This window comes from Scyliorhinus torazame, chromosome 7 (genome assembly GCF_047496885.1).
Source record: "Scyliorhinus torazame isolate Kashiwa2021f chromosome 7, sScyTor2.1, whole genome shotgun sequence".
NCBI lineage: Eukaryota > Metazoa > Chordata > Chondrichthyes > Carcharhiniformes > Scyliorhinidae > Scyliorhinus > Scyliorhinus torazame.
Genome location: NC_092713.1, coordinates 30,515,986 through 30,660,164, shown reverse-complemented (window position 1 = coordinate 30,660,164; position 144,179 = coordinate 30,515,986). Strand labels below are relative to the sequence as shown.

The window sequence follows — 144,179 nt, the reverse complement described above, 5'->3', positions numbered from 1 at the left end:
TGGCTGAGAGAAGGTCCTCATTGAGGAAACCTTGCACTATCATTTCCGAGTGGGCCCCCTTGCTCGAATGGTAAAGGAAACGCATGCAGTTCAGACATAAGAGAGGAAAAGACGCTCATTTGAAATAAAAGCGGACCCACCCACTTGAGTGATGAAAACTAACTTCCAGGAGAGCCGTGCAGTTCAGACGAGATAGAAGATATTCTCCTTCGAAAAATAATGAGATTAGACATAGCAGGTGCATATTCTAGGAAACACCTCAGTATTTATGGAGTGTGAGGTACTGAATTAATTTCTGAAAAGCTCCTTTGATTGAGGCAATGGTTGCCAGTCTTGGAGCTTGTAATCATTAATGGACATGGAATGTCAACAGGAAACCACAAAGCCTATGAAACAAACAGTGAGCACAGTAGCCATGGCAACCTGACAGGGCTTTGAAATTGACCTCAAATGAAATCCTTCAAAGGTTTTGTGGTAAACCACGGTATTGCATTGTATGGCATTGTGCTGTGTTGTACATGCCTGGGCTTGTCCAGGCTGACTCCGCCTGTGGCTCCTCCCCTCGGGCTTATGTATAAAGGTGGCAAGTCGCCGCCTCCGGACCCAGTTCGGGTCCAGAGACAGGAGGCTTGCTGTTTAGTGTATTAAAGCCTCAGTTACGTTCGTCACTCGTCGTGTGTTATTGATGGCGTATCAGGTTTTTCAGCAAGCAGAGAGAAGACGAGCTACACAACCCTCATCCCATTGGAGACCCCTGACTAGAAGCCCTCCAGCGCAGCATGAGCACCCCCAATCCCCAGCTCTCTTGAAGGCCAGCATTTATTACCCATCCCTAGTTGCCCTTCAGAAGGTGGTGGTGAGTTGCCTTCTTGAACCGCTGCAGCCCTTGAGGTGTAGGTACACCCATTGTGCTGTTCGGGAGGGAGTTCCAGATTCTTGCCCCAGCTACAATGAAGTAACGGCAATATATTTCCAAGTCATGGTGTTGAGTGACTTGGAGGGGAACCTCCAGGTGGTGGGGTTCCCAGGTATCTGTTGCTCTTGTCCTTCTAGATGGTAGTGATCATGGGTTTGGAAGGTGCTGTTTAAGGAACCTTGGTGTGTTACTGCAGTGCATCTTGTAGATGGTACACACGGCTGCCACTGTTCGTCGGTGGTGGAGGGATTGAATGTTTGTGGAATGGTTATCAAATCAAGCGGGGCTGCTTTGTCCTGGATGGTGTTGAGCTCCTTGAGTGTTGTTGGAGCTACACTCATCCAGGCAAGTGGAGAGTATTCCATTACAGTCCTGACTTGTGCCATGTAGATGGTGGACAGGATTTTGGGGAGTCAGGAGGTGAGTTACTTGCCGTAGGATTCCTAGCCTTTGACCTGCCCTGGTAGCCACGGTATTAATATGGCTCGTCCAGTTCCGTTTCCGATCCACAATCAACATCCTGGGTACCCCAAGATGTTAATTCTCTGTCATCCTTGAAGCATGAAATAAATTCCGTACCATGTTTAAATGCTTAACTTTCGGCATTTTTACTACACCGAAGACTCCGATATTCCTGTTAAACATTAGCTGAATGTCACCTTTGAAGTGTGCACTATTAGTGCTGCTGCATTTACCAGATTGAGACATACTGAAGTGCTCTCTTCAAATTTTAAATCATATCTTTGTGTGAAGATTTTATTTTAAAAACTAATAAAAGTATCATGATGTAACAGGGCCCATGTGATTTTATAATTGTGCAGAGACCAAATAAGCAGCATCACATTCAATGCTTTGTCTCTCAGAGTGTCGTGTGTTTGGGGAACTCTCTTCTCCAGTGAGTGATTGGTGAATGTTTGTAAGGTAGATGTGGATAAATTCTTCACTAAGAGAGTCTAAGGGATATGGGGGGGAGGGCGGCAGGGAAATGGGGCTGAGGCCACAGTCAAATCAGCCATGATCATATTGAATGGTGGAACAGTCTCAAGGTGCCAAATGGCCTACTCCTGCCCCTAATTCATATGTTCGTATGTATGTCCGTATGTATGTTCATATGCATGTCCACATGCACATTCATAAGCATGTCTCTATGTATATTCATATGCATGTTCATATGCAAGTCCGTATGTATGTTTGTATGCATATCTGTATGTATGTTCATATGCATGTCTATATGTGTGTTAATATATTTGTCCATAAGTATATTCATATGCATGTCCGTATTTATGTTCATAAGCATAAGACCATAAGACATAGGAAAGACCATAAGACATAGGAGCAGAATTAGGCCACTCGGCCCATCGAGTCTGCTCCACCATTCAATCATGGCTCATATTTTTCTCATCCTCATTCTCCTGCCTTCTCGCCATCGGGCAGCATGGTCGGCACGGGCTTGGAGGGCCGAAGGGCCTGTTTCTGTGCTGTACTTTTCTTTGTTCTTTGTTGTTTGTAACCCCGACACCCTTATTAATCAAAAACCTATCTATCTCTGTCTTAAAGACACTCAGTGATTTGGCCTCCACAGATTCTGTGGCAAAGAGTTCCACAGATTCACCACTCTCTGGCTGAAGAAATTCCTCCTCATCTCTGTTTTAAAGGATCGTCCCTTTAGTCTGAGATGGTGTCCTCTGGTTCTAGTTTTTCCTACAAGTGGAAACATTCTCTCCACGTCCACTCGATACAGGTCACACAGTATCCTGTAAGTTTCAATAAGATCCCCCCTCATCCTTCTAAACTCCAACGAGTACAGACCCAGAGTCCTCAACCGTTCCTCATACGACAAGCTCTTCATTCCAGGGATCATTCTTGTGAACCTCCTCTGGACCCTTTCTAAACCCAGCACATCCTTCCTTAGATACCGGGCCCAAAACTGCTCACAATACACCAAATGTGGTCTGAGCAGAGCCTTACATAGCCTGAGAAGTACCTCCCTGCTCTTGTATTCTAGATGTCTCTATGTATGTCCATACGTATGGCCATATGTATGTTTGTATGCCTGTCCATATGTATGTCCCTATGCATGTCCACATGTATGTTCATATGCATGTCCACATGTATATTCATAAGCATATCTCTATGTATGTTCATATGTATGTCCGTATGTATGTTTATATGCATGTCTGGATACATGTTCATATGTTTGTCCATATGTATGTTCATTTGCATGCCTGTATATGTGTTAATATATATGTCTATATGTATGTCCATATGTATTCCCTTATGTATGTTCATATGCATTTCTGTATGTATGTTAATCTGTATGTCCATATGCATGTCTTTAATTATGTTCATATGCATGTCTGTATGTGTGTTCATATGCATGTATGTATGTATGTTCATATGCATGTCTATATGTGTGTACATATGCATGTCCGTATGTATGCCTATATGCATGCCTGTATGTATGTCCATATGCATGTCTGTGTATGTGTTAATAAAAATGTCCATATGTATGTCCATATGCATGCCTGTATGTATGTTCACATGCTATATGTATGTCCATATGTATGTCCGTATGCATGCCCATGTGTATGTTCATATGCATGCCTGTATATATGTTCATATGCATGCCTGTATGTATGTTCATATGCATGTATGTATATATGTTCATATGCATGTCTATATGTATGTTCATATACATGTCCGTATGTATGTTCATATGCATGTCCTTTTGTATGTTTATATGCATGTCCGTATGTATGTCTATATGAATGCCTGTATGTATGTTCATATGTATGTCCATGTGCATGCCTATATGCATGTTCATATGCATGTCTGTATATATGTCTGTATGTATGTCAATATGTATGTTTGTATGCATGTCCATATGAATATTTGCATGAATGTCTGTATGTATGTTTATAGGCATGTCTATGTATCTTCAAATACATGTCCATATGTATGTTCATATGCATGTTTGAATGTATGTTCATATGCATGCCTGTATATATGTCCACATGCATGTCTGGATGTACGTTCAGATACATGTCCATATGTATGTTCATATGCATGTCTGTGTATATGCCCATATGTATGTTCATATATATGTCCGTATCTTTGTATGTTTGGATGCATGCCCATATGTATGTTTGTATGCATGCCTGACTGTATGTTTATATGCATGCCTGTATGTATGTTCATAAGCATATCCGTATATGTTTGCATGCATGTCTGTACATACGTTCATATACATGTCCGTATGTATGTTCATATCCATGTCTGTATGTATGTTCTTATGCATGTCCTTTTCTTTGTCTGTATGTATGTTCATATGCATGTCCATATCTATGTTCATATATATGTCCATATGTATGTTTGTACGCATGTCCATATGTATGTCTATATGCATGTCTGTATGTATGTTCATATGCATGTCCATATGTATGTTCATATATCTGTATGTTTGTTCATATGCACGTTCATATGCATGACTGTATTGTTATGGGTCGGGGTTTACAGAACCCCAAAGTGTTTCATGAAGTTCAACAGACCCACAACTTTTAATAGATTGTGGTGTGAGGAGCACACAGCGTACTCTCCCGGTATGATACAGCAATTATAGATAAATGTTTTTTAAAACAAAACAATGTTTACTCTATGAACTCAATTTAACCTTTTAAAAACAAACATTGAATATCTTAACACCCATTACTTCTAAGATAACCCCAAAAGACTACAACACTAAATAATCCTTCAAAGTGTTCCTTTAAACATCCAAAATACTTCAAACCTTCAAAAACAGACATGAGGTTACATTCAATATATTGATAGTCTTTGGATTTGGAGACATCAACAGACCAGCTCTGTGTTTTCTTCCTGCAGCTGCCTCCTCAAACTGAAACCAAAAGCAGAAGTGAGCTCAGCTCCCCCCACCCTCTGACATCACTTCAGTAATATGATCAGCTCCATTTCTTAAAGGTACATTGCTTAAACATCCATTTCTTAAAGGTACTCTCACATGACAGTATGTATGTTCATATGTATGTCCATATATATGTTGATGTGTGTGTCTGTTTGTATGTTCATATGTATCTCTGCATGTGTGTCCATATGTATGTTTGCAAGTATGTTCATATGTATGTCTGTATGTATGTTCATATGCATGTCCATATGTATGTTCATGTGTATTCCTGTTTGTATGTCCATATGTATGTCTTTATGAATGTTCATATAGTTTCAACAGGTGCACATGGGTATTGAGCAAAATCTTTGGAAATAGTAAAAAACCAATCAGCCAGATCAATTCATTGTTCTGTGACTGGGGAGTGATTCAGCAACATTTATCAGTTTAATGCAGAAATACTTTGAATTGTTTCAGTAATGAGAATCAGAAATCAAGCACCAAATGGGTCAGTATATATGGGGAGGCCTTTATGATCCAAATTGCCAAACTTCTAAATAAACTACAGTCTTTATCTAATGTTTTCTGATGCATAAAATCAGCGAACACCTGCATTCCTGTAGGTTTAATGTATGTTTACGGGCTGAGGTTTGTTTAAAAAAAATGCTTGTCTATAATTTTCTGATGTCCCCTTACAAGGTAGCTTTACTGAAAGATTGCAGATCGGTACGTCTGTGATTCTGTCTGCTTTATATGGGAGATTGATTCATTGACAACCAGTGGCTCCAACATAAGCTTTTCATGCCACAGGTCCGGCAGAAAACCCCTCATATCACATGCAAATCATCATTGTTGTGGCGAACGTCCATTTCAATCTCTACACGGTGATGAAATGGGTCATATATTTTGCTGGATTGTTTTTGAGACAGAAGCAGACAGAAGACTGGAACGGCTGCCTCTGCATTCTTTCACTGATGCGCTACCTGATTTGGAGAGTGTGCAGAGAACCAACCAATCCTGCGACAAACCAAACAGAGCAACTTTTTTGTTTTGCTTCTGCCTGCATGACTCTCACTGGAGCCCTCGGAGCACTGATTCATTAACATTGTTACCAGCAGGATGCATGGCGATAGAATTGAGTATGCTTGCACAAGCTTTCTAAAGTAAGGGCCAGAATGGGAAGTGATACATAAAATCTGGATGAACGAGAACTTGGATTAATTCTAAGATTTGGCCCGGGCCCTCGGGAGGCCATGTTTGGGGTGTCGGACCAGCCGGGGTTGGAGGCGGGCGCGGAGGTGGATGTTGTAGCCTTAGCCGCGTTGATCGCCAGAGGGCGGATCCTGTTGGGGTGATCAATCTCTCTACCCTGTGCCCTGGCGTGGCGGGGGGGGACCTGCTGGGGTTCATGATGCTTGAAAAGGTCAAGTTTGAACTGGGGGGGAAGGTTGGAGGGGTTCGACAATTCATGGGCGTTGTTCATTGTGCACTTTCGAGAATTGGATCACATCGAACATTAGGGGGGTTGGGTGTTGGGAGGGCTGGGGGGGGAGGGGGATTGTATGTGCTAATGGTGACTATGGGTGATTCCTGATTCCTTTTTGTCATTTGTTCATGTTAACATGCGGGCGAATGTTTGGGGGTTTGCTGGGAGGATGTCATCGTTGTTATTGATATGGGTTTGACATTGTATTCGTTACTGATTATTGTTTATTGTTGGGTGTACATTTGGGAGAAAATGTGAAAAAGGAGGAGAATAAAAAAATATTTTTTTTTAAATTCTAAGATTTGGTTCTCTTCCCCCACTCCAATGATTCCTCCAAAGTTGACTTCAATCCTTAGCTCGAAGGGCAGAGCTCTGATGGCAAACTCCTTCAATATTTTTACACTATTATTAAGACATTGAGAGGAGCAGTTACGACTAGGCAGCTTTCCCTTGAAATAGGATAATCCATTTTTTTTCAAAGATAATACTTGGCGTAACTCGCCACCCATGCGGCTTGGCTTGAATCAAATGCCAGGGACAGGAGATGATATGAAAGATGCCGTATGTACTTGAAACTGATACATGTTGGATGCATTTCAAGGTGTACGAGAGGACAAGGGTCGGCTCGTGTACAAGGTAACTAGGAGCACTAATGAGAGATCAATTATCTGCACATCTGGTTTGTAATGAAGAAAGATTGTTTGCCAAGGTGTAAACAAGGATCATTTGCCAACCTCATTTGACCAGCGAAAGATGCTTAATGGCTCCACAAACAGCAAGCCCACATGTAATAATCATCTGTGTTCCCTAATTTCCCCACAAAAATAAAACTGGATCCAGGCTCAGGGAAATTAAGCTGATATCTCCAGCCACACAGCTACTCTGTGTATTTTACGTAAACAAGCAAATATTTATTTTATTTTCATCAGAGGAAATGGCTTTCCTGATTTGATAATAACTGTGAGAAAAATGTATTCTGCTCAGTGTGTAGTGACCAGGAGTTTTTGGGTTGGTGGAAATTCCCCCTCCTGCCATCCAAGGAGTCAGTCGCGAACCTGTTGCTGCCGATGCTCGCTTTCCCACTGCCATTTAACACTAGGAAGGGCAGGAATTAGCTAAGACAGGGCTTCCACCCCTCAATCAGGTCCTACCCCAAATTGCTTCCCCAGCCCAGATTACCTGGTCTCAGCAGAAATCACAGAGTTCCCCACAGAGCTACTTAGTAGAACGGCTAATATATCTATAAAATCTGATATATAAATGTATGTATCGCTTTAAAATCTCTTGTGTTGCCCTTTCATGTTTTTAGCTGTCTGCATACTTTAGTGCAACTTATCAACAAAGATTATCAGTGAGTTGATCAATTTGTTTGAAGTGGCCTGTTCAAGCAGTTAAGTGGCATGGCTTTCAAGAGCGCTAACATGTTAGCGTGCTTCCGTCTCAACTCTCCTGCCTCCGAGAGCAAATTGAGCAGATTCAATCCCGCTGCGCCGTGACTGAGACAAGTGGAGGTTTCAATCGAGAGAGAGGTCACGATATTTGGGTGTTGAAGTGTAACAAGAGGGGATGTTCTTCACAGCTCCGGCGGCTAAGGTTGAGGCAGGGGCGTAGCAGTGTCGCAGCTTGTCGAGTTTGCGTTGCTGCGTCTGAATTGGGAGTACACGGTGCTGATTCTGGGTCCTCAGAATGAAAGGTGACCCGTTTCGAAAAAAAAAATCAAATCTGATGGCGGTACATAATAATAATAATAATCGCTTATTGTCACAAGTAGGTTCAATGAAGTTACTGTGAAAAGCCCCGAGTCTCCACAATCCAGCGCCTGTTCTGGAGACCAATACGGGAATTGAACCCGTGCTGCTGGCCTTGTTCTGCATTACAAGCCAGCTGTTTAGCCCACTGTGCTAAACCAGCCCCAAATAAAGATTCGTTAACAATGAAATGAGATAAGTTGCAGAAGGGCGGAGTGGGAAGGAGGTTTGTGGGTTGGTGCATCGGAAATTTCCAAAATTAAGCATACAGGGCCTGCATATTAACGAGGAAAATGGTCAAAAATGTTTATTTTGAATTAGGTTTCTGCCTGGGTTGCGACAATACACAGAACTCAGCACAGATTACTCCAATTTCCCAGCGTAAATAATTGACCAAGGAAGAAAGATCAACGAGAATGGAGCCTAATGTTTAAAAAGTAATTTTATTATGATTAAAATCTGACCTTTCAAATATAAACAAATCCAACAGGCTTATTTGTCAATGCCCAACATATTATTAAGATTATCTCTTTAGTGTCACATTAACACAGGCCACAAAGGAGCAGATGGACAATGTCTAACAATTGATACTAATGAGGCTTAATTGTTTAAAGATAGAGGGATGTCTGGTGGGAGGAATACTTGTTACACAAATCTTTCCAAAAAGAATCATACTTAAAGTACATCTGTTATAGTTATTTTTAATCATTTCGAAGATTGACATTTCACATCTGCACTTTCCTGCCCAGTTATTCGTGTGATATGTATTACAGCTGCTGTGTCTCCACTAGCTCAAATGCAATGTGGCACCTCAGACTGGTCTGGGACTGCCTTACCAGAGAAAGAAAATTGTGTCAAGTTTGGTATTTTGACAGAGGCTGCACCCCAGTCCAATTAACAGGGAATTACAACATGGAGATAGGTCCTTCAGCTCATTCGGTCTGATTCCCCACCCGACGTCAGTCCATGCAGCACTTCAGCTCCTACATTCGTCAATTTCTCTCTCCTTCTACCATCTACCTGACCCATTCTTAAATGCTGATCTGCTTCAATCACCTCTGCTGTGTCACGTCCCTCTGTGTGTGAAAATAACCTCTATCCTAAATCTCTTCCATTTTCTCCTTTTCTATGCGTCCTCATGGGCCCCTCAATAACTGGAAGCTGTCGTTCTTCATCCACTCTGTCTTCAGAATTGTAAAACTCCCCCTAATTTCATATTCCTATCCTTCTCTGATTGTCTTTTGTGTCAAAGGTTTTCTGAATGTCCGTCTCCGCCTCTTCCCCACCATCCGCCACATCTGCCATTCCCTGATAGAATCCTCCCACCATACTGTGACAATTCATCACTTTCTATGGCAGCATTGCTTTCCGGAATCTGTGTTGGCTCCTTCTAAATATGTTGTATTCATCCAGTTGTGTAGTAATTTCTTCTTCAGTTCAATATTCTTAAGTTGCTTCTTGCAGCAACTGTTCAACTAAACGGCCTGTAATTACCCAGCTTGGGTATAGGTGCCACATTGCTCACTCTCAGTCCTCTGCACAGATCTGGGGCAGGATTCTCTTTTTGGGAGGCTATGGGCACTCCTTAGTAAATCTGCATCTTAGAACGAGGCAGTAAGCCTCACTCTAATGTGTAGATTCCCGAGGTACCGGATGCTATGGGATTCAACCCCTTTGCTTCCGAGACCTCCGGTGAGTGCCATTTGGTTTTGGTCCCCACACATGGGGATGGAATGGCACTCGGGAGGGGAGGGGGAGGGGGAGGGGGAGGGGGCTGGGGCTGGGGCTGGGGCTGGAGACTGGAGACTGGAGACTGGAGACTGGAGACCCCCAGTTGCATGTCCTTTGTCCAGGGTGGTGCCCTGGCACTACTGGTGCCATGTAGACACCTTGGCTGTGCCACCCTGGCTGTGCCCATGTGGCATTGCTGGCTGGGACACTGTGATTTATTGTGATGCATGAGTGGGTTAAGGTTGCCTGGCATAGGTGTTGGGGCTGGGAGGAAGTCAGGGATTGTTTCGGGGGCCTCAGAGATCAGGATGCCATTTTTAAATGGCGCCCCGATCTCTCACTACAGTGGGGAGCTCCCCACTGAACAAAACGGGGCTATGTGCAGCCTCGGCCGCATGTTACCTGTTCAGGCCCATTATTCAATGCCAGTCGCGTTGAATAGTCATGTGTTTCTTGGCACTGAGAATGCCGGGAAACACCCTCGCTCGGGGACTTTGTTCCCTTTTGGGAGATTTGCGCCTGGTTTGTTCTCCCGCCGGAGATGAATCACCTCTGATTTGAGCTCACGCTGGGAGCTCTAATCCAGGCGTGATTCCCTATCCCTTGCCATGCATTTTTATGCATGGCAGGGATTGCAAGGGATTCCCTCGTCAATCCCGCTATCGGGCCACCATTTTAAGCGGGCGGCCCAACAGCAAGATTCGGTGGCTGATCCCTCTCACCCCCCTACAAAGCAATTCTGCCACCCCCCCACCAAGGTATTTTCTGGTTACCCATCCCCACAGTACGAGGTTAACCTGACCCCCCCCCCCCTCCCCCCCCTCCCCCCCCCCCCCCCCACTGACCCCCCTGTCGAGAAAAAGAAGAGGTTAGAGCGCTTAAAGCACTTAACTGGCTTTGATGTAATTGGGGGATTTCGGTGGGTGTCTCTCACATGGGGTTTCTCTGGTAAGGGTCTTTGGTGGTGGTCTCTCTGGTGGAGGTCTCTGCAATTGGGGCGTCTCTGGTGGGGGGCTCTCTTAGAGGGATCTCTGGTGGGGGCAACGCAGGTTCTGGTGGGGGGGGGCAGGATTTGAACTCAGGATTTGAACACCTGCACCTATTCTCGCACATGTGAATCCTGGCCCAGAGGACCAGAGATTCTTGTTGGCTTGGAGAATATGGTGCCTGGCCTGTGAATGGGATGCAAATGGCCCTCACCCTCACTCCACCTGAGATCACTTTCCAGCGTTCTGATTTTTGGCAACACTGGAGCAGCCTCCAACACCTTTGCAACCTTGGCTGGGGATTGTCAATGGTGGGAGAGTGTGAGCGGATCATTAGTTTAACTCTCTTGATGTGAACTGTGCAGCAACGGTGGGAGAGCAAAGGGGAAAATATGCCTACCTTAAAAAAGCAAATACTCAGCAGACCTGGCAGCATCGATGGAGAGAGGAACAAAGTTAATGTCTCAGGGCGATGATGTTGCAACAGAATGCAAACAGCAATGGCACGTTACAAGATCCCATCTCATATTTCCCAGGGCATATAGACAAAAAGTGGAAACATGTTCAGAATTGTGATTTCTCTGTTCTTTATCATTTTAGATATGACTATTTAAAGTTAAAATCTTTCTCCCCACATCACAAAAGCACTAGAGGAATCTGCAATGACCTTGTAGCAGTATGATCATGCAAAATAACTCACTTATGATGCCAAATTAAACAATTCACTCAACCTTCAAGCTTGTAAGTCAAATATTCCAGCGTCAACTTTTTTCCTTGACCAAGTGTTTACATAATTTCAAAACAGCACAAATGAAAGAATAGTTTTAATGTCAAAGTGGATCGAACCAGTCATGAGACACAGACATGTCTGTAACTGATCTTCCTTTTACCAGAACCTCGCCACTTACAGGCTCTTGAACCTTTAGAAGGGGTCAGAGATTGAGGCGTTTCTCTGGAAGAATCAAGACCTGGGTTTAGGTCTAACATAGAGGGGAAATATACCGTAAATGGCAAAAATCTTAGGAATATAGAAAGTCAGAGCGATCTGGGCGTGCAGGTCCACAGATCTTTGAAGGTGGCAACACAAGTGGACAAGGTAGTCAAGAAAGCATATGGAATGCTTGCCTTCATTGGATGGGGCATCGAGTATAAAAACTGGCAAGTCATGCTACAGTTGTATTCCCGTACCAGCCTCCCCGAACAGGCGCCGGAATGTGGCGACTAGGGGCTTTTCACAGTAACTTCATTGAAGCCTACTCGTGACAATAAGCGATTTTCATTTCATTAGAGCCTTGGTACGGCCGCACTTGGAATATTGCGCACAATTCTGATCGCCACACTACCAGAAGAATGTGGAGGCTTTGGAGAGGGTGCAGAGGAGGTTTACCAGGATGTTGCCCTGTCTGGAGGCTGTTAGCTATGCGGAGAGGCTGAATAGACTCGGACTGTTTTCATTAGAACGACAGAGGTTGAGGGGTGACCTGATAGAGGTCTACAAGATTATGAAGGGCATGGATAGAGTGGATGGGCAGGCACTCTTTCCCAGGGTGGAGGGGTCAGTCACTAGGGGGATAGGTTTAAGATCTGTCGTGCAAAGTTTAGAGGAGATGTGCGAGGCAGGTCTTTTTACGCAGAGGATGGTGAGTGCCTGGAACGTGTTGCCGGGGGAGGTTGTGGAAGCAGATACATAAACAGTGTTCAAAAGGCATCTTGACAAATACATGGATAGGATGGGTATAGAGGGATACGGCACTCGGAAGTACTGAGGGTTTTGGCAAAGGGTGGTATCATGACCGGTACAGGCTTGGAGGGCCAAAGGGCCTGCTCCTGTGCTGTATTGTCTTTGTTCTTTAAGAAGAAGGACCTTAGGGTTTTTTGATATAAGGACACAGGAAATGGGAGCAGAGGTGGTCAGAGGAGCGATTGAATAAACTCGGTTTGTTCTCACTGGAACGAAGGAGGTTGAGGGGCGACCTGATAGAGGTATACAAAATTATGAGGGGCATAGACAGAGTGGATAGTCAGAGGCTTTTCCCCAGGGTAGAGGGGTCAATTACTAGGGGGCATAGGTTTAAGGTGAGAGGGGCAAAGTTTAGAGTAGATGTACGAGGCAAGTTTTTTACGCAGAGGGTAGTGGGTGCCTGGAACTCACTACCGGAGGAGGTAGTGGAAGCAGGGACGATAGGGACATTTAAGGGGCATCTTGACAAATATATGAATAGGATGGGAATAGAAGGATACGGACCCAGGAAGTGTAGAAGATTGTAGTTTAGTCGGGCAGTATGGTCGGCACGGGCTTGGAGGGCCGAAGGGCCTGTTCCTGTGCTGTACATTTCTTTGTTCTTTGTTCTTTGTTATATGGCCCCTCAAGCCTGCGCCAGCATTCCCAAAGCACCTGGCTGATGTTCAACCTCAACTCCACCTCCTTATCCGATCCCACATCACTCAGACTTTAGGGGTTGAATTTTATTGGGCTTGGGGGAGGGGGTGTAATTCTGCCCCCCAACCCCAAAAGAAAAGCAGTCAGGCTGCTCTGCACTCTGCAGGGATGACACACTACGGGCGGCCTTAACAGGCCTTCAGTGGAAGGAAGTCTAACCCTTGAGAGCGGTCAGCCAATCAGATTGGCTGGCAGTCCTTGCAGCCCCAACAGTGCCAGAAGAGGCTGGTGGTCTCCGGTGGGACTGCAAGGAGGCCCATGAGGAAGTGTCACGGTTGCTAGACCAGGTACACCTGGGATTTCTTAGGGAGGGAGGGATTGAGCACCCTAAGCTGGGAGTGAGCTTTGGAAGACAGGTGGGGAGGAGCAAAGAGTGGAGGCGTGTGTGTGTGTGGGGAGTTGGGAGTGCCCCCGGATGTGCACAGGGCAATCCCTGAAGGAGGCATTTTTCTTCCTTCCCAACCTTTCACCAACTTTGATGAAAAAACAGCCTTCCCACGATCATTCACCTTCCACTGCCCAGCATACAAAATGGCAGTGGAGCCAGATTGAGGCTCTTAATTGCCACTTAATTGGGCGTGTCAGGTCCTCAATAGGCCGGAGGGTGTACGGTCCAGTGGCTATCTTACCCATGCACTATATAATGATGGTGGAGAGGAAGACCGTACATATCGTACGAGCCCCCTGCTGTAAATGCAACCCCTTACCCAGCACCTCCCCACCACAACTACCTTCCAAACATCCCGAGTCTCCCCACCCCCACCCCACTCTGACCACCCGAATACCCTCCCCACCAGCTCCTCACCGGCCATCCCACAATCCCCGGCCCATTTGGTCAGGGGAATAAAACCTGTGTCAAGGAAATAGGTTTTAAGGAGTATCTTAAATGAAGAAAGCAGGGAGAGGCAGAGGAGGGGGGTGAGGGGGGTGGGGGTAATCCAGAGCTTGGGGCGGAGGCACCTACAGTCAGGGCCATCAATGGTGGAGCAATAAGATTGGGCAAGAGGCCAGGATTCGAGGAGCGCAGATAACCCAGAATGTTGTGGAGGAGATGAGAGAGAGGGGGAGGGGCCAGCCCATGGAGGGAACTGAGGTCAGCGGCGGGTCATCGGTGACATCTGGAAGTTAAAACACGGGTAGCAGAATTTGAATGAACTCATGTTTACTGAGGGGACAGTGTGAAATGGAACTGAAATGGAACGAAGGAGATTGAGGGGTGACCTGATAGAGGTCTCCAAAATATGAGGGGCATAGACAGAGTGGATAGTCAGAGACTTTTTCCCAGGGTAGAGGGGTCAATTACGAGGGGGCATAGGATTAAGGTGCAAGTGGCAAGGTTTAGAGGAGATGTACGAGGCAGGTTTTTTTACACAGAGGGTAGTGGGTGCCTGGAACTCGCTACCGGAGGTGGTGGTGGAAGCAGGGACGATAGTGACGTTTAAGGGGCATCTTGACAAATACATGAATAGGATGGGAATAGAGGGATACGGACCCCGGAAGTCGGCAAGGGCTTGGAGGGCCGAAGGGCCTGTTCCTATGCTGTATTTTTCTTTGTTCTTTGTTGTTGTTCTGTAGGAGTCCAGCCAGGCATGCGTTGAAAAGTCAAGGCAAGAGCTAAGGAAGATACGAAGGAGGGTTTCGGCAAAAGATGAGCGTAGGCTGGGGTGAAGTTAGGCGCTGCCACAGAGGAAGGAATAGGCAGCCTTGGAGGTGGAACAAACAATAGGCGGGAATCTCACCTCAAGATCTGATGTGTGAACAGACCGACTCAATCTCACAAGCAAAATACTGCAGATGCTGGAAATCTGAAATAAAAACAGCAAATCCTGCAAGCATTGTTTTCAGAACTCAGAAGAGGTGAAAACATAGCAAATAGGAGCAGGAGGAGGCCATTCGGCCCTTCGAGCCTGCTCCACCATTCATTATGATCATGGCTAATCGTCCAACTCAATAGCCTAATCCCGCCTCCCCCTCTCCCATATCCTTTGATCCCTTCGCCCCAAGCGCTATATCTAAGTTATACCTAAGGGGCAGCACGGTAGCCTTGTGGATAGCACAATTGCTTCACAGCTCCAGGGTCCCACGTTCGATTCCGGCTTGGGTCACTGTCTGTGCGGAGTCTGCACATCCTCCCCGTGTGTGCGTGGGTTTCCTCCGGGTGCTCCGGTTTCCTCCCACAGTCCAAAGATGTGCGGGTTAGGTGGATTGGCCAAGATAAATTGCCCTTAGTGTCCAAAATTGCCCTTAGTGTTGGGTGGGGTTACTGGGTTATGGGAATGGGGTGGCGGTGTTGACCTTGGGTAGGGTGCTCTTTCCAAGAGCCGGTGCAGACTCGATGGGCCGAATGGCCTCCTTCTGCACTGTAAATTCTATGATAAATTCTATGATAATCTATGATACGAACTCACAGCACAAAGTCTCTTTCTCTCTCCACAGTAAGAAGTCTTACAACACCAGGTTAAAGTCCAACAGGTTTGTTTCGAATCACTAACTTTCGGAGCACTGCTCCTTCCTCAGGTGAAATTCACCTGAGGTCATTCACCTGAGGAAGGAGCAGCGCTCCGAAAGCTAGCGATTCGAAACAAACCTGTTGGACTTTAACCTGGTGTAAGACATCTTACTGTGCTCACCCCAGTCCAACGCCGGCATCTCCACATCACCTCTCCACAGAGCCAGACCTGTGTAGCTCTTCCAGCACTTTATGTATTTATTTCTGGTTTAGGGAAGGGGGGGGGGGGAAATTCTGGTTTAATCTCCGACTGTTGCCAGTGGGAGGGGTGGAATTGTAAGTGTAAGTGTGGAATATCATAAGGTGATGATTTGCGGCGTATGTTCGTGGTCAACTCTGTGTTAAGCTTTGCCTGGTGTGGCGCAGGAGCCCCTGTCATATTAGCTGCAGCGGAAGACACTGGCCTGAGGAGGTGTAAGACTCACTGGCCTCTGTTTCTGCTGCACCCACTCCTTGGCCAGCTGAGCTTTTAGTTTCTGCTCACCTCTTCCAATGTCCTTCCAAGCAGTCAGCTTATGGAGGTTGTAATGTTTTTGTTAGATGCCCTGATTTCTATTACAAGAACACTTGTATCTAAAGCTATAAATGATTTATTAACATTAACTGTGGGTCAACTATGTACAAAACAACAGATTAATAACAGCATTAACATGCACAAGTGACCTGTCTCCCAGCTCTTCAGTCAGTCTGACTCTAACATTCACTTATATACTAATGAGAGTCCTAGTGGTCAGTCTGTGAATTACAGCACAACCATGATATCACCACATCCCCTTTCCTTTGGTGGAATAAATTAATAAACTATCATCAGTATATTTATATGTGATATCATTAGCCTGTGAGTCTATCAGTATAATTTTTTTCTTCAAAATATTTAAAACTGGTTTAACAAATATATCTATATTTACACACAAGAATAGCAAGCATAGTATGTACAAATAGTCAAATCTACAAATTGAGTTGATCAGGTTTTCTTCTGACTCCGGGCAAACCTCTCCACAGACCCTCTCAAGGCAAACTTTATCTTTTCCAGCTTGAGGAACTCTGCCAGCTCACTCGCCCAAACCCGGGTTTCGGCGGCCCCGGGTCCCTCCATTCCAATAACATCTCCGGGCTACCAGGGCGGCAAAGGCCAATACAGCAGCCTCTCTTGCCCCCTGGACTCCCGGATCTTCTGACACTCAAACGATCGTTACCTCTGGACTCGGGATCACCTTCACCCTCAGGACCTCTGACATATTGTCGGCAAACCCCTGCCAGAATTCCTCAAGCTTCAGACAGGCCCAAAACATGATTTGGGAACCCACCCGCACACCGCCCACACCTATCCTCCACCCCTTAAAAAAAGCCTGCTCATCCCGGCCACAGTCATATGTGCCCTGTGGACCACCTTAAACTGAATAAGACTAAGCCTAGTGCACAAAGAGGATGTGTTCACCCTCCTCAAAGCCTCCTCCCACACACCAGCCTCCTCCTCAGACCCCAATTCTTCCTCCCGCTTATGTTTCACTACCCCTATCGAGGATCCCTCATAATCCATTAACTCCTTATAAATTTCAGACAATTTACCCTCATCAACCCCGTTTTTGATGCCACCTTGTCCTGTCGCCCCTGGGGCGGCAGGTGGGGAAAGGTCGGCACCCGCTGCCGGACAAAATCCCTCACTTGTAAATACCAGAACCCATTCCCAGCGGGCGACTCAAATTCCTCCACCAACCCCTCCAAGCTCAAGAAGCTGCCCCCAACGAATAGGTCCCCAAACCGCTCAATCCCCACCCATTTGCCACCCCTGAAAGCCCCCATCCAGCCCCCCCCCCCCCCCCGGAACAAACACAATAATGAATTCTTGTGGTATTGGAGTACAAGTGATACTTTCCTGCAAGGGTAGGTGGCTAAAAGCATCCGCATTCTCTATGTGTGTTCCAAGTTAGTGCTTGAAAGTATATTTATAGGCAGACAGAATTAACGCCAATTGTTGAATTCTTGCTGAAGCGATCGGTGGGATAGCCTTGTCCTCTGAAACAATGGTAAAGTGTCTACCATGTAAGTGCTAGTGGACTTTCTGAATGCCAAAGATGATTGATAGTCCTTCCTTTTTGATTTTTGAGCAACTTTGTTTGACTTTTGAGGAGGCTCTTGACACGTACCCTCAGGGCCTTTTAGAGCGTCGTCCAGCTCAAGGAACAACACCGCACCAACATCATATGGAGAGGCGTCACAGGTCAATATCAGTTCTTTAATGCTTGAACCATTGTAATCTCTCAGCGATATTTTGTGATTTCTTCTAATCGACTGAAATTTTAGATTTTTAAAATCAGTCATGCTGATTAAATTGGCTTTGGCACCAGTGTCTAACTTAAATTGGACCACTGTACCGTTCACTTCAAGTGGCAGCAGCCATTTGTCCTCATCAACCGCATTTAGCTTAAATGGAGCATTAGTTTGCATTTTTTTGAAGTGCTGGAGAATTTTTTGATGTCTCAAAAACATTCTTCTTCTCTGTTATTACTCTAACAAACAATGATGTTTCATCACTGGAGGCTGTGTCTTCCACTGTGCTGACTGATATGGGGTTGAGCTTAGAGTAACAATTCTGAGCAAAGTGATTTTTTTCCTTTGCATCTGGAACAAAACTTGGCAAACGCTAGACACGGCCTTAATTTGTGCCTTTCATCACATCTTTTACACAGAAATACTTTGTTCTGATCTTTAATCTGTTTGGTGGTGTGTGAGGAACTGCAGGAACTTTCCCACCTTTTTTTGGAAGTTTCCCACCTTTTTGGAAAAAGGACGGCAACCGGAGTGCTTTCCTCCAAGAAGACGCCGCCATTACTGAGAAACATTTTAGAATGCTGTGCTGCTAGCTCGTGAGCCTGACAAATCTTAACTGTTTGTTCCAAAGACAGCTCCGATTCCCTCAGCAACAGCTCCCTCAGCTTATTTTCATTCACACCAAACACAATTTGGTCCCGAATCATGGCAGATTCCACCGCAGAGAATTTACAGGTTTTAGCTTTTAACTTTATATCAGTGATGAACTGATCTGTGGGCTCTTCTGTCTTCTGTAAACGTGATCTAAACACAGAGCGCTCATTAATTTCATTCTTTCTGGGGGAGCAATGTGCATCAACTATTCAAATGACTTTGTCAAAATGTTTACTATTTTCATTGGTGCAAATTTAAACATATTATACACAGCAATTGCTTTGGGCCCTGCTGCTGTTAGGAACATCACTATCTTACGTAAATCTGATTGATCTCCTGCAATTTACTGCAATCAGAAACAGATTAAATTGTTGTTTAAACACATGCCAGTTGCTGTCCACATTACCATGAAATCTGAGACTCGTTGGTGGCTTCAGCGACTCTGACAGTCTGGAAACTCTTCAAATCTCTGTAGACCTCATGGCAGGCTTGTTTTTCTTCAGCGTTAAATACCATCCAACGTTGGTACCATGCAATGTTCTTGTCGGATGGCCTGATTTATATTACAAGAGCACTTGTAGCTAAAGCTATAAACAATTTATTATCATTAACTGTGGGTCAACAATATACAAAACAACAGATGAATAGCAGTATTAACATGCACAAGCAACCTCTCTTTTCCAGCTCTCCAGTCAGTCTGAGGTCACCTGACTCTAACATTCACTTATATACTAATGAGACTCCTAGTGGTCAGTTGGTGAATTACAATGCAATCATGATATCACTACAGAGGTCATGGTCATTAGTGTCAGTGTCTGCCTCCTTCCTATTTCACTCGCAGGTGTCCTTGTAGCAGAGATATGGCTGCCCAGGAGCTTGTGACCAGTTCACTGCACAAAAGATCTTTGGGGATATGGCCATGGTTCATTCAATGAATGTGGCTGAGCCAGCACAGGCATTGTTGGCTTAGTAATGGATGTATGCTCTTGGACCTCTGAGTAGGTGACCTTGTCCTGCCAGCAGATGCCAAGGATACGCCTGAGACAACAAAGATGAAAGCCATTCAGTCTTTTCTCCTATATAGCATATGTTCCCCAGGTTCCACCACAATAGAGGATCCCATTGAGGATTCAAGCTTGGTAGACTCAGAGTTCGGTGTTCTAGTCAGGTAACTGTTGATCCGCACTCCCTTACTCAGCCGTGTACCCCCCTATCAAACACATGCACCACAGACCGGTGACTCAGAGCAGTGTGTCCTGAGGGTCCTCAGCTTGAACATAACAGCTGCAGCTTTTGTTATGTGTGTGTTGATTTCAGCAACGTAACAGATTGCTGGTGATTGTGGAGCCTAGATATGTGAAGCTATTAACAACCTCCAGCATCACATTGTCATTGGTGATAGATGGCAGCATGGCAACATCCTGATGTCCTGAAACGAATGGTCAAACCAAACTCTTTGCTGGGTCCAGTGGAGGTTCACAAGAATGATCCCTGGAATGAAGAACTTGTCGTATGAGGAACAGTTGAGGACTCTGGGTCTGTACTCATTGGAGTTTAGAAGGATGAGGAGGTTTCTTAGAGAAACTTACAGGATACTGCGAGGCCTGGATAGAGTGGACGTGGAGAGGATGTTTCCACTTGTAGGAAAAACTAGAACCAGAGGACACCATCTCAGACTAAAGGGACGATCCTTTAAAACAGAGATGAGGAGGAATTCCTTCAGCCAGAGGGTGGTGAATCTGTGGAACTCTTTGCCACAGAATCGGTGGAGGCCAAATCACTGAGTGTCTTTAAAACAGAAATAGATAGGTTTTTGATTAATAAGGGGATCAGGGGTTACAGGGAGAAGGCAGGAGAATGAGGATGAGAAAATATCAGCCATGATTAAATGGCGGAGCAGACTCAATGGGCCGAATGGCCTAATTCTGCGCTGTAAATTCTATGATTCTATGTCCCTATGTCTTTTGATCTTGAGGTGAAAGTGTCCATTTTCTGTTGAAGGTGTTCCACAGTATGGAATGTTAGCAGAGTTATTAGTATAGAGTAAACCGACTTCCGGTTGCGGCTATGCCGAGCTAAGTCGCACATTCGGCAGCTCCCGCAAAAAACGGACTTTTAGGCTCTTTTCAGGGCCCCCTGCGGCATTTTCTCGACGTTTCGCGCTGTGGGAAGGAGAGTACAATAGTTCCCCGACAGTATATGGCTTTTACCAGGACCGGGGGCGACTAAAAAAGTGGTGGTGGACCCAAAGAAGGTGCGAGGGAAGAAGAACAAAATGGCGGCGGGCGGGGACCAGGCAGCATGGATGCAGTGGGCGCAGGAGCAACAGGAGGTTATCCAGCGCTGCTTCAGGGAGATTAAAGCAGACCTGCTTGAGCCGATGAAGGCTTCTATCGATAAGCTGCTGGAGACACAGACGGCCCGGGGGTGGCGATCCGTGAGACCCGACAAAAGATCTCCGACAATGAGGACGAGATCTTAGGCCTGGCGGTAAAGGTGGAGGCGCACGAGGCGCTCCACAAGAAATGGGAGGAGTGGTTCGAGGAGATGGAGAATCGGTCGTGGTGGAAGAATCTGCGGATTCTGGGCCTCCCGGAGGGGCTGGGGCCGGACGTGGGGGCCTATGTGGTCACCATGTTGAACTCGCTGATGGGTCCTTCCAGGGGCCCCTGGAGCTGGAAGGGGCCCATAGAGTGCTGGCGATGAGGCCCAAGGCTAACGAGCCTCCGCGGGCGGTGCTGGTGCGGTTCCATCGGTTCGTCGATCGGGAGTGTGTGCTCAGGTGGGCCAAGAAGGAGAGGAGCAGCAGGTGGGAGAACGCGGAGGTTCGAATATACCAGGACTGGAGTGCGGAGGTGGCGAAGAGGAGGGCCAGGTACAATCGGGCGAAGGCGGTGCTGCACAGGAAGGGGGTGAAGTTTGGCATGTTGCAGCCGGCGCGATTGTGGGTCACCTACAAGGACCGGCACCATTATTTTGAGTCTCCGGAGGAGGCATGGGCCTTTGTTCAGGCCGAGATGTTGGACACAGGTTGAGGGTCGGGATGGGCGTTTGGGGATTGCGGTGGATATGTTACTTTTTGAGGGGGGGGTCCTTTGCTCTTGGTTTTTTTTTTCTTTCAGCTTCGGTGAGGGTGGCTGGGGCGGGTTGGGCACTGTTTTGGTTGGGTTGGTCGGGGGGGCTCTTGGAGGGGGGTAAGCAAATGGAACAGGGGTGGATGGCCGGCAGTGAGATGGGGTCCCGCGGGGGAGGGGGAGGCCCGAGTCGGGGGCGAGGGGACTGGGCCTGTAAAAGGAGCCTCGTCAGAGGTGGCGGGGCCGGGTAGGTGGAAAGCGCGGGCTTTTTCCCGCGCTGATGACTGGAGGGGGTGGGGCCGGTGGGGGAAGCGAGGGTTGTTTCCCGCGCTCAGGATGGAAGGGGGAGGGGGAGAGCCTGCAGATGGGGAATGGAAGAGGAGGGTGTGTCACACAATGGGAGGAGTCGAAGGAGAGGCGGGAGTGGCCGGGGTCAGCAGGAGTCAGCTGACTTGCGGAAGTGCAATGGGGGGGGAGTAAAACAGCTAGGATGGGTCCTAGCTGGGGTGGGGGTGGAGGGTGGGGGGAAATCGAGTTGCTGCTGCTATGGTCAAGGGGGAGCTGGAGCGAGTGGGAGGGGTCGAGATGGAGGTCTGCCGCCGTGGGGTGCGGGCGCGTGGCTGGCCGAGGAGGGGTTAAGGCTAGTCGGCGGGGGAGGGGGGTGGGTAGCCTCCTGATCCGGCTGATAACCTGGAATGTAAGAGGACTGAATGGGCCGGTTAAGCGGGCCCGCGTGTTCGCGCACCTGAAGGGGCTCAAGGCAGATGTGGTTATGCTCCACGAGACACACCTGAAGGTGGCAGACCAGGTAAGACTGAGGAAAGGGTGGGTAGGTCAGGTGTTTCATTCGGGGCTGGATGCCAAAAATCGGGGGGGTGGCGATCTTGGTGGGAAAGAAGGTGTCATTCGAGGCATCGAGCATTGTGACAGACAATGGCGGCAGGTACGTAATGGTTAGTGGTCAGCTGCAGGGAGAGAGGCTGGTACTGGTCAATGTGTATCCCCCGAACTGGGACGATGCGGGTTTTATGCGGCGCATGTTGGGTCGGATCCCAGACTTGGAAGTGGGGGGCCTGATAATGGGGGGAGACTTTAACACGGTGCTGGATCCGGCACTGGATCGCTCCAGGTCTAGGACGGGTAGGAAGCCGGCGGCAGCTAAGGTGCTGAGGGGGTTTATGGACCAGATGGGAGGGGTGGACCCTTGGAGATTTGCAAGGCCGGGGGCTCGGGAATTTTCATTCTTCTCACATGTCCTTTTTTATTATGAGCAGGGCGCTGATAGCGAGAGTAGGGGATACCGAGTACTCGGCGATAGCCATTTCGGATCACGCCCCGCATTGGGTGGACTTAGAGCTGGGGGAGGAGAGGGACCAGTGCCCGTTGTGGCGCTTGGAGGTGGGGCTGTTGGCGGACGAGGAGGTGAGTGAGCGGGTCCAAGGAAGCATAGAGAGGTACCTGGAGGCCAACGATAGTGGGGAGGTCCGAGTGGGGATGGTATGGGAGGCACTGAAGGCAGTGGTGAGGGGAGAGTTGATCTCCATTAAGGCCCACAAGGAGAGGAGGGAGCAGAGGGAGAGGGAGAGGCTGGTGGGGGAGATGGTGAGGGTAGACAGGAGGTATGCGGAGGAGCCCGAGGAAGGACTGTTGAGGAAGAGGCGCAGCCTCCAGGCCGAATTCGACCTGGTGACCACCAGGAAGGTGGAGGTGCAGTGGAGGAAGGCCCAGGGGGCGATTTACGAGTATGGGGAAAAGGCAAGTCGGATGCTGGCGCATCAGCTTCGGAATCGGGACACAGCTAGGGAGATCGGGGGAGGTAAGGACAGGGGATGGAGCGTGGTGCGGAGTGGGGTTGGCATCAATGGGGTCTTCAGGGACTTTTACGAGGAATTGTACCGATCCGAGCCCCCACTGGAGGAGGGATGGATGGGCCGCTCTCAGGACCAATTGAGGTTTCCGAAGGTGGAGGAGGGACTGGTGGCGGGACTGGGGGCCCCGATTGGGCTGGAGGAGCTGTCCAAAGGGATAGGGAGCATGCAGGCGGGGAAGGCACCGGGGTCGGATGGTTTCCCAGTAGAATTCTATAAAAAATATATGGACCTGTTGGGCCCGTTGCTAGTTAGGACCTTCAATGAGGCAAGGGAGGCGGGGGGGGGGGGCTTTGCCCCCGACGATGTCCCGGGGACTGATCTCTTGATCCTGAAGCGGGACAAGGATCCCCATGCAGTGTGGGTCTTACAGGCCGATTTTGTTGTTAAACGTAGATGCCAAGGTGCTGGCGAAGGTCTTAGCCACGAGGATTGAGGATTGTGTGCCGCAGGTGATCCACGAAGACCAGACAGGGTTCGTGAAGGGGAGGCAGTTGAACGTGAATGTGCGGAGGCTTCTGAACGTTATCATGATGCCGGCGAGGGAGGGAGAGGCGGAGATAGTGGTGGTGATGGACGCTGAGAAAGCCTTCGATAGGGTAGAGTGGGGGTACCTGTGGGAGGTGCTGAAGAGGTTTGGGTTTGGAGAGGGGTTTGTCAGGTGGGTTAGGCTGTTGTATGACCCGATGACGAGTGTGGCCACGAACAGGAGGAGGTCTGAGTACTTTCGGGTGCACCGAGGGACGAGACAGGGGTGTCCCCTGTCCCCCTGCTCTTCGCACTGGCGATTGAACCCCTGGCTATGGCACTGAGGGAGTCGAGGAACTGGAGGGGGTTGGTATGGGGTGGGGAGGAGCATAGGGTGTTGCTCTATGTGGACAACTTGCTGCTATATGTGGCGGACCCGGTGGGGGGAATGCCGGAGGTAATGAGGATTCTCAGGGAATTCGGGGATTTCTCGGGGTACAAGCTCAACATGGGGAAGAGCAAGCTGTTCGTGGTTCACCCAGGGGACCAGGAGAGGGGGATTGGCGAGCTCCCACTAAAAAGGACGGAGCGGACCTTCAGGTATTTGGGATCCAGGTGGCCAGGAACTGGGGGGCCCTGCCTAGGCTTAATTTTACAAGGCTGGTGGAGCAAATGGAGGAGGAGTTCAAGAGGTGGGACACGTTGCCGCTGTCCCTGGCGGGTAGGGTGCAGTCAATCAAAATGACGGCGCTCCCAAGGTTTTTGTTCCTGTTCCAGTGCCTCCCCATGTTTATCCCGAAGGCCTTTTTTAGGCGGGTTAACAGGAGTATAATGGGGTTTGTGTGGGCGCGAGGGACTCCGAGGGTGAGAAGGGTGTTCCTGGAGCAGAGTAGAGATAGGGGGGGGGGGGGGCTGGCGCTGCCCAACCTCTGTGGGTACTACTGGGCCGCCAATGCGACGATGGTGCGCAAGTCGGTTATGGAGGGGGAGTGGGCTGCATGGAAGAGGCTGGAGACGGCGTCCTGTGTGGGTACGAGTCTGGGGGCGCTGGCAACGACGCCGCTGCCATTCCCTCCAAGGAGGTATACCACGAGCCCGGTGGTGGCGGCTGCCCTCAAAATCTGGGGGCAGTGGAGGCGGCATAGGGGGGAAGTTAGGGCCTCGGCGTGGACCCCATTACGGGGGAACCACCGGTTCGTCTCAGGGAGAACAGATGGAGGGTTTTCGGGGTGGCACAGGGCAGGGATACGAAGGTTGGGGGACCTGTTCGCGAGCCTGGGTGAGATGGAGGAGAAGTATGGGCTCCCCCTCGGGGAACACCTTCAGGTACTTACAGGTAAGGGCGTTTGCCAGGCGGCAGGTGGTGGAATTCCCACGGCTACTGTCACACACAGTACAGGACAGGGTGCTCTCGGGGGGGTGGGTGGGAGTGGGGTAGATCTCGGCAACTTACCAGGTGATGCAGGAGGAGGAGGAGGCCTCGGTGGTGGAGGTGAAAGGTAAGTGGGAGGAGGAGTTGGAAGAGGAGATCGAGGAAGGGACGTGGGCAGATACCCTAGGGAGGGTGAACTCTTCCTCTTCGTGCGCGAGGCTCAGCCTCATACAGTTTAAGGTGCTGCACAGGGCACACATGACCGGGACAAGGATGAGCCGGTTCTTTGGGGGCGAGGACAGGTGTGTTAGGTGCTCAGGGAGCCCAGCAAATCACACCCATATGTTCTGGGCATGCCCAGCGCTGGAAGAATTTTGGAGGGGTGTAGCGAGGACGGTGTCGAGGGTGGCATGTTCCAGGGTCAAGCCGGGCTGGGGGCTCACAATATTTGGGGTGGCAGAGGAGCCGGGAGTGCAGGAGGTGAAAGAGGCCGGAATTCAGGCCTTTGCGTCCCTGGTAGCCCGGCGGAAGATTCTTCTTCAGTGGAGGGATGCGAGGCCCCCAAGCGTGGAATCCTGGATCAACGATATGGCAGGGTTCATTAAATTGGAGAGGGTGAAATTCGCCTTGAGAGGGTCGGTACAAGGGTTCTTTAGGCGGTGGCAACTGTTCTTAGACTTCCTGGCAGAGCGGTAGACATTGGTCAATGGCAGCAGCAAGTCGGAGGCTGGGGGGGTTTACTTTATTTTTGTTTTTGTTATTTACACTGGGGGGGTCTGAGGGGGTGTGTATATTTGTTGTGTTAAGTCGGGGTGTTAATGTTCATTTATTATTTATGTACAGGGGGGAGGGGGTATGGAGGGTTGCTTTTTTTGGACTGTGTTTTGTACTTAACCCTGTTGGGTTCCTTTTTCATTTTGTTATTGATATTTTATGAAAACCTTAATAAAAATTATTTTTTTTAAAAAGTATAGAGTAAACCACTGATGGAGTTACAAGGAAGCAAAGTTTGTAGCGAGGACCGAAACAACAAAATCTTCCTAATATTTAGTCGGAGGAAATTTCTGCTCATCCAGTACTGGATATCGGATAAGCAGCCTGATATTTTGGCAACAGTGGGAGAAACAAGAGTGGTGAGGGAGAGCTGAGTGTGGAGGGGAAAATTGCCTTTGTCACAGTCAGAGTGAATTGTTTTGGGATGTCTTGGGAGACATTAAAATGCGCAAAGGCGAGAGGAAGGGGAGAAACATCCCCCCAGACCAACCAGGGAGGACAGAAGGGGGCAGGGAGGGGCGGGCTAGGTTGGGGGGGGGGGGGGGGGGGGGCGGCCGGAGGGACCGCACACCGAGCCAGATGGCGGCAGACTGTATATAGGAGAATTCAAGGGAAGGAAAAAGATGGCGTTTTCTGTATTGTACAGTGAATGATCACGACCGGCAATGTACATAATTGTTTATAATTCTTCAAAATACCAATAAAAAGATTTGCAAAAAGAAATGCACAAATGCAAAATACTGTGCAGGCAGTAAATCTGACAAATAAATGGAAAATGCTGAAAGTACACCGCAGATCTGATTGCATATTGCATTCTTCAGGAGAGAGACAGAGTTAACATTTCAGCCTGATGACTTTTCAGCAGAACTGGAAGATGTTACAGATGCAACAGGTTGAAGCAATAAGGGGAGCGAGGCAAGGAGGAAAAGGAGGTTAGGAAAGAAAGAAACGAGTTTGTACTGTCTGGAAAAACAACACAGTAATGTTCTTGCCTCCTCCCCCCATACCCTTTCCCTGCCTCTGTATTTGCTTAAAACCTATTACATCCATAACATTTTCCAGTCTGACAAAAGGTCAATGACCTGAAACATCTGTTTTCCCACCTCCGCAGATGCTGCCTAGCATGCTGATTATTTCCAGCATTTTTATTACAAGTTTTTCTCTTACTTTCTAGGTGCATTGAGTCATCAAGGACAAAGCAGTGTGTATATTGATGCACTATCAATTACGACGAGACGAGAGTAGAGAGTAATCGAGGCTTTATTACACAGAGATGTGTGGCCTCCTACAGCTGCTGCCGAAATGGCTACAGTTCGGAGAGCACACACATTTATACTCCGCCTACTGGGCGGAGCCAGCAGGCAGGGATCTACCCCCGTACCTGTAGTACAGGGGCCTTACCGTAATACCCTCGTATGCAGTGCAGTATATACAATATAATACAACAGAGTTGACTACCACATATGTCTCTGACACCAGTGAATGATTATTGATCTCAGAGCTGTATCGATTGTTGGTTTCCATAGTATTTCACTTTGTGTGATTAAGGTTGGAAGTACCCCACACACGCAGGGCAGCCCCTGTCCTCCCCGATCACACTGCTGGGCTCTTGCTGTGCCCTTACCTTGTCCTGGATTGATTAGCTTAACCTTCCCTTTGTATGTGCTTCTCTATCTTGCAGCTTATCAGGGTCCATTGAAGAATGATTGGAACGGGAAACTGTTCTATTCCTGAATGTGGGTTTGCTGACAGGGGCTGGAATTCTCCGCGTGTTACGATCCAAATTTCCCTCCAGCAGCGGGACCCGGCCAGCGGGCTCCGCGTCGGCCTGGGGTGGCCACAATGGGAAATCCCATTGACAATCGGCAGGAAGATAGGATCACGCCGCCAGCGATCGGCGCACGGCCGAGAATAATGCGGCTGGCGGACCAGCGAATCCCTCCCAGTTTTGTGTGCCAGTCACACAACGCCAAGCAAACCAGAGATTAAAGGTGGGATCTTCCTGCTCCCAATCCCTCAGGAGCACCACACACTTAGCTGAATTAATTAATTTTGTCACACAGTTACAAATTACGATCGGGGTTTGAGTTTATCACGCCCCTAACCCTTGTGTGAACTGCAATCTGCAAAAACAATTACAATTCCCAAGATGTCAAATTACCATTTTCCCAGTTTCTTTGGAATTTAGTGCAGCACTATTAAGTCACTCAGTGATAACAATCAGAAATTGGTCTGGAGTTGCCAGCAGCAACACATAAATGCCAGGCAACAGTGACAGCTCTTGGCAAACCCAAGGTTAATCCAGCTGTACATGCACATATAGAGAGCACTTCCTTTAAAATTGTGGATAGCACAATTGCTTCACAGCTCCAGGGTCCCAGGTTCGATTCCCCGCTGGGTCACTGTCTGTGCGGAGTCTGCACATCCTCCCCGTGTCTGCGTGGGTTTCCTCCGGGTGCTCCGGTTTCCTCCCACAGTCCAAAGATGTGCAGGTTAGGTGGACTGGCCATGATAAATTGCCCTTAGTGTCCAAAATTGCCCTTAGTGTTGGGTGGGGTTACTGGGGTATGGGGATAGGGTGGAGGTGTTGACCTTGGGTAGGGTGCTCTTTCCAAGAGCCGGTGCAGATTCGATGGGCCGAATGGCCTCCTTCTGCACTGTAAATTCTATGATATAAAATTATATAACTCATAACTTACAGAGAATTGACAACACTTGCAGCAAAACCAATTTTTAAAAATTCACCATTTTTTGGATATGTATTATGGATCCAATAACACCAAAATATAACTGAATTATATAGTTTAAACCCCTAATGACATGTTAAGCCTTTGAAACACGTGAAAAGTTGAATGTGTCAATTATTGGGATTAAATACTCTGATGAACAGGCTCAATGAAAAAGTACAAATTCAACATGAAACCAATCCAAATTGGCTCGGTTAATGAAAACATGGTCAACGTAACATTTGTAAATAATTAAAAACAATAGTGTGGGGCATAAAAAATGGAATAGTGTACGAAACACGAATAATAATTCTACAGCAGAAAGAATGTCAAATAGTGACCCTCCTCAGTGTTACTGGATAAGTTGCAAAACTGCCAGATGCGAGAAACTTAATTTAGAGGACAACCCCTGAGCTCAAGTGTTGCCAACAAGTCGTGGTACAAACTGACTAAACTGGCTTCAAACAAACCTAAGAGGTGGTTAGCTCAGTGTTATTATAACTGCATGGTTCATTCAGTAAAAGGTGCCACCAAACCTCAGTTGAAGACCCAACGACCATACCAGAGTACCAGGAAAAGAGATTGGAAAGCCAAAAAAGGTTTTTTTGGGGGCGTTCCAGTCACTTTAATAGGCACTCAATGACAGCTGAAGACAATTGAAAACCTCAGTTTAAATAAATTGTTATTTTTTTTAAAGAATTTACAGAAGGAGGCCATTCGGCCCATCGAGTCTGCACCGGCCCTTGGAAAGAGAACTCTACTCAAGCCGACGCCTCCACCCTATCCCCGTAACCCAGCAACCCCAATTAACCTTTTTGGACACTAAGGGCAATTTAGCATGACCGATCCACCTAAGCCGCACATCTTTGGACTGTGGGAGGAAACCCACGCAGACACGGGGAGAACGTGCAGACTCCGCACAGTCAGTGACCCAAGCCAGGATTCGAACCTGGGACCCTGGAGCTGTGAAGAAACTGTGCTAACCACTGTGCTACCGTGCTGCCCCTGTAATCGATTGCCTTCTAACATTTCAGGAGAAACACTGCTTTGTAAAATGTTTATCCATCATGTACGTATCGTTCATTTATTAATTAATTCAGCCATTCATTCGATGTGATAGTTTAGGAATATGAGCCTAATGATATGATAGGAATGTCAATAGGCCATGCACGCCCCCTTGGGTCTTCCTTGCCATTCATTCAGATCTTGGCTGACTTCCACCTCAACTCCAAATTCCCATGTTCGCTCTGCCTCTCTCAACATCGTCTTTCAATCCCAATCTCCAAAATCTCCAACGGGTCCTCGGCGTCCACAGTCTCTGTGTGGGGAAAGGGTTGTGGTTTTCCTAAGTCCATTGTGTGAAAAGTGCTCCCTGATTTCACTTCGATTGGCCTAGTTCTAATTTTTAAGTTTATGTCACCTTATTCTTAATTGCCGCACCAGAGGAAATAGCATCGACCCCCTGACAAATCCTTTGGACATTATATACACCTAAATCAGATCCCCTCTCAAAAACAAGGGAAATGTCCAGGACTGACCTGTACCCAAAATGGCCAGTGAGTGACTTGAGTGCTGGTGGTATGGTTGCCAACTCTGCTTGGCATGTTTCCCGGCGATTTCATCACATGACCTCCAACTCCCAATGCTCTGTGGCAGTGAGCAGCCTGTCACTGACTGCCTATTGCAGTTCCTGTGGCCCCTCACACCATATATCACGCTATGTTGTTCCCAACGCATTGTGAGCAACACACCAGAAATATATTTAAATCTGTTGATTTACATTACCTTGTGTGATTAGCTCCTTTTCATGCAGCCTCATGTAGCTTTTAATTGGTCCCCTTCAAAGCAGCCAAGAAGGGCCTGAGGAATTATGTCCCTCAAGCACTCTCCTGCCTTATCTCAATTGAATCTTTCCCCCAACCACAATTTTATTTCGTGCAACAGGTTCACTTGATTTGGTGCCAGATATAATGTGACAATATTGTTAAAATAACAGCAAGTTTTAAAGGATTTTAATGATTTTATCAGCTTTCCTATAACCTTGGGCTGGATTCTCCTTTTCGGCAGCTAGATGCCAGCTGAAACGGAGAATTCACGGCTGTTTTATGAAGCCAGAATTTGCGCCGAACCCTCACGATTCTGGGACCGGTGAGGGGCTAGCAGCGGCGCTGGGTAAAACCCCTGGCTCCTGCGCCAAAAATGGCCGGAGAATGGCCGGGTCCGTAGCTGCGCATGAGCACGATGATGACCTGCAACAGTCATGCCGTACAACATGGAGCCGGCCGTGCGCGGACCTGCCCTGTTAAAATGCGGCCCCACAGGACATGCCCTGGCCACGCCCGACCTGTTCCCCCCCCCCCCCCCCCCAGCCCTCGCGGAAGCCCCCCCGCGGCCAGCAGCACGGCTCCCGGCCGGCTGTGGCGGCGCTGGACACAGTCCGCGGCCGCCACGCCGGGTTCCCAACCGCTCAGACCACCCGTCAACTCGGCCCATCGGGGACGGAACATCAGGGGAGGGCCTCCGCTGATGCGCCAACTCCGTTCCAACGGCGTGCGGCACATGACGTGAATACGCCATTTCGGAGGGGGCGGAGATTCGAAACCCCCCGTCAAACCTGCGGCGCTCCCGATTTCGGCGTCAGAAGGGATTCTCCGCTCGATCGCCGATTACGATATCGACGTCTAGCAACAAAAAATCACGCCCAGGATGAGGGAAGTGTAATATATGTTATATATGCGTGTGAAATATATAATTTGTATATACACATCAGACTAAGTCAACGAGAGTTACTGGAAAACTATCCTATCAACACTTCCTGAAATCTGGCCAATCCGTTAGTCACAAATGTGATTTGAGCACAATCCATCATTTCTGCACAAGTTAGAGACACGGTGGTTAAGTCTGACTGGCACTGATCACCATTGTTAGGAGTAAGGGGCAGTCTTCATACAGCTGCCTCACTGTTTCATATTCAAATTCTTTGAAATGACTTGTCATAATGTCTTAGGTCAGCACAGAACGTACTGTTCGAAGGATAAGACGCAGCACATATTAATAAAAAATAAGCCAGCCTGTAGTGGCTGGATTATGGTCTGTTTGGAAGGACAAACCGACATAGATACTGAGCACGATCTCCTTGAAACATGACGGCTGCCAGAACACATCATCTTCTTGTGGGGGAAAGACATTCCTGAGCTCTCGTGGAATTTTAGCTTTCCCCCAAAAACCTGGTGCGGTCTGGTTTCACCCCCTGGCGCAGCTACCTTCTTCCTGACATCCTGCTACGTCCCAAATGCAATCTAAAAGTAACAACAGTGCTTGAAAGCGACGCACTTTTAAATTCACTCTGAGTTTGGGATAGGTTCACTTTGGATTACAGCTCACCTGCATGATGTTTATGGAAGTCATTCATTGTGGGTTGAATCCACAATTAATAAGAGTCAAGGAGATAGTCAAGAGGTCCTGTGAAATTGATGGTGTGTGCATGGAAAATTTTCCTTTGACAGTTTGTGACCTTCTGGGAGGCAATAATAGTAGTAGATTGTAATTTCTTGCACATCAGCTGTGTTGAGCCAACAGGGAGGATACATCTGTGAGTTGGGGATAAAATTGATCCCATGGAAACCCATGACTGTTATAAATTTGTTTTGTTTATCCACCATATGTGGAAGTATTGGGAGATTGCCATGAAGAGGCTTTCTGCAAAACCACTGCAAGTCTCTTGGCTGCAAGGACTTCAGTTAAAAAGACAGGTTGGAGAGGTTAGGACAGTTTTCCCTGGAGGAGAGTAAACTGTGAGGAGAATTATTCAAAACCGTCAGGGGGACTGGACAGGGTAGATACGGGGAAACTGTTCGCACTCGCCTTGGGACAGCGAACGATAGGGCACAGATTTAAAATCATTTGCAAAAAAGACAAAAGCGATAACGAGATACAACTTTTTTACGCAGAGTGGTTAAGGCCGGGAATACTCTGTCTGTGAGTGTGGGATTAATACACTGTCTGTGAGTGTGGGATTAATATTCTGTCTGCGAGTGTGGGATTAATACACTGTCTGTGAGTGTGAGATGAATACTCAGTCTGCAAGTGTGAGATTAATACTTTGTCTGCAAATGTGGTATTAATACGCTGTCTGCGAGTGTGGGATTAATACTCTGTCTGTGAGTGTGGGATTAATACACTGTCTGCGAGTGTGGGATTAATACACTGTCTGTGAATGTGGGATTAATACTCTGTGTGCGAATGTGGGATTAATACTCTGCGAGTGTGGGATTAATACTCTGTCTGCGAGTGTGGGATTAATACTCTGTGAGTACGGGATTAATACACTGTCGGTGAGTGTGGGATTAATACACTGTCTGCTAGTTTGGGATTAATACTCTGTGAGTGTGGGATTAATACTCTGTCTGCAAATGTGGGATTAATACGCTGTTTACGAGTGTGGGATTAATACTCTGTGAGTATGGGATTAATACTCAGTCTGTGAGTGTGGGATTAATACACTGTCTGCGAGTGTGGGATTAATACTTTGTCTGCGAGTGTGGGATTAATGCACTGTCTGCGAGTGTGGGATTAATACACTGTCTGCGAGTGTGGGATTAATACACTGTCTGCGAGTGTGGGATTAATACACTGTTGGCGAGTGTGGGATTAATACACTGTCTGCGAGTGTGAGATTAATACACTGTCTGCGAGTGTGGGATTAATACACTGTCTGCGAGTGTGGGATTAATACACTGTCTGTGAGTGTGGGATTAATACACTGTCTGCGAGTGTGGGATTAATACACTGTGAGTATGGGATTAATACTCAGTCTGCGAGTGTGGGATTAATACACTGCCTGCGAGTGTGGGATTAATACACTGTCTGCGAGTGTGGGATTAATACTCAGTCTGTGAGTGTGGGATTAATACACTGTCTGCGAGTGTGGGATTAATACACTGTCTGCGAGTGTGGGATTAATACTCAGTCTGTGAGTGTGGGATTAATACACTGTCTGCGAGTGTGGGATTAATACACTATCTGCGAGTGTGCGATTAATACACTGTCTGCGAGTGTGGGATTAATACACTGTCTGCGAGTGTGCGATTAATACACTGTCTGTGAGTGTGGGATTAATACTCAGTCTGTGAGTGTGGGATTAATACACTGTCTGCGAGTGTGGAATTAATACACTGTCTGCGAGTGTGGGATTAATACACTGTCTGCGAGTGTGGGATTAATACACAATCTGCGAGTGTGGGATTAATACTCTGTGAGTATGGGATTAATACACTGCCTGCGAGCGTGGGATTAATACACTGTCTGCGAGTGTGGGATTAATACTCAGTCTGCGAGTGTGGGATTAATACACTGTCTGCGAGTGTGGAATTAATACACTGTCTGCGAGTGTGGGATTAATACACTGTCTGCGAGTGTGGGATTAATATACTGTCTGTGAGTGTGGGATTAATACACTGTCTGCGAGTGTGGGATTAATACACTGATGGCGAGTGTGGGATTAATACACTGTCTGCGAATGTTTGATTAATGCACTGTCTGCGAGTGTGGGATTAATACACTGATGGCGAGTGTGGGATTAATACACTGTCTGCGAGTGTGGGATTAATACACTGTCTGCGAGTGTGGGATTAATACACTGTCTGCGAGTGTGGGATTAATACACTGTCTGCGAGTGTGGGATTAATACACTGTCTGCGAGTGTGGGATTAATACACTGTCTGTGAGTGTGGGATTAATACACTGTCTGCGAGTGTGGGATTAATACACTGTCTGCGAGTGTGAGATTAATACTCTGCGAGTGTGGGATCAATACACTGTCTGTGAGTGTGGGATTAATACACTGTCTGCGAGTGTGAGATTAATACTCTGCGAGTGTGGGATTAATACACTGCCTGCGCGTGTGGGATTAATACACTGCCTGCGAGTGTGGGAGTAATTCACTGTCTGCGAGTGTGGGATTAATACACTGTCTGCGAGTGTATGATTAATACTTTCTCTGTGAGTGTGGGATTAATACACTGTCTGCGAGTGTGGGATTAATACACTGTCTGCGAGTGTGGGATTAATACACTGTCTGCGAGTGTGGGATTAATACACTGTCTGTGAGTGTGGGATTAATACACTGTCTGCGAGTGTGGGATTAATACACTGTCTGCGAGTGTGGGATTAATACACTGTAAGTGTGGGATTAATACACTGTCTGTGAGTGTGGGATTAATACACTGTCTGCGAGTGTGGGATTAATACACTGTCTGCGAGTGTGGGATTAATACACTGTCTGCGAGTGTGGGATTAATACACTGTCTGCCAGTGTGGGATTAATACACTGTCTGCGAGTGTGGGATTAATACGCTGTCTGCCAGTGTGGGATTAATACACTGTGAGTGTGGGATTAATACACTGTCTGTGAGTGTGGGATTAATACTATATCTGCGAGTGTGGGATTAATACACTGTCTACGAGTGTGGGATTAATACACTGTCTGCGAGTGTGGGATTAATACACTGTCTGCGAGTGTGGGATTAATACACTGTCTGCTAGTGTGGGATTAATACTCTCCGAGAGTGGGATTAATACACTGTCTGCGAGTGTGGGATTAATACTCTGTCTGCGAGTGTGGGATTAATACTCTGTCTGCGAGTGTGGGATTAATACTCTGTATGCGAGTGTGGGATTAATACACTGTCTGCGAGTGTGGGATTAATTCACTGTCTGCGAGCGTGGGATTAATACACTGTCTGCGAGTGTGGCATTAATACACTGTCTGTGAGTGTGGGATTAATACTCTGTCTGTGAGTGTGGGATTAATACACTGTCTGCGAGTGTGGGATTAATACACTGTCTGCGAGTGTGGGATTAGTACACTGTCTGCGAGTGTGGGATTAATACACTGCGAGTGTGGGATTAATACACTGTCTGCGAGTGTGGGATTAATACTCTGTCTGTGAGTGTGGGATTAATACACTGTCTGCGAGTGTGGGATTAATACACTGTCTGCGAGTGTGGGATTAATACACTGTCTGCGAGTGTGGGATTAATACTCTGTCTGTGAGTGTGGGATTAATACACTGTCTGCGAGTGTGGGATTAATACACTGCGAGTGTGGGATTAATACACTGTCTGCGAGTGTGGGATTAATACACTGTCTGCGAGTGTGGGATTAATACACTGTCTGCGAGTGTGGGATTAATACACTGTCTGCGAGCGTGGGATTAATACACTGTCTGTGAGTGTGGGATTAATACACTGTCTGCCAGTGTGGGATTAATACACTGTCTGTGAGTGTGGGATTAATACACTGTCTGCGAGTGTGGGATTAATACACTGTCTGCGAGTGTGAGATTAATACTCTGCGAGTGTGGGATTAATACACTGTCTGTGAGTGTGGGATTAATACACTGTCTGCGAGTGTGAGATTACTACTCTGCGAGTGTGGGATTAATACACTGCCTGCGAGTGTGGGATTAATACACTGCCTGCGAGTGTGGGATTAATTCACTGTCTGCGAGTGTGGGATTAATACACTGTCTGCGAGTGTATGATTAATACGCTGTCTGTGAGTGTGGGATTAATACACTGTCTACGAGTGTGGGATTAATACACTGTCTGCGAGTGTGGGATTAATACACTGTCTGCGAGTGTGGGATTAATACACTGTGCGTGTGGGATTAATACACTGTCTGCGAGTGTGGGATTAATACACTGCGAGTGTGGTATTAATACACTGTCTGCGAGTGTGGGATTAATACTCTGTCTGTGAGTGTGGGATTAATACACTGTCTGCGAGTGTGGGATTAATACACTGCGAGTGTGGGATTAATACACTGTCTGCGAGTGTGGGATTAATACACTGTCTGCGAGTGTGAGATTAATACACTGTCTGCGAGTGTGGGATTAATACACTGTCTGCGAGTGTGGGATTAATACACTGTCTGTGAGTGTGGGATTAATACACTGTCTGCGAGTGTGGGATTAATACACTGTCTGTGAGTGTGGGATTAATACACTGTCTGCGAGTGTGGGATTAGTACACTGTCTGCGAGTGTGAGATTAATACTCTGCGAGTGTGGGATTAATACACTGTCTGTGAGTGTGGGATTAATACACTGTCTGCGAGTGTGAGATTAATACTCTGCGAGTGTGGGATTAATACACTGCCTGCGAGTGTGCGATTAATACACTGCCTGCGAGTGTGGGATTAATTCAGTGTCTGCGAGTGTGGGATTAATACACTGTCTGCGAGTGTATGATTAATACTCTCTCTGTGAGTGTGGGATTAATACACTGTCTGCGAGTGTGGGATTAATACACTGTCTGCGAGTGTGGGATTAATACACTGTCTGCGAGTGTGGGATTAATACACTGTCTGTGAGTGTGGGATTAATACACTGTCTGCGAGTGTGGGATTAATACACTGTCTGTGCGTGTGGGATTAATACACTGTCTGCGAGTGTGGGATTAATACACTGCCTGCGAGTGTGGGATTAATTCAGTGTCTGCGAGTGTGGGATTAATACACTGTCTGCGAGTGTATGATTAATACTCTCTCTGTGAGTGTGGAATTAATACACTGTCTGCGAGTGTGGGATTAATACACTGTCTGAGAGTGTGGGATTAATACACTGTCTGCGAGTGTGGGATTAATACACTGTCTGCGAGTGTGGGATTAATACACTGTCTGCGAGTGTGGGATTAATACACTGTCTGCGAGTGTGGGATTAATACACTGTCTGTGAGTGTGGGATTAATACACTGTCTGCGAGTGTGGGATTAATACACTGTCTGCGAGTGTGGGATTAATACACTGCGAGTGTGGGATTAATACACTGTCTGCGAGTGTGGGATTAATACACTGTCTGCGAGTGTGGGATTAATACACTGTCTGCGAGTGTGGGATTAATACTCTGTCTGTGAGTGTGGGATTAATACACTGTCTGCGAGTGTGGGATTAATACACTGCGAGTGTGGGATTAATACACTGACTGCGAGTGTGGGATTAATACACTGTCTGCGAGTGTGGGATTAATACACTGTCTGCGAGTGTGGGATTAATACACTGTCTGCGAGCGTGGGATTAATACACTGTCTGTGAGTGTGGGATTAATACACTGTCTGCCAGTGTGGGATTAATACACTGTCTGTGAGTGTGGGATTAATACACTGTCTGCGAGTGTGGGATTAATACACTGTCTGCGAGTGTGAGATTAATACTCTGCGAGTGTGGGATTAATACACTGTCTGTGAGTGTGGGATTAATACACTGTCTGCGAGTGTGAGATTACTACTCTGCGAGTGTGGGATTAATACACTGCCTGCGAGTGTGGGATTAATACACTGCCTGCGAGTGTGGGATTAATTCACTGTCTGCGAGTGTGGGATTAATACACTGTCTGCGAGTGTGAGATTAATACTCTGCGAGTGTGGGATTAATACACTGTCTGTGAGTGTGGGATTAATACACTGTCTGCGAGTGTGAGATTACTACTCTGCGAGTGTGGGATTAATACACTGCCTGCGAGTGTGGGATTAATACACTGCCTGCGAGTGTGGGATTAATTCACTGTCTGCGAGTGTGGGATTAATACACTGTCTGCGAGTGTATGATTAATACGCTGTCTGTGAGTGTGGGATTAATACACTGTCTGCGAGTGTGGGATTAATACACTGTCTGCGAGTGTGGGATTAATACACTGTGCGTGTGGGATTAATACACTGTCTGCGAGTGTGGGATTAATACACTGCGAGTGTGGTATTAATACACTGTCTGCGAGTGTGGGATTAATACTCTGTCTGTGAGTGTGGGATTAATACACTGTCTGCGAGTGTGGGATTAATACACTGCGAGTGTGGGATTAATACACTGTCTGCGAGTGTGGGATTAATACACTGTCTGCGAGTGTGAGATTAATACACTGTCTGCGAGTGTGGGATTAATACACTGTCTGCGAGTGTGGGATTAATACACTGTCTGCGAGTGTGGGATTAATACACTGTCTGCGAGTGTGGGATTAATACACTGTCTGTGAGTGTGGGATTAATACACTGTCTGCGAGTGTGGGATTAATACACTGTCTGCGAGTGTGAGATTAATACTCTGCGAGTGTGGGATTAATACACTGTCTGTGAGTGTGGGATTAATACACTGTCTGCGAGTGTGAGATTAATACTCTGCGAGTGTGGGATTAATACACTGCCTGCGAGTGTGCGATTAATACACTGCCTGCGAGTGTGGGATTAATTCAGTGTCTGCGAGTGTGGGATTAATACACTGTCTGCGAGTGTATGATTAATACTCTCTCTTTGTGTGTGGGATTAATACACTGTCTGCGAGTGTGGGATTAATACACTGTCTGCGAGTGTGGGATTAATACACTGTCTGCGAGTGTGGGATTAATACACTGTCTGTGAGTGTGGGATTAATACACTGTCTGCGAGTGTGGGATTAATACACTGTCTGTGCGTGTGGGATTAATACACTGTCTGCGAGTGTGGGATTAATACACTGCCTGCGAGTGTGGGATTAATTCAGTGTCTGCGAGTGTGGGATTAATACACTGTCTGCGAGTGTATGATTAATACTCTCTCTGTGAGTGTGGGATTAATACACTGTCTGCGAGTGTGGGATTAATACACTGTCTGCGAGTGTGGGATTAATACACTGTCTGCGAGTGTGGGATTAATACACTGTCTGCGAGTGTGGGATTAATACACTGTCTGCGAGTGTGGGATTAATACACTGTCTGTGAGTGTGGGATTAATACACTGTCTGCGAGTGTGGGATTAATACACTGTCTTCCAGTGTGGGATTAATACACTGTCTGCGAGTGTGGGATTAATAGGCTGTCTGCCAGTGTGGGATTAATACACTGTGAGTGTGGGATTAATACACTGTCTGTGAGTGTGGGATTAATACTATATCTGCGAGTGTGGGATTAATACACTGTCTACGAGTGTGGGATCAATACACTGTCTGCGAGTGTGGGATTAATACACTGTCTGCGAGTGTGGGATTAATACACTGTCTGCGAGTGTGGGATTAATACTCTGCGAGTGTGGGATTAATACACTGTCTGCGAGTGTGGGATTAATACTCTGTCTGCGAGTGTGGGATTAATACTCTGTCTGCGAGTGTGGGATTAATACACTGTCTGCGAGTGTGGGATTAATACACTGTCTGCGAGTGTGGGATCAATACTCTGTCTGCGAGTGTGGGATTAATACACTGTCTGTGAGTGTGGGATTAATACACTGTCTGCGAGTGTGGGATTAATACACTGTCTTCCAGTGTGGGATTAATACACTGTCTGCGAGTGTGGGATTAATAGGCTGTCTGCCAGTGTGGGATTAATACACTGTGAGTGTGGGATTAATACACTGTCTGTGAGTGTGGGATTAATACTATATCTGCGAGTGTGGGATTAATACACTGTCTACGAGTGTGGGATTAATACACTGTCTGCGAGTGTGGGATTAATGCACTGTCTGTGAGTGTGGGATTAATACACTGTCTGCGAGTGTGGGATTAATACACTGTCTGCGAGTGTGGGATTAATACACTGTCTGCGAGTGTGGGATTAATACACTGTCTGTGAGTGTGGGATTAATACACTGTCTGCGAGTGTGGGATTAATACACTGTCTTCCAGTGTGGGATTAATACACTGTCTGCGAGTGTGGGATTAATAGGCTGTCTGCCAGTGTGGGATTAATACACTGTGAGTGTGGGATTAATACACTGTCTGTGAGTGTGGGATTAATACTATATCTGCGAGTGTGGGATTAATACACTGTCTTCCAGTGTGGGATTAATACACTGTCTGCGAGTGTGGGATTAATAGGCTGTCTGCCAGTGTGGGATTAATACACTGTGAGTGTGGGATTAATACACTGTCTGTGAGTGTGGGATTAATACTATATCTGCGAGTGTGGGATTAATACACTGTCTACGAGTGTGGGATTAATACACTGTCTGCGAGTGTGGGATTAATACACTGCGAGTGTGGGATTAATACACTGTCTGCGAGTGTGGGATTAATACTCTGCGAGTGTGGGATTAATACACTGTCTGCGAATGTGGGATTAATACTCTGTCTGCGAGTGTGGGATTAATACTCTGTCTGCGAGTGTGGGATTAATACACTGTCTGCGAGTGTGGGATTAATACACTGTCTGCGAGTGTGGGATCAATACTCTGTCTGCGAGTGTGGGATTAATACACTGTCTGCGAGTGTGGGATTAATACACTGCGAGTGTGGGATTAATACACTGTCTGCGAGTGTGGGATTAATACACTGTCTGCGCGTGTGGGATTAATACACTGTCTGCGAGTGTGGGATTAATACTCTGTGAGTGTGGGATTAATACACTGTCTGCGAGTGTGGGATTAATACTCAGTCTGCGAGTGTGGGATTAATACACTGTCTGCGAGTGTGGGATTAATACTCTGTCTGTGAGTGTGGGGTTAATACTCTGCGACTGTGGGATTAATACTCAGCCTGTGAGTATGGGATTAATACTCTGTCTGCGAGTGTGGGATTAATACACTGTCTGTGACTGGGGGAGGGAGGGGGTGGAACGGGAGAAAAGGCTGGAAAGACACAAAAGGGAACAACGTGGGAGGGTGGGAGTGGGGTGGAGTTGTCCCGGCCATTCTCTGGCCGTTTGCGGCTCGGGAGGTTGGAGTTTCACCTGGCCCAGTGGTAGCCCCTCAGCGTTCCCGGAATTGGTGAGGGTTTCACACCGATTTTTATGTTGTGAAGACCACACATCCTCTGCGGCCGCCGGCACGTAACCGCTGAAACGGAGAATCCCGCCCTGGTATTTATAAGAAAGACATTATATAAATAGAAGTGTTTTCTTTTTCCTCTTACCATGTCACACCTGTGCTCCACACCACACATGTCTTCACATTAGACTTTATGATTTCAGATAATACAATATTATTTGATGTGACATGTTAATATGCTCTCATGTCATTGTTTTTAAACAGAGTACGTGTCGCGGTACATTTCAGCTCTGTGTATCGAGGCTCGCCCATGGTGATGGCAGCTGTTCACATTAGGAAGGGAAGGGATCATCCTCACCCAAGGAATGCTAGTGTTACAGGAAGGGTTGAAGTACTAAAACAGTTCACAGCTGTAGTAGGTCCATCTCGGTTGGGCGCACTGTGGGACTGCTTCCTAACAGGCGTCTGGTTTTGAGAGCTAGGGAATGGTTGAAGACTGTGCTTCAGGAAGGGGCCTTGTATCTCCTGGTGCTTCTCTATCGGTGCAAAGCCCATATTTCACATTCTCTGACAGCCAGCTGTTTAACAGGTGCCGAGATCGGCGATGTGAGACCAAACTGAAAAAAGGGCGCTTGGAGATGGGTGGGTGGGGTGGGGGAATCTAAGATCATGCATCACCCATTTGAGCTTAGCATTTCTTTGGATCCCTGCCGATAGTAAGTTAAGCATCCATTTTTCTCAAGGGAGTTTGTTTAGTCATCTCTAGATTGCCAGTCGGGAAAGGCTGCATGTTAAGATACAAAGAAACTCCATGCCGGCTAATGACTAGCTGTACAACATTGTCTAGAGGGTGAATATGTGTCTGTGGGGTACCCTGTATTGAAGAAAGCCAGTTCCTACCAAGACCATTTCCATTAGATGTCATTGAGTAAGTTGGATGGAATAATAATTCCGTAAGTGTTCATGTTGGGATTGTGAACTTTGTCAGCCTGCGGGTCGAAGATGATGATGCAGAGTTGTTTTCAATTCCCTATTTGGGTTTTTTCTCGGCCCCTTGACACCAGTGACAGGGAGGTGTTTCCACTTCTGTTTGGCTCTCACTTTCCTTCCCCCAAACCCTAGCCGTCAGTTTTCCCCACCAACCCAGTGACAATCTATATATTGTAAGAATAGTGAAGGGTTAACAATTTACTGTAACTGCATCCAACCACTAGATGGCGATCAAGCGCATACACGTGGATTACGTGATACTCTTGATTCAGGGAGAAGGTTGTTAGGCGAGATAGAGAATAGTCGCGTTATCAGGAGCTCTGTAATTAGAATCATAGTTTAGTGACTGGGTAATCTTTTATATCTTAGCAAGCAAGTCGAATCTATTTAGCTATTGTGTAAATAAATTAACTTTGTTCAAAACTTAGCTTGATGTTCTTTGTGAGACACTACACGTGGAAGCCATCCTCATTCAGAAAGCAAAGAACATCACACCCACTGCTTACCCATATCTAGATGTGATGAATGGGTCACAACAGCAGTAACCTATGCTATCATTGCCTATGGGGACCCGCCACAGCAGCAGGAACAAAAATCCCAGCCAAAACCAAGTTTCCAGAGCTCGCTGACCAGGAATCTCTACTGCCATCATCTCCCAGGATGTTTGCTATCATTCCCCAATGTTGCTCGATCTTTTTCCCCAGTGTTCCCAGATGCCAAGAATCCAATCCCCACAATTCTCCCACACACTCAACACACCCCACCCTCCTATACGTATGTGGCTCCCCAATCCGGTGTTGTTGGACCAGTGCTGGAAAATCCCAGGAATGCTACTCCTCACTCAATCTACAAATCTCCATGTGTTTCAGGCTCCAACATTGTCTCCAGCTCTGCCACATCCCCACCAGCGCTGGGAGGTCTTTATACCTTTCTTAATGCTTACAGCATACCTTGCTGCCAAACCCCACAATTGTTCCATCGCTACTGTCAAAAAACAGCAATCACCAGGCGACCCAACATAAACTATAATGCTAGTCGCATGGACATGCAAAATAGCAGAAGTAGACCATTCTGCCCCTCAAGCCTGTTCCACTATGCAAAGAGGATTGTGGCTGAACTGTTTGCATTTAGAGTTCTACATTTCTGTCTGTCTCTGATACCCTTTGCCTAACAAGAATCTATCTAGCATTGCCTTAAACAAATTCAGTCATCCCTCTTCCCCCCACCTCCCGAGACAGAGCTCCAAAATCTCACAGCTCGCTGAGAAAACCTGTCTCCTCACCTCTGTCCTATAAAGGAGGACCCTTCATTTTAAAACAGTGCCCCCTAGTGCTGGACTCACCCACAAGAGGAAACATCCTTTCCATGTCCACCTCGTCAATACTATTCAGGATCTTATATACTTAAATCAATTAACCCCTCATTCTTCCAAATTCCAGTGGAAACAAGCCCATGCTGTCCAACCTTTCCTCATAAGACAAACTGCTCATTCCAGGCAGTAAACCTCCTCTACGTTCACTGACAAATCTTGGAGCAAAACAGATTCATTCCTGGACCAAAAAACAGGTGGAAAAGGTCAGATCCAGAAATAGCACTGATTTTCTCAGAAAACATCTTGCAATTTTCTGGATAGATGAGAAGTACAGTCATCACCAACATGCCCAAGTCTATGAGGCACAAGTAATGGACGCACTGATTGCACCTGCCGCTTGTGAAGATTTGATTTGAGCGAGTAAAATGCACTCACAGTGCAAAGCTCACTAATGGCTCCAGAAGGTATTAACAGGCCTGGTTTGCTTTCCTGAAAGGACAACCAGTTAATAGCGTGCTTTTAATAAATGCAACATCATGCTTTCGGGTGTAATGTTTTCCAGGATGAAGTTACTTTAAAATTGATTTTACAATACGGCGAATTGCATACAACATCTGATCTAGTTCTCGGTAGATTTGAGGTCCATTTCAGAAAACATTTCCGATAGGCTAATTTAAAACTCCAGCTGCTGATTCTTTTGGGGATGAGTTATAGACTCAAGCCGCTCAAGGTACCATTCGTCTATTATAAATTCAATATTTAAGCACAAGATGCCATCGACTTAACGTCAGTTTCCCATTAAGAAGTGGTCAATTTGGATCTCATGACACTCAAGCTTCCGGCATAAAACCCAGTAACCTACTGTTGCTAAATGCAAGCTTTTCTTCAACCTACTCCATACTGTCACAACTCCAACATTGTTTTGACATCTATAACTGAGCCACATTACTGGAACTATGCAAGTTTGAGGCCCTAACCATAAAGGTTGATAAATATTGTCAATATCAAGTAGTTACTACACTGTGCTCACACACTAAAGATGATTGAGTTTGATGCAGCGAGCGGTGCACATCATTCACTGCTGCTTGTAAATGAAACATCTTGCATTCATATAGTCCCTACAATAGTTATGACACTCTTGTCTATTGGGTGGTCAATTCCAGCCCCACAGGCCCTGGAGTCCCAACATAAGTGAATTAACCAATAATTTGTACATTTTCCTGGAATCTTTGACCCTCGACTGCTCCAATGACTACAGGCACCAGATTTGTAAGTAAAACATTTTTAAAAACTGTTTATTTGTAACAAAGTGATAAACATGTTATGGAGAAATAGAGCAATGGTCTACTAATCTATTCCGCAAACTGTGTCTCACCATCCACCCAGAGACACACAAGAGAGACACGGTGGGCGGGTAGGGAAGGTTAAAAAATAACAGGAATTAAAAGGGTGCAAGATGAATCTTTGCTGCTGAGGTGGTAGTCTTTGTAGGCAATGATCTTTTCTGGCCACAAAGTGTTGAAAACCATTGGTTGGTTCGGACCTTTTAGTATCTGCCTTCAATGAGAACTCTCAGGCTGGAGTCACTTTGACTTTCCTAAGCTTCAGCAGTTTGACTCTCTATCTAAACATCCCCTGCCTGAGAGTTTAAAAGATAGTTTTCCATCCATTCCATCTCTCAAATGCTTGTCTGCCCTTATCTGGGCAGGGTTCTAGCTGTGGTATGGAGAGCACGAGAAAGGGTCTGATCTTCAGAATCTTCTAGGGCTCTCAGGAGAGAAATACCAGCCTGGGCTTTTCCCAGCCTTTCTCACAAAGCTTTAAACTTGCACAGGCCTGGCTGGAGAGAATGCTTGCAGCATTTAAATCAGGAGTTTAACTTCACAGGCCTGGCTGGAGTGTGTTTCAAAATTGCCAGCTTCAGCTGATAGAACCTGTTCTTCCTAAGGTGTAGGTAGTACTGAATTAAAATGGAGCTTGTGCTGCTTCTTCCCAGAAACATAAGAACTAGGAGCAGATGTAGGCCATCTGGCCCCTCGAGCCTGCTCCACCATTCAATGAGATCATGGCTGATCTTTTGTGGACTCAGCTCCACTTTCCGGCTCGAACACCATAACCCTTAATCCCTTTATTTTTCAAAAAACTATCTTTATCTTAAAAACATTTAATGAAGGAGCCTCAACTGCTTCACTGTGCAAGGAATTCCATAGATTCACGACCCTTTGGGTGAAGATGTTCCTCCTAAACACAGTCCTAAATCTACTTCCCCTTATTTTGAGGCTATGCCCCCTAGTTCTGCTTTTACCCGCCAGTGGAAACAACCTGCCTTCATCTATCCTATCTATTCCATTCATAATCTTATATGTTTCTATAAGATTCCCCTCATCCTTCTAAATTCCAACGAGTACAGTCCCAGATTACTCAACCTCTCCTCGTAATCCAACCCCTTCAGCTCTGGGATTAACCTAGTGAATCTCCTCTGCACACCCTCCAGTGCCAGTACGTCCTTTCTCAAGTAAGGAGACCAAAACTGAACACAATACTCCAGGTGTGGCCTCACTAACGCCTTATACAATTGCAGCAGAACCTCCCTAGTCTTAAACTCCATCCCTCTAGCAATGAAGGACAAAATTCCATTTGCCGCCTTAATCACCTGCTGCACCTGTAAACCAACTTTTTGTGACTCATGCACTAGCACACCCAGGTCTCTCTGCACAGCAGCATGTTTTAATATTTTATCATTTAAATAATAATCCCTTTTGCTGTTATTCCTACCAAAATGGATAACCTCACATTTGTCAACATTGTATTCCATCTGCCAGATCCTAGCCCATTCACTTAGCCTATCCAAATCCCTCTGTAGACTTCCAGTATCCTCTGCACTTTTTGCTTTACCACTTATCTTAGTGTCGTCTGCAAACTTGGACACATTGCCCTTGGTCCCCAACTCCAAATCATCTATGTAAATTGTGAACAATTGTGGGCCCAACACTGATCCCTGAGGGACACCACTAGCTACTGATTGCCAACCAGAGAAACACCCATTAATCCCCACTCTTTGCTTTCTATTAATTAATCAATCCTCTATCCATGCTACTACTTTCCCCTTAATGCCATGCATCTTTATCTTCTGCAGCAACCTTTTGTGTGGCACCTTGTCAAAGGCTTTCTGGAAATCCAGATATACCACATCCATTGGCTCCCCGTTATCTACCGCACTGTTAATGTCCTCAAAAAATTCCACTAAATTAGTTAGGCACGACCTGCCCTTTATGAACCCATGCTGCGTCTGCCCAATGGGACAATTTCCATCCAGATGCCTCGCTATTTCTTCCTTTGTGATAGATTCCAGCATCTTCCCTACTACTGAAGTTAAGCTCACTGGCCTATAATTACCCGCTTTCTGCCTACCTCCTTTTTTAAACAGTGGTGTCACGTTTGGTAATTTCCCGGTACCAAGACCGGCAAAGAATCCTCCGTTGGGCCATGCAGATGAGAACCGGCAACTGGGAGGGACACCAGGACTTTGGCGCAGACCTGGCCAAGCACCGGGCCGAATTCAACAGAACAAAGGCGGCCCTAATCAAAAGTGGGGTTAAGTTTGAGATGCTCTGCCCAGCCAGGCTATGGGTAACTTTCCGGGGTAAGGAACATTATTTTACAGCCCCTGCAGATGTGGTCGAGTTTGTCCAAAAGAACAAGCTGGGAGCAGAAACGGAGGTGAGGCCGTCACCCTGGGAGACTGAGAGGCTAAAAGACAGTTTGCACGGGACTGTACCACCTCATTCTGAATCCCAAAACTAAGGCACAGGAAGAAGGGGGTGAGGGCAGCAGGAAAAAGGGAGAAAGATGAGGAAGGGAAAGGAGAGAAAAACAAAGAACAGTGGGCAGAATGACTTAGACCGACCCCAGGGGTGGCACCACACTAGCGGGAACATTAGGGCCAGGAGGCACGAGTGAGGTGTGTGTGGGGGGTGGGCAGCGCATTTCCTGCAGGCGAGAGATGGCCTGGTGATGGGGAGGGGGGATATCAATTGCGGGGGATAGGCAGAGGGGTCAACGGGGGAAAGGTGTAGAACTATAAGGGGAACAAAATGACGGGGGGGGGGGGGGGTGCAAGGGTTCTTGGCTGGCTACAACAGGCCACACATGGCAACAGGGAACAAGATGGCACCACACATGGTATACACACAGTTGGCAGCCATGTTGGGTGGCCCCTGGACAAGGGGAAACTCTGGAGCGCAGGGGCCCAACCTCACGGTGAGTATGGCGACCATGGCCTTTTTGGATGGCCTCCTAACAAAGAGAAACCCCAGAGTGCAGGAGCTCACCCACATGGTAAGTATGGAGGGGATGGGGGTGGACAGAAACCCATCGGAAATCACCTGGAACTTAACAGCCCAGTGAAAAGATCCAGAGTCTTCGCTCACCTGAAACAGACAGTCTTCCTCCAAGGGTCACACCTGAGGGAGAAGGACCTATTGTGGATAAGAGCTGGGTGGGACATACCTACCATTCCTGCTACAGGACAAGAGCTAGGGTGTAGACATACTGCTCAATGAGAGGATGGTGTTTACAGTGACAAGAACAGTTACGGAATCGGGGATGGTACTTCATGGTCAGTGGTCTCCTGGATGGGGCACCAGTGGTCCTGGTTAATATGTACAATCCCAACTGGGAAGACACAGAGTTCATAAAGAAGACCATGGCGGAAATGCCTGAGATAAGACACACACCGACGCATCATTTTTTTTGGGGGGGGGGGGGGGGGGGGAAGAGAGAGGGGGGGGCAACAACTTTAACTGTGGACAGGGCCCACAGACAGACCAGCCGAACCCCAAAACAGGGAAGGAAGACTTCTAACATGGCAAAAGAACTCCGCACATTTATGGAGCAGATAGGGGAGGCGGATCCGTGGAGGTTCACACACCCAGGGGAGGAGATCTCTTTCTTCGCTCAGGTACATAAGGTATATACACACATATTCTTTGTGATGGGGAAAATGGTGCTTCCAGGGATGGTAAGAACAGAATACTCTGTGATTGTAATCTCCAACCATGGTCCACACTGTGTCGATGTGAGGTTGGTGACAGGCTGTGCCCATGGAGGTTGGACATGACCATCCTTGCCAACAAGCTTTTTTGTGAGAAAGTATCACAGGCCATACACCGGAATATTACCGATAACCAGATTCGGAAGGTCTCACACTCCACGTTTTGGGAGGTGCTGAATGCAGTGATCAGGGGTGAGATTATTGCCTATAAAGTACGTAGACATAGTGAAGAGAGGGTGGCTAGGCAACAGCTGATCGATCCCAACCTGGAGATAGACCAGAAATACTCCGCGACCTCTACCGTAGAGCTTCTGGCGGAGAGGAAAAAGCTACAAATGGACTTTGACCTGCTCTCCACCACGAGGAAGGCAGTGCACCAACTCCGTCAGACACTGGGACCTTCTACAAACACGGAGACAAAGCTAGCTGCCTGCTGGCTCACCAGCTGAGGAAGCAGGCAGCCACAGGGGAACTAGCCCAGTCTAACACCACCAGCTTTAAATACTTCCAGCCACACAGAGGCACAAGGCAAGAATACCCGCTCTCCCTGCTTCTATTCACCCTGGCAATTGAGCCACTAGTGATTGCACTCAGCGCAGCGAAAAGCTGGAAGATGATTTGGAGAGCAGAGTCTCAATCTATGTAGATGACCTGCTCCTCTACGTCACAGACCCCCAAAGCAGGATGGAGGGAATCATGGAGCTCCTGAAAGAGTTTGGAGCCTTCTTGGGCTATAAATTCAACTTCAGCAAAAATGAAATCTACCCGGTGAACCCGCAAGGGAAAGGGGCAAAGCTGGAGGGACTGCCAGTTGAAAGGCCTGAAATAAATTTCGCTACCTGGGGGATCCAAATCTCCTACATCTGGACACAGATCCACAAATAGAATCTGGCAAGTCTGGTGGAGGAAGCAAAGAAGGACCTGCAGAGGTGGGACACACTCCCACTCTGCCTGCAGACAATCAAGATGAATGTACTGCCCAGGTTCCTCTTCCTGTTTAGATCCATACCGATCTACACCCCCAAAGCCTTCTTTAACACAGTAGACCAAATGATCATGCCGTTTATGTGTGTGGGGACGGGGAAAGAATCCAAAGATCCCCAAAAGTCTTGTAAAGATGTGAAGCAGGGGAGGCCTGGCCCTCCCAAACCTGCAATACTACCACTGAGCAGTCACAGCAGAGTGAGGGGATGGGTAAGGAAATCAGAAGCTGAATGGGTAAGAACGGAGACGAGCTCCTGCATAGGAACGCCCCTCTGGGCCCTAGCCACAGCAGCGCTCCCATCCCCACCAGCTAAGCACTCAAAAGCCCAGTGGTAATAGCCACGCTCCAGACGTGGAACCAGCTAAGACAACACTTCAGTCAGACTGAAATGTCCCCTAATACCTCCATCTGTAACACAGGCTCTCGCCAACCAAAATGAACGTCACCTTTAAAAGATGGAGACAGGACAGGCCGGGGGGGGGTGGGGGGGGAGAGAAACGACAGTCAGTGACTTTTACACGAATAATCAACTGACAACCCAAGAACTGACGGAGAGGCTCCAACTGACCAGGAGGAACGAGTTACGACACGTGCAAGTCAAAATCTTCCTTCGTAGGAAAATGACGACATACCCACAGACACACATTATTAGAACTGATGGACGCAGGTGACTTGGGGGAGAAACTGCGAGGACCTGTTCGGGCACGGTAGCATGGTGGTTAGCACAATTGCTTCACAGCTCCAATGTCCCAGGTTCAATTCCCGGCTTGGTTCACTGTCTGTGCGGAGTCTGCACGTTCTCCCAGTGTGCGCTCCGGTTTCCTCCCACAGTCCAAAGATGTGCAGGTTAGGTGGATTGGCCATGATAAATTGCCCTTAGTGTTGGGTGGGGTTACTGGGTTATGGGGATAGGGTGGAGATTTGGGCTTGGGTAGGGTGCTCTTTCAAAGAGCCGGTGCAGACTCGATGGGCCGAATGGCCTTCTTCTGCACTATAAATTCTATGATTGCTGGGAAAGGCCCGCCCACCACTGGACGAGACAAGGGAAAATGGGAGGAGGAGCTGCGATTGAAATAGGTTGGGGACTCTGGAGCAAAGCACGGAACAGGGTCAACTCCACCCCCACATATGCAAGGCTAAGCCTAATGCAGCTACAGGTGGTACACGGAGCACCCCTAACCAGAGCCCGAATGAGGTTATTCCCGGATATGGGGGACAAATGTGAACGGTGCCAGGGAGGTCTGGCCAACCACGCACACATGTAATGGACATGCCCCAGACTTATTGGGTTCTGGACAGCCTTCTACGAGGCAATGCTCAAGGTTGTGGAGGTGAGGATGGAGCCGTGCCAGAGAGTGGTGGTCTTCAGGGTATCATACCAGCCAGAAGTCTTTATGGGGAAGGGGGTTGACGCTCTAGCCTTTGCCTCACTAAACGCCCACCGAAGAATCCTGCTCGGCTGGCGATCAGAAGCACCAACCAAAGCTACAAACTGGCTGGCCAATCTGTCGGAATTTCTCCAACTGGAGACGATCAAATTCACCATCCGGGGTTCAGAAGAGGGATTTCACAAAGCATGGGGGCCATTCACCAACCTGTTCCAGGGCCTGTGTAGCCAACAGAACGGGGGGGGGGCACAAGTACCACAAACACCAATGAAAGGGAAGGAGGAAGGGTGGGAGGGAAACAGGGAAAGGGGAGAAAATAAGAGGACATTTACGCCGTCCATCCTGGGAGTGGTGGGGAGCACAACTCCCACCCCCTCTAGAAAATTTGTAAATACATGCAGTAGACTCGGATTTATTCATCACTATGTAGTACATGCGTCACTATACGACCTATGTATAAAACTGAAAAACCAATAAAAACATTTTAAAAAAGAAAATGCAGTTATGAGAACGAAAGATAGCCAACAAAAACTTAAAATGTTACCCTGCCATTTTTTTGGGAGTGTGCCTTCCCTTAAGTCCTAGCCACAGAGCTGTTGCTTTTATAATTAAAAAAAAAAACTAACAGTTGCTGCCAGAAATGTGTTTCTGTCCTGATTTACTTTTATTTGCAGCTGAGTAATCAAACTGGTGCCAGAAACGGCATATACAGCGTGTTTGAAAACATATGCAATGAAGAACTAAAAACAAGAAACTTTGTGTATTTTAATGTTTCACCGGATGTCCAGAATAAAATTATAAAAGGTTTTGACAGCTAAGTTTCATCAAACCAAATCAAAAAAATATATAAAAGGGAAGTGACACGCCTAAACAAGTACAACCTTCTTTATTCTACAGTCTGAGGTAAAGACAAGTGCCAACGATGGAAAAATAAACCAGCATTTACTTGAATGCTTCCTTCTGCTACCCCAAGTTACCAAACTGTCCACTTCATTCAGCAATCTGCTGTGTGTCAGACTATGTCGCTGCTGCTTTCACTAAATGTTATTGCAATCAATAACTGATGTGACTAAGGAATGTGCTTGTCAAATACCATGGCAATTTGAGGTAGGCAAGATTGCCACATCATTTAGTTTGAAGCAATTAGTTTGAAAGGGCATAAACAGAATGAAAAAAAAAAAATGCTGGATAATGCAATGGCACCCCCGGGACACTGTAATTGAAAATACATAAGTTACAAATTATACAATTCCTCCAGTTGTTTTTAAAAATTCACATTTCTCATTAAAATAACTGACGAGATGACTTTCACAGCCAAGATGCGGACTTGAGGTTGTCTTCAGCCACAGTTGCAGCCTTGCGGAGGATCCATCAATCCAGGCTGTGGGCTCTACAGTAGAAGTGGTTGAGATGAGCAGGCGCCCTGCCTACTTTGCTTGCGTGTGGACGGCTGTGCAGCGGGGAAGCGTTAGGGAGGAAAGTAAGTTAAAATCCCTGAATACACACATTCATGGTAGTTTGGCAATTAAATGGATTGGAGAAAGGGTGCCAGGGAATGGCAGCGATCAAGGAAACATGGGGGGAAAAAAAGAAATTCCATGGCTGAGGTTGGCCCATTAACCCGCTATGGCTTAAAATTCAGAATGTCAATAAAACCTGCTGAAATAAGCAGCCGTCACGATTAAATCATGTGCTTATCCCACACATGCAACACTTAATATCCCAATGAGCTATATGCCTTCAAAGAATGGGTGGTTCAAAGCCTTTCCCGCAGTTATTCTAGTTGCCGGGTTCAAATCTAAAAGTTTGTCTAGAAGGTCATACGCTAAGTCTGGAACTCTATTCCAGCCCTTCATATCTGATGATCTAGCTGTGCTTTTAAAATGAGTGTCCCACCGAATATCCTGCTCGACCTTTCTTGGCTGGCTGTGAAGCTCTTGTTTGTATGGCAAGGATTCAGTCTGTTCCTTCTTTTCATCATCCTTTACAGCTGGCCCTGGCACACTGCCAGCGATGCTGGAACACTCCTTCGGCTCATTCTTCTGGTTTGATTTTCTTTTACTTGAGTAATCTGTTCCTCGGAGTCTCTCACACAGAATCCTCAAATCCAATTTCGGACATTCCTTGCTGCATGACACAGCTTTACCTAAAATACAAAAGTAAAATTAGTGGAATTTGCTCTCACCATTAACATATAGACACTGTACACAACGAAAATATAAGAAATAGATTTTGCAGCATTTAAAAAAAAAGGATTCAAGTCGAAAGGTGCTGTGTGCTTTTAAGGTGAAGGTTGGCAGGGCTGGATATCTGGTCTTCAATGTTTGTAAAAGGTTCAAACACCGTATACAAACATTGCTTCCAATCTATGGCAGGTTGGAGAAGGGAAAGTTACTTACACATATGGTAGCCAAAACTTTACACTTTGGTAAACTCAATCACTAAAGGGTTGGAGATCCCTCACACATCTCCACCCACTATTGCACCCATCCTATTTTTCACCATCATGTTTGGTGGCTACAGCAAGCTCCTACCTATTTTAAGCAGTTCAATGCAAGGAAGCAATCCTGCATCTTTATTTTTTACCTAAATTCCTTTATTGGCTACTCAAAGAAGAACAAGAAAAGTAAAGCACTGGAAGAGGCCCTTCGGCCCTCCAAGCCTGCAACAACCATGCTGCCAGTCTAACCCAAAACCTTTTACACTTCTAGGGTCCGTATCCCTCTAATCCCATCCTATTCATGCATTTGTCAAGTCACCACTTAAATGTCACTATCGTGCCTGCTTCCAGCACCTCTTCCGGCAGCGAGTTCCAGGCAACCACTACCCTGTGTAAAAAAATGTCCATCGCACCGTAAACCTATGTCTCCTAGTAATTGACTCTTCCACCCTGGGGAAAAGCTTTGACTATCCATGCCCCTCATAATTTTGCAGACTTCTATCAGATCGCCCCTCAACCTCTGTCATTCCAGTGAGAACAAATCAAGTTTATCTAACTTCTCCTCATTGCTAATGCCCTTCATACCAGGCAACATCCCGGTAAACGTCTTCTGTAGCCTCTCCAAAGCCTCCACATCCTTCTGGTAGATTGCCGACCAGAATTGAACAGTATATTCCACGTGTGGCCTAACTAAGGTTCTATTCATCTGCAGCACGACTTGCCAATTTTTATACTCAACGTCCCATCCAATGAAAGCAAACATGCCGTATACCTTCTTGACTACCTTCTCCATCTGCGTTGTCACTTTCAATGACCTGTGGACTTGTACACCAAGATCCCTCTGCCTGACAATACTCTTAAGGGTTCTGCCATTTACTGTATATTTTCCACATGTATGAGACCTTCCAAAATGCATTACCTCATTTGTCCGAATCTGCCATTTCACCACCCAAATCTCTAGCCGATCGATATTCAGCTGTATCCTCCGACAGTCCTCATTGCTATACGCAATTCCACCAACCTTCGTATCGTCCGCAAACTTATTAATCACACCAGTTACATTTCCCTCCAAACCATTTATATATACTACAAACAACAAAGGTCCCAGCACTGATCCCTGTGGAACAATAATCACAGCCCTCCACTCAGAAAAGCAAACTTCCACTGCTACCTAAGGGTCTACTAAGGGTTGAGAGCTTCAAGTTTTGTGTGTCCAGATCACCACCAACCTGTCCTGGTCCTCCCATGCTGACATTATAGTTAAGAAAGCCCACCAACGAATCTACTTTCTCAGAAGACTAAGGAAATTTAGCATGTCAGCTACGAATCTCATCAGCTTTTAAAGATGCATCATAGAAAGCATTCTTTCTGGTTGTATCACAATTTGGTCTGGATCTTGCCATACCCAAGACCGCAGGAAACTACAAAAGGTCGTGAATGTAGCCCAATCCATCACGCAAACCAGCCTCTCATCCATTGACTCGGTCTACAATTCCCACTGCCTCGGAAAGACAGCCAGATTAATTAAGGACCCCGTGCACCCCAGACATACTCTCTTCCACCTTCTTCCATCAGGAAAAAGATACAAAAGTTTGAGGTCACGTACCAACCGATTCAAGAACAGCTTCTGCCCTGCTGCCATCAGACTTTTGAATGGACCTACCTCGTATTAAGTTGATCTTTTCTCTATACCCTAGCTATGACTGTAACATTACATTTTGCAACATTACATCCCTATATACGGTAAACGTTGTCTGTATAGCATACAAGAAACAATACTTTTCACTGTATACTAATACATGTGACAGAAGACAGGGTATTTTTGATTTGATTTATTATTATGACCAAGCCAGTTCTGTATCCATCGTGCCAGCTCACCTCTGATCCCATGTGACTTCACCTTCTGTACCAGTCTGCCATGAGGGATCTTGTCAAAGGCCTTACTGAAGTCCATGTAGACAACATCCATTGCCCTACCTCCATCAATCATCCTTGTCACTTCCTCAAAAAACACGATCAAGTTAGTGAAACACGACCCCCCCTTCACAAAACCATACTGCCTCTCACTAATACGTCCACTTGCTTCCAAATGGGAGTAAATCTTGTCTCGAAGAATCCTCTCCAATAATTTCCCTACCACTGACGTAAGGCTCACTGGCCTGTAATTTCCTGGATTATTCTTGCGACCCTTCTTAAACAAAGGAACAACATCAGCTCTTCTCCAGTCCTTTGGAACCTCGCCTATGGCCAGTGAGGATACAAAGATTTCTGTCAAGCCCCAGCAATTTCCTCCCTTGCCTCCCTCAGTATTCTGGGGTAGATCCCATTAGGCCCTGGGGTCTTATCTTCCTTGATGTTTTTCAAGACGCCCAACACCTCCTCCTTTTTGATCTCAATGTGACCCAGACTATCTACACACCCTTCCCCAGACTAATCATCCACCAAGTCCTTCTTTTTGGTGAATACTGATGCAAAGTACTCATTTAGTACCCCCAACCATTTCCCCTGGCTCCACACTTAAGATTCCCTCCAGTCCTCGAGTGGGCCAACCCTTTCCCTCTGGGTCTTTATATACGTATAAAAAGCCTTGGGATTTTCCTTAATCCTGTTTGCCAATGGCTTTTCGTGACCCCTTTTAGCCCTCCTGACTCCTTGTTTAAGTTCCTTCCTACTTTCCTCACAAAGTCGAGGCAAAACAGGTATCCAGGATTGCTAAGGCTGTCAATTTTCCCTTCACAAAGGACAAAATGGATTTTCCACTGGGACTTCCACTCAGTTTTTTGGGAAGTAAAGGGTGTAACAAAAGTGTTTGTATCCTTTGGCAGAGGATTAGTGTGTGCAGAGTCTCCTACCTCCAAAGAGGGTAGGTCCAATGGTACAACTAAGCTATGTGAATGACTAAGCATAATAGTGGATGCATCCTTCGAAGCATCACAATGCTTTCAGTTCTTCCACCTGCAAGGAAACATGCTTGTGCATTGACTAATAATAATAATATACTTTAGTTTGTCACAAGTAGGCTTACATTAACACTGCAATGAAATTACTGTGAAAAGCCCATAGTCGCCACACTCCGGCACCTGTTTGGGTACACAGAGGGAGAATTCAGAATGTCCAATTCACCTAATAAGCACATCTCCCGGGACTTGTGGGATTAGTCACAATAGTAACGATAACGTAAAATATCCACAAACTCTTGCCAAACAGTGGCAAAGGTCATGAGGAACTGTCCTAAATGTCTGTGTCAACAGACAGGGAAACTGAACCATGCCTTCACGGTTCCTGCAAGGACACCTGCAGCTACCACACAATAACGGGCTGGCCTTTCCAGCAACAGTACATAATAATAATAATAATAATCTTTATTAATGTCACAAGTAGGCTTACATTAAGACTGCATTGAAGTTACTGGGAAAATCCCCTAGTCGCCACATTCAAGCGCCTGTTCGGGTACGCCGAGGGAGAATTCAGAATGTCCAATTCACCTCAAGGAAACCAGAGCACCCGGAGGAAACCCACGCAGACACGGGGAAAACGTGCGGACTCTGCACAGTGACCCAAGCTGGGAATCGAACCTGGGACCCTAGCGCTGTGAAGCAACAGTGCTAATCACTGTGCTGCCGTGCCACCAATTGAGGTGCTGCTGAAATTTAGCTCCAATTCCCTGTAGTAATGCGACAATATTTTTGATTTATGGGGATGGTGCTGTTGAATGACAGAGAGACAACCTCCCTGGCAGTACCTCATGTTGCTCCACTGGAAGACAGAAGGAGTTGTGGTGGGGCGAGTGAGAGTATGCAGGGCTGCTCTATTACTTTTCTGAAGATGCATACAAACTCCTCAGTTTTGTCGCCTCCATCTCTTCGCGACCTACCTCTTACTAATTCCTAACACCCTTTCGAGTCTTTGGCAAAGGATGCTACTAGGTTGAGAAGCTTTTTGAGCCGGCCTTTAATTGCCCATATCCCTTTAAAATTTCACATGAATCCAATTTCCCTCTCCCACCACAACCAGTACACTGATTGCAAACCGTCAGATTTATAACGGAACCAAAGCATACTTCCACTGGCATCAGTAAAGAAAACGTATTCTAACCACTGGGTATGAACTGCATCCATTGCACAAGTTTAGTGCAGTCTCTGAAAATCATACCGAATGGTCAGATAATTTTCCCCAACTCTTCTATATTTAAAATCTAATTTGGATTGTATCCCAGTAAGAACATGGAAATTTCCAACATTAAAACAGCAAAAGAGCTCCAAGCCACAGCGCGTCAACTCTTGCACATTAATTCAAACATACAGTCGGGTAGAATATATTAAAATTAATGGTAGGATGTTAAAGACTTGCATGTTCAGCCCAGTCTGGAGCAGTGAGGGTAAACTGGTGAATCAAAAGGAGGCAAACTACCAGGTTGCAGATGGCCTTGGAGAGAACAGGTTCTACAGGCCACTTTACAAGCAGACTCCGTGCTAAAATAACGCAAACTCTGTTTACTCAAATTACTGTTCAACAAAAGACAACACTTTCCAAGAATATTTCGTAAACCACAGGGTTCTCCCTACAGCTCATCTTGCTGATGGTATAGAACAGCCAAAAATAACATTATGGACATCACTACATTTGTAGCCCTAATCTGGCCACAAAAACTGATGAATTAAAATGGTGCACACAAAGTCTTTCAGGGTAAAGGAATTATTGGAAACCAGCACAAATGCTCATTCAACATCTGGCTCTTCCACACTAGCCTTTTCAAGAGAGATGACATTAATTACTCAAGAAGCTCTGGATATCAATATGTCAGGTGATAGTTCATGTGGGTCACAAACCCACGCACCACATCTCCATCATTGAGGTATCTGACGTTTCTCCTCACATTGCTCCATTTTGCACCATTTCTAGATGATCAGTAGATATACAGGTACCATTGAGGCTAAAAGGCGGCTCCTGCTTGGAAACAAAGTAGACCACTGTTGAAATCTACGTATATGCTTTCACAGAAAGGCTGTGCACTCTACAGATGTGTACTTGCAATGCCAAGGTATACAAGGCTATGGGCCCAGTATTGGAAAATGAGATTGCAATACTTAGGCGGTTGTTTATTAACCGGTGCAGGCACGATGGGCTGAAGGGCCTTTCTGTGGCTGTAGACCTCTGACTCCATTTAGCCCCTGCAGCAGTCTAAGTCATTATTTTCAAGCCTACGGCTCTTGAACCTAAGCTCCCATTAACTGAACTCCTTACCTGTGAAGAGACATGAATGCAGCTCAACCACGGCACCGTTGTAAAGATATTCTAACAATTTCTGCTCCCTGTTATCTAGTATGTCCTTCTTAGGGCGACACGGTAGCACAGATAGGTGGCACGGTTGCACAGTGGTTAGCACTGTTGCTTCACAGCGCCAGAGACCCGGGTTCGATTCCCGGCTTGGGTCTCTGTCTGTGCGGAGTCTGCACGTTCTCCCCGTGGGTTTCCTCCGGGTGCTCCGGTTTCTTCCCACAAGTCCCGAAAGACGTGCTGTTAGGTCATTTGGACATTCTGAATTCTCCCTCAGTGTACCCGAACAGGCTCCGGAGTGTGCAGCTGGGGGATTTTCACAGTAACTTAATTGCCGTGTTACTGTAAGCCTAGTTGTGACAATAATAAAGATTATTATCCCTTTCTTTCATCTCTCATGTATTTACTTAGTTGGCCCTTGAACACATCCACATTGTTTGCCTCAAATACCCCATACAGTAGAAAGTTCCACATTCCCATTCTTACTATGTGAAGAAGTTTTTCCTGAATTTATTGGTGACAATCTTATATTTCTGTCCTTTGGTTTTGGACTTTCCACAAATGGAAACTTTTCTCTACACTTATTCTGTCAAACCCCTTCTCTTAACTTTAAAGGCTTCATCAGGTCGCCACAAAGTCATTGCTTTTCCAGAGAAAAGCGTGCAACCTGTTCAATCTTTAATCATGAATCAATCCACTCAGTTCTGATATTATCCATGTAATCCTTTTAACATAAGCATAATGTAAGCTTAACATCTACTGCAAGATTTCACCCATTTGGAACCACTTTAAATGATCTGAAAATGCTTTTAATTAGTACATCTGGCAATGAGAAAGCCCGTAGGCACTTTGCTTTGTATACTGGCAAAGTATGAGAATTTATAATTAACAAAACACGTCAATGTGCCCACTAGGAACTGCGTCAAACTGGGCAAAAGTCATTTCAGACAGGACTATTACATCTGGCAATGAGAAAGCTCATCGGTATGGATTTGAAAAGGGAGTGTGCCAACTCAAAAGATCAACCACTCCTTGGAACTTTTTAAATAAAAAAGATATGTCCGTCTGCAACAAAATCTAAATGAACCCCATCCTACATGAAGTAAAACATAGCTAAACTGCATTAAAAATATTCTGTACAAACACTTTCCAAAATATTAGGTACACTTAGCATATTGCACAAAATGAACCAGCATCAGCTCGAGTCATTTGTGTATCATAGTCTCAAATGATTCAAGCTTGGAAAACATATGGTCATTATTTAAAATACAAAGGGAACATACTGACATACTTTAAATGAACACTGCGAAAAAAAAAGTAGACACATTTTTGTATTTCTAAAATACAACATATTTTTGAGTTTTCCAGCCAATTATGTCCTGTCTCACACAACTACCCCATGCATGTTTACGTATGAAGATCTTTGGCTACACTAGAAATATGTCTGGTCACTTTTACAGTATTAAATTCTGTGATGCAGAGCATCTTATAGCCAAACTTTCCAGACTGAGTTGTTTATCAAATTCTGCATATTCATATTAAACCTTTCAATACTGCCAAATAAATTTCAGAAATCCAATTTAGGTTTCTGAATCCAGATCAAGTTCAGTGTGACTTCAAATACTCATTAAAAAAAAAATATATTGCCTGTTGTTTCTCTCCCAAATGATGTAACTTGCTCTATTTTCCAGATTATTTTCTTTACTCCTCAGGTCTTCCTGCACCTCAGCTACCTTACGCTCAGCTACTGATAGATATACAAGCCTGGCAATGCAAAGTCTCCTTTCCTCGTTGTGTTTTAGGGAAGATCCTTTCTCCAATCAGTCACTGACTATAGAAGCATAGCTGCATTCTGTCCTTCAGTGATGTAATAACAAAGAAATGTACAGCACAGGAACAGGCCCTTCGGCCCTCCAAGCCCGTGCCGACCATGCTGCCCGACTAAACTACAATCTTCTACACTTCCTGGGTCCGTATCCCTCTATTCCCATCCTATTCATGTATTTGTCAAGATGCCCCTTAAATGTCACTATCGTCCCTGCTTCCACCACCTCCTCCGGTAGCGAGTTCCAGGCACCCACTACCCTCTGTGTAAAAAACTTGCCTCGTACATCTACTCTAAACCTTGCCCCTCTCACCTTAAACCTCTGCCCCCTAGTAATTGACCCCTCTACCCTGGGGAAAAGCCTCTGACTATTCACTCTGTCTATGCCCCTCATAATTTTGTAGACCTCTATCAGGTCGCCCCTCAACCTCCTTCGTTCCAGTGAGAACAAACCGAGTTTATTCAACCGCTCCTCATAGCTAATGCCCTCCATACCAGGCAACGTTCTGGTAAATCTCTTCTGCACCCTCTCTAAAGCCTCCATATCCTTCTGGTAGTGTGGCGACCAGAATTGAACACTATACTCTAAGTGTGGCCTAACTAAGGTTCTATACAGCTGCAGCATGACTTGCCAATTCTTATACTCAATGCCCGGGCAAATGAAGGCAAGCATGCCGTATGCTTTCTTGACTACCTTCTCCACCTGTGTTGTCCCTTTCAGTGACCTGTGGACCTGTACTCCTAGATCTCTCTGACTTTCAATACTCTTGAGGGTTCTACCATTCACTGTATATTCCCTACCTGCATTAGACCTTCCAAAATGCATTACCTCACATTTGTCCGGATTAAACTCCATCTGCCATCTCTCCGCCCAAGTATCCAAACAATCTAAATCCTGCTTTATCCTCTGACAGTCCTCATCGCTATCCGCAATTCCACCAACCTTTGTGTCGTCTGCAAACTTACTAATCAGACCAGTTACATTTTCCTCCAAATCATTTATATATACTACAAACAGCAAAGGTCCCAGCACTGATCCTTGCGGATCACCCCTGGTCACAGCCCTCCAATTAGAAAAGCATCCTTCCATTGCTACTCTCTGCCTTCTATGACCTAGCCAGTTCTGTATCCACCTTGCCAGCTCACCCCTGATCCCATGTGACTTCACCTTTTGTACTAGTCTACCATGAGGGACCTTGTCAAAGGCCTTACTGAAGTCCATATAGACAACATCCACTGCCCTACCTGCATCAATCATCTTTGTGACCTCCTCGAAAAATTCTATCAAGTTAGTGAGACACAACCTTCCCTTCACAAAACCATGCTGTCTCTCACTAATACACCCATGTCACTAATATAACCCATGTCACAATATTTGTGACGCTGTGTGAAGTTTCAACCTGCAATGCCCAGGCGGCATGGTGGCGCAGTGGTTAGCACTGCTGCTCACGGCACCGAGGACCCACGTTCGATACCCGCCCCGGGTCACTGTCCGTGTGGAGTTTGCACATTCTTCCAGTGTCTGCGTGGGTCTCACCTCCACAACCCAAAGGTATGCAAGGTAGGTGGATTGGCCATGCTAAATTGCCCCTTAATTGGAATTCTTTTTTAAAAAACCTGTAATGTCATTGTATTCTCAAATTTGTTTGGTAGAATATTAGTCCTATCATCCTTTCATGTTGTTACACTCTCGAATGCTTCTTGAATATGACTCATCCAGGTATAGAGTTTCATTAGGACTGAATGGGGAGGCAGTGGTGTCGTGGCACTGTCGCTGGACCAGTAATTCAGATATCAAGAGTCATGCTCTGGGGTCCGGGTTCGAATCCTGCCATGGCAGATGGTGAAATTTGATAACTAAATCTGGAATTAAAAGTCTAAAAATAACCGTGAAACCATTGTCGATTGTCGTAAAAACCCATCTGGTTTACTAATGTCCTTCAGGGCAGGAAATCTGCCATCCTTACCCGGTCTGGCCTATATGTGACTCCAGACCAACATCATTGTGGTTGACTCTTGATGCCCTCAAGGGTGGGCAACAAATGCTGGCCCAGCCAGCGACACCCACATCCCACGAATGAATAAAAAAATGAATTTCAGAATTTTAGCCAAGAGGCTATTTCTTGCACATAAGCTAAGACAGCAATGTTAGCAAGCTTTTCAACCAGAGGCATCAAGGCCAGGCTTGATCCCATCCTTGCCTCACACCCACAGGTTAGGCAACAATCAGCTATATAAAATCTCACTGGCTTTCTCCATCAAGTCAGATTTTACTGCAATCGACTCTCATCCTCAGTCATCCTGGTTGAAATAGGCTAACTCAGCAAAGACCAGGGATTCCAGTCTGGGACATTCCTACATTATGGAATGTACAGCACAGAAACAGACCACTCAGAAGATGTTTATGCTCCACACGGGTCTCTTACCATTTTTTGTTTTTTTAAAACTTCATCTCACTACATCAACACAATCATTTTTATTATTTTCTTCCACAATGTCCACATTAACCCGTACCAACATTTACAGATGCACCATAGAAAGCATCCTATCTGGCTGCATCACAGCCTGGTATGGCAACTGCTCGGCCCAGGACGCAAGAAACTTCAGAGAGTCGTGAACACCGCCCAGTCCATCACACAAACCTGCCTCCCATCCATAGACTCCATCTACACCTCCTGCTGCCTGGGGAAAGCGGCAGCATAATCAAAGACCCCTCCCACCCGGCTTATTCACTCTTCCAACTTCTTCCACATCGGGCAGGAGATACAGAAGTCTGAGAACACGCACAACAGACTCAAAAACAGCTTCTTCCCCGCTGTTACCAGACTCCTAAATGACCCTCTTATGGACTGACCTCATTAACACTACACCCTGTATGCTTCATCCGATGCCGGTGCTCATGTAGCTACATTGTATACTGTGTGTTGCCCTATTATGTATTTTCTTTTCTTCCCTTTTCTTCCCATGTACTTAATGATCTGTTGAGCTGCTCGCAGAAAAATACTTTTCACTGTACCTCGGAAACGTGACAATAAACAAATCCAATCCAATCACTTATTCCTTAAGTGCTTCTGTGTTACAAAGAGCAATACATATGATTCAATACCACACATTTACTCTTAACCGAAACACTTGGGTCCCTGGATATATTATATTCACACTTTATTCCCAGTTCTTTATTTCATTCCACACTTGTTTCACTACCCAAATTCATTCCCTTTAAATTCTATTCTTTGTATCTTTTATGAGCTTTTGATTTTGTTTCTATTGTTTAATATTAAATGAATTAACCCTGCCGTCTCTCATTTTCTCCACATTATTTCAATTCTTCTTTCCCTTCTTCTAACTATTTTCATGACTTGATTAGTCAACATTTTTACAACTCGCTCTTCATTTAACATCCCTGTGGTGGTATGCACTTCCCACATTCAGTACATAGGATTATTTTCTGATATCATCCCAGAAAAGGTCTTTATATCGGTTTATATACTGGAACTGAGATTAACACAGACTATGCTAGATACCACTACTTCTAGTAATCAATTTGGCTTGTCAAAATGCTATTTGCTTATATATTCTACTGACCAATCTATGCAATTCCACTTGCGTACAATCTGAAAATGGAAATGGAAGACATAATTGTATGTGATTCTGATCCAATACCTTTAAATTACTTTGATAGAGAAGTTTTTTAAATTTAAGTAACACGGAGAGAATAGTGTTCAGTGTGCATACTGGTAGATATTTAAAGAATTTAAAAAATATCTGTAGCATTCACAAGATGTTTGAACATTATATTTGATAAAGTACTCTCATGAAGTTATCGGGCATTTAAAAAATGTTCCCTGTATTAATAAACTAGAAACATTATTGGTGAGACAAAACATATTTATTGATTTTAAAGGATTTCATATATTCCATACCAAATGATTTAGCAGCCTGAGTCGTTTCCTTCGTTCCACGGATAGTCATGATCTGTGCCAATGCAGTTAAATCATCACTGGCTTTGAAAAATGGGTATCGGGCACTCAACAAGGAGAGAAAGACGACGCCTGCGGACCACATGTCAATGGCTGCAAAGCAAAGCACATTATGGGTTTTTGCACAAAAGTCATGAATAAAGGCACCTCATTTCTCATATGCATCCAATCATGGACAATATGTCTTTCAGCAGTGCTTCAACAGATTGTATGGAAGAGTTCAGTATTTTCTACAAAGTTTTCTGAACTAACTTTTTGTAGACCTTTTGTGGCAGAATTTTACATTTTCAGGAGCACAATATAAAACTGCATATTTTTGAATATATTGAGCATTAACACATGCCTCATTTTTAACAAGACTCCATAACCCACATCAGGAACATTGATGGTGAATCTTCAATCTGTCCTTCATTTTCGGTCTCAGATCAAAAGGCCGACTCATTTAATTTACTCTCATTTGCAAACTGAGCTTTGAAAGGAAAACTTGAAACCGTGCAGCTGAATCAATCTTTAACCAATTAGTTCACATTTATATCTATCAGAAGGTTCCCTACAAACCAGTCACACTCGTTCAGATAGAAGGGTGGATACTAAAGGTCTGTAGATACTGCTCCAAAAATATCTTTATATATTGGAAAGTAGATTAACACAGAATATTCAGGATACCACTTCCAGACAATAACATGGCTTGTCAATAGCATTTTGTTTGTGCATTACACTGACCACTATTTAACATTCCTATGCTATGGTGGTATGCAGTTCCCATATTCAACATCTAGGATTGTGCACGGATATCATTCCAGAGAAATGTGCCTTTATATCCGTTTATATTCTGGAAATTAGATTAACACAGACTACTGCGCCACCAAAAATATACATATTTAAGGTAATGGTGCCAAAAAAAGAAATGACAGATTACCCTCATGAGTTAGTTCTAACATCGTACAGATAACATTAAACATATATCTCTCTAAAAAAGTGTACAACAGAACAGTAAACGGAGCGTATGAGCTGAAAACAGGAAAAGGGTTTCAGATCTCCAAAAAATTAATCCCATATGTATCTGAAGCCAAATGTAAAGCATATCTAGTTTGACACATTAGCCTACTTTGGATAAATTTGTAAAATGTCATGATGAAAAATGCTTACAAACAAAAAACTCCTGGCTCAAAAATAATTGGTGGCTCTATCAAAAAACAATGTGCATGAAAGCATATGTGTACATAATTTGATCTACACATATCCTGAAGTGAGTGCTTTCCTGGTTGGGACTTCACCATTACAGGTGTGCATTTGGTCTGGCTAACATGCATTTTATTACCCAATTAAAAAAGCTTTGCAAAAGTTATGATGGCCTGTCTCACATCAGTCTGTGATAGGAAAGGTACTTTAGTGGTTTTAATAAAATATATTACAAAATATAAATGCTGTTATACAATTATGAGGAATTTAAGATAGTGTTTTGGGACAGAATTTTTAAATTTAGGAGAACAAAAGATGCGTTCTGAAGTCTGCCCGACAACAGGCCTGGGGCCGTTAAAAATCAAAGGGTAGCTCAGATTGTGTTACTGGGTAAGGTGGCCACAGCTGGAGGCAATGGCAGCAGTCTCCAAGTTCGCAATAGGTAGGCTTGCAGTCTCCCAAAGTCCCAGTAAAGTGCTGGAAATATTAGGTTGTAAACAGTTGTGCTGTATGCTGTCTATTTACTTCCAAAAAGAGTTAGGGTTAAGAATACCTAATTAGCGTTTATATCTGAATGCAGGGCTAATGTGTTTCCACTTGGAGAGAAAATAAGCTGCTTGGCTTTGTGAACTACCACAACCGGATGCATGTTTTAATAGAACATAGAAAAATACAGCACAGAACAGGCCCTTCGGCCCACGATGTTGTGCCGAACCTTTGTCCTAGATTAATCATAGATTACCATTGAATTTACAGTGCAGGAGGCCATTCGGCCCATTGAGTCTGCACCGGCTCTTGGAAAGAGCACCCTACCCATACTCAACACCTCCACCCAACACCAAGGGCAATTTTGGACACTAAGGGCAATTTATCATGGCCAATCCACCTAACCTGCACATCTCTGGACTGTGGGAGGAAACCGGAGCACCCGGAGGAAACCCACGCAGACACGGGGAGGATGTGCAGACTCCACACAGACAGTGAGCCAAGCCGGAATCGAACCTGGGACCCTGGAGCTGTGAAGCAATTGCGCTATCCACAATGCTACCGTGCTGCCCTTAAGAACAAATAAATCTACACTATATCATTTTACCGTAATCCATGTACCTATCCAATAGCTGCTTGAAGGTCCCTAATGTTTCCGACTCAACTACTTCCACAGGCAGTGCATTCCATGCCCCCACTACTCTCTGGGTAAAGAACCTACCTCTGACATCCCCCTATATCTTCCACCATTCACCTTAAGTTTATGTCCCCTTGTAATGGTTTGTTCCACCCGGGGAAAAAGTCTCTGACTGTCTACTCTATCTATTCCCCTGATCATCTTATAAACCTCTATCAAGTCGCCCCTCATCCTTCTCCGTTCTAATGAGAAAAGGCCTAGCACCCTCAACCTTTCCTCGTAAGACCTACTCTCCATTCCAGGCAACATCCTGGCAAATCTCCTTTGCACCTTTTCCAAAGCTTCCACATCCTTCCTAAAACGAGGCAACCAGAACTGTACACAGTACTCCAAATGTGGCCTTACCAAAGTTTTGTACAGCTGCATCATCACCTCTCAGCTCTTAAATGCAATCCCTCTGTTAATGAACGCTAGCACACCATAGGCCTTCTTTACAGCTCTATCCACTTGAGTGGCAACTTTCAAAGATGTATGAACATAGACCCCCAAGATCTCTCTGCTCCTCCACATTGCCAAGAACTCTACCATTAACCCTGTATTCCACATTCATATTTGTCCTTCCAAAATGGACAACCTCACACTTTTCAGGGTTAAACTCCATCTGCCACTTCTCAGCCCAGCTCTGCATCCTATCTATGTCTCTTTGCAGCCGACAACAGCCCTCCTCACTATCCACAACTCCACCAATCTTCGTATCATCTGCAAATTTACTGACCCACCCTTCAACTCCCTCATCCAAGTCATTAATGAAAATCACAAACAGCAGAGGACCCAGAACTGATCCCTGCGTACCGCCACTGGTAACTGGGATCCAGGCTGAATATTCGCCATCTACCACCACTCTCTGACTTCTATCGGTTAGCCAGTTCGTTATCCAACTGGCCAAATTTCCCACTATCCCATGCCTCCTTACTTTCTGCAGAAGTCTACCATGGGGAACCTTATCAAATGCCTTATTAAAATCCATGTACACTACATCCACTGCTTTACCTTCATCCACATGCTTGGTCACCTCCTCAAAGAATTCAATAAGACTTGTAAGGCAAGACCTACCCCTCACAAATCCGTGCTGACTATCCCTAATCAAGCAGTGTCTTTCCAGATGCTCAGAAATCCTATCCTTCAGTACCCTTTCCATTACTTTGCCTACCACCGAAGTAAGACTAACTGGCCTGTAATTCCCAGGGTTATCCCTATTCCCTTTTTTGAACAGGGGCACGACATTCGCCACTCTCCAATCCCCTGGTACCACCCCCGTTGACAGTGAGGACGAAAAGATAATTGCCAACGGCTCTGCAATTTTATCTCTTGCTTCCCATGGAATCCTTGGATATATCCCGTCAGGCCCGGGGGACTTGTCTATCCTCAAGTTTTTCAAAATGCCCAACACACTTCCTAACAAGTATTTCCTCGAGCTTACCAGTCTGTTTCACACTGTCCTCTCCAACAATATGGCCCCTCTCATTTGTAAATACAGAAGAAAAGTACTCGTTCAAGACCTCTCCTATCTCTTCAGACTCCATACACAATCTCCCGCTACTGTCCTTGATCGGACCTACCCTCGCTCTAGTCATTCTCATATTTCTCACATATGTGTAAAAGGCCTTGGGGTTTCCTTGATCCTACCCGCCAAAGATTGTTCATGCCCTCTCTTAGCTCTCCTAATCCCTTTCTTCAGTTCCCTCCTGGCTATCTTGTATCCCTCCAACGCCCTGTCTGAACCTGGTTTCCTCAGCCTTACACAAGTCTCCTTTTTCCTCTTAACAAGACATTCAACCTCTCGTCAACCATGGTTCCCTCACTCGACCATCTCTTCCCTGCCGGACAGGGACATACATATCAAGGACACGTAGGTTTGTTGTGCTTTTTGCTGCAAAATAATTTAATTGTTATTTTGTTAATTTTAATAATCAGCCCTAATACCTTTCAAATTCAACAAAATAAAACAATGAATGCAAATAAAACACATCACCAATTATTTTACAGCAGTATATATCACCACTATGTGAGTGAACAATTAGATGAACTAGCCTCAGAAATTTACCATTGCACTGTTGGCGGTAGCCTGAGGTGACATTCTGCCTATTTTCTATTCTCGTTTTTCAGTCTCAATTTAAGACTCGGAGGCTGGGGATTGAGGGTGATTTAGAGATGTGGATCAGAAATTGGCTAGCTGAAAGAAGACAGAGGGTGGTGGTTGATGGGAAATGTTCAGAATGGAGTACAGTCACAAGTGGAGTACCACAAGGATCTGTTCTGGGGCCGTTGCTGTTTGTCATTTTTATCAATGACCTAGAGGAAGGCGAAGAAGGGTGGGTAAATTTGCAGACGATACTAAAGTCGGTGGTGTTGTCGATAGTGTGGAAGGATGTAGCAGGTTACAGAGGGATATAGATAAGCTGCAGAGCTGGGCTGAGAGGTGGCAAATGGAGTTTAATGTAGAGAAGTGTGAGGCGATTCACTCTGGAAGGAATAACAGGAATGCGGAATATTTGGCTAATGGTAAAGTTCTTGGAAGTGTGGATGAGCAGAGGGATCTAGGTGTCCATGTACATAGATCCCTGAAAGTTGCCACCCAGGTTGATAGGGTTGTGAAGAAGGCCTATGGAGTGTTGGCGTTTATTGGTAGAGGGATTGAGTTCCGGAGTCAGGAGGTCCTGTTGCAGCTGTACAGAACTCTGGTACGGCCGCATTTGGAGTATTGCGTACAGTTCTGGTCACCGCATTATAGGAAGGACGTGGAGGCTTTGGAGCGGGTGCAGAGGAGATTTACCAGGATGTTGCCTGGTATGGAGGGAAAATCTTATGAGGAAAGGCTGATGGACTTGAGGTTGTTTTCGTTGGAGAGAAGAAGGTTAAGGGGAGACTTAATAGAGGCATACAAAATGATCAGGGGGTTGGATAGGGTGGACAGTGAGAGCCTTCTCCCGCGGATGGATATGGCTGGCACGAGGGGACATAACTTTAAACTGAGGGGTAATAGATATAGGACAGAGGTCAGAGGTAGGTTCTTTACGCAAAGAGTAGTGAGGCCGTGGAATGCCCTACCTGCTACAGTAGTGAACTCGCCAACATTGAGGGCATTTAAATGTTTATTGGATAAACATATGGATGATAATGGCATAGTGTAGGTTAGATGGCTTTTGTTTTGGTGCAACATCGTGGGCCGAAGGGCCTGTACTGCGCTGTATTGTTAAAAAAAAAAAAGACTGGTTTCCCATCTCTGGCACCATGGATGGACCTGGGAACCTATAGCTCCAGGGAATGTAATGCATCTTTACTCTCTTCCGTAACACAATGCACTGGGATACCAATCCACCTTTCTGATGTTCTACCTGTGTGGGACATTTTTTGGAGATGACTAAATAAGGCTTTTTTGGGGGACAACTAAATAAGGTTAGAACGAGTCCAGGGGCTTTATTAGAAACATGTAGCAAGAGAATGCCATTATGCATTTTAACACAGATGGTCAGTTGTTGAATTCAAAATCCAGATTTCAGGAAAGACTAGAAAAGTCTTCCAGTGAGTTCTGATGGGAACCAGAGTGCCAGCAATTACACCGAGAAACAAGAGGCTGAAACCTGTTTGGCTCAACACCTGGCCAAAGTTCCAACCCCCAATAAATCATCTAAATTGGTCTTTTCAAATCAGTGAATTCAGCACATTGGCTCTCCACTCGCTTTTTTTTTTTAAAACTTGTTTTTATTCAAAATTTTACAGAAGTTTTACAAAACTACGACTGAAAGAAGGCAACAAAAAACAAAAAAAAAATTAACTTAACAAACAAGGTGGGATAACGACCATTGACAAGAATATATCCACAACCCATACAGTCCCCCCCCCCCTTTTTGCTGCTGCTGCTGACCTCATTTAACGTTCCGCGAGAAAGTCAAGGAACGGTTGCCACCGCCTGGAGAACCCCAGCAAGGACCCTCTCAAGGCAAACTTTATCCTCTCCAAACCTAGAAACCCAGACATGTCACTGACCCAAGTCTCCGCACTTGGGGGTTTCGCATCCCTCCACATTAACAAGAGCCGTCTCCGGGCTACCAAGGAGGCAAAGGCCAGGACTCCGGCCTCTTTCGGCTCCTGCACTCCCGGATCTTCTGACACCCCAAATATCACTATCCCCAGACTCGGCTTTACCCAAGTATCCAAGACCTTGGACAGTCTTTGCAAAGCCTCGCCAGAATTCTTTAAGTGCCGGGCATTCCCAAAACATATGGACATGATTTGCTGGGCTCCCTGAACACTTCACACACCTGTCCTCCACCCCAAAGAACTTGCTCATTCTTGCTTCTGTCGTGTGCGCCCGATGTAGCACCTTTAACTGAATCAAACTAAGCCTGGCACAAGATGAGGAGGAATTGACCCTGTCCAGGGCGTCCGCCCACAGGCCCTCATCCAGCTCCTCCTCCCATTTGCCCTTCAGCTCCTCTGCCGAGGCCTCCTCCACCTCCTGGGCAGCACGGTAGCTAGCACAATTGCTTCAGGGTCCCAGGTTCGATTCCCGGCTTGGTTCACTGTCTGTGCGGAGTCTGCACGTTCTCCCCATGTGCGCGTGGGTTTCCTACGGGTGTTCCGGTTTCCTCCTACAGTCCAAAGATGTGCAAGTTAGGTGGATTGGCCATGCTAAATTGCCCTTAGTGTTGGGTGGGGTTACTGGGTTATGGGGATAGGGTGGAGGTGTTGACCTTGGGTCGGGTGCTCTTTCAAAGAGCCGGTGCAGACTCGATGGGCTGAATGGCCTCCTTCTGCACTGTAAAGTCTCCCCATTACCAGACTGTATGACTCCAGATCCGGTATTTTACTCAACATTCGCTTCATAAAGTCCGCATCGTCCCAATTCGGGGCATAAACGTTCAGTAGCACCACCAGGGCCCCCTGCAGCTTGCCACTTACCATAATATAGCTACCCCCTTTATACGCCACAATACCCCCCCGCCTCAAATGCCACCCGTTTGCTCACCAAGATTGCGACACCCCGGTCTTCGCATCCAGCCCCGAGTGAAAGACCTGCCCCACCCATCCATTCCTCAGCCTAGTTTGATCAGCGAGCTTCAGATGCGTTTCTTGTAGCATGGCTACGTCTGCCTTTAGCCCCTTCAAGTGCGAGAACACACGGGCCCTCTTGACCGGCCCATTCAGGCCCCTCACGTTCTACGTGATCAGCCTGGTCGGAGGGTTAATTAGCCCCCCCCCCCCCCCCCGCTGACTAGCCCATCCCCTTTTTTAGGCCAGCCACGTGACCGCGTCTCCCGCACACTCCAGCCGGAGGCTCCCCGTTCCGACTACCCCTTTGACTCTGAATGTTGCTTCCCCTACAGCCAGCAAAGCAGCATCCCAGCCCTCACCCCCCCCCCCCGATCCCCCTCTCCCAAGTCAAGCATCCGCTTAACCCCACTTCCCCGCCTCCCATTGCTCTCCCGTAAGTCAGCTGACTCATGATGACCGCGGCCGCTCCTACCTCCAATCCCACTGTTGGCTCCCTCTATGGGTCTCCAACATCCCCCCCGCCCCCACCCAAGTGAGGGACAGAGAGCCCCCCCCCCTTATTCCCGTGTGTCAAGAAAGAAAAGCTCAAACAAACAAACAAACTTTGGGTTGCTATCCCCAACGATGAGTGACTCCCCCCCACCCCGTAAACTGCTCTCGCTCTACGGCCCGTCCCCACCGCCTGTGACGGAGCTCTATACCAACAGCAAACAGACCCAGAATCTCGAGGGCCCAGAACAAAGGGGCAAAAAAAAAAAAACACAGGGGAAAACCAACATATACCCCCCCCACCCCCAAACAACATACAGCAGTCCATTAGTTCAAGTCCAGCTTCTCGTTGTTAATAAAAGTCCACGCCTCATCCGGCGTATCAAAATAATGGTGCTGGTCCTGGTACGTGACCCACAGCCTCGCCGATTGTTGCAGCCTGAACTTCACCCCTTTGCTGTGGAGGACTGCCTTAGCCTGGTTGAATCCCGCACGCCTCTTAGCCAGCTCTGCACCCAGTCCTGGTAAATACAGATCTCGCAGTTCTTCCACTTACTGCTTTGCTCCTTCTTTGCCCATCGCAGGACACACTCCTTGTCGGTGTAACCGTACCACCATAGCTCTTGGCGGCTTGCTCGCCTTAGGCTTCCTTGCCAGGACTCTGTGTGCCCCGCTCAGCTCCAGGGGCCCCAGGAAGGCCACCGTGTCCATCAGCGTTCCCAGCATCGTGGTCACATACGCACCCACATCCGACCCCTCCGCGGCTTCAGGAGACCCAGAATCTGCAGGTTCTGCCTCCTCTACCTATTTTCGAGGTCTTCCAGCTTCCCCTGCCATCTCTTGTGCAGGGCCTCGTGCGCCTCCACTCTAACTGCCAGGCCCAAAATCTCGTCCTCGTTGTCAGAGGCCTTTTGCTGCACCTCCTTGATCGCCGTCCCCCGAGTCTTCTGGGTCTCCACCAACCTTTCGATAGAAGCCTTCTCGGGGCCAGCATCTCCGCTTTTAGCTCAGTGAGGCAGCTCCTAAGAAACTCCTGCTACTCCAGTGACCACTGGGCCCACGCTGCCTGATCCCCGCCAGCCGCCATCTTGCTTTTTCGTGCCCGCTCTCCTCTCTTCTCCAAAGCCGCTTTTTTGATCGCCCCACTCCTGGTCCACTCCATACAGCGCTGGGGGACCCTCACTGTTTCCTTCCCATACCGGTAATCGTCGTCCAAGTGCCGCTGGAGCTCCGTACAAGAGCCCAAAAGTCCGTTGTCGGCGGGAGCTGCTGACAGTGCGACCTACCTAGGCATAGCCGCAACCGGACGTCCCCACTCTTGCTTTATGACCTGCACACAAATAAATATTTCTTCCCAAGGAGATGTAGATTTTTTTAAATAAAGAAAGCTTTAGGAGAAAGAATCAATTTCAAACAGTTAACATCTTGAACGTTGTACAAGTTTGGTTCCCAATTCACAGATAAACTAAAACTGTTTTAACCCTTCCATACCTGAAGTCTGATGCGGACACTTCATTAAGACCTCTGGTGCTCGGAATCCTGGAGTGCCTGCTCTTGGGGCAACTTGCTGCCGTCTAATGATAAAGGAGTTATCTTACTACATGTACAGATATACTGCTAAGCAATTCCATTCAATATATAAATCAAATTGGGTGCCAAATAACTCAGTTTAAATTTCTTTCTTGTGCTACTTTACTCAGACTACCTTGCATGTACACGTTTTCTTTAATGGCACTAATTCCTGATTGAACAGATATTCCGTTCCTTCTTTTTAAGTCTAAAGGCACCCTGGACGACAGCCAGCAGCCTTTCACCTGGATTTTTAAATATAAGAGAGAAAATACAAGGCGCAAAGGTGACACTGCAAGATTTACACAAAACTAGAAGCTTTGATTCAGATCACCTGAGCACTTTATTAATTGGTGCAGATATACAACAATATTTGGAGGCCCCGAGATGCTTCACTCAGAATCTTGGAGAGGATGGACTGCACAGCTGTTTGACAATGCCACATTCACACAGTAAAGGAATACTACAGACAAGCTATGGAGAGAAAATCTCCCTCTCACTCCTCCACAAGCAGACAAATCAGAGGATGGCTATTGCATGTAGAGAATAATTTCTAAACATTTAATTGATGGCACAATAAATCAATTCAATCCAATTGCAAAACATTAAAATGAGAGATCATGGTGATTGAAATATTTATTCACTCGGGCTTTAATGAATACAAAGGATAGACATTAGGGACATTGACTTGCATCCCTTAATCTGGGTAAGCACGAGACATATTGCTTCCCTTATGTGTAGGATAACACCAGTTGGTGTGGGACAGTAAAACTTGAGGAAAATATCTTTATTTTGAAAACAGGAGCATCTATCCTATTGGTGCTAGATTTTCTTATATAATGGAAGAAATTACGAACTTTCCTGCATCTGATCTCGATTTAGATGAATGAGTTGCTCCAATTTCATGGAACATTTGGAATATTATTTTGAATTTCAGATGTTTTTTCAGTAAATAGTATGTACCTCTATGGCATTGTCTATACCAGTAATTTCATGACTGGTATGTGTCACAGTGTAATTGAAACTACGGCTTATACTACACCAATAAACAACAGCGCCATAAACATAATAAAACACACCGACGCACATAAGGAAATGTTAGGGCAGATGACCACAAGCTTGGTCAAAAAGGTGGGTTTAAAATAAAAAGAGGCGGTTCTTAACCAGGAGCCATTGTAGGCCTGCAAGCACAGGAGTGATAAATGAATGGAACTTTGTATGAATTAGGACACGGGCAGAGTTTTGGATGACCTCAATTAAAAAATGAGAGACGAGCCGCTGTGTGCTACAATACTCAAGACAAGAGGCAAGGGAATGGAGGGGGCTTTCAACAACAGATGCGCTGTTGTAGGGGTGGGGTCAGGCAATGTTAGAGGTGGAAATAGATAATCTTAGTGATGGCATGGATATGTGGTTGAACGGTCAACTTAGGGTCAAATATAAAATTATGAATACGGTGTTTCAGCCCCAAACAGCTGACAGGAAGAGAGATGGAGTCAGTAGCTGGGAAATGGGGTTTACAGCAGAGGCAGAAGGCAACATCGTCGGTCTGCCCAGTGTTTAAATTGGAAGACATTTCTGCTTGTCCATTTCTGAATATCCAACAGGCTGTCTGATCATTTAGAGACAGTGGAGGCACTGAGAGAGGTGGCGATGCAGTAGCGTTGCATACATGTGAAAATTAATGCTGGCTTTCCCCAAAGGGACACCAGAGATAATTGTGTGGGGAAAAGTAAGAGAAGCCATTTTGTAGGTGGTTTTCTGGCTATGATTCCAAGCGAGCACAGTGCCATACAGCTGGACAACAGTGGAGAGGCACTGGAGGGAGGATGGCATGGGGGTCAACTTGATGAAGGCTGCAGGCAAGACAAGATGGGTGAGGAGGGAGAATTTCCTTTTGTCAGTGTCACAGGAAGCCATTTGTGACTTTGATGAGCTGTGGCAAGGGCGGCAACCTGATCGGGGAGATTCAAACCTAGTTTTCCGGGGAAGGTGGGCATGGATTTGGAAGGCGCCAACATTCAAGGACTTTGGAAATGGGTTGGTATTTTTCGAAGCAGGGGGTCAAGTGGTGATGATGGCAGATTTGTAGCTTATAAAGAGAATTAACAATATCGGATAACATGGGAACCAAGAGGAGAAGCGGGGTAGTTAGCAGTTTAGTGGGAATCGAGTTGAGGGAACGGGTTGAGCCTCATGGACACAATGAGTTTGGAGAGGGTATGGGGTGAGGGGACATTGGGTGGTCTGGAGAGAACCTAGAGAACATTACAAGTTCAAGGCTATGGCAGAAGGAGAGCTCTCTGGCCTGCCGCCTAGTGGAATGGAATCTTAGTGACAGTGATGAATCATGAGCTCCACTCCCCAAATTTGTGGGAGTTTACAACATCAACTTTCACCCTCCACCTCGCTCAGATTGGGACACCCTTTCAAAATGGCGCCCGATCCCCAAGCAGCCAGCTTTACCAGCAAGTTTTGTTCCCCACTACCGAAAATAAATTCTATGGGCTGGATTCTTCGGCCCTGCCTGCCGCTAGATCGCCAGGTATGGGACGGGGACCATGTAAAGATCCGTTGACCTCGGGCGTGAATTTCTGGTCAGAAGTCAGGCGCGGCCCAAGAATCCCGGCCAAAGTATGGGATTTATTGGTGAGATACTCCCCAAGCTCCAAAGAAATGACTGTGTGGGTGAATAACGGTCTGGATCTCACCAAAAAAGGCGGCGTGAATCATCCCACCAAACACACCCAAAATGACACCTTTTTTGTTGAATCGCACCCATAGCTTTATTCACACTTTTATATCAACATTTTGGCAAATCTTGTGCTGGAGAAGGGAACTCTCTCCTACTTCATTCAGGCAGGCACATAAACAACCCAAAGTCAGGAACAGACTGAATAAATGCAGACTGTGCCTCAGAGTATCACAAACTGCACCAATGGCATTTTCCAATTTGCAAATCAACCAATCTGTGGCCTGAATGATGTTGGTAATTTAGTGCTGATTAGGTGCCGTTTTGGGCAGCGGCTTATGCCCTCAAGGCTCTGGACTGATTTAACCCAGCTCACTTCACGCAAGAATCTTACAACCAACAAAACTACATCCAACAAAACTAGAGTCTTTCATCCCATCAGTTAGTTGGCTTTAGCCACAACTCAAACACATTTATAGAGTGGCTTAATACTGAAAAACAGCTCAATTACTTCACAGGCACAATCAAACGAAAATTGTTGCCAAGTCAAAGCCGACGTTAGGAGAGATGACCATGAGAGGAAGGGACCAGATAGAAGCACGTACAAGCACGAGATTGGGGAAAGACAGGGATTGACGGAGCAGATGCAGAGATTTATGGAGTGAATTCCGGAGCCTGAGGTCTAGGTACAACCACCACTGGTGGAGCAATTAAAACTGCAGAGACTAGATTTGAAGGAGCGCAGAGATCTTGGAGGGTTGCAGGTCTGGAGAATGTTAAGAGATAGAAAGGGGTTAGGCTATAGAAAAATATCTGTGAACATGCACGAGGATTTAAAAAACCCAGGCACTGCCAGCAGTGTCTACCCAGTTCATTGTGGGGTTGAGTACACAGCACAAAACTGCCCAGAATCAGTACCATGCTGCAAGTCATAAAGATAGTGAGATTATGAAGTGGGGAAAACAGTGTGTGCCAGAGGCATCAAAGGCTCACATCAATGTACACTGATTAAAAAGTAGAGGAAAGTTTAATTTGAATCTAGCCCCACCCAACTCTACCAAAGCTGAAAATACTTCATTCAAACGTTAGGCAGAAGCTTTTACTCTCATCTTGCAATTTTTCCAAAATATGCAAATCTCAAATTTTCTAAGGAAAAAAATCCTAAGTACTTTGATTCTAAAATTCTAATGCAAATGAACAAGAATTCTCATAAAATAATGCACTTTAAAATCTTACGTTTCTTCACAAAAGATCGGTTTCTTAAATTGTTCACTGTACCTTGAAAGACAAACACTGCAAATCTTATCAGTCATGTAACAATCGCAAGTCAGATCTGATGGACAGATGGCAGGCCTTCGGCCTAATCCACTTGTCATACCCTTTGATGATGTTATCTTACGTTTTGCCACCATTATTTTTCTGGACGTTAAATCTGCATTCTTTGCAGGTTTCACCAGCTGCAAAACAAAAAAAACTAACCTGAGAAAAAACGTGACCAATTTGCAGATGCAACAAACATCGAAATCAAATGTCTGACATAGCAGGTCAATCTGTCCAAGTGCTAGTCTGCAATGGATTTTCATCTATGCTTAATTAGGTCCTGTATCTCTTGGTTGTTATCATCAAACCAGTCACAATGTTTTCAGGTAGAGACACCAAGGACCCAATCACAAGTGTTTGTTATGATGGACTTTAGGGTCAGCCAGGGGCCATGGGTACACTGTAACTCCTAATGGCTGGCGGTTGAGAGGTTGCCTTTGAGATGCTGACTGAGAAGGTGTGCTTTAGGGATGTCCCTCAAAGATCCCCACCGATTCATGGGAGACGGCAACTTGTAACCAACCAAAATGGAGAATGATATGCATTGGGCATATCAGCCATCTCAGAACTCATCGACCTGGAGCAGAAGCAAGTAATCTTTGAGCCCAAAGGACTGCCTAAGTGCTATGATAAATCTGGCTCTAGTGCTTATTTTAAAATTAATGCAGAAGTTAGCATTTTATGGAGATGCAATATTGAACATCCAGTAATCTGAAGCTAGCTTATTTCAAATTTTTAACATTCCACAATTTTACAGAATCTAGTACAGATTCACGTTACAAGCACTAAGATAACCCACACAGTCATTATACTGGCTTGGTTAATTTGATTCATGGAAGATTTTGCTTTCATGCTTATATTACTTTATATGGAATTGTGAGCACAATTTTACAACAGCCAGACGAGTGCAATTTGGGCACCTTTTCCCATTTGTGCCCTTGGAGAAAACTCTAGGCCACGATGCCTTAAATGTGTTCTAATTGTTTGGGACAGTCTTATCGGAGAGTTGCTTTTTATCCAACCTGTCTTTTCATATGTAAATGAACCAAGAGAACAACAATCAAATGGTTAGGTTATTAACAATTAGAATTGATATATTTAGAAATTAGACATAAAAATTATTTTATTAAGGCATAAACATAACCTGTATAAATCGAGCACGGGTCTGTATCAAAAATATGGAGAGAAAGAAAACCAGTCACTATTGGCTTTTTGCTAACCTGGTTTATCCCCAAGGGCAGTGACAGGCAGTTACAAAAAAAAGCGGCATTTAGCTTTGCCCTAACCCAAGAATGTGACTATTAAGGCCACTTATTGAAAGGGAGAACTTGAGCAGTATTATTAAAATGGATAAGCATAACTTTTATCTTAAACACTATGCATTATAATCATGCTCCAGACTTCAGGTTATCTCTGAGCAGTGCAATGAAAGATCATCCAATAATAACTAAAAAGTTTCAAGTTTTTGTAACAGTCACAGCAAAACTTTAAAATGCGACAGGCAAAGTTGCAGGGATCAATTCCATTGCGACCAATTCCAGATGGACAAAGACTTTGTTGCTGCGTTGAATGAATGGACCGCAGTAGTAAAAAATGTATCAGCTGAGATTTAAATCCAAAGTATCACCAGCAGTCTGGAATCATTTTTGATAGCAAAGAAAGTCATCAAGAAACTAAAAATCAGGTGAAAAACTACATAAAACACCTGCATCACTTGAGGTCACAGGCAAATAAGTGGCCTCAGCTAATGAAATTGCTGCATGGTGGTGATCTCGGATGTGTACAACTGTAAATATCAGCTTTGTGTGCAGTGGGTTGATAATTCCTTGCAGTCTTCTTACCTTACTACTTGTACCTTCAAAAACTCCAGTGGTACGAACATTCAAATTTCTTTCCCCAAAAACAGAACGTGGAACTGATGAATCTTCCTACAATAAAATGTTTTAAAGCTATTGTGTTCTTGTCCGATACAACATATGTAAAATGACGTCTATACACAAACCAAATCATATCAAAATATTAATACCTCAAAATAAGATAATATCTTCAATACCGGTAAATTGCATAAAAAGCAAAATACTGCATACTGGAAAATTGAAATAAAAACAGAAAATGCTGGAAAAAGGCAGCAGATCCGGTAGCATCTGTGGCGAGAGAAACAGAATTAACATTTTGAGTTGTGTGTGACTCTTCTTCAGACTCTTGAGTTTTTCCAGCATTTCCTGCCATTAAAATGTGTATTCAGTTAAACCAGTTTACAGTACCCCATTAGTGGCTGAAATTATACAGCAGAGAAGGCCCATTGTATCTCTGCTGACTCTGCAAGAGAACTATCCAATTAGTCCCAACCCTCCTGCAAATTATTGCCTTCCACCAATGTATTCAACCAATTTCCTTTTCAATGTTACTATCGGAAGCAGCTTCCACTACCCTTTCAAGAATGCATTTCAGATCATAACAATTCTCTGCATAAAAGATTCCTCTGGCTCTTCTGCCAACTATATCAATTCTTTGTCCTCTAGTTAGCAACTCTCCTTTCAGTAGAAGCAGTATCTTCTTATTCACTTTACAAATGCCGTAAAATTCTGAACACTTTTCTTAGTGTTGCATAAAAGGACTAGTAGCAAACTAATTCTAAATAATGTCATCATAAACCAATCATGCCAAAATCTGAATCGTATGCGGGAGTGATAACTGTTGGTAAAGATGGGGTGAAGAGGAAGAGAGTGGGATTACCACTCCTCACTGCAGCTCCGAGATTCCAATCAACGGAGTTCAGGAACAATGCAAATTATTCCATTCCCAGGTGACTCTAAATTGGGACGGGGAAGTCAAGAACTCACTGATAGATAAAATGCTAAGAGCAACAAGTGCAAAGTATTACACAAATAGTAGAGGAGGAGTTAAATGAGCTAAGGATGACAGGAAAGAGAACTTGGGGTATTAACAGACTGCTGTGCTAATTTTTCAGGATGTGGTCTTACCAGAGCCCAACTTCTACAACCAAGCTATGAACCTGGAAGAAATGGAGATGAGCCATCAGACTATTCCTTTGTTTTTAAAAATTATTCATTCATGGTTTATGATTGTCGCTGGCTTGGCGAGCATTTATTACCCAACCCCAATTGCCCTGGAGAGATGATGGTCAGCTGCTGCCTTGAGCCGCTGCAGTCTATGTGGTATAGTGCTATTAGGGCGGGAGTTCCAGGATAATTACCCAGCAATAGTGAATGAATGGCGATATAGTTCCCAAGTCAAGGTTGTGAGTGGCTTAGAGGGGAACTTGCAGGTAGTGGAGCTCCCATTTGTCTGTTGCCCTTGTCCATCTAGATGGTAGCAGTTGCAGGTTTGGAAGGTGCAGTTGAAGGAGTCTTGGTGAGTTTCTTCAGTGCATCTTGTAGATGGTACACACTGCTGCCATTGTGTGTCAGTAGTGCAGGGAGCGAATGTTTGGGGTGCCAGTTGAGATTTTCCAACTCACTAAACAATATAGAAAGGATAAATATAGAACACTATGGGCCCGATTCTCCCCAAAAATTTCTACGTTTAATTGTGGTTTTTCAGGGAGTTCCCCACCACTATTCAATGACACTTAATCATTGTTTTGAATTCTGGGGAGTTTCTCACCGGTTGAGGCCACACATGGAATTTTTTTTTTTTTTAAGCACTGGGGAGCTGAATGGAGATCAGTCGCCATTTTGAAAGGGTGCCTTCATCTCTAAGTGAGCTTGTGAGTTCCCCACACCCATGGGCAATGTCACCCCTCCACGCACATGGACACTACCCCACACCCCCAAGTGAGGACACCCCGCTATGGGATCTCTAGGGGTCCCCCCTCTTCAGCAACTCCCCCCAAAGTCTCGTTGCAGCACCCCCTCCCTTCCAGGACCCCCACCCATCACCCCCTTCCCCCCCAGAGCCCCTACTTACTTGCCCTGCAAACCCCCACCCTTCAAACCCCCCTTCCACCCTCATTTTATGGGGCAAGACCCCCATGGCCCCTGGCAGTGCCACCCAGGCACTCGGCACCCATGCACTGCCACCCTGGCAATGCTCCTGCTGGTTTGATAGTGCCACCCAGGCACCTGGGCAGTACCAGGTAGGCAGTGCCAAGGTGCCAGCTGGCCAGTGCCAAGGTGCTCATATTCCAGGGGGAGGGCGAGGGGACTCTGCACTTACCCTGACCATCAGGGGTCTCCGATGGCCTGGGAGATCCCCGGGTGCTGTTCCACCTTTGTGTGAACCAGCACTGATCAGCGTCAGGCTGCAGCCTCCCAGGGGAGGCCAAAGAATAGAGAGAGGCCGGTAAATCCCACGCAGATAGGTCGTTAAGTAGGTTTATGACCTACTTCCGCGAGTGTCATTCTGTCCTGCCCATTTTGAGCGGGTTTCCAACTCCCGGCGTCTCGCGGGACCTCAGAGAATCTTGCGCGGCGGGGAGCCTGTCGGGACGCTCGCTGGAGGACTTTCCTAGCATTTCCCAGCCATGATGCGCTCAAGCAAGAGCCCAACGCGGCCGGAGATTCTCGCCCTATGTGACATTATGAAAGTAGCCGATAGTAGCCCAGCTTCAAATTGTCTACTGTAGGCCCAATGTTAGGAACGTTTCCATCATGCAAATAATGATTAAAAATTTGACGTTCTGGTAGGGAAGTGAAGGCAAAAGCCTTGCAGCATTTAAAAGATAGTCAAGAGCTATCACAACAGCTTTTTTGTAGACAGCCAAGCAATAAGGAGAAGCTGCAAATGTTTACCGTGAAGAGAACATTCAGGCATTCCAAGTATTCAAGATCCTTCAGGGTATGCATCAACAAGATAAGCCTTGATACATTTAACGGATACAAATTCTAAACTCAAGGCTACATCTTTTTGTGGAAGAAATAGGAGTAGGTTATTCAGCCTGCTCTACCATTTGATAAGATCCTAGCTAATCTGACTGCAGCCTTCACTCCACTTTCCTGCCTGTCCTCCATAATCCTAAATTCCATTTGTCAATCTTTGTCAATCAGAAATCCAACTAAGCCTCAAGTATATTCAATGATCCAGGCTCCACAGATCTCCAAGGAAGAGAATTCCAAAGATTAACGACACTGAGGGAAGAAGTTCCTCCTCACCGTCTGAAATGGGAGACCCTTTATCTTGAAACTGTGCTCCCTCGTTCTAGATTCTCCCATGAGAGGAAACACCCTCTCAACATTTACCCTGTCAAGCCCACTCAGGATTTTATACATTCCAGTATGGTCATCTCATTCTTCAAAACTCCAATGAGCATAGGCCCAACCTGCTCAATCTTTCCTCATAAGTCAACTCCTTCATCACAGGAATCAGCTGCGTGAGCCTTCTCGTAAATCCTTCCAAGCAATTGCATCCATCCTCAAACAAGGAGACGGAAACTATAAACAATTGACCACATGAAAAGACAGTTTAGGTTTAACTACTTTACACCAAGGATGATGAATGCATGGAATGGAGCACCAATGGAAGGCCATAAAGGCTGATTTTTGAACTATACAGTACAGCCGAAGAAAACTTTGAAATAGAGAAGTACGAGAACAATTGCAGGGTTTATGCCCTAAATATGGGACTGTTTACATGGTCTTTCACAGTTCTGTAGATCGCCAAATTCCTGTTTTTTGGCCTCTCATGGAATTAAGGGATATGGGGAACAGGTAAAGAAAGTGGAGTTGAGACAAAACAATGGTTGTAATGAATGATGAAGCTGGCTCAATGGGGTGTGCGGTCTACCCCTGCTCCTGTTTCTCATCTTCTAATATGATCCTACGTTCCTACATGGAGATATGCTAAGGTAAGTCAAATGGCCATCCTCATCCATATTTATCTTGCAATTATGTAGTTATGATTGCAAGCTGAATTATCTTCAAGGCTGAAAGTGGTTACATTTCTTAACAGCACTAATGAGCACTCCCCCAACATTCCTATACTAGATTACCAACAGTGTTAAAAGTAGCATGCCGGCAGTATCCTTTAAACAAAAGGCTGAAGGAATTTGACACAATAATTGAATCTGCCAGCGCTGTTATTTTCCTTCAAATTTTAATGTAACCTATTATGAATATAAATGTGAAAAAAAGTTATGACAGAACCTTTCCATGTTTAACTTGCGAGAGGGGCCAGGGCCTTTTAATGGGCTGTTTGCTAGCTGTATGTTGAGCCAGAGATTTGTTGATTGTTCCGGTGTTATGTAGCTTATTTCCAGAGCTGGTCATTGATTTACTCTTTGAGCAACTTCCTTGTTGGTCCTCAGTTTTTACAACTTTAAGAAGCTCTATTTTAGTGTCAGGTGTACCCTGGGCTAAACCAAAGTCCACCAATGCATATCTGTAATATAATGAAAACAATAGAGAGATTAGACAAAATAATTAGAAAATACATAAAGTCAGCTCTCCTCTTGTCCAAACTAAGTTCTAAATTAACTATGTTTGTTGAGGAAGGTAGAATTTCATTCATAAGCATTCAATTGTCTACAGTTTTCATTCTTTCAGACAAATAAAATAGGAATACAAAAGTTGCTGCATAAAACTGCAATAAGCTTGAAACCCCATTAAGCATTAAGATGCAAACATTTAAATTTAAAATAAAACCACAAGCACAATGACATAAATGTTTTATGAAAGAAAGATATATTTGTCCAATAAAGTACTTATTTGTTGTAGCTATGCACTGTAATAAGGAGCAGTACGCATTTGCTTTTCAGGATTGCTCTAGAATTAAATCGAACCAAAATTTACTTCTCCTGAGGCACAATTTTAACAAACTACCTTACAGATACAAATGATATGAAATTATACCATGTGCATCTTCTTTTTAGTCAAACAATATACTTTAATTGCATCATAACATAGGCATTATGTAGGAATTCATACTTTTTCAGACGCCCATTGTACAGGAAGTTGCTTGGCTTGATGTCACGATGAATGATGCCAAAGTGATGAATGCGTTTCAAGGCTTTTAGCAAGTTGTACATATACTCCTGTACATCTCGCAGCTTCATAGAAGTCAGAAGATCCTGAAAAAGAACTTATTAAAATTAAACCATTTTTAGAAGTTTCCCATTTTGAGTTAATTCTGGGCATTGTGGTATCAAATGTAATTAAACTAAAATAAACTCACCAAAAAGGACTCGTGTTCTAGATATGGCATGACAATAACCACATGATCATCCTTCCTTAAGCAGTACTTAACTCCCATTACATTGTCTTGACCGCTGGAATAAATATAAATAACATGGGAAATCTACTTTATCCATAAAATTAAATTATATCATGCAATTTATTGTATTTATTATTTGTTATGAGCAAGATTTTAAAATGACAATGTCCAATAAGCTATGCCTGTATTTAGAGGGTAAAAGGAAAATCCACTAGTACTTTGATTTTAAAAGACCAACATTTCTCAATTTAAATTCAACAGCAATTAAATATAAATTGACTAACTTTAAAAAAAAAAAAAAATTTTAACACTGTCAAGAACACACAAGCGCTAACTGTATACTGCATTTACAAAACCCCTCACGCCAGATATCACTTGTTACGTACTTCATGAGAGCACAATTCACAAGAAACACAGTAACAAGGATACAAAGTCACCACAAAATATCAAATAAAATATTCTTTTAAGGTTTAGAATACTTGGAGTAAACATGAATTGATTTAGAGAATCAGATAAGTTTGAATAGATCAAATCAAGGCACGAATACTGAATAAGCCGGCTTCACAATGAGCTACAACAGAGTTAAAAAATAGTTCACCATGGTTAAGGATTAAAGTGTGTTAAATATTGAAAAATATTTTGGTGGGAACACAATATAAAATTGCTTGCACTTGTTCTATTATAATAATAAACGGGCTAAGTCATCTATCATAATATCATATTCATTGAAAAGTATTAATGTGGCATAAAATAGCCGTGCAATCTAAATAGAACAGCGGCCCTCCTTTCAGATGGGTTACCTCAGTACATCAAGGCAACCTCAGCAGCACATCTGCTCTAACTCACTTCAAGGTTTCTCATTAAGAACGACAACTTTGTTCCAGACACAAGATAAATTCTTATCAACAGAACCCGTATGTTCTGTCTAAATGAGCCACTGATTACAAATTTGAATCAGCAACGTTCGCATGAGAGTCTGGTAGATTTTCTTTAAATTGGGAGCAGGCAGCTTAAGTGAAGTTCAACTAGTCGCATCTTGCAATACATTTGCCTTCAGCTTCAATACGTCTTTCAACACCAACAGAGATGATTAAATAACGCTCAGGCATTCTTTGAAATCACTGGGGTCTGCAACAGCATCTTCGAGTGACATAGGGCAATTAAACGGTTATATTAAAGCAGGTTAACAGCAGAGCTTCTCGATATTAATAATTCCAACACTTTAGATCATTGCATGACAACATTACTGAGGTAAAGTGCCTCCCAAATAATATAAAAAGAGACCAATAAACAGCCAAAAATAATTTTTAAGCTGAAACAAACTTGTTGCAACAAGTAACAGGTGTCTAGTTCAGACTACTATGTTCTACAAGGGACACTGACTGGAGAGACACTTTTTCCGTATGCTCCAGCAGCTGGTGTATTGCAGGCATTTGTAGAGTTATGCTTTCCCATCTGAGGATATTGGACAGCATGGAGACCATGGCCAAAGCTAGACCAACATTCATTACCCACCCCAAAATTCTCTCGAGATGATGATGGTGAGCTACTTTCTTGAACTCCTGCAGTCCATGCCAAGTAGGTACACCTAAAGTGCTGTTACGGAGAAAGTTCCAGGGTTTTGATCCAGCAACAGTAAAGGAACGCCAATTCATGATGGTTAGTGGCTTGATGGGGAATTTCCAGGTAATCCATCTTGGCCTCAAGAGGAGGCCAAGGTGGATCATCCACTCAGCACTTCTGGCTGAAGATTGTTGCAAATACTTCAGCCTTATCTTTTGCACTGATGTTCTGGGCTCCTCCATCATGGAGGATGGGGATATTTGTGGAGCCCCATATCCGATGAGTTGTTTAATTTTCCACCGCAGACAATTCAGTGCAGGAAGATGTTCTGCAGGTTGCACACAGGAGGAGCTTTAGACCTCCGCATCGCAGAATCACAGATAGCAGACTAGACCAGTCAGGGGATACAGCAGCTCTGCACACCCAGCCAGGTACCCTGCCCAATTCTTCAGAATGATCCAGATTAATCGCCCCCAGTTTAACAATCACCCCACCTATCTATAAAGAGGCACATAATCTGTAACAGATGATTTGAATGGCGCCCTCCCTTAGAATGATACAGGCAATGATCAATACAAAAGCAAAATATTGCTGATGCTGGAAATCTGAAATAAAAACAAAATTCTGAAAATACTCAGCAGACTTTGCAACAAAATGGAGAAAAACAGATATATTTCAGGTTGTGACCTGTACTGATGCAAACTATAAATCATAAGAAATCTTTTTAAAAAAATTATTGGCCATCTTTGAATCCACCTTGATCTCTTATACCACGACGGATTGAAGACTTTAAACAGCATTTTAAAGATATAATTCTATTTGAAGGCCACTCAACAAAATTTTCTCTTCACTCTCTCTCTTTTCACTCTATAATATACATCATTACCAAGCTGGCAGGCCTTTACTAGTGTCACTTAGTGGCTAGACCACATTAAAAATATCCATGGAGATAAACACTCTAGAGTCAGGGGGACTGTAGCTATCAATCTACATCTTGCCACATTATGGAGTAATACTGTGGTGTCCAAAACCACACTTTTGATTTAAAGAAAATCAGGCTGAATAAATGCACATTATTTGTCACTCAACAACAGACTAAAAGGTGGTATCAGGATTAATCCCGTCGCTAGTAGCCGATCCCTGTTGCAGCACTTTGGCCGGTACAATTCATAGAAAATAGAAGCTGGAGGAGGCCCTTTGAGCCTGCTCCACCATTCATTATGATAATGGCTGATCATCAAGTTAAGGTCATCTTGCTGTCATCCCAAGGATATGGAGTGGAAAAGGGCAACAGCCAATAGTAGGCTCGGCTACTATTCAATGGCCCTTACTAAAGACACGACAAAAGAAGTATTATCCAAATGTTGAAGTTGGCTTCAATAGTCAAATTCCCTTTTAGAATACATTGTCCAGGACTACACACCAATAATGGCCAGAGTGTAGTGATTTTGGAATTGTACCCAAGAACAAATCACCTCCTTTAAGAGGACATGGAGCGAAATTAGGAGGAAAAGAAAAATCTAGTCTCATCTTATAATACGACAAATTTTCAGTCTTGTTTCTAATCTAGGATTCTATTTCTCATCACGGGCAGCTTGATAGCATACTTATAAAAATAGGAAAATTTGGATTAAGGTCTTTCTTTACAGTAGACATTTGAAAATTTAGAACAAATCAAGTTTGTTTGTTTATAGTGGATGTAACTCAGATTGCAATGTACTACTTTGCATTCCAAATGTTTTTAACTAATGCAGCAATTGAGCCACGTACATGGAGGTTTAATGATAATTTGTCAAATCTGTAGTCAAAACGCTGTTTCTACAACCGGGAAGCAGAGAAATGAATTGCTCTAATGCAATCATTATATTTTCAATGAAACAACAAAGCAAAGAAACCTTCAAATATAACTGATGTTATGCATTTTTCCAGTTTGTTTTGTTTACATTCCTGTAAAAGCATATTATTGCTAATTGGATGCAAAGAATTAGGCAGGCAGAGAACTTGTTAAGTGGCTGCTATTCAAAGAACTGACAGGCAGATGAAATTTGGTCATTAGCTTCTACACGCCATATAAAAGCTGGCAGATAAAGTAACAGTAAAATATAGGTGTTGATACTGACCCAGCAACTGTCAGACATTGAAGTTCAGCAGCAATTCGCACTGGATGGCTTGTGGGAATTAGATGCTTCAGTGCAAACTTCTCCACTATTCCAGACTTCAATTGAGCAGTAGCCAAATAAACAGAACTGAATGTACCTGAGAAAAGGACGGAAATAATAAATCTCAAAAAATAAAAACTGACGGCCTTTTCTGAAATAACTGTATCTTATTGAATTACCCTGGTATCTTTTTTGTACACAGCCAGATGCCTATAGAAGCAATACTGCAAATAATATTTTTTTAAAGTATTCAGAATTTTCTTCTATGTTTGTCACACATTCTGAATGCTGTAAAAATAACCAAAGAGATCTTAAAACAGCATGGTTTACAGTGCTTGGAGCCAAATGAACTGGTGTGTTTCAACTTCCAGAAATACGTACAGCAAAAGCGGCGGATTTTGATAGAAGCAGTCATTTCTACTGTGTATTAGTGCAAATCATATCATGGAGCCAACACTAAAAAAAAAAAAAATTGGAACATTCCTGCAACTACCCAAAAAAAAATCAAATATCTGGTCGTAGGGCAAGACTATACTATTTTTCCTATGTAGACTTTATAGTTAACTGATACTATCAGAAACCATGTTCTGGCTCATAATCATATTTAAAGAAAATAAAACAAATTTTAAAACTCCTTTCAGCATAAAATAGTCAACCTCAAAAGCAAAGCTCAGTAGCTGCTAAAGTCACAACAGGGTGAAATGTGCAGTGGCAACTGATGATATGCATCCCATTAATCAAAGAAAAAAGGAACTTAAATTTATATAGTATTTTTTACAACCTCAGGAATCCCAAAGAGTTTTATGGACAAATGTATTTCTGAAATATAGTCACTGTTGTAATGCATAAAATCTGACAGCCAATTTCATAGACCGCAAATGAACAGGTGGTAAATGCCAGGTTATTTTTTTTTGTGAAAAACATAACATGTTGGTTGAGGGATAAGTATTGGTCTGTGCATGAAGAAAAACATCCCACAAAAACAGAAAACTAAAATGAACAGATAATTCTATAATACAAGGGAAAAACGAAGAAAGGAAGCAATGTGGCTTTCTTTTGTGCATCAGAACGTCCCAAGGCACTTTGAATTCAACAAATTACTTTATGAAGGACATTTAAGGTGGTTACACATTCTTGCGTCTGTGTGATAGTTATTAATCCTCCAACTCTATCCACATGAATCCAGGTAGCCTCCACTATGATGCAGCCGCAGAACAGAACAAAAACAGCTTTGTATTTGTATTACTGAACAGTCCGAGAATTTCAGAAGCTAAGACAGGCGCTCAAGAGACCGCAAACATTTCCACACTTGTATTCCAAAGTGATGTCAGTGCTCCTGGTTTTTCTTATTTTTCTAAAGGGACAAAATACAATTTTTAAAAATGTATTTTGGCATCCTTCTACAACAAAAAAAGCTTCTGTAAATGAATTTTAAATGTTAAAAAAAAAAATCTCTGAATCCACAATGACTGCCAGTCCACCTGTTCTGTTAAAATGTTCGGTTATCACTTTACCCATTTAAACCACATATTCTCTGCACTAAGAGGAAGAGGAACAAAAAAATGAAGGAACGCCATTTGCAATAGGTGAGAAGATGGCTTTCAAAAATAAGAACAGACGGTCGCAAGTTCAGTGGTTAAGAAATAAATATCTTGGGCCTCCGATAGTTGAACAAAGCAAGTAGAAAGCAAGCAGCAATCTATACTGATGACAGATTTGGGCCTCAAGATTGGGCAGAGAACATTTCAGTGGGAAAGCACTATGGCCGCAGGGCTTTGGACTCACAACATTTATAAAAGGGTGAAAACCAGTGAAGAAACCACAGAAGTTGAAGGCATTGCTACGGATTTCAAAAGTGGTAGGAGCAAGGCCACAGCTTAACCGAGCAATGTTCTGGGGTAGAAGTCTGCAGTTTGGGAGACCTTTTTCAAAATTGTTTACAATGCATGTTTAAAAGAAAATATTAGTCACACACACACTGCACGTCATCAATTTTGCAATATAAGCTTGTTGTCTGACTGCTATACGCTTTACTGGAACAATTATTGAGGGGAGGAAAAGAAAGCACCGGTATATTTAGATGATGACTTCAACTTTAAAAAAGATATTGCTGATTTATGGTCTGAAAAGAAATTTCATTATCTATGAATGCAATTGGCCTGCTTATGATACACTGCCAAATTGAATGTTGAAATTCTACTAAATTATCTATTCTAAAAGTATGACATGATATATTAAAGAATCATACGACGCAGGTCTGTTTTTCGATACGCCTGCCAGAATCCAATAAATCAGCCCATACTTCTTCAACCTCACAAGTGATCTCTGAAATAGTTCCCATAAAAGGTTTGGTTCGGAGCTAAAATTGTGGCATGCCAAAGTAATATCAAAAATTATAAAGATTAAGATCAAGTGTGTGTGTGTGTGTGTGGGGGGCGGGGGGGGGAGAGAGAGAGAGAGAGAGAGAGAGAGAGAGTTCATTGTTTATAAGTATTTACAATGAAAGTGTCCAACCTACCTTCACCAATTTTATCCTCGATGAAAAAGATTTTGGATAGCTGAGGTAATACTGCATAGAGTCTGTCAATATCCATTTTAATCTCTGCTACAAAAAAGCAATTAAATCGTCATTACAATATTCTTTAATACACTGCCCTATTTAAGTTGAAACATTTCACTATATTTTCTTTAAATATTTGTTCGTCTGAAACTTTTTCTAAATAATTATAAAGCCCATACAGACTTTACACAGAGCATTGTCTTCTAATTATGTGACAGTGCAAAGGCCAGCTGTCCTGAAGACAGTTCTGTAACATAGATCAATGTCACTGAATGCATGATAAATAGATCAGTGCAGTTAAAAAGGCAACACATTAATTTCATACAACGTCCCATACAACAGTCGGACCAAATTCAGCCAACTTCCCTAGATTAATTCATAGGACAAGCAGGACTGCAATGGGTAACTGCACACGAGCCAACAGCTACCACCTGTGCAACAAGACTGCTCACTTCTACCTGCACTTACTGCTCCCAATGTTCCTCAGGGATACACAATCATAGAATAATTGCAGCACAGAATTGGGACATAACTTTCAGTTAGAAAGGCAAAGCTGTCTACACTCCAGATTGCATAACAGCCGCCAACGTCACTCAATATAAAAGGTGTTGTAATTTCCCACATTCATCTAGGGAGGATAATCATTATGATCGTTATAGTAGCCCAGCAGAGTTCACCAATATTATCCAATCAGTAGGAGATTAAACCATTGTTTAGGAACAGGTTCAAATTCATGAGCCACTAGCTGGAATTCTACAAAGATAATGGCGGCAATTTTCATCTGTGTACCACCCCAATCACGTTCAGGCAGGATATGGGTAAAAGGCAGATTTTTTTATTTTAAATTAATTTATAGGTTGAAATCATCAGTGGGAAAGGCCAGAATTTATTGCTCATCACCAACTGTCATTGAGAAAGTGGCAAGTCCTCTTCTGAAAAAAATTAGTCTGGTGAAGATGCACAACTCCTATTAGGGAGAGAGTTCTGGGATTTTGAAACAGCAATAATGAAGAAACGGAACTGCAATACAATTCCAAGTCATGATAGTGTGCGACTTGGAAGGGAATTTGCAGGTGGTGGTGTTTCCATGCATCTGCTGCCCATGCCCTTTCAGGTGGTAGAGATCACAAGTGTGGAAAAAGCTGCCGGAAGAGCCCTGGCAAGTTGCTATGCACCTTGTCGATGGTACACGCTGCCGCCACAGTGCATCAGTGGTGGTGGACATGGGGGAGATGCCAGAGGACTGGAGAAGAGCTAATATGGGTCCACTGTTAAAGAAAGGTTGTAGAAATAAGCCTGGGAACTACAGATCAGTGAGTCTCACATCAGTGGTAGGGAAACTAATTCTGAAGGAGAGAATCTATCCCCACTTGGTGAAGCAAGGTTTGATCAGGTATAGTCAGCATGGCTTTGTCAGAGGGAGGTCATGCCTAACAAATCTGATTGAATTTTTTGAAGAGATGACCAGGTGTGTAGAGCAGTTGATGTAGTTTATATGGATTTCACAAAGTCTTTGACAAGGTCCCACATGGGAGATTTATAAAGAAGGCAAATTCACAAGAGATACAGGGCAATTTGATAAGGTGGATTCAAAATTGGCTTATTTGTAGGAGACTGAGGGTGGAGACGGCTGTGTTAGTGACTGGAAGCCAGTGTCCAGTGACGTACCACAGAGATCTGTACTGGGTCCCCTATTTTATATCATTTATGTAAACGACATAGATGACTGTGTCGGGGGTACGATCAGTAAGTTTGCAGATGACACAAAGATTGGCTGGGTGGTTAACAGTGAGGTTGAATGTCTTGGGTTACAGGAAGATATAAAAGGGATGGTCAAACAGGCAGATAAGTAGCAGATGGGATGTAACCCTGAAAAGTGCGAGGTGATACTTTCTTGTTAAACTACTCCTTCCAAAGTGTATTAAATGAATGGCATGACACTAGGAAGCTCGGGAAAACAAAGAGACCTTGGCATGTTTGTCCATAGATCTCTGAAGGCAGAAGGGCAGGTTAATAGGACGGTGAAAAAGGCATATGGGACACTTGCCTTCATCAATCAAGGCATAGATTACAAAAGCAGGGAGGTCATGTTGGAGTTATATAGAACTTTGGTGAGGCCACTGGAGTAGTGTGCGCAATTCTGGTTGCCACATTATAGGAAGGATGTGATTGCACTGGAAGGGGTGCAATGAAGATTCATCAGGATATTACCTGGGATGGAATATTTAAGTTATGAAGAGATTAGGGTGCTTTTGCTGGAGCACAGAAGATTGAGGGGTGACCTGTTTGAGGTGTACAAGATTATGAGGGGCCTGGACAGGGTGGATAGGGAGCAGCTGTTCTCCTTAGTTGAAGGGTCACTCATAAGTGGACACAAGTTCAAGGTGAGGGGCAGGAGGTTTTGGGCAGGGATGTGAGGAAATGTTTATTTACCTAGAGGATGGTGACGGTCTGGAATGCACTGCCCGGGAGGATGGTAGAGGTGGTTGCAAAAAGTACCTGGATGAGGACATGGCACGTCATAACATTCACAACTATGGGCCTACTGCTCGTAAATGGGATTAGGTACGTAGGTCAGGTGATTTTCACCTGTCAGTGCACACTCAATGGCCGAAAGGCCTCTGCTGCACTGTGATATTCTGTGATTAAGGTGGTGGATGGGATTCTGATTAAGCCTTGTTCTGGATGGTGGGACGGAGTTAGAGGAAGTGCAGCATAGGTTTACCAGACTGATTCCTGGGATGGCAGGACTGACGTATGAGGAGAGATTGAATCGGTTAGGATTGTATTCGCTGGAGTTCAGAAGGATGGAGGGGAACCTCAGAAACTTACAAAGCTCTAACAGGACGAGACAGGATAGATGTAGGAAGGACATTCACGATGGTGGGTGTGTCCAGAACCAGGGGTCACAGTCTGATGATATGCGGTAAACCATTTAGGCGAGATGAGGAGAAATTTCTTCACCCAGAGATTGGCCAGCCTGTGGAATTTGTTACCATAGGAATTGGTTGAGGCCATAACATTGTATGTTTTCAAGAAGCAGTTAGATATAGTACTTGGGGCAAAGGGGATCAAAGGATATGGGGGGAAAGCGGGGTTAAGTTACTGAGTTGGATGATCAGTCATGATCATTATGAATGGTGGAGCAGGCTCGAAGGGCCAAATAGCCTCCTCCTGCTTCTATTTTCTATATTTCTCTGTGTCAGGCTTCTTGAATGTTATTAAATCTGCATTCATCCAGGCAAATGGCATTCCATCACACTCCTGACTTGTGCCTCATAGATGGTGGACAGGCTTTGTGAAGTCAGGAGGCGATTTAAATGTTGCAGAACAAATAGTGAATCAGATCGGTTGGGCTAAATAGCTTACTGATGTTCCTACATCCTAAAATGGCGCAATTTGGCAGGCATTTTTTAAAAATCTCCAACTCTTTGGCAGCCCAATTCTGTTGTGAACTGGTCCTGAATCATGGTTAGTATTACTGCTGAAAACAGCTGAAAGTCTTGTTCAATACTGAAATCAGTAACAGAGGACTCCGAGCAAAGCTGGAAGACTTGGAAAACCGCTCAAGGCGGCACAATGAGAATTGTGGGCTTGCCCGAAGGGACAGAGGACCCAAGGCCAACACAATACTTCGCTAAGAAGTTGGCGAAGCTGCTGGGGGAGGGTGAGAGCCCCACCCTGTACGAGCTAGTCCGAGCTCATCGGTCATTAAGGCCAAAGCCCAAAGTGAACAAGCCGCCAAGGGCAGTAATTATCTGCTTCCATAAGTTTTGCATGAAGGAGAAAGTATTAAGCTGGGCGAAGCAGGAGCATGAGGTGCTGTGGGATGGTACTGCGGTTCAGATCTACCAGGACTGGACGGTGGAGTTGGCAAAAAGACGAGCGGCGTTTGGGCGAGTGAAGGCGGCTTTGTACAAGAAGGGGGTGCGATTTGGTGTGGTGTACCCGGCGAAGTTGAGAGTAACATATAACGCCAAAGACTTTTATTTTGAGACAGTGGAGGCGGCTGAGGCGTTTGTGAGGGCAGAAGGCTTGGGACAGACGTGAAGAGTGGAACTGGAAGTGAGACTGTGGACGAGCGGCTGGAAAATGTACAAATGTTACAACTTTCTTTTTACCAATTTGTATTGAAATTTACTTCTCTTTGCATTGTTACAGAGTTCAAGTTAATGGCGTTCTGTGTTGCGACAGTTAAATGTTATGTTAGTGAATTGTAGGGGTTGAATTGTTGGGTTTGCTTTGGTGTTTCCTTCTCTGGGACTGGGTGGAAGGGGGCGAGAGGTCTTGGCGGGGGGAGTCACCCGCGCTAGCTAACTAAAGTCAGTTAGTGAACGGGGGTGAGGTGAGAGGAGGACAGCGGACGTTGGAGCCTGGATAGCAGGCTTCAATAGGCCTACGAGGTGAGCAAGAGGGGGTGGAGGGATGGATGTTGGGGGATGTTTTTGTAGGGGGGGTTCTTGGGAGGGGGGGGAGAAGGGGTTCGATGTTAACAATGGACAGGGGCGGGTCAGGCATATGGGGCAGGGCCCGGTGGTATGGTGATGGTGGATAAGAAAGGTGGGGGGGGGGGGGGGGGGGGGGGGGGGCGGTGAGAGACCTCCAGTAAGGATAATCACGTGGAACGTGAGAGGGCTAGGAGGTCCAGTCAAGGGTGCTTGCACATCTTAAAAGTTTGAAAGCCGATGTAGCAATGCCGCAGGAGACTCACTTGAGGGTGAAGGACCAGGTGAGACTTAAAAAGGGCTGGGTTAGCCAAGGGTTTCACTCCGGATTTGATGGAAGGGCTCGAGGGGTAGTGGTGCTGGTCAGCAAAAGGGTACGCTTCCAGGTGGAGAAGGTGGTGGCAGATCAGGGGGGTAGATATGTGATTGTGACAGGGGCACTGGAGGGGAGATTAGTGGCGCCGTTAAGTGTATACGGTCCCAACTGGGACGATGTGGGATTCACAAGGAAGGTGTTTGGGGCTATTCCCGACTTAGACACGCATGAGCTGATTGTGGGGGGGGACTGGAACCTGGTGCAGGAGCCAAGGTTGGACAGATCACGGCCGCGCTCGCTGGTCCCATCGGGGGGGCGAAGGCGTTGGCTGGGCTAATGGTGGAAATGGGAGGGGTGGACCCTTGGAGGTTCCTGCACCCAAGGGAGCGGGAGTATTCGTTTTTCTCAGCGGTCCATAAGGTATACTCGCGGATCGACTTTTTTGTGGTAGGGAAGGCTTTGCTGGCTGGAGTCAAGGGGTCGGAATACTCTGCAATTGCAGTGTCAGATCACGCTCCACATTGGGTGGATATGGTGCTGGAGAAGGGGGCAGCAGAGACCGGGGTGGAAACTGGATGTGGGGCTTTTGGGGAACCAAGTGTTCTGTGAGAAAATTGAAACGGTAATTAAGGAATATGTAGGTTTCAATTGTACGGGTGAGGTGTCGAAGGCAGTCGTCTGGGAGGCTCTAAAGGCGGTGGTGAGAGGTGAGGTAATTTTGTTTAAGGCCAAGGTGGATAAAGAGGATAGGTTGGAGCGACAGAGGGTAATAGATGAGATGTTGGAGGTAGATAGGAGGTATGCAGAGGATGGGGACCCGGCGAAGCTGGAAAAGAGGAAGGAATTACAGGTGAGCTTCGACCGACTGTCCACCAGGAAGGCGGTGCGCCAACTGAGACGAGCAAGGGGTGCAGTTTATGAACATGGAGATAAGGCGGGGTCAGCTCCGGAGGGAGGCAGCGGCAAAGGAAATTCGTCAGGTGAAGGATAGGGCAGGGAAGTTGGTGGTGGCCCCAGTGCTGATTACCAAGGTTTTTGAGGAGTTTTATGAGAGGTTGTACAAGTCAGAGCCACTCGGGGGAGACCGAGAGATGCAGGAATTTCTAGATGGGTTGGAGTACCCGAGGCTAGGGGAGGGGGACAGGGCTACATTAGAAGGAGCAATAGTGGAGCAGGAGATAAAGGATGCGATTGGGAGGATGCAGTCGGGGAAGGTGGCAGGGCCGGATGGGTTTCCGGTGGAATATTATAAAAAACTTAAGGATAGGTTGGCACCCCTGATGGTGGGGATGTTTGAGGAGGCAATAGGGAAGGGGGTGTTGCCGCAAACCTTGGGGCAGGCATCGATTTCCCGGTTACTAAAAAAAGATAAGGATCCGACGGAGTGTGGGTCGTATCGGCCCATATCACTTCTGAATGTGGACGTAATAGTGTTGGCGAAGGTACTGGCGGGTAGGCTGGAGGAGTGCCTTCCGAAGGTGATAGGGGAGGATCAGACGGGGTTCGTGAAAGGGAGATAGCTGTTTTCGAACATTAGGAGGGTTTTGAACGTTGTTATGGCACCGGCGGAAAGAAAGGAAACAGAGGTAGTTGTGGCATTGGACGCCAAGAAGGCGTTTGATCGGGTAGAATGGGGGTACCTGATGGCAGTGCTGGAGCGGTTTGGGATGGGACCAAGGTTTGTGAACTGGGTAAAGCTATTATATAAGGAACCGAAGGAGAGTGTCCGCACAAATAATATCAGTTTGAGATACTTTTCTCTCCACCGTGGGACGAGACAGGGATGTCCTATGTCCCCCCTGCTGTTTGCACTTGCGATTGAGCCGTTGGCCATCGCATTGAGATGTTCGGGAGCATGGAAAGGAATAGTGCGGGGGGGGGGGGGGGGGGGGATAGAGCATAGGGTGTCCTTATATGCCAACGACTTGCTGCTGTATGTGGCGGAGCCGAGTGCGTCGATAGGAGGAATATTGGAGCTACTGCGGGTATTTGGATCTTTCTCGGGGTACAAGTTGAACCTGGACAAGAGTGAGTACTTTGTGGTGTCTCGGTCGGGGGTGGAGGCAGGGATGGGGGGGCTGCCATTCCGTAGAGCAGGGACTCATTTTAGGTATCTGGGGGTGCAGGTTGCCCGGGAGTGGGGGAGGCTTTGCAGGTACAACATCACTAGTTTGGTGGGGAGAGTGAAAGCCGATCTGGAAAGGTGGGATGGCCTTCCTCTGTCACTGGCGGGTGGGGTACAGGTGGTTAAAATGAATGTGTTGGCGCGATTCCTGTTTATTTTTCAATGCCTACCGATTTTCCTGCCAAAGTCTTTTTTCAGGGAGATTGAGGGAAGGATTACCTCATTCATATGGGGAGGGAAGGTGGCCAGAGTGAGAAAGGTGCTGCTACAGAGGGGAAGGCAGGCAGGGGGTTTGGGTCTCCCGAACCTGTTGTGCTATTACTGGGCGGCGAACGTGGAGAAAGTGCGGAGCTGAGTCAGAGGGGTTGATTCTCAGTGGGTCAGAATGGAGGAGAGTTTGTGCAGGGGGTCGGGGCTGAAGGCACTTGCAACAGCGCCGCTCCCGATAGCTCCGGTGAAATATTCAGGGAGTCCGGTAATAATAGCTTCATTGAAAATCTGGAGGCAGTTTCGCCAACACTTTGGGTTGGGTTTAGGGTCAAGGGAAATGCCGATTCGGGGGAACCACAGATTTGAGCCAGGGAGGTGGGATGGAAGTTTTCGGAAATGGGAAGAGAAGGGGATTAAGACGCTAAAAGATTTGTTTCTTCGGGGTCGGTTTGCAGGATTGAGGGAGCTGGAAGCGAAGTATGGGCTAGAGCAGGGAGAAGTGTTTAGGTACATGCAGGTTCGGGATTTTGCCAGGAAGGAGATACAGAGCTTCCCAGAGGAACCGGCCTCCACATTGCTGCAGGAGGTGTTGACGAGAAGGGGACTGGAGAATGGGGCAGTGTCAGCGGTGTACAGAGCTATTCTGGAAGAGGATAAGGCACCACTGGAAGGGATCAAAGCAAAATGGGAGGAAGAGCTGGGAGAGGTTATAGAGGAGGGGGTCTGGTGTGAGGTGCTCCGGAGAGTGAATGCCTCCACCTCATGTGCGAGGTTGGGGCTGATACAGCTGAAGGTGGTATATAGAGCGCACCTCACGAGGGCAAGGATGAGCCGATTTTTTGAAGGGGTAGAGGATGTGTGTGAGCATTGCGGGGGGGGGGCGCGAATCACGTTCATATGTTTTGGTCCAGTCCAAAGCCAGGGGAGTACTGGAAGGAGGTGTTTTGGGTAATTTCCAAGGTGGTGCGTGTGAAACTGGACCCGGGTCCCCAGGAGGCCATATTCGAGGTGTCGGACCAGCCAGGGTTGGAAACGGGAGCAGAGGCAGATATCATAGCTTTCGCCTCGTTGATCGCCCGAAGGCGGATCCTGCTGGGATGGAGAGCAGCCTCTCCACCCAGTGCCCTGGCGTGGCGGGGGGACCTGTTGGAATGCTTGACCCTTGAGAAGGTTAAGTTCGAACTGAGGGGAAGCTCGGAGGGGTTCTACAAGTCATGGGCACTATTCATTATGCACTTTCAAGAACTGGATAACATCGAACATTGGTTGGGGGGGGGGGGGGGGGCCTGTGTAGATTAAGGGTGACTACGGGTAATCCCTGATTCCTTTTTGTCATTTGTTTATGTAAACAAGCGGGCTGATGTTTGGGGGTGGTGGGCGGATGGAATCGTTGTTATTATGGGGATTGACATATCTTGCTGATTATTGTCTATTGTTGATGGGTGTACATGTGGGAGAAAATGTGAAAAAGGAGAATAAAAATATATATTTTTTTAAAATACTGAAATCAGGGCCCACACAGCAGAATGGTAGCGGCACAATGGCTTAAGCAGCAGACTTTAAAGAGACCAATACAACTGCACAAATTCTGCCTCAGCTCTTTGGTCGACCGGTCACAAAATGCGCTCAAGTCAATTCACGCAAGCAGTAGTGGGATAGCTTAACCAAGCTTACAGCCAATGTGAATCAAATTTTCTTCAAAATTTAAAGTTCTCAATGTCGACAACTTTATCCTAAATCACATATAATTGTGTAAACCAACTTGGTGTGCTATTTGGCAGCTTGAAAGTGACTGCCACTGTGGTTAACCTGAAAATTAAAATGATTTTTTGCATCAAGTGTTTCAGACATCACATCGCTGAGGTTGAAGTGTGATTTTTTTTTTTTCTTTAATTCATTTTTGGACTGAGAGTGTCCCTGGCAAGGTGATTTATTGACTATCCCCAACTTCCCTTAAGGTGGTGGTGGTAAGCTTCTTGAACATCTGCATCCTTATACATAGTTGACGTGTGTAGATACACCCAGTGTTGTTGGAGAGGGAATTTAAGAGCTTTGACCAAGTTTGACAGTGAAGGAATGGCAAGTGACCCAGAGGTGAACATATCTGTCGTTGTTTCCCACACGTCACCTGCCTTGTCCTTCTAGGTATATTAGATAAACAACTTGCTGATGTGTCGATACCCAAACATAAACTGACACTCTATGCTGGGAATAGATTACATACTTGCAAACGATTCTCAGGTTTTTCTTTGCATAACCTGCCCATCAGTTTTCAGATAACTGGTTTAGTTTTTACCTTTATATTCTTACATTCACACTCAGTAGAATGAACATAAAAACATAAACACAATACAAATTCAGAGTTTAAGTTGTAGTGCTGTTTATGCTCTCTGTAGTCGATCTGTACAAGTACCATGACCCTTGACAAAATATGCAGAAGCTCGAAAACGTTTGAAATAACTAAACAGATGTATAGTAAAAGTCTGGCACAAAAAAACGTGTATACATTTTATTGGAGATGAACAGCATATGTTTTGTCTCAGACAGAATGTAACTCTAATAAGCCAAAATGTGCAATGGTGTGTGAGCTGTGTTTTTGCCTTCTTTTGGCAGATTGCAGACTAGTAACAGTGGTCAAAAACAGATTGTCACATATTTCAAGACATAATCCAGCCCAACTCTGCTTGCAAGGAGTGTTTCACCATTTTTCAGATTTGCTACAAAATGGAACAATTCAATTTATGAAGGCTCCTGCATTTAGTCGGAGACTCCAGATATTTGATCCTGTTGCAACTTAGCCCTCACTGTCAAGGAGCCCTGACTGACCACTGATGACAGTCATCAGGTTGTCAGCACTCTTGCCTGCTTAGCTGTTCTGGCTTGTTATCTCTACAAGGCTGAGTACATCCAACATGAAATTACTGTGATCCTTTTAGCTTTCAATGTTGCTCTGAAGTTCTGTACAGTCCATATACTGGCATTTTGCTTTAATGTAATTAATTCAGTTTAAAAGCATCAGAAAATCTTGAAGGATAAATAAATGCATTCTACTTACTTGAAAGTTTGTAACCACCCTCATTTTCTTTACCAGAATCATTCTTCATTTGATTATTTTGATTCAAATCAAAAGCATCTTTTGACAAGTTTTCCAAAGCTGTCGTCATGGTAGTTTCCTGAAAAAACACAGCACATCAATGATTAGAAACTAACATAGCAACAAAGAACGTTTTCACAGGAGAGCAGAATTGCTCTTCCAAAGCAGCCCCCCACCACCCCCTCCTTTCCTGGACAACTTTGATTTTGTGGTGGTTTAGTTTGCCCTTGGTGCACAATTTTCAGAGTCTGGCTGGCAGTCATGTATTCTCCTGCACGATGTGGACTTTTTATGCAGCTAGAATTATGTTACAGTGCCCAAAAGGAAAGTCTCACACAGCAGAGGAAGCTCAACATGGCATCAAATGTTGCTCTTCCCCCTTATTAAGTTTTACTTTCAAACATGAGACTGGGAGGCAGCACAGTGGCACAGTGGTTAGCACTGCTGCCTACAGCGATGAAGACCCAGGTTTGATCCCGGCCCCGGATCAATGTCCGTGTGGAGTTTGCACATTCTCCCCGTGTTTCCATGGGTCTCACCCCGATAACCCAAAGATATGCAGGGTAAGTGAATTGGCCACTCTAAATTACCCCTCAATTGGAAAAAAATTGAATAAAAACAGCAGCAAGTCCAAATTTAAACCAGTTAAATAAAATTGCGTTGATTTTACTGCAGTCATTCTAATTTCTAGTATAATATCCCCAATCTTCCACAGGGAAACTTTCCTTAATGGAAGGGGAATTTAAAAAGGTGCAAACTTAATACACCACTGACTGGCATTAGGCCCAGCAGCTTAAGGGAGATATAGAGGAATGTCTGTCTCCCCTCAGATCATTGCAACTTCAACTCCCAAGGCTGCTCATTATTTGTGCAATGTCTATCACATATGAATGTGAATTTCAATCAGTTCTTGGCCATGAGCTCCTTAGGACTGTTTAGCACTCCAGCTGGGTTGCATTGCTCTGCCTGTTGGAAGTATATATTCAAAAGAGCTATTGCATTTATGATTCCAATAATCCTGTTTCTTGGTGAAGAAAACTGCACCTTCTTAGTGAAGAAAACTGTGTGGCTGTGGTGCAACAAAAGGGGTAATAAAATAACTAAAATCAGATCTTCACTAAATGGATTAAATGGAATTGGTTAATCTCAACTCGCTAATTGCTGTGCAGGAACCCAGAGCTCAAGCCTACTCCGAATTTGGCAATCTTATTCAAAAGAGATGGCCAAAATGGGAAATGTCATTCTTTCGGATTTCAAGCCAAGGCATACTTTTGCAGTACAGGATGCTTTACTTTCCATCTGCTATACCCAAATTGAGTGTTCCATGCTGACCAACATGACTGCAAAAGCAGAAAAGGCTGGAAACACACAGGTAAATTAACACATGGAAGATAATGATCGGTTAACATTTCAGGTGTAACCCAGCTCTGATGATGGTCTACAACACCCACCCATCTTCCTTTTTTCAGATGCAGACTGATGTGATGTGCACATGCAGAATTCATGCTCTTTCCTGTTCATTCTCAGCTATGATGTGGAGATGCCGGCGTTGGACTGGGGTGAGCATAGCAAGAAGTCTTACAACACCAGGTTAAAGTCCAACAGGTTTGTTTCAAATCACTAGCTTTTGGAGCACTGCTCCTTCCTCTGGTGAATGCCTCTCAGCTAGGTTTAGTACATCATCCCATTTGCCCTGCTACCAGAATGCATCTATCCCAATCCAAACTTTATAGGGAGCTTCAAGATAAAAGAAAAATGCTAATATTTTCTCAAAAATATTTAGTCCTGTAAGTAAAGCAAGAGGATTTTACAAATCTAAATAACCCACTCAACTTTGTTTCTTGAGGATTAGATGAGTCTTAGGGTAAATAAGTATCTCGGAGTGCTGGTTGCAGTGAGAGACACTGTGGAGTTGAGCTAAGTATGGGAGTTTAGGGAAGTGGGGGAGGGAGGTATTGCTGTATCTTGTTTCCATTACTACAGCCACAGGTCAGTGGGGCAGGAGCAGACCAAGGCCTGAGCGCTAGAAGATAAATTGGAGCAGTCCTACAACATTGAGTGAACATGCCTGTGTAATATTACATGTAAGTGTTTGGTAGGTGAGTATTTCTCTCCTCTACCTTTTTGGACTTGCTTTGAGATTGCAGAGAGATCAAAACTGGGAACAAAATATTCAGGGGTATGTGACTTTTCCAAGGACAGGCTGGAAGGAAAGAGAGTGGTGGGGTAGCTTTGTTCGTATGAGATGGAATAAGTACAATAGCAAGAAATGATCTTGCATTGGAAGAAGTAGAATCCACATGGATGAAGGTAAGAAATAATAAGGGGAAGGCGACACTGGTGGGAGACGACTACAGGCTCCCAAACAGTAGCCATACTGTAGGATGGAGAATAAATTAGGAGATAATAAAGGCATGTAAAAAAGGCAGTACTTTAATCATAGTGAGTTTAATCTTCATGTATATTGGGAAAATCAAATTGGCAGAGGTAACCAGGAGGAAGAATTCATCATGTATTTGGGACAGTTTCCTAGAACAATGTGTGTGGATCCAACCAGGAATCAGGCTATTTTGGATGTGGTAATTAAAGACAGGTTTAATAAACAATCTCAGAGTAAAAGATCCCTTAGGAAGCAGTGACCATAACATAGTCGAATTTAGCATTCAATTTGAGTGAGAAACATGGGTCAGAAAAAACTGCTACACTTAAATATTTGTGATTATAAAGGAATGAGGGCAGAGTTGGCTGGAGTGGACTGGGAAAGAAGTTTAGCAGGAAAGACAGTTGATCATCAATAGTAGGCATTTCTGAGAATAATTCATGACTCACAACAAAATTACATCCCAGTGAGGAAGGCGGCTTCTAGGATGGGGATAAATCAACCACATGGTTAACCAAGGAAGTGAAGGATAGTATTATATCAAAAGGAAAAAAGTAATGTGGCAAAGATTAGTGGTAAACCAGAGGATTGGGAAAGTTTTAGAAACCAACAAAAGAGGACCAAAAAATAAAGAGTGAGAAGATAAACTATGAGGGTAAACTAGCAAATAATATAAAAATGGACAGCAAGAGTTTCTTTAAATAAATAAAAAGGAAGAGAGGGGCCAAAGTGAGCATAGGCCCCTTGGAGAGCGAGACTGGGGAAATAATAATGGGAGCCAGGAAACGGCAGAGGCGTTGAACAAATACCTTGTGTCAGTTTTCATGGGGTGGAAGACATCAATAACATTCTAAAAATAAATAATGAAGACACAGAAGGGAGGGAGGATATAAATACAACAGCAATCACGAGGGAAAATGTACTAGGGAAATTAATGAGGCTAAAGACTGTTAAGACCCCTGGACCTGATGAGTTGCACACAGTGGTTAGCACTGTTGCTTCACAGTGTCAGGGACCTGGGTTCGATTCCCGGCTTGGGTCACTGTCTGTGCAGAGTCTGCACGTTCTCCCAGTGTCTGCGTGGGTTTCCCCGGGTGCTCCGGTTTCCTCCTACAGAAGTCCCGAAAGATGAACTTGTTAAGTGAATTGGACATTCTGAATTCTCCCTCAGTGTATCTGAACAGGCGCCGTAGTGCGGCGACTAGGGGATTTTCACAGTAACTTCATTGCAGTGTTAATGTAAGGCTACTTGTGACACTAATAAAGATTATTATTATTAAAGGAAGTAGCTACAGAGATAGTGGATGCACTGGTAATATTCTTTCAAGCATCCTTAAATTCTGGAAAAGTCCCAGAGGATTCAAGAATACCAATGCAACTGCCAATGTCACACCTTTATTCAAAAAAGGAGACAGACAAAAAGCAAGTAACTATAGGCCAGTTAGCTTAACTCTGTCATTGGGAAAATGTTAGAGTCCATTATAAAGGGCGTAATAGCAGAGCATTTAGAAATGCATAAATAAAATCAAGCAGCGTCAGCGTGGCTTCATGAAGGGTAAATCATGCCTGATAAATTTATTAGAATTCTTTGAGGTGTTAACAAGCAGGATAGATGAAGGGGAACCAGAAGATATAAAATACTTGGATTTCCAACAAGCATTCGACAAGGTACTGCATAAAAGGCTACTTAATAAGATCAGAGCCATGGTGTTGAGAGTAGTATAATAGCACGGATAGAGGATTGGGTAACTGACAGAAGACAAGTTGGGATAAGAAGAACATTATCAGGATGGGACCTGTAACTAGTAGAGTGCCATAGGGATCCGGACTGGGTGCCACAATTATTCACAATGTACATTAATGACTTGGAAAAGGGAAGTGAATGCACTATTGCCAAGTTTGTAGATGACACAAAAATAGGTGGGAAGGCAAATGGTTGAGGGTCTCACAAGGTGCAGCATGGTGGCACAATGTTTAGCTCTGCTGCCTCACAGCACCAGGGACCTGGGTTCAATTCTAGCCTTGGGTGACTGTGTGGAGTTTGCATTTTCTCCCCATGTCTCTGTGTGTTTTCTCTGGGTGTTCCAGTTTCCTCCCACAGTTCAAATATGTGCAGGTTAGGTGGATTGGCCATGCTAAATTGCTCCTTGCACAAAGATGTGCAGGTTAGGTAGGGTTATGGGGATAGGCCGGAGGACTGTGCCAAGGTATGGTGCTCTTTCAGAGGGTCGGGCAGATTCAATGGGCCAAATGTCCTTCTTCTGCACTGTAGGAATTCTATGGTTCTAAGAGTCCACAGAGGGATATGGACAGGTTAGGTGAGTGGGCAAAAACTTGGCAGATGGAATATAATGTCGGAAAATATGAAGTTATGCACTTTGGTAGGAAGAATAAAGGAGCTGAACATTATTTCAATGGGGAAAGGCTGCAGCACAGAAGGATTTGGGGTCCTCGTCAGCACTAGTTAGACCACACGTGGAATACTGTGAACAGTTTTGGTCCCCTTATCTAGGGAAAGATATACTGACATTGGAGGCAATCCAGAGATGGTTCATAAGGTTGATCCTGGGTATGGAGGGATTTTCTTATAAGTAGAGGTTGTGTAGATTGGGCCTGTACTAATTGGGGTTTAGAAGAATGAGGGGCGACCTTACTGAGACATAGGATTCTCAGGGTAGATGCTGAGAGAATGTTTACTCTTGTGGACAAATCTAGTACCAGAGTGCATAATCTCAGAGTAAGGGATCGTCCATTTAAGACAGAGATGAGAAGGAATTTCTTCTCTCAAAAGGGTAATAATACTGTTGAATTCTTTATCGCAGGAAAGTGCTGCGGAGGCTGAGGCATTAAAGTATGCTCAAGACTGAGTTAGACAGATTTTTAATCAGCAAGGGAATCAAGGGTATGGCAGGAAAGCGCAATTGAGGATTATCAGATCAGCCGTGATCTCATTGAATGGCGGAGCAGACTCGATGAGCCGAGTGGCCTACTTCTGTTCCTACCTCTTAATGTCTCAATAATATAAAAGAATGTCAATTTTTACAGCTGTGCCGGTAATGAAATGAAAGGAAATGAAAATCGCTTATTGTCACAAGTAGGCTTCAAATGAAGTTACTGTGAAAAGCCCCTAGTCGCCACATTCCAGCGCCTGTTCGGGGAGGCTGTTACGTGAATTGAACCATGCTGCTGGCCTGCCTTGGTCTGCTTTCAAAGCCAGCGATTTAGCCCTGTGCTAAACAGCCCCTAAGGAATGCAAATCTTATGACTTGCCTATCATCTCAACAAGAAAATTCTACACTTATTTGCCCACAGTATATGGGATAGACTCATGTTATATACTTTAGTTGACTCCAGCAAAAGCTGTTCAATGCAGAAAATAATTCCTCCACATGCATTTCCCCCTCCCCAGATATAGATAGCCAAGTTGGGTTCAAAAACCAGTCAGTTCTCTGGAATAACCTATTTTAAATGTCAACATGATAGCCGTACAGTTTTATTAGTTAAAGTTTCCGGCAGAGTAGCCGGAAAATTTAAGTTGTACAGCTGAAGTTCAGTCAATGTGACATTGGCAGAGTTCGCTAAAAGACACAGTGGGTGCATTTAACCAGGAAGTGTTATAAAAAAAATAACAGGTTAATACATCCAAGTGTTTGATGGGTTCTCATAATAGTGTATTCAACTGGAAAAATAATTGGCTGGCAAAGCCAACTTCTCAGGCAATTTCAATGTCAGTTTATTCTAGACCTCATTACAGAGATTGGATTGAACTGAAGAGGAATGCCCCAAAGTGAAAGCTATGATGTGGTTAAATTGGAGTCTTTTACCATCACGTATCAGTATCAAACACCAAGATGGGGAGATGAAGCATGAAAATCAGAGTAAATCTCTCACCGTTGCCTCAACCTGTCTCAACGACAACTTCCAGCACCGGTAGCATTTTAGACTCGGATTGAAATTGTCAATTAAGGACAAGATCCTGACAATGGAAGTGAAGGATTTTATCAAACTCGCCTAAGCTGCATTCAAAGCCAGGCACAAACTGACCTACAGTTAACTAGTCACTAATATTTCAGACTGCTGGGATTTTAATTTTGATCCCAGCTCTTCACTGTTGTTTAGTAAGGAAGAGGATGCTGACAAAATATCGGAGGAGACGCAAATGGTGGAGGTAATGGGTGGAGTCAAAGCTGATAGGCAGGCTGGCATCCCAGGTTGCTAAAGGAAGTGGGAACGGCGATAGCAAAGAGCTCGCCATAATCTCACAATTTCCCTAGATACTAGGGAGGTGCCTGACGACTGGGATGACAGATGTTATTCAAGAGAGGATGCAAGGACATTTCTAGTAACTACAGGCTGGTCAATTTAACATCAGTGGTGGGCAAGGTTTTAGAAACAATAATATGCGGCACTTATGAAATGAAAATCGCTTATTGTCACAAGTAGGCTTCAAATGAAGTTACTGTGAAAAGCCCCTAGTCGCCACATTCCGGCGCCTGTTCGGGGAGGCTGGTACGGGAATTGAACCGTGCTGCTGGCCTGCCTTGGTCTGCTTTCAAAGCCAGCGATTTAGCCCTGTGCTAAACAGCCCCTTACAGAGCCAGGCAGAACCTGCTCTCCGAGATTGATCTCTTCAGCCATCAGCAGAAGTGCACCATCTGAAACTGTCCCATCCCAACAGATTTGCTGTATGATAAAAGGATGCCAATGTAATCAAGGGAGGGAATCAACAGGCACTTGGAGAGGTTTGGGTTAATTTAAGGATAGCCAGCACTGTAGAAGGCAGGTCATGCTTGACTAATCTAAATGAATTTTTTGATGAAGTAACATAGAAGGTCGATGAAGGGAAAGCAATGCTTGCTGTCTAGATAGATTTAAGCAAGCATTTGACAAAGAACCACATAAAAGGTTGGTCGACAAAGCTATGGCTCATGGAATAGAAGGATCAGTGTAAGCTTTGATAAAAACATTGGCTTAAGGACAGGAAATAGCAAGCTGCTTTTCAGACTGCAGGATCATAGGCTGTGGTGTTCCCCAGTGCTGGAACCACTGATTGATATATTATATATAAATAAATGATCTGGATATTGGAACACAGAGTAAACCTCCTGATGATCCAAAGATTGGAGGTGTCACTGACAGTGGAATGATACCATAGCACGGTAGCATTGTGGATAGCACAATTGCTTCACAGCTCCAGGGTCCAGGTTCGATTCTGGCTTGGGTCACTGTCTGTGCGGAGTCTGCACATCCTCCCCGTGTGTGCGTGGGTTTCCTCCGGGTGCTCCGGTTTCCTCCCACAGTCCAAAGATGTGCAGGTTAGGTGGATTGGCCATGATAAATTGCCCTTAGTGACCACAATTGCCCTTAGTGTTGGGTGGGGTTGCTGGGTTATGGGGATAGGGTGGAGGTGTTGACCTTGGGTAGGGTGCTCTTTCCAAGAGCCGGTGCGGACTCGATGGGCCGAATGGCCTCCTTCTGCACTGTAAATTCTATGATACCAATCAATTGCAGCAGGACATAGATAGGCTAGATGAATGGTCAGACAAGCAGCATGGGTTTCAATACAGAGCAGTGCATTTTTTTATTCACTAGTGGGACATGGGCATCGCAGGCTGTGCAGGTATTTATTGTCCATCCCTAATTGCCCTTGAGGGAACAGTTAAGAGCTGTGGGTTTGGAGTCACCTGTAGGCCAGACCAGGCAAGGACAACAGATTTCCTTCCCTAAAGGACATTGGTGAATTGAATGGGATTTTATAACAATGGCTTCATGGTCAACATTCAACTTTTAATTCCAGATTTTTATTGAATTCAAATTTCACCACCTGAAGTGGTGGGATTTGAACCCAGGTCCCCAGAGCATTACTGGTGATGCGTATGTGGCAAAGGGATAGAAAAAGGCATTAGACATAGGAGCAGAATTAGGAAATTAGGCCCATCGAGTCTGCTCCGCCATTCAATCATGGTTGATATTTTTCTCATCCCCATTCTCCTGCCTTCTCCCCATAACCCCTGATCCCCTGATTAATCAAGAACTTATCTATCTCTGTCTTAAAGACACTCAGTGATTTGGCCTCCACAGCCTTCTGCGGCAAAGAGTTCCACAGATTCACCACCCTCTGGCTGAAGATATTCCTCCTCAACTCCGTTGAAAGGATCGTCCCTTTAGTCTGAGATTATGTCCTCTGCTTCTAGCTTTTCCTTCAAGTGGAAACATCCTCTCCACGTCCACTCTATCCAGGCCTCGCAGTATCCTGTAAGTTTCAATAAGATCCCCCCATATCCTTCTAAACTCCAAAGAGTACAGAGCTTGTTCCTCATACGACAAGCTGTTCATTCCAGGGATCATTCTTGTGAACCTCCTCTGGACTCTGGATCCTTTCCAAGGCCAGCACATCCTGCTCTTCTTTGAAATAATTCCCAGGGTAGCAACAGGATTGTTAACCTTAAGAGAATCGTGAACAAGGACTCCCAAGTTCCTTTGTGCTTCTGGTTTCCTAAGCATTTCCCCACTTAGAAAATAGTCTATGCCTCCATTTCTCGTTCCAAAGTGCATAACCTCTCACTTTCCACATTGTATTCCATTTGCCACTTATTTGCCCACTCTCCTAGCAGCACGGTAGCACAAATGGTTAGCACAGTTGCTTCACAGCTCCAGGGTCCCAGATTCGATTCCCGCTTGGGTCACTGTCTTGTGCGGAGTCTGCATGTTCCCCCCATGTCTGCATGGGTTTCCTCCGGGTGCTCTGGTTTCCTCCCACAAGTCCCGAAAGACGTGCTGTTAGGTGAATTGGACATTCTAAATTCTCCGTGTACCCAAACAGGCGCCGGAATGTGGCGACTAGGGTATTTTCACAGTAACTTCTTTGCAGTGTTAATGCAAGCCTACTTGTGACAATAAAGATTTAAAAAGGCACACCACCAGTCACCAGCTGCCATCCTGAAAAAGACCCATTTATTCCCACTCTCTGCCTTCTGCCAGTCAGCCAATCCTCTATTCATGTTGAATCCCAAATTTCTTTACCCATCAGTCTGGCCTCAATAAAAGTCGAGATGGATTTGCAGGTATAACATTAGTTATTTTATTCAGCTTGCAAGCTAAACCTAGTCCACAGTGATACAGATAACATGTTGCTCTCTGCAGCTCCGGGACTAAGTGAGTGTCCCAGACAAAGAGCTCAGTACTGATACATTCAAATGGCATCAAGTTTCACATACTCGACGCCCATAGGTCATCCTATGTCCCTCCTGACCTGTTTGATCTATTCTGATTGGCTCACTTCCAATCCCTTTCTCCGGCCCCTATCAATCCAGCATCACTCTCATAGACACACCTCTTCCTGCTTTTTCCATGCGGTCTAAAATCCTTTGTCTCTGAACTAACCAGAATCAAAGTGGCTTATTTCTACATTACATTAACTAATATCTCTAAAGTAACTATTTTATATCACATTCGTCATCCATGCCAGGATCTTCCCTTAACACCATGGGCTCTTAACCTATTTAACATTCTCCTATGTGGCACCTTGTCAAAGGCCTTCTGGAAATCTAAATAAATCACATCCACTGGTTCTCCTTTGTCTAACTTCCTTGTTACTTCCTCAAAGAATTCTAACAGATTTGTCAGACATGACCCCCCCTGCATTAGTACAGTTCTAAAAAGTGTGCAGAGACAGAGGGACCCAGGGGTTCATGCGCATCAATCTTTGAGATGGAAGGACATATTGAGAGAGCAGTTAGCAAAGCATTTGGGATCTTGGACTTCATAAAAGTAGGTGAAAAAGCTGGAAAGTTATGCTGAATATATTAAAAGCTCTGGTTGGGCCATAACCAGTTCTGGTCATCATATTTCAGGAAGGAGAAATGTAAGCAAGAACTGTTCTTACACGGTGAATGGTAATGACCTGCACCTCATTGCCTAGTGGAAGCGGAGACAATAAGTGGCTTCAAGAGGAAATTGGATGGAAGTTTGAGGGGAATAAACTTGCAGGGCTACAGGGATAGAGAAGGGGAATGGGACTGACTGAATTGCTCCAGAGAGTCAGCATTGGCCAAATGGTCTCTACCTGTGCCGTAATGACTCCATGAGAACATATCACTCCCCAAGTGAATAAGAGTGCAGCTGACTTTCTTCCAAAGTTACATAGAGACAGGCTGTATGTTGCCTCTCCTGGCTGAGGAATGGGTGAGACCCTTACTTCTGACAGGATTGGCAAACAGGTCTGTGCATGGGGAACCACTGCAAAATACATCTGAGACTCAACTGCAAAGAAGTTATATTTGCTAGCACTGACTCAACACCCACAGCATTACAATGCAATGCGCGTATTGTTTTGTTTGCACATTTGTGTCCTCCAACCCAATATTTGGGACATATTGCACAAATATATTGGGATAATTGGCCAAGCGATACACCAAGCCCATTTTCTTCTGCTGTGAAGCTTGAAATGTGTTCAACGTCCCAATCAAAGTATTTGTTGTGAAACCAAACCAAAACTTAAAATAACCAAATGCCCTTCAAAAAGGGACAGCAGTTTAACAGCTTTCCTCCACATCCCTTGGGCACTAGTCCAAAGCCTCTAAACCCATGAGAGGTTTGTCAGAGAAAAGGAAAAACAAACAAAAAATGTCGCACAACCTCAACACGTGACTTTTGTCTCCCTATACCATCTATCTCTTAATTTTGACTGGCAAAGAATTATGTTGGATGTGGGTCAAAGAAAAGAAAAAGTACTTCTCAAACAAGCTATTTAAAAAAATAAACTTGTCTTCATCTACTGATTGTTAAAGATGTTTTCAATCAAACATTAAAAAAGAACCTTGTGGCAGTGCAACGACACAGGGCAACCAGCATGCCTCTCTCCACGCTTTTGCTTGGATTGGTAAAACACTGGTTCAGTTCACATTATAGAATCCGTACAGTACAAAAAGATGCCATTCAGCGCATCGAGTCTGCACCGACCCTCTTAAAGAGCACCCTACCTAGGCACACTTCTCCATCCTATCCCCGTAACCCCACCTAACTCCTTGGACACGAAGGGGAAATTTAGCATGGCCAATCCACTTAATCTGCAAATCTTTGGACTGTGGGAGGAAACCGGGGCACCCGGGAGGAAAACCACGCAGACATTGGGAGAACATGCAAACTCCACACAGTCACCCAAGGTCAAGGGTGGAATTGAGCATGGGTCCCTGGCGCTGTGAGGCAGCAGTGCTAACCACGGTGCCACCCTAACTAGATTCTCCAACCTACAGCATCATTCTGGTCATCCTGGTAACATTGCCAAAATAAACCATTCCGGGGCAGCACAGTGGTGCAGTGGTTAACACTGCTGCCTCACGGCGCGAGGACACGGGTTCGGTCCCAGACCCGGGTTAGATCCCAGCCCCTGTCCATTTGGAGTTTGCACATTCTCTTGGTGTGTGCATGGGTCTCTCCCCCACAAGCAAAGATGTGCAGGGTAGGTGGAATGGCCACCTTAAATTGCTCCTTAATTGGAAAAAAATTGAATTGGGTACTTTAAAATTTTTTTAAAGCATTCTGCCCATTATGTCCATCAGTACATCGCTAGAGTTTTTCGAGGAGGTCACAAAGATGATTGATGCAGGTAGGGCAGTGGATGTTGTCAAGATGGACTTCAGTAAGGCCTTTGACAAGGTGTCTTATGGCAGACTGGTACAAAAGGTGAAGTCACACGGGATCAGGGGTGAGCTGGCAAGATCATAGAAGGCAGAAAGTAGCAATGGAAGGGTGCTTTTCTGATTGCAGGGCTGTGACGAGTGGTGTTTCGCAGGGATCAGTGCTGGGACCTTTGCTGTTCGTAGTATATATAAATGATTTGGAGGAAAATGTAACTGGTCTGATTAGTAAGTTTGCAGACGACATAAAGGTTGGTGGATTTGGGAATAGCGATGAGGATACAGCAGGATTTAGATTGTTTGGAGACTTGGGGGGAGAGATGGCAGATGGAGTTTAATCCAGACAAATGTGAGGGAATGCATTTTGGAAGGTCTAATACAGGTAGGGAATATACAGTGAATGGTAGAACCCTCAAGAGTATTGACAGTCAGAGAGATCTAGGTGTACAGGTCCACAGGTCATTAAAAGGGGCAACACAGGTGGAGAAGGCATACAACATGCTTGCCTTCATTGGCCGGGGCATTGAGTATAAAAATTGGCAAGTCATGTTGCAGCTGTAAAGAACCTTAGTTAGGCCACACTTGGAGTATAGTGCTCAATTCTGGTCGCCACACGACCAGAAGGATGTGGAGGCTTTAGAGAGGGTGCAGAAGAGATTTACCAGGATGTTGCCTGGTATGGAGGGCATTAGCTATGAGAGGTTAAATAAACTCGGTTTGTTCTCACTGGAACGACGGAGATTGAGGGGCGACCTGATAGAGGTCTACAAAATGATGAGGGGCATAGACAAAGTGGATAGTCAGAGGCTTTTTCCCCAGCGTAGAGGGGTCAATTACTAGGGGGCATAGGTTTAAGGTGCGAGGGGCAAGGTTTAGAGGAGATGTACGAGGCAAGTTTTTTTTTTTTTTTACACAGAGGGTAGTGGGTGCCTGGAACTCGCTGCCGGAGGTGGTGGTGGAAGCAGGGATGATAGTGACATGTAAGGGACATCTTGACAAATATATGAATAGAATGGGAATAGAGGGATACAGACCCTGGAAGTGCAGAAGATTTTAGTTTCGACGGGCAGCATGGTCGGCACGGGCTTGGAGGGCCGAAGGGCCTGTTCCTGTGCTGTACTTTTCTTTGTTCTTTGCTCGAGCAATCCAACTGCCCTATTCTCTGCATCTTAAATTTATGCGCCCAACAAATCAATGTGATGCATCTAGCGTGCAAGTGATGAAAGTTAGCATTGTTCCGGTCTCTGTGTGCCAATTTGCTTCTGATTTTCAGCCTATGCCACTGGGTCACAGTAATGTGAAAAGGAGAGCTAAACATGTAGAACTCTCCTGGTCAGTACACAGCCTCGCCATTGGCAAAACAGCAGTTATGCCTCCTCGTGGCAGCACACAGAAACAGAGTTCCTCTTGGCCCCAGGTTACTGTTTTTGGAAATAGCCCCACTGCCTTGTGGATACCTCAGGAGAGTTGAAGGCTAATGGAGTAAACCCTGACAATAAATCTGGAGTGGAGTCCAAAGCAGACTAATGGTGAAATGTGCCGTCTTTCCAGCAACACCTGGTACCAAACGTAGTTACTCCAGCAACTCCTTGGACTCAACCAAGTGTTATGGTCCAGGGTTTAGAGAACCCCAAAGTATATCATGGAGTTCACCTGACCCACAACTTTAAATAGATTTTGGTTATGGGGAACACAAGGGCCCACTTTACAGGTGTGATGCAACAGGGAACTAAGAGTATTTTTAAACAAAAAAATGTTTATTCTATGAACCCAGTTAACATTATATGAACATACAGTGAACATCTTAGCAGCCATCAATTCAAATACACCCCCCAAAGAATACAGTACTCTACAAGACATCCATAAGACAAAAACCCTTTTTACAGAAGGACAGCAGGTTTAAATTCTCTATTGAGAGCAGTTACCACTTTGAAATCACCAAATGAACATTCTTTAGCTTGCAGAGAATCATACACATCTTGCTGTGACTGCAGCTTCTCCAAATCTAAAACAAAACTAAACAGAGCCACAAAGCAGCTTTTCAGCTCAAACTTCAAGTGAAAGACAGAAAGACAACCCATTTCCACCCACACTCTGACATCACTGCTGCAATTTGAGAACACACATTTTTAAAGGGACTCTTACATGACACAAGGAGATTGAGGGAAACCCTGAAGATGACACTCCAGTATTCACACAGAGCATTAACACAAGGGACAGCATTTACGAGCGATAAGCTCGACTCAACTGACGTAGAGAATGAGAGACCATCATGTTCCACTGGTCAGTCACTGTCCACTAGTTCCATGATTAGTATGGTGCTGACCTGCCACTGACCATCTGCCTCTAAACTTGAGCTTAGAGTTTCTGCTCAACAAGTGGATGGAATCCATTACATCAGACAAACAAACAAAACAGGAACAGGACTGTGTGCAGGGGATTGACAGGTGACTTGCAGCTGGTGTACAACATGTCAAGACCGGAGTAATCAACATGGAACTTGATAGGTTGAACATTGAAATGGCTTCCCTGCAAGAGACCAGGCTCATTGAGAGCAGATCGCTGAAGGAAAAAGATTCCACATTTCCAGCAGGGAAAACGATTAGAGGAAATTAGAGTAAGAGTGTAGACTTGGCTGTGAGGAACTCACTGCTTTCAATGATGGATTTGACTCGTCAGCATTCTTCCATGAAACACCTAATCCTTGAGAGGCAGGTTCTGCCACATTTAAGTTACTAGATGTCATTGTGGGATGTTGCCTCTGGTGTTGCCATCTGTTGCCAATCTGACATAGCCCTGGTCATTGTGGTGGTGCGCGGCCAACCCACAGGAGGCAATGCCATTTTCCTTTGTTGTCAGCTAGCCATTACAGGAGAATTTATAGTGGAGAACAGGGAAATGGCAGAGCAACTAAACAGTTACTTAGCATCTATTTTCACGAAAGATACAGAAAATTTCCCAGAAATACAAGGTCACCAAAGGACTTGTGAAATTGAGCAATTAAAATAAATTGGTAGTGATAAAGAGGTTGTACTTGAAACATTAACTGGACTGAAGGTTGATAAATCCCCTGGACCAGATGAGCATCATTCCAGAGTGGAAGAGGTGGCTATAGAGATAGTGGATGCAGTGCTGGCTAACTTTTAAAATTCTATCGATTTTGGAAAGGTTCCCGAGGACTGGAAAGTAGAAAATAGCAAATGTAATCCCACTATTTAAAAAGGAAGAAAAAGAGAACTATTAGACCTGTTAATTTGACATCAGTTGTAGGGAAAATGTTAAGAGTCTATTGTAATGAATGAGCTAATTGGACATTTAGAAAAGAATGGTAAAATTGGGCAGTCAACATAGATACATGAAAGGAAAATCATGTTTTTTTGAGGATATAAGTTGTAGCATAAAGGATAATCACGGATGTAGTGTATTTGGATTTTCAGAAAGCTTTTCATAAGGTCCCACACTCGAGGTTAGGAATTTTTTTTAGAGCTATCTTAAAAAGCATTACAGTCGGTAAGTCCTCAGGGCCTGATCGTATCTACCCCAGAATACTAAGGGAGGCAGGGAGGATATTGCTGGGACCTTGGCAGAAATCTTTGTATCCCCACTGGTTACAGGTGAAGTCCCAAAGGACTGGAGAGTAGCCAATTTTGTTCTTTTGTTTAAGAAGGGTAGCAGGGATAATCCAGGAAATTATAGGCCGATGAACCTTGCGTCAATGGTAGTGAAATTATTGGAGAAGATTCTTAGGGACAGGATTCACTCACATTTGGAAACAATTATATGTGATAGGCAGCATGGTTTTGTGAAAGGGAAGTTGTCTCACTAACTTCATTGGGCTTTTTGAGGCAGTGACTAAGATTTTTTTCCCCCCAATTAAGGGCCAATTTAGCATGGCCAATCCACTTATCCTGCAAATCTTTGGGTTGTTGGGGTGAGACCCATACAGACATGGGGCAAATGAACAAACTTCACATGGACACTGTAATGAAGATACTATGAAAATCCCCTTGTCAACATACTACGAAGCCTGTTCAGGTACACTGAGGGAGAATTCAGAATGTCCAATTCACCTAACAAATACGTCTTTTGGGACTTGTGGGAGGAAACCGAAACACCCGGAGGAAACCAACATAGACACAGGGAGAACATGCAGACTCTGCACAGACAGTGACCAGAGCCGGGCATCGAACCCGGGTCCCTGGCGCTCTGAAGCAACAGTACTAATCACTGTGCTACCTATGGTGAGTCCAGTTCAGTTTCTGATGAATGGTAACCTCCAGGATTTTGATTTTTAAAAAAATCTTTGTATTGTCACAAGTAGGCTTATTTGATCCTCTCTTGTAGATGGTCATTGCCTGGCACTTGTATGGTGCGGATGTAACTTGCCACTTGTCAGCCCAAGCCTGGATATTGTCCAGGTCTTGCTGCATTTGAACATGGACTGGTTCATTACCTGAGTCGTGAATGGCGAACATTCATCTGCGAATGCTCCCACTTCTGACTTTATCATGGAAGGGTGGTCATTGTTCAGCACCTGAAGATGGTTGGGCCTAGGGCACTATAAGCAACTCCTGCAGTGATGTCCTGGAGCTGAGATGATTGACCACCAACCACCACAAACATCTTTCTTTGTGTCAGGTATGACTCCAAACAACGGCGAGTTTCCCCCCCCGATTCCCATTTACTCAGTTTTGCTAAGGCTCTTTGATGCCATACTCGGTCAAATGCTGCCTTGGTGTCAACTTGCCAGAGGGAGTGCAATGGAGGTTCACCAGATTAATCCCTAGGATGATGTGATTCTCTAATGAGACTGGGCCTGTATTCCCTGGAATAAAAGAATGAGGAGTGATCTCATTGCAGCTGACAAAAAATCTTCCAGGATGTGGCAAGGTAGATGTAGGCAAGATGTTTCCCTTGGCTGGTGTCTCTAAAACAAGGGGAAATAATCTCAGGATAAGAAGTAGGCCATTTAAGTCTGAGATGAGAAGGAATTTCTTCAGTCAGAGGGTGGTGAATCTTTGGAATTGTCTACCCCAAGGGGCTGTGGAAGCTCAATCATCAAGTGGTGGAGCACTACAATGAAGTTACTGGGAAAATCCCCTAGTCGCCCCATTCCGGGGCCTGTTCGGGAACACTGAGGGGGAATTCAGAATGTCAAATTTACCTAACAAGCACGTCTTTCGGGACTTGAGAGGAAACCGGAGCACCCGGAGGAAACCCACGCAGACACGGGGCGAATGTGTACACTCCGCACAGTGACCCAAGCCGGGAATCGAACCTGGGACCCTGGTGCTGTGAAGCAACAGTGCTAACTACTGTGCAACGTGGCGCCTGGTATATGGGCTGAATGGCTGCCTTCTGCACTGTAGGGATTCTATGATTAGAGCAACTGCTACACCTTAAAAGTGCTGCTCCATTAGCTGTAAATTGGCACGGTGATCTCAATACACAATTAACCCATTGCGGCTGCATGCATACATCATGCTGTCAGCTCATTGAAACAATTGTGTGCAGCTACAAAATCACTAGAAGCTAGTACAAGCTAAAACTAGCATGCAATACTGAAAACCAGTGTGTATTTCTTAAAGGGAGATGGACTGAGGAAGTGCTGCACTGTCAGAGGTGTCATCTTGACATTAAACTGAGGCCCTCACAGGGGAATTTAAAAGATCCATAGAATCCCTACAGTGCAAGAGGTCATTTGGCCCATCAGATCTGCACTGGCCCTCTGAAAGACCACCCCACAAAGGCCCACTCCCCTGCTCTATCCCCGGAACCCCACTTAACCTTTTGGGCACTAAGGGACAATTTATCACGGCCAATCCACAAAACCTACACAGGTCTGTGGGAGGAAACCGGAGCACCCAGAGGAAATCCAAGAACGTGCAAACTCCAGTTACCCAAGGTCGGAATTGAACCCAGGTCTCTGGCACTGTTGGCAGCCCCTATAGCACAGATACTATAGCATTATTTCAAAGAATAGGGGGGTTGTCTCCAATGTCCAGGACAACAGTTATCCCTCCTCCATCAACATCAGCAAACAGATCAACTGGTCATTATCACAATGCTGTCTATAGGAGCTTGGTATGTACAAATTGGTGCCACGGTTTCTACATTATCCAAAGGCGTGCAGGTTAGGTGGTTTGGCCGTGCTAAATTGCCCAGCAAGTATCCAGGGATGTGCAGGTTTGGTTATGGAGTTACAGGGATAGGGCAGGTGGACAGGGGAGTGAGTGGGGATGGGTAGGGTGCTCTTTCAAAGGGTTTGTGTAGACTTGATGGGCTGAATGGCCACATTGTGCCCTGTAGGGATTCTATGATTAGAGCAACAGCAACACCTTCAAATAGCTGCGCCATGAGCTGTAAAGCAGTCTGGGGCACCCGGTAGGCACTATATAAAGGCAAATCTTTTCGGTGAACAAGCAGATAGTCGGTCTTTGCTGGTGTTGATCGCGGGACGAATGTTGGCCGAGACACCGGGATAAGTCCCTGCTCCTGGGTTCGATCCAGAGCGAGGAAGAATCCCAGCGGCCAAGAGATCTCTCAGTTTAACATCTGATCCAAATGGACAAGATTGTCCGACACATTCCCCAGATTCCCACAGGCACATTAATGCCAGAAAGGCGAGGTTCAGGAGTTAGTCTGAACAACAAAAAAGGGAAATAAATGATTGAGCCTCAGGAATTTGCGGCTCTCTACTGGACAGGGGGCTGCTGAAATACTGACCTTTTTAAAATGCCAACACGATAAACATGAATTAATGAGAAAAGACCCCGCATATCGGTGATAATCCTGTTTGTGTGTTAGCTGCGGGAAACCTTTAATCTGCGCCTTGTTGCACTGCAAATCCAGGAGGAACATGTGATAAATTTTCAGGTATATTTAATGTTTTAAACACAGCCGATTGTGGCCGGAGGAGGAGGATTTGGCTGCAGTTTGGAGGAGGCCACAAGCCTTGACCTCCGCTTCTTCCCAGATAGCCCACATGTCAGACACAGCACCGGCACTAACGGGGCTCTTACCGGAGAAAAGCGGCCGCCGACAACCGTCCCCGAGAGGCGAGACCCCGACCGCCGAGACCGGCCTCACACCCGAGAGAGTGAGAGACAAGGAGAAAGCGCCGACAAAATGCCCGCCAAAGCGACTCCGCCCCGGACCCTGGATAACTGACAGCCTCCCCGCCCCGGACCCTGGATAACTGACACACGCCCCGCCCCGGACCCTGGATAACTGACAGCCTCCCCGCCCCGGACCCTGGATAACCGACAGCCTCCCCGCCCCGGACCCTGGATAACTGACAGCCTCCCCGCCCCGGACCCTGGATAACTGACACACGCCCCGGACCCTGGATAACTGACAGCCTCCCCGCCCCGGACCCTGGATAACTGACAGCCTCCCCGGACCCTGGATAACTGACAGCCTCCCCGCCCCGGACCCTGGATAACTGACAGCCTCCCCGCCCCGGACCCTGGATAACTGACTGACAGCCTCCCCGCCCCGGACCCTGGATAACTGACACCCGCCCCGCCCCGGACCCTGGATAACTGACAGCCTCCCCGCCCCAGACCCTGGATAACTGACAGCCTCCCCGCCCCGGACCCTGGATAACTGACAGCCTCCCCGCCCCGGACCCTGGATAACTGACAGCCTCCCCGCCCCGGACCCTGGATAACTGACTGACAGCCTCCCCGCCCCGGACCCTGGATAACTGACAGCCTCCCCGCCCCGGACCCTGGATAACTGACTGACAGCCTCCCCGCCCCGGACCCTGGATAACTGACACACGCCCCGCCCCGGACCCTGGATAACTGACACACGCCCCGCCCCGGACCCTGGATAACTGACAGCCTCCACGCCCCGGACCCTGGATAACTGACAGCCTCCCCGCCCCGGACCCTGGATAACTGACTGACAGCCTCCCCGCCCTGGACCCTGGATAACTGACAGCCTCCCCGCCCTGGACCCTGGATAACTGACACCCGCCCCGGACCCTGGATAACTGACACCCGCCTCGGTCCCTGGATAACCGACAGGCTCTCCACCCTGGACCCTGAATAACTGACAGCCTCCCCACCTCGGACCCTGGATAACTGACACATGCCTCGGACCCTGGATAACTGACACACGCACCGCCCCGGACCCTGGATAACTGACACCTCAATGTTGCGCCGACCTGTGAAACCACTCTAAGGCCCATCTACACTATTCCCTTGTCGTCCATATGTCTATCCAATGACCATTTGGATGCCCTTAGTGTTGGCGAGTCCACTACTGTTGCAGGCAGGGCATTCCACACCCTTACTACTCTCTGAGTAAAGAACCTACCTCTGACATCTGTCTTATATCTATCTCCCCTCAATTTAAAGCTATGTCCCCTCGTGCTAGACATCACCATCCGAGGAAAAAGGCTCTCACTGTCCGCCCTATCCAATCCTCTGATCATCTTGTATGCCTCAATTAAGTCACCTCTTAACCTTCTTCTCTCTAACAAAAACAGCCTCAAGTCCCTCAGCCTTTCCTCATAAGACCTTCCCTCCATACCAGGCAGCATTCTGGTAAATCTCCTCTGCACCCTTTCCAATGCTTCCACATCCTTCCTCTAATGCGGCGACCAGAATTGCACGCAATACTCCAAATGCGGCCGCACCAGAATTTTGTACAGCTGCAACATGACCTCATGGCTCCGAAACTCAATCCCTCTACCAATAAAAGCTAAATACGAAGTCTTACAACACCAGGTTAAAGTCCAACAGGTTTGTTTCGATGTCACTAGCTTTCGGAGCGCTGCTCCTTCCTCAGGTGAATGAAGAGGTCTGTTCCAGAAACACATATATAGACAAATTCAAAGATGCCAAACAATGCTTGGAATGCGAGCATTAGCAGGTGATTAAATCTTTACAGATCTAGAGATGGGGTAACCCCAGGTTAAAGAGGTGTGAATTGTGTCAAGCCAGGACAGTTGGTAGGATTTCGCAGGCCAGATGGTGGGGGATGAATGTAATGCGACATGAATCCCAGGTCCCGGTTGAGGCCGCACTCATGTGTGCGGAACTTGGCTATAAGCTTCTGCTCGGCAATTCTGCGTTGTTGCGCGTCCTGAAGGCCGCCTTGGAGAACGCTTACCCGGAGGTCAGAGGCTGAATGCCCTTGACTGCTGAAGTGTTCCCCGACTGGAAGGGAACATTCCTGCCTGGTGATTGTCGCGCGATGTCCGTTCATTCGTTGTCGCAGCGTCTGCATGGTCTCGCCAATGTACCACGCTTCGGGACATCCTTTCCTGCAGCGTATGAGGTAGACAACGTTGGCCGAGTCGCACGAGTATGTACCGCGTACCTGGTGGGTGGTGTTCTCACGTGTAATGGTGGTATCCATGTCGATGATCGGGCACATCTTGCAGCTATAATAAAAGTTAACACACCGTACGCCTTCTTAACAACCCTCTCAACCTGGGTGGGAACTTTCAGGGATCTATGTAGATGGACACCAAGATCTCTCTGCTCATCCACACTGCCAAGAATCTTACCATTAGCCCAGTACTCAGTCTTCCTGTTATTCCTTCCAAAATGAATCACCTCACACTTTTCTGCATTAAACTCCATTTGCCACCTCTCAGCCCAGCACTGCAGCTTATCTATGTCCCTCTGTAACTTGTAACATCCTTGCGCACTGTCCACAACTCCACCGACTTTAGTGTCATCTGCAAATTTACTCACCCATCCTTCTACACCCTCCTCCAGGTCATTTATAAACAGCAGTGGCCCCAAAACAGATCCTTTGGTACACCACGAGTAACTGGACTCCAGTCTGAACATTTCCCATCAACCACCACCCTTTGTCTTCTTCCAGCTAGCCAATTTCTGATCCAAACTGCTAAATCACCCTGAATCCCATGCCTCTGTATTTTCTGCAGTAGCCTACCGTGGGGAACCTTATCAAACGCTTTACTGAAATCCATATACACCACATCAACTGCTTTACACTCATCCACGTGTTTGGTCTCCTTCTCAAAGAACTCAATAAGGTTTGTGAGGCACAACCTACCCTTCACAAAACCGTGTTGACTATCTCTAATCAAATTATTCCTTTCCAGATTATTATACATCCTATCTCTTATAAACCTTTCCAAGATTTTGCCCACGACAGAAGTAAGGCTCACTGGTCGATAGTTACCGGGGTTGTATCTACTCCCCTTCTTGAACAAGGGGACAACATTTGCTATCCTCCAGTCTTCTGGCACTATTCCTGTAGACAACGATGACTTAAAGATCAAAGCCAAAGGCTCAGCAATCTCCTCCCTAGCTTCCCAGAGAATCCTAGGATAAATCCCATTGAACCCAGGGGACTTATCTATTTTCACACTTTTCAGAATTGCTAACACCTCCTCCTTATGAACCTTAAGCCCTTCTAGTCTAGTAGCCTGAATCTCAGTATTCTCCTCGACAACATTGTCTTTTTCCTGTGTGAATACTGACGAAAAATATTCATTTAGCACCTCTCCTATCTCCTCGGACTCCAAGCACAGCTTCCCACTACTGTCCTTGACTGGCCCTACTCTTACCCTAGTCATTCATTTATTCCTGACATATCTACAGAAAGCTTTAAGGTTATCCTTGATCCTACCTGCCAAAGGCTTCTCATGTCCCCTCCTGGCTCTTCTTAGCTCTCTCTTTCGGTCCTTCCTAGCTAACTGTAACTCTTGAGCGCCCTAACTGAACCTTCATGTCTGATCTTTACATAAGCCTCCTTCTTCCTCTTGACAAGTGTTTTGACTGCTTTAGTAAACCACAGTTCCCTTGCTCGACCACTTCCTCCCTGCCTGACAGGTACATACTTATCAAGGACACGCAGTAGCTGTTCCTTGAACAAGCTCCACATTTCCATTGTGCCCATCCCCTGCAGTTTTGCTCTCCATCCGATGCATTCTAAGTCTTGCCTCATCGCATCATAATTCCCTTTCCCCCAGATATAACTCTTGCCCTGCGGTATATATCTATCCCTTTCCATCACTAAAGTAAACGTAATCGAATTATGGTCACTATCACCAAAGTGCTCACCTACCTCCAAATATAACACCTGTCCTGGTTCATTACCCAGTACCAAATCCAATATGGCCTCGCCTCTCATTGGCCTATCTACATACTGTGTCAGGAAACCCTCCTGCACACATTGGACAAAAACGGACCCATCTAAAGTACTCGAACTATAGCGTTTCCAGTCAATATTTGGAAGGTTAAAGTCCCCCATAACAACTACACTGTTGCTTTCGCTCCTATCCAGAATCATCTTTGCAATCCTTTCCTCTACATCTCTGGAACTTTTCGGAGGCCTATAGAAAACCCCTAACAGGGTGACCTCTCCTTTCCTGTTTCTAACCTCAGCCCATACTACCTCAGTAGATGAGTCCTCATCAAACGTCCTTTCTGCCACCGTAATACTGTCCTTGACTAACAATGCCACCCCTCCCCCTCTTTTACCACCTTCCCTGAGCTTACTGAAATATCTAAACCCCGGCACCTGCAACAACCATTCCTGTCCCTGTTCTAGCCATGTCTCCGAAATGGCCACAACATCAAAGTCCCAGGTACCAACCCATGCCGCAAGTTCACCCACCTTATTCCGGATGCTCCTGGCATTGAAGAAGACACACTTTAAACCACCTTCCTGCAACTTTGAAACCTTACTCATGACCTCACTACTCTCAACCTCCTGTATACTGGAGCTACAATTCAGGTTCTCAAGCCCCTGCTGAACTAGTTTAAACCCTCCCGAAGAGCATTAGCAAATTTCCCCCCTAGGATATTAGTACCCCTCTGGTCCAGGTGTAGACCATCCCATTTGTAGAGGTCCCACCAACCCCAGAATGAGCCCCAATTTTCCAGAAATCTGAAACCCTCCCTCCTGCACCATCCCTGTAGCCACGTGTTCAACTCCTCTCTCTCCCTATTCCTCGCCTCGCTATCACGTGGCACGGGTAACAACCCAGCGATAATAACTCTGTTTGTCCTTGATCTAAGTTTCCACCCTAACTCCATGAATTTCTCCCTTACATCCCAATCCCTTTTCCGACCTATGCCATTGGTACCTATGTGGACCACGACTTGGGGCTGCTCCCCCTCCCCCTTAAAAACACGATCTGAGACATCACGCACCCTGGCACCTGGGAGGCAACACACCAACCGTGAGTCTCTCTTGTTCCCACATCATTTCCTGTCTATCCCCCTAACTATGGAGTCTCCAATAACTAATGCTCTAATCCACTCCCCCCTTCCCTTCTGAGCAACAGGGACAGATTCTGTGCCAGAGACCTGTACCCCATGGTTTACCCCTGATAAGTCCCCCCCCCCGCAACAGTATCCAAAGCGGTATACTTGTTACTAAGGGGAACGACCACAGGGGATCCCTGTACTGACTGCTTCCTCCCAGCCCCTCTCACCGTCACCCATCTATCTTTATTCTTCGGAGTAACTACATCCCTGAAGCTTCTATCTATGACCACCTCTGCCTCCCGAATGATTCAAAGTTCATCCAGCTACAGCTCCAGTTTCCTAATGCGGTTTCTGAGGAGCTGGAGATGGGTCCACTTCCCACAGATGAAATCAGCAGGGACACTGACGGCGTCCCTCACCTCAAACATTCTGCAGGAGGAACATTGCACTCCCTTCCCTGCCATCCCCTCTCGATAAAAAAAGAAAAAGAAAGAGCTTACCTGTTATTCACTCCCCTTCTCAGCAAGCACTCATTCAGCAACCTCTGCATCCCGCACGATAACGCCGGAGGGAAAATAAAAGAAAAACTACTTACCAGTCACCAGCCAATCCCTTACCTGTAGGCATCACAGTTCAACTTCTTTCTACTTCTACCTACCCTCAAGCCTTTCTCTTGATCTTTGCAGCGGTTGTTTATTTTTGGTTAGAGGAGGGGGTCGGGAGGGAAACACTGAAGAAGTGTTTCGGGTTTAAGTGTCACTTGACAACAGCTCCTGCACAAACCACCTTCAAGTTAGGGTGAGCACAACAGACGTATGCAAATTTCCCCCGCAACAGCTAATCAGCAGCTCCGCTCTACTGCCCTCTGCTGGATGAAGTGACAGCCTCCCCGTCCCGGATCCTGGATAACTGACACCCGCCCCAGACTCTGGATAACTGACAGCCTCCCCGCCCAGGACCCTGAATAACTGATTGCCTCCCCGCCCCGGACCCTGGATAGGTGACAGCCTCCCCGCCTGGATAACTGACACCCGCCCCGGACTCTGGATAACTGACAGCCTCCCCGCCCCGGACCCTGGATAGGTGACAGCCTCCCCGCCCCGGATCCTGAATAACTGACACCTGCCCCGGACTCTGGATAACTGACAGCCTCCCCGCCCATACCCTGGATAACTGACAGCCTCCCCGCCCAGGACCCTGAATAACTGATAGCCTCCCCGCCCAGGACCCTGAATAACTGATAGCCTCCTCGCCCCGGACCCTCGATGAGACCCAGGATAACCTACAACTGCCCTGGACCCTGGATAACCGACACTTGTCCCGGACCCTGGATAACTGACAGGCTTCCCACGCCGGACCCTGGATAACTGACAGCCTCCCATCCCTGGACCCGGGATAACTGACAGCCTCCCTGACCCAGAGCCTGGATAACGCACGGCCTCCCTGCCATGGATCCTGTATAAACGACACCCGCCCCGCCCTGGACCCTGGATAACTGACAGCCTCCCCACCCTGGACCCTGGATAACCAACAACATCCCTGCCCCGGACATTGGATAATTGACATCAGTGGGAGGCCTAGTGATATTGTCCTTGGACTAGCAATCCAGGGACCCAAGGTAATGCTCTGAATGGTGAAAATTGAATTAATTTTTTAAAAATTTGGAATTAAAAGTCCAATGATGACCATGAAACCATTGTCAATTGTCATAAAACGCCATCTGGTTCACTAATGTCGTTTAGGGAAGGAAATCTATCAACTTTACCTGATCTGGTCTACATGTGACTCCAGAACCACAGCAACACGATTGCCAGTGATGCCCACATCTGTGAATGAATAAATAAAACACCTCCCACCACCAACCCTTTATCATTCATATCTCCCTGGCCCCAGACCCTGGATAACCACACCTCCTGCCCTAGACAATTAACACTTACGAACATATGTACGTTCTTCTTTTCTGTTTTATTTGTTTTTATATAAGGCGGGAACCGGAAGTTCGACCCGCGGACCTCTGGCAAGTCCCCCCCCCCAACCAATAAATTCTGGTGGAGAGGAAACCCGAGACACTACACGTGTAGTGTCTCCCACCCGCCCTCCTCCTCTAACCTAATAATAAGACCCATTGGTGTAAGGTAAGTGTCATATTATATTATTATTATATTATTAGCATTGTGCAGGTCAAGGTTCGGAGGTGGAGGAGCAGTCTCTGTCAGCGAGAGAACCTGAGAACATCTAAGACCTGCATCAATCAGAAGGTAAGAAGGTAAGTAAGTGATTTTTACTTATTTTTACTTTTATACCTTTTTTCAAATTGTGTGTGTCGGGGGGAAACTGAAGTGACATCACAGAAAAGCTGTGGCCAGAGTGGCTGGTTGGGATTCTAACCTAAATTTTTAAAAAATTGAGTATTTGGTAACTAATTAAATATAATAACTTAATTATAATTTCGAGGATATCTAAGCCAGAGATCGGAGAGTATTATAGTTAGCTATCGCATTTCTATTAGAAATCTAGTGCTAGGAAACAGATAGTTGACAGTAACTTTGAAATTTAAAAAAAAGTATTTTAAAAAAAGACAAATTTTAATTTTAATTAATTGACGCAATGTCAGTTAGAGGGGTGCTGTGCTCTGACTGTGAGATGTGGCAGGTCCGGGAGGCTTCCAGCGTCCCGGATGGCTTCATCTGCAGAAAGTGCACCCAACTGGAGCTCCTCACAGACCGCATGGTTCGGTTGGAGCAGCAATTGGATGCACTTAGGAGCATGCAGGTGGCGGAAAGCGTCATAGATCGCAGTTATGTAAATGTGGTCACACCCAAGGTGCAGGCAGAGAAATGGGTGACCACCAGAAAGGGCAGGCAGTCAGTGCAGGAATCCCCTGTGGTTGTCCCCCTCTCGAACAGATATACCCCTTTGGATACTGTCGGGGGGGATAGCCTATCAGGGGAAAACAGCAGCAGCCAGAGCAGTGGCACCACGGCTGGCTCTGATGTTCAGAAGGGAGGGTCAAAGCGCAGAAGAGTAATAGTAATAGGGGACTCTATAGTCAGGGGCACAGATAGGCGCTTCTGTGGACGTGAAAGAGACTCCAGGATGGTATGTTGCCTCCCTGGTGCCAGGGTCCAGGATGTCTCCGAACGGGTAGAGGGAATCCTGAAGGGGGAGGGCAAACAGGCAGAGGTCGTTGTACATATTGGTACTAACGACATAGGCAGGAAGGGGCATGAGGTCCTGCAGCAGGAGTTCAGGGAGCTAGGCAGAAAGTTAAAAGACAGGACCTCGAGGGTTGTAATCTCGGGATTACTCCCTGTGCCACGTGCCAGTGAGGCTAGAAATAGGAAGATAGAGCAGATAAACACGTGGCTAAACAGCTTGTGTAGGAGGGAGGGTTTCCGTTATCTGGACCACTGGGAGCTCTTCCGGGGCAGGTGTGACCTGTATAAGAAGGACGGGTTGCATCTAAACCGAAGAGGCATAAATATCCTGGCCGCGAGGTTTGCTAGTGTCACACGGGAGGGTTTAAACTAGTATGGCAGGGGGGTGGGCACGGGAGCAATAGGTCAGAAGGTGAGAGCATTGAAGGAGAACTAGGGAATAGGGACAGTGTGGCTCTGAGGCAGAGCAGACAGGGAGAAGTTGCTGAACACAGCGGGTCTGGTGGCCTGAAATGCATATGTTTTAATGCAAGGAGCATTACGGGTAAGGCAGATGAACTTAGAGCTTGGATTAGTACTTGGAACTATGATGTTGTTGCCATTACAGAGACCTGGTTGAGGGAAGGGCAGGATTGGCAGCTAAACGTTCCAGGATTTAGATGTTTCAGGCGGGATAGAGGGGGATGTAAAAGGGGAGGCGGAGTTGCGCTACTTGTTCGGGAGAATATCACAGCTATACTGCGAGAGGACACCTCAGAGGGCAGTGAGGCTATATGGGTAGAGATCAGGAATAAGAAGGGTGCAGTCACAATGTTGGGGGTATACTACAACATACAGGCCTCCCAACAGCCAGCGGGAGATAGAGGAGCAGATAGGTAGACAGGTTCTGGAAAAGAGTAAAAAAAACAGGGTTGTGGTGATGGGAGACTTCAACTTCCCCAATATTGACTGGGACTCACTTAGTGCCAGGGGCTTAGACGGGGCGGAGTTTGTAAGGAGCATCCAGGAGGGCTTCTTAAAACAATATGTAAACAGTCCAACTAGGGAAGGGGCGGTACTGGACCTGGTATTGGGGAATGAGCCCGGCCAGGTGGTAGATGTTTCAGTAGGGGAGCATTTCGGTAACAGTGACCACAATTCAGTAAGTTTTAAAGTACTGGTGGACAAGGATAAGAGTGGTCCGAGGATGAATGTGCTAAATTGGGGGAAGGCTAATTATAACAATATTAGGCGGGAACTGAAGAAAATAGATTGGGGGCGGATGTTTGAGGGCAAATCAACATCTGACATGTGGGAGGCTTTCAAGTGTCAGTTGAAAGGAATACAGGACCGGCATGTTCCTGTGAGGAAGAAAGATAAATACGGCAATTTTCGGGAACCTTGGATGACGAGTGATATTGTAGGCCTCGTCAAAAAGAAAAAGGAGGCATTTGTCAGGGCTAAAAGGCTGGGAACAGACGAAGCCTGTGTGGCATTTTAGGAAAGTAGGAAGGAACTTAAGCAAGGAGTCAGGAGGGCTAGAAGGGGTCACGAAAAGTCATTGGCAAATAGGGTTAAGGAAAATCCCAAGGCTTTTTACACGTACATAAAAAGCAAGAGGGTAGCCAGGGAAAGGGTTGGCCCACTGAAGGATAGGCAAGGGAATCTATGTGTGGAGCCAGAGGAAATGGGCGAGGTACTAAATGAATACTTTGCATCAGTATTCACCAAAGAGAAGGAATTGGTAGATGTTGAGTCTGGAGAAGGGGGTGTAGATAGCCTGGGTCACATTGTGATCCAAAAAGACGAGGTGTTGGGTGTCTTAAAAAATATTAAGGTAGATAAATCCCTAGGGCCTGATGGGATCTACCCCAGAATACTGAAGGAGGCTGGAGAGGAAATTGCTGAGGCCTTGACAGAAATCTTTGGATCCTCGCTGTCTTCAGGGGATGTCCCGGAGGACTGGAGAATAGCCAATGTTGTTCCTCTGTTTAAGAAGGGTAGCAAGGATAATCCCGGGAACTACAGGCCGGTGAGCCTTACTTCAGTGGTAGGGAAATTACTGGAGAGAATTCTTCGAGACAGGATCTACTCCCGTTTGGAAGCTAATGGACGTATTCGTGAGAGGCAGCACGGTTTTGTGAAGGGGAGGTCGTGTCTCGCTAACTTGATAGAGTTTTTCGAGGAGGTCACTAAGATGATTGATGCAGGTAGGGCAGTAGATGTTGTCTATATGGACTTCAGTAAGGCCTTTGACAAGGTCCCTCATGGTAGACTAGTACAAAAGGTGAAGTCACACGGGATCAGGGGTGAGCTGGCAAGGTGGATACAGAACTGGCTAGGCCATAGAAGGCAGAGAGTAGCAATGGAGGGATGCTTTTCTAATTGGAGGGCTATGACCAGTGGTGTTCCACAGGGATCAGTGCTGGGACCTTTGCTCTTTGTAGTATATATAAATGATTTGGAGGAAAATGTAACTGGTCTGATTAGTAAGTTTGCAGACGACACAAAGGTTGGTGGAATTGCGGATAGCGATGAGGACTGTCTGAGGATACAGCAGGATTTAGATTGTCTGGAGACTTGGGCGGAGAGATGGCAGATGGAGTTTAATCCGGACAAATGTGAGGTAATGCATTTTGGAAGGTCTAATGCAGGTAGGGAATATACAGTGAATGGTAGAACCCTCAAGAGTATTGAAAGTCAAAGAGATCTAGGAGTACAGGTCCACCGGTCACTGAAAGGGGCAACACAGGTGGAGAAGGCAGTCAAGAAGGCATACGGCATGCTTGCCTTCATTGGCCGGGGCATTGAGTATAAGAATTGGCAAGTCATGTTGCAGCTGTATAGAACCTTAGTTAGGCCACACTTGGAGTATAGTGTTCAATTCTGGTCGGTACACTACCAGAAGGATGTGGAGGCTTTAGAGAGGGTGCAGAAGAGATTTACCAGAATGTTGCCTGGTATGGAGGGCATAAGCTATGAGGAGCGATTGAATAAACTCGGTTTGTTCTCACTGGAACGAAGGAGGTTGAGGGGAGACCTGATAGAGGTCTACAAAATTATGAGGGGCATAGACAGAGTGGATAGTCAGAGGCTTTTCCCCAGGGTAGAGGGGTCAATTACTAGGGGGCATAGGTTTAAGGTGAGAGGGGCAAGGTTTAGAGTAGATGTACGAGGCAAGTTTTTTACGCAGAGGGTAGTGGGTGCCTGGAACTCGCTACCGGAGGAGGTAGTGGAAGCAGGGACGATAGGGACATTCAAGGGGCATCTTGACAAATATATGAATAGGATGGGAATAGAAGGATACGGACCCAGGAGGTGTAGAAGATTGTAGTTTAGTCGGGCAGCATGGTCGGCACGGGCTTGGAGGGCCGAAGGGCCTGTTCCTGTGCTGTACATTTCTTTGTTCTTTGTTCACACAAACGGATTAGGAGCAGGAGTAGGTCACTCGAGCCTGCTCTGCCATTCAGTTAGATCGCAGAAATCATCGAACCCTCCAAAAGAGCACTCTACCTGGGCCCACCCCCCCGCCCTATCCCTGTAACCCTGCGCATTGATCATGGCCAATCCACCTGACCTGTACATCTTTGGACTGTGGGAGGAAACCGGAGCACCCGGAGGAAACCCACGCAGGCACGGGGAGAACGTGCAGACTCCACACAGACAATGACCCAAACCGGGAATCGAACCTGGGACCCTGGAGTTGTGAAGCAACAGTGCTATCCACTTGGGCTACCGTGCTGCCCAACCTTTCAGTCCTTAGCTGTACCTTCAAAATATTGAAAGATTCTGCTTCCAACGCCTTTTGAGGAAGAGCTCCAAAGATTCACGACCATCTGAAAGAAACCATTTCTCCTCATCTCTGAGCGACCCCTGATTTTTAAAGTGACCCCTAGTTCTAGATTCTCCCACAGGAGGAAACATCCTTTCCACATCCACCCTGTCAAGATTCCTCAGGATCCTATACGTTTCAATCAAGTCACCTTCTAAACTCCAGCGGACACAACCCTAAACTTGCCAACCTTTCCTCATAAGGCAACCCACCCATTCTTGGCATTAGTCTAAACTGCTTCAAATGCATTTACACCCTTCGTTAAATAAGGAAACCAGTTCTGTACACAATACTCCAGATGAGGTCTCAGCAGTGCCCTGTACAACTGAAAAATAACCTCCTTTACTTTTGCATTCAATTCTCCTCACAATAAATGATAACATTCTACTCGCTTTCCTAATCACTTGTTGTACCTACGTACCAGCCTTTTGTGATTCATGCACTAGGACACCCAGATCCCTCCGCATTTCAGTGCTCTGCAATCTCTCACTACTTAGATAATAAGCTTCTGCGACGTCCGGTGGCGACATGTAGGTCGCACATTGGGTGGCTCCTGCCAGAGTCCTTGGCATTTGGCCTTTTTCACCAGTTTGTAGGGGAGAATTCGCATGGATACCTGTCCCAATTGAAAGTTGGTTATGGGAGGATGTTTAAGTACCACAGAAGGAATACTTTGAAGAAAGGTGCGAGCATTAGTCTGCTGGCAGGGCCGAGTTCAGTGAGGAGTATGGTGGGAGGAAAGATACCGGAGGTGGGCTCTCTGGGTGGGGCTGCTTCAGTAACAATGGATGCGCTAGTGGAGGTGATGGCGGCTGAGTTTGAGAAGCAGTTCAGTAAACAGTTCGAGTGGCATGGGAGGGAAATGCTGGAGAGTTTTAAGCAGCTGGTGGAGGACTCGTTGGCCACGATAAAGGAGGCGGTTGGAAGGCCATTGGAGACAGTCCGGGAGCATGGTGAGGTGTTGAAGGGGGTGGAGGCGGCACTGTTGAGCCACAGTGACCAGCTCGTGTGTCTGGAGGCCGAGCTGTTGAAGGTGGAGGACAGTAATACGGGCGAGAGCTATTGCTCCTTTGAAGAGCTTGAGGGCTGATGTGGTGCTGTTGCAGGAGACTTATTTTTCACTTGTGTGTGAAGGACCAGGTAAGGCTCCATAAGGGTTGGGCAAGCATGGTAACACAGTGGTTATTACTGTTGTTTCACAACGCCTGGGTCCCAGGTTCGATTCCCGCTTGGGTCACTGTCTGAGCGGAGTCTGCACGTTCTCCCCGTGTCTGCGTGGGTTTCCTCCAGGTGCTCCGGTTTCCTCCCACAGTCCCAAAAGACGTGCTTGTTAGATGAATTGAACGTTCTGAATTCTCCCTCTGTGTACCCGAACAGGCATCGGAGTGTGGCAACTCTGGGATTTTCACATTAACTTCATTGCAGTGTTAATTGTGACAATAATAAAAATCATTATCATAAGCCAGGTATTTTACTCAGGCTTTGATAGTAGGGCCCAGGGGGTGGCAACCCTGATCAATGAAAGAATCTGAATTCAGGTGCAGATGGTGGTGGCGGATCAGGGTGCAGATATGTATGAGTACCGCGCACGGCACCACTGGAGCCACTAGGGGAGCAGATATGTGATGGTGTCGGGGTGTTGGAGAGCAGATCGGCAGTTTTGGTTAATATATAGGCTCCAAATTGGGATGATATAATGTTTATGAAGAGGTGGTGGTGACTATTCCGGATATGATACGCATCAATTGATCCTGGGTGGTGATTGGAATATGGTTTTGGATCCGAAGATCAACTGCTCCAAGCTGAAGTCATTGTCCCCTTTGGAGGGGGGGAGGGTGTTGCCGGCGTTTATGAGAGAGGTGGGGACGCGGATCACTGTTGGTTTCTGCACCCAGGGGGTAAGGGGTTCTCCTTTTTCTCGCCGGTGTTTAAAGTTTACTCGGGCATTGATTCCTTTATTGTGGGGAGGTCTTTATTACTGGGATTTCGGGGAGCGGAATATTGTGCTATTGCTACTTCTGGTCATGCCCCGCATCTGTAGAGGTGGTGCCAGATGGAGTTTAGATGTAGGGCTGTTCGCAGGTCTGGGGTTTTGTGCGAGCGTTGCGAGGGCAATTGATGAGTATGTAGGGTTTAGCAAAAATGGAACGTTTTTGCCCACGCCTCTATGGGAGGCGTTGATGGCGGTGGTGTGTGGGGATATAATTGTATATAAGGTGCAGGTTGATAGGGAGACTAGGGAGGAGCACCAGCGGCTGGTGGATGACATTTTGGAGGTACATGTTAAATATGCGGAGGTCCCCACCAGCAGACACAGTTTAATATGGTGACTGCGGCTAAGATGGTGCATTTGCTGCGGAGGGCTCGGGGACAATGTACGAATATGGTAGAAGGCTAGCCGCTTGTTGGCTGGCCAGTTAAAGTGGCAGCTGTCTTCCTGAGTTTGTTCAGGTGCAGAATATGGGAGGTAGGCTAGTGGCCGCACCTGAGAAGGTGAATGGGGTGTTTGAGGCGTTCTATGACAGATTGTATAGGTTGGAACCACCAGAGGACGAGTCGGACATGGGGGTATTTTTGGAGGGGTTGGAGTGTCCTACATAGAAGGAGGAAGATCTGGAATGGTTAGAAGAGCCACTGGGGGCAGAGGAGGTTTAGAAGGCAATCGGAAATATACGAGACACAGAATTCCTGGTGGAATTTTATAAAACGTTTGCCAACCGATTAATAGCGCTTGCGAGTGGAGGCATTTGAGGCCTCAATGGCTCGAGGGTCACTCATGAGACGATGATGTAGGCACCCATCTCACTCCTTCTAAAGAAGGATAAGAACCTGGTGGAGTGTGGCTTTTATCGGCTAATCTCTTTATTGAATAGAGACTCTAATATCCTGGTGAAATGCTGCCGCTCAGATTAGAGTGTCTCCCGGGCATTGTTCTTGAGGATCGAACAAGGTTTGTGAAGGGTAGGCAGTTGTCCTCAAATGTGCGGCGCGTGTTAAATGTGGTTTTCTCTCCCTATTGGTAGAGGGGGGTGCAAGAGGTCATTTTGGCGCTGGACGCAGGAAAGGCCTTTGAAAGGGGAGTGGAACTATTTGTTTGCAGTGTTGCAGTGGTTTGGGATTGGGTCCAAGATTGGGTCGTAGATGAGACTGTTATACAGGGGACCCAAGGCTTGTTTTTGCATGAATAGTATTAGTTTGAAGCATTTACAGTTGCACAGGGGAACGAGGCAGGGATTCTCCATGTCCCCTCTCTTAGTTGCGTTGACAATTGGGCCTTTGGCCATCTCCATCGCATTATACTTCAGTACACTCCAGAGACATCTAGATTTGGGAGTCCAGATATATTTGTTCTGAACTCTCTTTGAATCTCCACCTTGAATGCCCCTTCCACTCCTCTGATTTGCCTTCAAGTTGCTGCTTCTGGTCCACATTTGCCTAACTACATCTCAGCTTAGTAATAGTGGCCTTTCCCCAATTTAAAAGATTTCATTCTTGGTCTATTTCAATCCTTTTCCATTACTACACTAAATGTAACTGAATCACTTGGCTGAAATTCAACCCCAGTTGGAGGCCTGTACGGAGGAGAGTAGGTGCAAACATTCGCGACAATAGTTTGGTGGCACTATTCTGCACCCCTCCCAGGCCATTTTCCCAGAGGCAGGATGGGGGTCACATGATGTTATTGGGTTGCAAAACTAAAGAGAGTAACAAATTAACCAGGGGACAAATTAAAAGGGGCCACTCCCAGTAGGAGCACAGCCCAAAAATAACAAAAGAGAAACGCAAACTTAAAAACATCAAATCAAAATGTACAAAGGAGGGTCGATAAAACAGCCCAACCCCTACGGTGCCCACCGAGCATGGAAGGCAGTGGGGTCACAAGAGCCACAAACAGCAGGTAACCAATTGAGATGAGTTAATTGGCCTTAATTGACCATGACAAAGGGTTCAGGAGTAGGTCAGGTGTCTGAAGATGGCCTCAAGGTGGTAGACGTTAAACTCCGATGTAACTCTATAATAAGAACGAACAAGCAAGTCTTGAGTTCTTTAACTCCAAGTTTATTGTGTGTCGGAGTCACTTCCTCAACTACAAAACAGTGCCACCTGTGTCGCCTTTATATATTGGTGCAGTCTATTAAACAATATGTGCAATCTATTAAACAATTAAAACCCCAGTTCTAACTTAACTACTAGGGAGCATTGACTCTTTGCTAACAGTAAACCGGGGAGAGGCCCTCCCCACCTGAGCTGCGTCCACAGGCTGTCCTGCAGATGGTCTGCATTATGGCAGCCCAGCTGCTGAGGCCATTTTGCAGACAGGGTGCCTCACATATGACTGTTATGTTGGCCCTCCAACTTTGAGACTCAATCTGCTGCCATCCTTAATTGGCCAGCAAGCACAACCTCCGTTTGCTAATTGGCTAATTCAGAGAAAATCACTGCTGGCCAATGACTGAAAATGACTGTTTTGCCCACACAGAATCGTGATCCTTATTTGACCCAAGTTTCAGGATCCCAACCCAATCCTGCCCATGGTCTCTACCACCAAAATGTTCCCCCACTTCTACCCTTTCCACTTGTTCAGCTTCATTTATCTGGGTGGTTGGGCATGGGTTGCAACTCTGTCAACATAAGCAAGAAGATGTCACACGTTCCACTAAAAATGGATGTCGGTGCAAGTAAGTTCAATTTTCCAAAAATAATTTTATTGGATTTTTATAGTGAGTGCACATAGATAGATAGAAGATAGGAGGAGCCCTTTTGGCCTTTCGAGCCTGCTCCACCATTCATCATGATCATGGCTGATCATCCAACTCAATAGCCTAATCCTGCTTTCTCCCCATAGTCTTTGATCCCATTCTCCCCAAGTGCTATATCCAGCCGCCTCTTGAATATATTCAATGTTTTAGCATCAACTACTTCATGTGGTAATGAATTCCACAGGCTCACCACTCCTGTCTGAAGAAATGTCTCCTCATATCTGTCTGAAATGGTTTACCCTGAATCCTCAGACTGACCCCTGGTTCTGGACACACCCACCATTGGGAACATCTTCCCTGCATCTACCCTGTCTAGTCCTGTTAGAATTTTATAAGTCTCTATGAGATGCCCCCTCATTCTTCTGAAGTCCACAATAAACACTCCCAACCTAGTCAATCTCTCCTCATATGACAGTCTCGCCATTCCTGGAATCAGTCTGGTAAACCTTTGCTGCACTCCCTCGAGAGCAAGAACATCCTTCCTCAGAAAAGGAGATCAAAACTGCACACAATACTCCAGGTGTGTCATCACCAAGGCGCTGTATAATTGCAGAAACACATCCCTGCTTCTATACTCGAAACCTCTTGCAATGAAGGCCAACATACCATTAGCCTTCTTTACCGCCTGCTGCACCTGCATGCTTACCTTCAGCGACTGGTGCACAAGGACACCCAGGTCCCGCTGCACACTCCCCTCTCCCAATTTACAACCATTCAGGTAGTAATCTGCCTACCTGTTTTTGCTTCCAAAGTGAATAACTTCTCACTTATCCAAATTATACTGCATCTGCCATTGGTTTGCCCACTCACCCAACCTGTCCAGATCATGCAGTAGGATTACTGCATCTTCGTCACAATTCACCCTCCCACATAACTTGGTATCATCTGAAAACATTGAGATGTTACATTTTGTTCCCTCATCCACATCATTAATATATATTGTAAATAGCTGGGGTCCCAGCACCGATCCCTGTGGTACCCCACTAGTTACTGCCTGTCAATTTGAAAAGGGCCCATTAATCCATACTCTTTGTTTCCTCTCTGTCAACCAGTTTTCTATCCACCTCAATACATTTCCCCCAAAAGCCATTCGCTTTAATTTTGCACAATAATCTCTTATGTGGGACTTTGTCAAACACCTTCTGAAAGTCCAAATATATCACATCGACTGGCTCCCCCTTGTCAACTGTACTGGTTACATCTTCAAAGAATTCCAACAGATTTGTTAAGCATGATTTTCCCTTCATAAATCCATGCTGACTCTGACTGATCCTGCCACTGCTTTCTAAATGTTCTGCTATAAAGTCCTTGATAATGGATTCAAGCATTTTCCCCATTACCGATGTTAGGCTTACTGGTGTATAATTCCCTGCTTTCTCTCTACCTCCCGTTTTGAATATCGGAGTGACGTGAGCTACCCTCCAATCTGCAGAGACAGATCCAGAGTCTATAGAATCCCGGAAGATGACCACCAATGCATCCACTATTTCCAGAGCCACCTCCTTAAGGACTCTGGGATGCAGAATCATGTCTTGTTGTGTTATGCCACTTTTATCTGGAAGGGTTGGTAAAATATATTAGTGTATCCGGATTTTAATAAATAGGCTGGAAACCAAACAATATCAAATCAGGAAGTTTACCACTTAACCTAGCTAATTATCACAAACTGGTAAAAGATCATTTGGCTGTTCATAAAAAAAAATCATTGGATTTTTCTGGAAACAAATTATGATTCTCCATCACAAGTCACCGGATGTGCTTCATTAGCCGACAGAAAGTATTTTAATCATTTTCTATAATCTGCCATAAATTACTTTTTTTTTGTGTATTTTAATTAATGGCAGTAAAGTTGAAAATATATTAGAAACATTGAGGTGGAATTTTCCGCTGATGGATTTTCCACTCCCGCCGAAGTCAATGGACTTTTGAATGGTTTGCCGCATTTTCCAGCCCCACCACCTCAATGACAGAGCCATAAAACCCAGCCCATTATGTAAGGTTTCAAAGTAAAGATATTGTGAACTGCAATATGTTCACTTGCATTGTTACCTCATGAGAGCAATGGACTGGGCTCCATATTTAAAGAGCACCTGGACAGACATTCAGTGACTACAGGCCGGGACCTCTGGATTCTGCATCAACCTGAATGTCACAGAGCAGTCAACGTCTGGCCCTCCCTGCAGACTCTGCTCTTGGCTTTCCAGGAAAGGCGGGAGGTGCTGTTTTCCAGCGATGGCAGCAGGAGGTTTCCCACCTGGCCACCATAGTCTAGCCAGAGGTCGCAGTGGAGGTTAGCGCCTGTGGGATCCACAGGAGAACAACCCAGCATGCAGGAAATGGATGAATGATTTTCTGCGTTCCATCAGGGTAAGTATACTCACTGTAAAGTGTCACTAAAAAGGGCATCAGGCAGTGTAAATATGTGAATGCACAAGGATGTCTGACAGGACTGACCCGCTGATGGGACATGTACACTGAATGTGTGCCAGCCACTTCACGCTGACACTCTTCTATCAGATGCGAGAGCTTCATAGCCGACTTAGACTTGCATGCTACTAAACGAGTCATGCAACCCTTGGGATGACACTCAATCCCTCTGTCTTTTTGCAGGACAAGAGCACACACAACAGGAGGGGGCCAGCCAAGACTATAGGTGGATTTCCAGCATTCGAGTCGGCACCCTTTTCGAGGAGGAGGCCACCAAACTAGCTGGACAGGAACCAGGACCATGCCTGTGCTGAAGGCAAGATAGGACACGCCCAGGAGGTGAGTTAGGGTGGCTCCAGTCTGCAGCTGTCAATGCACCTACATCCAAACACATTTCTTTAATTCAGGAGCCTGTGTAGGTATTCACTTTTCTCCATTCCAGGCACAGAATGAAAAGGGAGTGACAAAAGAGGCAGAGCAGCCACCGAACCAGACCCAACACCATCTCTGAGGATGGTCAGAATCCTCAGACGATGCACCATCGTCTGCACCCTCCACCAGCACACAGACCTTCACCTCAGTGGGTACATGTTTTGGGTCACAGTCTGGTCAACACATCACTGATGTGGATCCACAGCTGACGGAGGGAGTGATAGCCAAGGTATCTGACACTCGGGAGACCCAGGCGCAGCAGAAAAACAGTGGTTGCTGGATATGAACTTGGGCCTGCTCTCCATTGTTCTAACCATGAATGCAATGAAACAGTGGCTCGGTAAGATGGGGATGAGGCTCCTTGAGCTCCCCTTCAGGTGCCCTTTCTTCTCAAGGAGTTGCCATCGAGCACCCATAGGGAGGAGTGCCAGTTAGACTCCCTGGGGTCATCAGTTCAGGACACTCCAAGGGTGCTCTGCCACTCCACCTCCCCTTTGCCAGTGATCCCTTTGCAGTTCAGGCCAATAAGGGTACACCTGCATCTGAGCAGGAGACCCTCAACAGACTAGGAACTCTTGGCCTTGGGCCATGAGAGGACGTCTACCAAAGTCATCACAGGCAAAGGGGCAAAGCAGTCAGTAAGCTACCTCCACCTCAGCTGTGGATGTTAGGGCTGTGTTGCTAACTTTTGGTTGGTTCTCTTGGCTCTGTTTTATAACCTTTGCTCTCGAGTCGCCAGGTATCTTTATACCGCCATGAGGTTCACGTCCAAGTAATGATCAATAACTCAACACACCAATTAGTAAGATTCAAATCAAAGCACATTTATTATACACAGTAATCGCTACTCATGCACAAATTCTACATCTAAGCTACTTCTACAACTAACAGGCCTATACTTAACTTCGGACTGGCCCACCAGGTCAGGGGAACAAATGGCCTTTCGTTCGGAATCTGAAACTGCGGGATTCAAAGCCGGTATGGACTGGTAGCTAGGAGTGCCTATCTCGTAGCGAGCGTCGACTTGAGACTTACTTCAGGGATGTGGCAGCTTGGACCGTTCATTCTCAGGGGTTGCATCGCGTTGCTGAGTGACCCGGTCAAGGAGAACGATTTGAACTTGGGGCTTAACTTTTATAGTCCCCAGGTGCTTCCCGCCTTTCGGGGCAGACCCTGTACCTGGTTCTAGGTGATTGGACTTTGTTCCAATCGCTTGGTTCGATTTCTCCAATACTGGAGCGGTTCCCTGATTAATGGTCGGTCTTGAGGTGTTCGTTAACCTCCTTTGTGTTGGCTCCTGCTGGCGCCGGGGAGTCTGGCTTAGTTTTGTGTGTCCCAAATGTTGCTATTGTTCCCGGGGATTGCTCATTAGTATGTAGATGGCTGCTACATTATTATGCTGATGGACGCTGGTATCGATGCTGTCTGGGCTTTTGCAGAGTTAAATACACAGCAAACCTGCACCTGCTGGTTTCTGCCTGTGTTGGCTGAATTTCCCTTCAGCCTTTGCCGTTCGCCATTTTAAATCGGGACTTGGCCAACTTAGGTGGCTACAGCTGCACCTAGACATAGCAATAGAAGAAGAAAGGTAAAGACGTTTTGAAGACACAAAGGTCTTGGTTGTTGTGATTTTTTTTTCCTTTAAGCATGCAGGTCCAGTAGGTGGTGAAAAAGGCAAATGATATGTTGGCCTTCATAGTGAGAGGAGTGAAGAACAGGAGCAGTGATAGCTTGCTGCAGTTGTACAGGGTCTTGGTGAGACCACTCCTGGAATATTGTATGCAGTTTGGTCTCCTTACCTGAGGAAGGATGTTCTTGCTATGGAGGGGGTGCAGCAATGGTTTACCAGACTGATTCCTGGGATGGTGGCACTGATAGGATGGTGGGACTGACGTATAAGGAGAGATTGAGTTGGATTGTATTCGCTGAAGTTCAGAAGAATCAGGGAGGATCTCCTAGAAATCTATAACATTCTAACAAGACTAGATAGAATAGATGCAGGAAGGGCTCACTATCTAAGGATTCAGGGTAAACCATTTATAATAATAATCTTTATTGTCACAAGTAGGCTTACATTAACACTGCAATGAAATTACTGTGAAAACCCCGTGTTCGCCACATTCCGGCGCCTGTTCAGGTACACTGAGGGAGAATTCAGAATGTCCAAATTACCTGTCGGGACCATAAGACATAGGAGCAGAATTAGGCTACTCGGCCCATTGAATCTGCTCCGCCATTCAATCATGGCTGATATTTTTCTCTTCACCATTCTCCTGCCTTCTCCCCATAACCCCTGATCCCCTTATTAATCAATAACCTATCTTTCTCTGTCTTAAAGACACTCAGTGATTTGGCCTTCACAGCCTTCTGCGGCAAAGAGTTCCACAGATTCACCACCCTCTGGCTGAAGAAATCCCTCCTCATCACTGTTTTAAAGGATCGTCCCTTTAGTCTGAGAGTGTGTCCTCTGCTTCTAGATTTTCCTACAATTGGAAACATCCTCTCCACGTCCACTCTATCCAGGTCTTGCAGTATCCTGTAAGTTTCTATAAGATCCTCCCTCATCCTTCTAAACTCCAACGAGTACAGACCCAGAGTCCTCAACTGTTCCTCATATGACAAGCTCTTCATTCCAGGGATCATCCTTGTGAACCTCCTCTGGACCATTTCCAAGGCCAGCACATCCTTCCTTAGATGCCGGACCCAAAACTGTTCACAGTACTCCAAATGGGTTCTGACCAGAGCCTTATACAGCCTCAGAGGTACATCCCTGAAAAAACAAAAACAAAAAAAAAGAAGTACATCCCTGGTATTGTATTCTAGCCCTCTCGACATGAATGCTAACACTGCATTTTCCTTCCTAACTGCCAACTGAACCTGCACGCTAACCTGAAGAGAATCGTGAACAAGGACTCCCAAGTCCCTTTGTGCTTCTGATTTCCTAAGCATTTCCCCATTTAGAAAATAGTCTATGCCTCCATTTCTCCTTCCAAAGTGCATAACCTCACACACTTGACATTGTATTCCATCTGCCACTTTGCCCACACTCCTAGCCTATTCAAGTCTTTCTGCAGCCCGCCTGCTTCCTCAATAATACTTGTCGCTCAACAGATCTTTGTGTCATCTGCAAACTTGGCAACAGTGCCTTCAGTTCTTCAGTTCCATCTTCCAGATCATTAATCTGGAACTTGTGGGAGGAAACTGGAGCACCCGGAGGAAACCCACGCAGACACAGCGAGAACGTGCAGACTCCGCTCAGACAGTGACCCAAGCCGGGATTTGAATCTGGGACCCTGGAGCTGCTACCCACTGTGCTACCGTGCGGCCTTATGACTGAGATGAGGAGAAATTTCTTCACCCAGAGAGTGGAATTTGCTACCTCTGAGAGTAGTTGAGCC

The 144,179-nt window shown here is 45.7% G+C and overlaps 1 protein-coding gene across 2 annotated transcripts; it reads right to left on the bottom strand.

Moving 5' to 3' along the window:
• Window positions 1-52,016: 52,016 nt before the first annotated feature.
• cdc7 (cell division cycle 7 homolog (S. cerevisiae)) lies at window positions 52,017-121,150 on the bottom strand. Of its 2 annotated transcripts, none has more exons than XM_072510474.1 (12): window positions 121,010-121,150; window positions 101,931-102,048; window positions 91,738-91,824; window positions 89,181-89,316; window positions 85,459-85,552; window positions 85,212-85,354; window positions 84,432-84,666; window positions 80,169-80,255; window positions 78,286-78,464; window positions 74,238-74,320; window positions 64,841-64,990; window positions 52,017-53,521 (listed from the first exon to the last, which is right to left on the bottom strand). In XM_072510474.1, the coding sequence occupies exons 2-12, from the start codon at window positions 102,037-102,039 to the stop codon at window positions 53,106-53,108; spliced, it is 1,719 nt and encodes a 572-aa protein (XP_072366575.1). In that variant the 5' UTR covers window positions 102,040-102,048; window positions 121,010-121,150; the 3' UTR covers window positions 52,017-53,105. The 2 variants fall into 2 exon arrangements, with proteins under 2 accessions (XP_072366575.1, XP_072366576.1); XM_072510475.1 differs by having other exon boundaries at window positions 91,738-91,821.
• Window positions 121,151-144,179: the final 23,029 nt, after the last annotated feature.

Bases quoted from the DNA above. Each gene is read 5' to 3' on its own strand.
- cdc7 (XM_072510474.1), bottom strand. From the start codon at position 102,039: ATGACGACAGCTTTGGAAAACTTGTCAAAAGATGCTTTTGATTTGAAT. The intron at 64,991-74,237 runs GTATGGAAGGGT...TTTGCTTTGCAG, and splicing joins GTGTCCGCATCAGACTTCAG to CCATTGACATGTGGTCCGCA. The intron at 53,522-64,840 runs GTATGGAATATA...TTTGTATTTTAG, and splicing joins TCAGGCTGCTAAATCATTTG to GTAAAGCTGTGTCATGCAGC.